Genomic DNA, 144,179 nt, shown 5'->3' with positions numbered 1-144,179 from the left:
CATTGGTTTTGTACTGTTACTTTCTTTGATCTTTGTGCATTGGCAATGAGCAGACTTTCCTTTAGCGGTTAAATTGAATACCCAGAATGATCCTTGTTTCTATTTTCATATTAAAGAAGCTGCTTCTCTTTTTTGTAAATAAGGCTTTGAGAATGTAAGTCACTAAATCTTTCAACCACAGCAGTCATTTTCTGAGGCTCATCAATTACCCAGAAAATTTTAAGGAAAACTTTTTTCTAGTCTTACATTGATGATTTCTGTTTGGTCTGCATCCTGTGGTGGCAGACATACCTCACAAGCTTTCACTTCTGTAAAACTTGCTTGCTTTATCACATCCTGAGATAGTTTGCCATCGTTCTTTGCTATGTAATATGCTACAGTTACTTAAGGAACTACATAAAAATTTGTATCCTCAAAAGAACTCTAATATCTTGTAGCGAGAACTCAGTAAAAAAACAGATTATGTGAAGAGTGAAAACTTGATTTTTATGGTATGGAATTTGCAGGCTTTATAGGTAAGCCTTTTAAAAGATAAATGTTAGGTTTTCACAAACCCATAGTTACCCGCTTTTAACTGTTGAAAGATAATGAATTCAGACCAGAAGTAATGAGTGCTTTTTGGCATTTTTGCATAAGAAAAAAAAGATACTGGGAGAATATCTAATATGCTGCCTGGGTAGTTTCATGCAGTAGTGCTACATGCATCTAACTTCTGACTCTTTCTCTGTCCTTTGTTATCGAGAAGGCTGGTCATGCTGTGCTGAAGGGAGGTCCACCCTCATAGTCAGGAGAGAATTTGAAATTAGCATGCGTTTAAGTTTGTTAGTTACGTTTTTTAGATTTCAGGAAACTTGACCTTTTTTTTTTTTTTTCTCCTAAATAAGAAGGAAAAAAAACTGAGGGCAAAGAGGAAATTTCCTGTGAAGGTTAGACATACAGGATGGTTTTTCTTCCCCTCTTCCCCCTCTTTCTCCTGTACAAGGCAATGCTTGGTTTCTGTAGTACCTGCATGTTGAATTCGAATGTTAATGTGGAGTTCAAGTGGGTGTGTATTATGTTAGAAGTGTTATCCGTTGGTATTATAATTATTATCCATGATTAATCCTGCCTGTGCTAGTAAGGAGTGAGAGGGTTTTACCAGAGGGGCATGTCTTTATGTATGTATGTTTGTTCATGTATAATGTAAACTGACAAGAACTCTAGCTAGAGAAATGAGAGTGAGTGCATCTGTGTTGGGTTTTGGGGAGTTTGTGGCAAGCAAATTATTTTGTGTTTTTAACATAGGTAGTTGCTACCATTTCAGAATGTTTCTGAGGTAATTGTCCAGTTTTGAATTTATGTATTCYTGTTTTTATACGGAGACTTGCATCACTTGGTTTTATTTAAAATTAAGTGTTGGTAAACAAACTTTTGAACACTTATTAAGATGACAAATCTGAATATTAGGTTTCAGCCGTTTTAATAATGAATTAAATTTTTAAACAAAATCTTTGTTCTCAAGTATGCAACGTCTTTGGTGTCCAGTAAAGAAAATTCATTATAGTTGTTTTGAGGAAAAAATAGGCTGAAAACATCATGACTAAGGACATAAGGGAGGGCATTTATAACATAGCTGCTTTCCTTGAACTGGATGCTAAAATAAAGTAATTAAATCTTGAAAGTCTCTTAATACTTTTTAGTCAGCAAATATTAAAGGACTTTATCCTAAATTCTGTTGAAGGTTTTATTTATGTATACACATCTATGTTATAATTCACTATAGCAATTTTGGAGCAAAACTTGACCTAGTAAATTATTTTCTGTACATGTTTTTACAAAGTAGGTGGGGGGTAATAATATCAGCAGTATGGTCATCTTCTGAAATAAAATCTTAATTCCTTTTCTCCTCTTTTCTCATCTTCACTAGATGCCATGGCTGTTTTAAAAGGAATGCTTGACAGCGGCTTGCTGCCTTCTAGAGTAGCTGTTACGAGGCTCATTCAGGCTCTGACAGTTAAAGGAGATCTGAAGAACCTACAGGCACTTGAAAACATGGTGGAAGGCATCACAAAATCGATTGATTTATCTTCCTCACTAATCATAAATTCCATTGCACTGGTTCACACTAAGAAGTAAGTTATTTCTAGGACTGATGTAAGTTCCTTTTATGCAAAGTGGTCAGAAATCATTTCACAAATCACAGAACAGTTAAGGTTGGAAGGAACCTCTGCAGGTTATCTAGTCCAACCCCCCTGCTAAAGCGGGGTCACCTAGAGCACATTGCCCAGGACTGTGTCCAGATGGCTTTTGAAGGCTCCAAGAAAGGAGACTCCACAACCTTTCTGGGTAACCTGTTCCAGTGCTCAGTCACCCTCAAAGTAAAGAAGTTTTTCCTCATGTTCAGACAGAACTTCCTGTGTTTCAGTTTGTGCCCGTTGCCTCTCATCCTATTGCTGGGCACCACTGAAAAGAGTCTGGCCCCATCCTCTCTACACTCCCTTCAGATACCTACACACATGGATAAGATTCCCCCCTACTCCCCAGCCTTCTCTTCTCTAGGCTGAACAGTCCCAGCTCTCTCAGCCTCTCCTCATATGAGAGATGCTCCAGTCCTATAATCATCTTAGTAGCCCTGTGCTGGACTTGCTTCAGTAACTCCGTGTTGCTTTTGTATTGGGGAACCCGGAACTGGAAACAGTGCTCCAAATGCGGCCTCACCAGGGCTGAGTAGAGCAGGGGGCTTACCTCCCTCGACCTACTGGCAATTCTCTTCCTGATGCACCCCAGGATACCATTGGCCTTCTTCGCCACAAGGGCACATTGGTGGCTCTTGGTCAGCCTGCAATCCACCAGGATGCCCAGGTCCTTCTCCGCAGAGCTGCTTTCCAGTGGGTCAGCACCTAGCCTGACCTGGTGCATGGGGTTATTCCTCCCTAGGTGAAGGACCCTGCACTTCCCTTTGTGGAACTTCATGAGGTTCCTCTCTGAATAATTTACATTATCACTTCATTCCATTTCCCTTCTTAGTGTCTTAGATGTTAAAATTTTGCTGAAGTTGACCACTGGGCTTTCAGTTCCCATCTCGTCTTGTTCCACATAGGTGGGATTGGAAATCATTTACCAAAATACAGGGATGGCTATGAAGCAGTTGGGAGAGCATAAGGTTCTCTCTGGTAGTGTAATTTAGCTTTGATACTTTTCTTCTAACATATGTTATACCTCAGGTAAAGTGTTCTCTTTCATGTTAGATGAAAAGTCCTATGAAATCTGAATGTTGAATTGAATTACTTTGTCAATATAAATGTAAAAAATCCTGCAACTTAGCATGCGTGCATTATGAATATAATATTAGCTTGAAAACAAAATCTACTACCTGTTTCAGCAGTCAAAATGATAAAATGATTGTGTTTTTACCCTCAAAATGTGCAAGCCATACAGTATATCTGTGGGATGATTTTATAATTTTTGTCAATATGAAAATATTTGAAAAAAATTGTTTGCCATGCTGTTACAGGGCCAGTGTTCCCACCATGATAATTATCCCCACACTTTGGATATCCTGTGATTCAAATGTTTAATTTGGTATCATAGATTTTGTTCATATGTTGGTTCTATGCTACTTGCTATGCTACTTTAACCTTTGTATAAAACTGAAGTGAGGGGCCGGTTGGGACAAAGGGGATACTGAGCTTCTCAAATATACTTTGCAGGAAGCAGTCTTCAGGAGTCTTATATATTCTGGTTTTTTTATTTCAAATGAATTTCATGAGGTAGAGCTCCTCTATCTAATTCAGCAGGAGAGCTGTAGAGCTATATAGTACATATCAGCGGATTGCCTCCGGCATGCCAGACCGGAGAGAATACCCACTAAAGTATTTGGAACAGCTAGATGGCTTTAAATTGAGGGGGAGCCATGCAGACCAGTTCCAGTAGTTGAGCTTACTATATTGCCATTGAAAAACAATCTGTTTGTAAAGGACTGATCCTGTAAATACTGAGATCTGAGTGGGCCTTGGCGCATAATTCTAGTGAATTGACTTTTGCCTAAATTAAACACTCCAAATAAGGGAGGTTCTTAAGAATAAGTCTCATAAGCTGCATATTTTCCTGTATTTCCATGTCATGAAAACATTTCAAAGTCAAGACATGTTCTTAACCTGAATCAGATTGGCTACAAAAACTGCAAAAACTGGTGTATGCAGACAACATTATTTAAGCATCATTAGTTCTTTTCCCATATCAAAACTAGCTTTCCTGTATGAAAAGATTTAGCAGCAGCATAAGTAATGTGCCTTTTTCTCCTCTAAAAATATATATTCTTAAATGTCTTGCAAGCTGTACCTTGAGAACTATGAAAAATACATTTACAGATATTTTTAATGCCCATTAATTTATTGGTAGGCTTGTATTTCTCAAATAGTTTTTCACAGCATCTTACATGCCTTTCAAATGCGCTGTATTTCTGCTTCTCCTAAAACTTTTATCATGCTCTATTTTCTTTTTTTAATTAATTTTTAGAGTGGACTGATAAGAGAGGTTGTCATTTGAACTTTTTAGAACACTAGAGAAGTAGATTTTACACTCTAATGAATGCTTTCTGAATTATTTTATTAGCATTTGCTATGATAACACCATGCATTAGTAGTGTATGTGTGTAGGCAAAGGTACCAACCAAATGACTTTTAGTATCGTTTTTTGCATCCAAAAAGGCAGATATGGGAAGTCAAGTAAATAATTAATTGAATAGCATTAAAAAATACTCAAGTTGTCTGCATTAATTATTCAGATACATTCTGTTAATGTTTTGGTTTTACCTTCTAGTTTTGCAGAACACTTTTTTTTTTTTTTTTTAAAGCAGCTAGCCAGTGTTCATCTCCCTTTATTTAGGGGGTAAAAAAAAGGGGGAGGGGGGTCAAAAATGCTTAGATATTGTTACAGGTCAAAGGTCATTCAAAAAATTGTCTTGCCGGTTAATTTATTCATTCATCCATAAATGGTTTAACTTTGTTACAATAACTTAATGAAGGAAGTCATAGGTACTTAACTATTGCTGGGAAGTGTTAGCATTAATGTAGAAGACAAACTTTAATATGGCTGCTGTTGAAGGTGTAGAAATGTTAATGTCAAAAACTAAGCCAGTGCCATTTTTTCCTAGCAATAACCTTGATGCTGCATTGGAATACATTGAGCCTCTGCTTATCTCTGGTGCACAGAATCCTGATCAACCCATCAGAAATATCTCCTATTTGTTAAGAAAGCTGTCTGAGGAAGGATTAGAGCCAGCTTTGGAAAAATGTAAGTTAATAGCAGTGATATTTAAATATTATGACTAGGCAGAGGTGTTATGGAAGAGCTGTTGCATGTAAAACCTGCACAGTCAGCAAAAGTCATGCCAGTAAAGTTTACAAAAGTGGCTTTTTAGTCAGATTTTCCTTATGTACCCATCCTTTTGCAGTTGGTGTGATGGCAGAGCGGTTAGCCCATCAGTTTGGAGTTTACAGACCTGTCACAGATCTCTTCCTCCAGTACGTGGATGCAGATAGAGTGGATGATGCCAGATCACTACTACAGGTAATGATACAGCAAGAGGTATAGCACTGCTTAGAGCTTCTCGGAGGTAAACCGAGAAATTACCAAAAAGAGGTGTCATGACAGTGCAGTGTATAGTGCCGGCTAAGAGTAGTATGCTTTAGCGTTACAGTGCGAGTGGCAGTGATGCTGTTTAGATTAGACTATTCTAAACTACAGGCTAGCGCTGTAGGACTAATAGCCGTAGTGGGTGCCAGCGTGGAAATGCTTTCTGTCTTCTAACAACCTGTGAAACAACCTGAAGGGAAGGAAGGAAAACTTGTGCATTTCTTGAAATTCTGTCCAAAGACAATATTCATTTACGGATATTCTGTTACACAGCAGTCGCTTCTTGCAAACCGCCGTCTTTAATTTCTCACCTAATTTCCTAAGTGCTATAAATGTAATACATCTCTTATAGGCGTACAAACCAGAAGTGGGCAATGTTTGGTTTTCGTGGGCATTATTTCAGTTGGTTGCTAAAACACTGTACGTGCTGTATTCAAGAACTGAATCTGCTTTCTAGTCAACTGAGTGTCACAGATGCGTTAAAAGACAAATGCTGGTCTCTGTGGCCACAGTCTCAGTTAAATTAGCAGTCTTCAAGGAATGAGACAACGGCATTCATGCCGTTTTAGCAGAGCGAACTGCAAAGCTGAGCCCGAGGCAGAGCGAACCGTGGGTGACGAGAGCTGCCACTGGCAGTGTACACAAACAGGCGCCGTCGGGGAGTCTCTTCCCAGCAGGTGGCAGTCAAACGAGCCCAGTGATTCTGCAGATTGCTGGGTTTGTGTAGGCTCCCCCTGTCAAAATGAGGCCTCTTACCCGTTTCTCGTAGTGAATAGTATTATATTCACTTACCAGCTGCTAAGTATTTTAAGCTGTTAAAGAAAAACCTCTGCTTTATCCATCAGATGGTTTATGATATTCCAAGACCTTTTTTTTTCTTTTTCTTTTTCTTTTTCTTTTTCTTTTTTTTCTTTTAAGAAGGACAGAGATCAAGAAAAGTGTTCAGTGATTTAATGCTGTAGAGTGAGGTCAATTGTATATTGGCTTCTGTGGAATATTACCTTATTCATCGTTTGCCTAACTGGCCATCATTAATTTAAATGGAGATTATGATTTTTAATACAAAAAGTATTCCTCATAAACTAAGCCTCTTCCTATTTTGGTGATAGTATGAAACATCAAAATGAGAAAAATTCTCAAGTTATCTTACTCTTTCTCCCCTTTGATTTCTCTTCAATTAGATAATCAGAGTGGTGGTTTGGGGGGGGTTGTTTTTGTTTTTTTCTTTTTGCAAAGAGTTCTTTGCATTTTTAAGCAAAAGCTGCATGTTCTAATTTTTTTTTTAATGAATACTTTCCATTGATATATTTTTAAAACCTTTTATTGGTACAGAATCCAAATGTTGGACATGTACTTAAGTTCATGGCTCTATAGCATACTTGAAATAATATTGTATATGCTATATCTTGGAGGAAGGTTCTAAAATATTCCATGATAAATGGAAATTCAGAGTTAATTGACTTGAAATTTTTAAGTGTGTGAGGGGGGGAAAAATTTTTTAATATTCTGTAGGGGGAAAAAAAATTAAGTTGTTTTAAACATTCTTTACCATTATTGTGGATCAAGTATTGTACTAATAGGTAACACGAAGATAGTAATCACTGTCCACCATTTATTCTTCTCTTGAACAGTAGAGAGTAAAGCAGCACAACCTAAATACATTTTCTCTTGTAACAAACTAAAATATTAGTAATACACAGAGAACCTTTGCTTTCACAGTGCACCTAAGGGTCTGTTTACACCTTAAAGAGAACACAACAGAGRTTTGAGGGTTTCGTTGGTTTTTGGGGGAAGGATGCTTTTACTGGCAAAAGTCACAAGTGTTTGATAGCTTAGCCTTGAAAGGGGACTGTGGAAAACATTTCTTCAGTTAGACTGTCCCTTTCCTCCCAGAACTCCCGGATTGCTTGTACTGACAATAGATGAGAGTGGCAAGAAGCACTAGATGAGATGTTGCAAGTTCTTCCCCAAAATGTTTTGCCTCTCTTTATCAGCATAAAGCAAATTTTTGTCAGAACACTGCGGGTACGTGAATGTCACCGTTTTTGTCTCCCTTTCCTTGATGGAATTGAGGCTTCCAACCCTTTCACCTGGACCTTAAAGAACTTGTCAAACGATACCATCTTCACAGTACATAACAAGGAAGCAACGAAACATGCTTGCCTGTGGGTGTCTAAAATACTAACTGAATGTAGTAAATTCATGCTGTGCGTGCTTTGTAGGCACAGCATTCGCTTCCTCCTGGGCACTTGGGTACTGATAGGATGTCTTACAGCTTACAAAAAGCACTGTGCATTGTGAGAATTGTAAGACTGATGTCTTTGAGAAGCATAAACTAAAATATTGTCTTGTGTATTTTATATTGCTCTAGTTTCTAAAATAAGATAGATTTTTGATTTATGTGGTTTGTCAAACTTTAAGTTTAACTTTTCTCTCTCTCTCTCTCTCTCAAACGCTGTCTATTGCAGTGAAAGCCTTTTATAAAATAGAGAGATTGAAATCAGTCCTTTGTATGCATAAGTGTAGGTAATTATACTTTAAAGAGAACTTGCTTTGTACATTTTAATTTTTATAAAGAAACGAGCAGTTATCTCCCTGACACCTTATTAAATGTATAATTAACCTTATGATCCCTAGCTCACTTGTGAATGCTTGGCAGTATAATTGGGGAGGAACAGTGTTTCTCTTTTTCATTCTTTTGCAGTCCTAAACCTCGTTTTTGTGGTATGTTGAAGTATTAGTTTAATTCTTTCCCCTTTTGTTTTAAACAAACTTTATACCTACCATTCCAAAAACAATGTTTATCAAAAGTGGGCATGAAATGCACTTGTTTTCCATGTTTAGTTTTTTGGGTTTTTTATGGTCAGTTACTTACTCTATAAAGTAATAGTATAGTTGTTATAAGTAATATGTATTACTGTATTATTGTAAACCTCTGCAACTGCAAATTTTCACCTTAGTCATTTTACTTATCAAGAATCTGCTCTTAACTGCTACATTAATTATTTCTTTTTCTTTAGAGGTGTGGTGCATTAGTTGAACAGAAGAGAACATTAGTGAATTTTATGGCTAAATCATCATCTAAACCAGGACAGGTATAATACTTTTGCATATACATCATTGAATTTTTAAGAACATCCTATTTAATCAACCTTTATTTAAATTTTTTGGATCTTGAACTTCAAAATCTTTTCATGTTCACAGTTTGACAGTGTTGTCAGTTTTCTCTGGGGGGAAAAAATTTTAATTTGCAGAGCTGGTTACATTTAAAAAACAGTTTATAGAGCATAATGAAAAGGAGAATGTAATAAATATTTCTCTCGTTTCAGTAATTTCTTCTATTTTTGATGTCATACTTTAGATCCCGCAAACATCATGCTGCTTTATTTACRGCACTAGCCAATTCAGTATGGGAATTTAACCTGAATATATTTTTTTTTTGTTTTGGCTCCATTATATGAATGCAAATGCAAGTTAGAACCTCAGACAATTTCTAATGAGAATGCCTCTGTGTTTACATTAGAAGACATATTTTGCATTACTTGCTATGGTGGTTTGGGCATGGATCTAGTTTGAGGATGTATTCAGATTTCTGTCTTTCTGCTCATTCCTCATAATTTAAATTATTCCCATTTGTGTGCCTGCCCTCCTCCTTTTCCCACCTTCTGCACCCCCAAAACGTAAAGAAAAAATAATAATTTTCTTTCACAGAAGAGCAGCACCAGGAGACAATTTATACAAAAACCAGAGTGAATACTTTGCAAATGATTAAAATGTGCATTTATATATGTTGAGAAAATTACCATTAACAAATATTTATAAAGATTCTACTGCAAAAGTGATAATGATAAATACATTGTCTTTTGGCATCTACAGAAGAAATCAACATCCTTGAAATTTTCTAGCTTTTGTAGCTGAAACTTTAATAACACTGAGAAGTTACTAGTACTTGGTAAAGATGCTATTAATTTCTGTATTTTTTTTTTTAATTCAAGGCCTGAGACTTTTTGAAATTGGGGGGCGGGGAGGAAAGGGGGAGATGGGTGCTCCAGATTTAAGCACATTAATTAGTGATCTGACTGTTTTTAAGCATTGATCATCGGCTACAATTAAGTCAGTGAAAGTGGCTGAGTGGTCTACCTTTTTTTGATTGTTGAAACCCTCACGTATTGTCATTAACAGATGAATCACTTCCTTCAAAAAATTATTTGAGAAAGTAACTGTTAGACTCCTTTTTGTGGGGGTGTTAGTCCCTTGCCTCCCTATTATTTCCTTCCCTATCCTCATTATTTATTTATTTTAATTTATTTTATTTTGTGCCCAGTTTCTTTGGCTATTTCTTGTCTGCATGTGAAATGTGACTTCTATATTCAGTTGAACAATCCGCTACTCATAAATTTCTTTTAAAGGGTCTGAAATAATTCTGATTTTGGCAACTAGAATTTGTTCTTTAAGATTTGAAGTAAGTACTCTTTTTGACTATGCATTTAATCTCATAGGCAAAGAAGATAGAGACACTTCTAGAACTGATTCCTGATCATCTAGATCTGGCAATTGCATACCGATACCTCATGAGATGTTATGGTAATTTACTGTTTTTGCAATAATTTTTTTAGTAAGAACCAAATCTTAATGCCTTTGAAAAGGTCATGGAAACCCTTAGAGCAGCAGTAGGATCTCTGTTGTGTGAGTTGTAGCTTGTTTTACAATTTGAGCTACAAAGAGGTGGAGTTTCTCTTTGGCTGGGTTTTTTTGTTTAAGTTTGTTGGGCCTGTATGCCATGCTAGCTATTAGGCTGGAAAAATAACCAAGGGGCTCAAGCCTGAATCCTTTACAGAAGAAGCTGTAATAGGTTAAAGGATAGTGCTACGACAGAAGCTAGGTAGTGGCTTCTTGGAATGGAAAAGAATCCAGCCTAACCTGAAGAGAGAATTACTTGGCAAATCTTTACAAATGAACGGCTTTAACAAATGAATCTATTTTTTTTCTTGAAACATGTAATATGTGTCTTAATTCTTTTCACATGTTCCAAAATCATGATTAGTTCTATCAGTAGTGTGCAAAGACCTTATTTTTATTAGTGTAGATTCTTTATACCTGGGTTGATTTGGCTAAAATTAATATTCTAGCTGACTTCATTTGGATTTAGCTAAATAGTTGATTTGAAGTGCTAATCATTTCTTTTTATGTTGAAGTCAGAAAGGAACAGCTCTGAAAAATTAAGTGTCCTATTTGAATATGTCTATTTACAACATTCGCCTTTGAGAAACCAGGCCATACGTCCCCTCTGGCAGTGCACAACTGGCAGCTTGCATCTGCATGCCTCAGTGTCCTTAGCCTTGTGTACTCTGATATGGATCTCTGATATGGAGTTTTATTTACAGGGAGGAAATGTAATCCTCTTCACACGTGTATTATAAGCAAAGAGATAAAATGACAAAAGTCTTCATGCTCTAATATGTTGCAGGGGAGATAAATAGGAATATTTTAGTAAAAYACTTCTGAAGCAAATCCAATGGCTTTGACCTTCAGCTTATCAAAGTATAGTGTTAAAGGAATATAAACTTACCTGTATTTAAATTAACTTATAGAAGTTATCTTATGATGTAGTATCTAACTTACAAAACTCACTTGCATAGTAATGTTCAAAACAGTAATTGCTAGCAAAATGTTTTAGCCCTGTGGTTTCATTCACAGAAGGATGTTTTCTACCATGTCATTATTAAAAAAWAWATATATATATATATATACACACATACTATCACCAGCACTTTACCTGCTGCTTTACACTATCACTGGCCCCTTGCTTTTACCTCAGTGAAAGTTCTGTAAGTGAACCGATTTTCTTTTTTAAATGCTCACCAACTACATCATAGTAGAGCATTTTGTGAAGAGATTGCAGAGGAGCCCCGGTTGCTGTATTACACCTAGATCAGTGGGTGCAATCCATTGTTTCTCAGAGCATATTTAGCACATGGAGCCACCCTGTAAATGAACAGATAGCTGCTGTAGTGACTTAGGCAGAGGTGGGCTCAGTTCACAGCAAGTTGTAGAGGAGGCGTTCAATACCAGCATAAAGAGTTCTTAAAAGCTATTCCTAGGTTAGTCTGTACAGAGCTCTTGTCTGTATTAGACACATTTCATTTCTGAAGCAGGTGAGAGAGTGCAAATCAGTTACTTGACACGCTTTACCAGGACTTAGTTGAATGAGCCATATTAGGATACTATATTTGCATTTTCTGCTGCATCTTTCTGTTTTAGGAAGAAAGCTGTTGTCCTACTATTTGGATATCTGGGGGAGAAGTGAAGCATGTCTCCTAGAAAAAGGAAATATCATGCCAAATCTCATTTGTGTGGTCTGTTAAACGCAATCTATTAGCTCTTTTTTTGTTTTTCATACAATAAATACTTCTATTTTAAAGAAATGGGAAGTTAATAATTTCTTTAGAGTTTCATTAAACCGTCACTTCGTGCAGTTTCTGTAGCCTCCCACATTTAAAAAGTAGCTCATCCACTTGCCAGTGTGAGTGGGAAGCCTTTTCTCTTGAGAAGGGGACCCAAGTTATCTATTTCTGCATAATTTAAGTTTTGGGGGGGGGGGGTTGTTTGTTTGCTTTTTTAAACCTTTCAAGCACCACTAGTTTTGTAGCCCTTTCTAAATGTGAACAAATGCAACCACCAGTATAGCAAGTTATTTCTGAGCCTGGGACAGCTCCCATTCTCCAGATGTTTCTGAGTTTTCCCAAGGAACAAAATGAATTTAACTGGGCGTGATGGTTTCCCTGCTGTTCTCAGGATGCTAGGAACTGTCATAGTGCTTCTAGGACCCTGAGGACAACAGTGGTACTGTCAGGAACCCCTTTAATTTCATCCTGGTGCTGCTTAAGCAAAGCTCTGAGCAGCCAAAAAGTTTATGGCCAGGCATGGGGAGAAAGGAGTCAATGGAAAAAGGAAGATCACAGCAGAGACCATGCTGTTTCTCCCCTCTCCCACTTTAGAGGGAGGAGAAATATACTCTGCTCTTCTACAGCTAGAGATAAACAGAGTTAAATAAATGAACAACGGATTCATTAAACTGTTGCGGATGATGGTGCCATTAATGGAATAACCAGCAAAATGTCATTGCTTACCTAAGCAGTTAAGGTTTATAATAGTGTTAGCAGACTAGCAAAGATTTCCTCCTGTTCAGTAGGATGAAGTGTGGATTTTCTTGGGGTTTTGTTTTGTTTTAATGAATTTCTGACCTTTATCTTTGTTCCTATAGTTTTGATGGAGTCCACACGTGTAGCCATAACAATCTTCTGCCCTTACTTAAAGGAATGAAATTCTGTTCCAGAGCTCTTGAATGCTGAACTTGAGTAGCTTTTGTTCTAGATTTATTTTTTATTTTTTAGTGTTTGCTTCAGAAAGAGGCATATGGCTCTGCATGTCAAATCCTAGAGTGTTCTCCCTGTGCGGCTCCTACTCTTTGTGGTTCCAGCACATTCTGAAGGAATCAGTCATCCAGCTTCAAAGCAAAAGGGAAAGCCTAAATGGCTATTACGTTCTGTCTTCTTCATACATGAATTGTCAATAGTCCTTTGAGAATATGTCTTAGGAAATAACGGGAATGAGTGACATCATGAAAACAGGTGAAAAGAGAAACTTTTAACCATTTTGGTATTGTCATTTTTGTTTTCTTTTTTCAGAACAAGATGGGGATGCTGCTTCTGTAAAGGCTGTGTATGCGAAAACAAAAGCAAAGAATATACAACTGCATGAGCTATCTCTGAAATCTATAGCAGCTTTTCTGAAAAAAGCAGGAGAGCCCGTCCCTTTCACTGAACCCCCTGTGAGTATTTCCTAATTAAGAAATAGATCTACAGAGTTGTATATGTTCCATATTAATAAAATAAATTGCGTAAACCGGGATTAAATCTCTGCAGAGAGTCCTCAAAAGAGGTCATGTATGAAGTTCGGAGTGTTGCAGGAGCTATGGTAATCTTCCGTTGGCTTTGACATGGGAAAATAAAAACCTTTTGGGGCTTACTGTTTTTGAAGTACCTGAACCTTATCAGGCACTCATCTACAGGTATATGTTTATCAAATGTCCTTTGGACATTTATCTCAGTGATTAAACTTCAGAAGGTTTTTAGAATGTGTATTTCATTAACAATTAATGGATTTTAGTTTTCATTAATTACCTGGTTTATATCTAATAAAAGTTGTTGCATTGGTATGATGGAATTTTGTAGGAATTATTTTTTCTATTGCAACTTTACTTCTAACTGCTTTGCTAACAGATATATGCAACTGTGCAAGTATCTCTTATTTGAAGGTGACAAGTGGCATGACACTAAATCTGTCAAGACTGCAAATGCTTCTTCCACATCATTCCTTTGACTAACAGACTATTAGTACCATTTTAGCTAAATGCTAGGCTGTAAAGAGTTGTATTTTCCCTCTCCAAGCAAACTTTTTTTTATTGCCATTTGCCAGCCCCTTTTTACATTTTGAAATAAGTACTTTTCTATTGTTTTCTAAGGACCTGAGTATATGCGGTTTCTCCATATTGTGTCGTGTTAAAAGCAATAAGCTTTGTGATAAAATGTGATAAATGTGATTTCTTTTTAAATTTTGCAAAGAAGAATGAGAGGAAATGTTGCCTCAAAATGTTTGTGTTAGCCTGTTACCAGCTGCACAGTTTTTTCTGAACTTGTGACATAATTTATAATACAAATTTCATTTGGACTGTGTAAATTTAAATCCTAGAGTGTCTGTTTTTTATGTGCAGTTAGTGAAAATAGGAGGGTTTTTTTCAAAGTCACTGGAATGAGTCATCATCTGATCTTCCTGTTCAATTATTTCTTTAATACAACTTGATGTTTAAAAGCATCTTATACTTTTTTTTTTCTACAGAATTGCAGATTGTGGTTAAAAAGTATTTTCATTTTTTAAATGAAACTGATTATATTATCGCATTTTGTAATAGATGCTTCTTCATTATGCATTTTTGGCAAGGTTTTCTCTTTGCCTTTTATTCTCTCTCCCTGGTATTTCTCTTAATTATACAGACTTCAATACAGATGTAGTTTTTCATGACAGAGAATAATAGATTTTGCTTTTGTCAGGATATATGACTTTGTTCAGAATTAGTAACTTTTCAGTTCAAACAATGTTAAACTTGTTWATTCCACTTTTCTATTTATAGGAGACTTTCAAATTCTATGTGGAAAAATGGAGGAAAAGAAGATCTGAAGCATCATGAACAAATTATCTTTTATGATTTAGTTTATGAAATTGTTTAAATATTACATTCAATAAAAATTTTAAAAAGCATGTTGTTCTGTGTAATTTTTAATATAAATACTGTGTTTAAACAGCACTTTCCATAGCTATAATTAATAGAAACATTAATGGAAATGCTTTTCTCCTGTTAAAATTGCTAGTGAAATATTAAGATGCAGCTTTCTAGGCTATTCCTCGGTTCTGATGTTTGACCTGCTGTGACCTGAATTGTATTCTGGCTCCTGTTGCTTCGTTAAATATGTATATATGAAGAAAGTTGCTGGGGGGATACGTAACTGTAACTTAGCCAACTGTCCTGTCTTTCACTGTTCTTTCCCTGATCAATGTACTTTGAGGTGGAAAGTAGAAGGTTAAAGAACATCTTTTTCAAGTTTTGTCTGTACTTACTGAGAAAAAATAAAGACATCTTTTGGTTAGAATTCTCCTAAATGTACTTCTGTGTAAAATATCTCATTAGGGGGTTGGATATTAGAGGGAGGTTAAAAAGAAGAAAAAAGTTTATACCTTTTACCCCAGCTTGTGTGCTGTAGTTTTCTACTGTCTTTAATCCACTCTCATAGCTGTTAATCTGGTTATTTATGGCTGTAAGAACTGCATGTCCACTAAAAAATGCCTTTTAAACAAGGGAGATATTACTTGCAGGGACAACACTTGTTTACATGCTAGGAGACTCACAAACACACTTTAGTTGTAAAAATGTGGGAGTTTGCATAACCTGTAAACCCATAAAGTTTTACAGTCCGTGGCTGTGGGGTCCTGAAAATAAAACACTCCTACAAATTACTAAGATGAAAGGGTACGAAGAAAATATGTGTCTTATCTCTGTGAATGATGATGGAAACCCACAAATCCGTGTATCAGTATACCCAGTGGAATAAAGTGCCAATGCAATACTTCAGGCATGTTTTGATGTTGTAATTTGGTCCCCCACAACAAGGCTCCAAATGAAAGTTTATCTGTGAGTGTTTAACTTTGTGGGTGTTTTTTCATTGTTGCTTTTGTTTTGCATTTTTAGTTAATTTATTTGTTAGGTTTTCCCACATAAGCAAGCCTGTATAAGCCAGGAAGAAATTGGGACCTGATTTTTTTCAGTAAAATTTTCAGTTAACTTAAACTAGCAAGTATACTTATAAATACACAAAATATTCATCTTGTACTCAAAAAATGAGGCATAACTAGATGGGGCAGAAGGGAGTGATGAATTTGTTTTCCAAGTAGACTGTTTGAATCCAAGCTATGAGCTATGTCTCCTGCATTGGTAGTGTGGCTTTATGATAACCTTCACTATTAGTATGCAGCTTTTTTCTATCTTTCTTTTCTCTTCTATTTTTTGTTTGTTTGTTTGTTTGTTTTGTCCTCTCTATTGGATTTGGTGGGGAGAATCTCTCGTTTTGGAATTCACCTGGTAATAGTCTTTCAGGGACACTGCTGTAATCCAGAATGGGGTGGGAAGAGGTGAAGAGTCCTGGAATATGAATATAGATGGCTTTACACAGGAACTAGAAAATACACACTAGATAATATTCTGTACCTATGTGGTTCTAGCTGTCTTGCACCTATTGTTCCTGTATTACCAAGATCAAGGCATTAACTGTTGAAATTTCATTCATAGCCTAATGGTTGTGTGCCCTATCTGAAAGCAAGACTAAGCTGTAGTCGGTTTATTTCATTTTAAAATGGAGATGTTTCCCTTTTCTAAGCTACAGCTACATTAAATGTGTTTCAGTGTAATAGCAGCATAATTGAAGACTGTGTCAACTAGTTTGCAGCCTTTTCTCTAGTGCCACAGCTCTTGATTTTAGAGGTCATCTTGTGAATCTCTCAATTTCACAGCAATAGCTGTGTTCCAGTAAGTGGAGTCAAATCTGAGCGTCAGTTGAGGCAATAGGCCTGTTTGCTTTTTAAGCTGGACTAGCACTTAGCATAAGGAAGAGCAGTGAATATTACTGGAAGCAAATGCTAAGTCATCACAGAGGAAGATAGTGGCAGAGGTCTGTAGATGTGAACCAGCTTTGCTGGCAAGGAGGAAGAACCCTATGTGGTGGAGGACCTTCCACCTGCTTGACCAGGTCCCGTGCTATGGTGCTGGCAGCTTGTGTGTTCCCTGGCTGCTGCCTATCTCCACAGCTCTCCTGAGGCAGAGAAGAAACACGTAACACAGCAGCATGGCCATCTGTCTAGTCCTGCCGTGGTGGTTGTGATCGTAAGAGTGGGCCCCGTTCACATCGGGCTGTGCTTTCTGGGGCATGTTTTTCCCTGGCTGAAGCCTGTAGGAGTGCATTGCTGACCCCAGCTGCCTGCTGCTAGTGCCTGTGCAGGACGTCTGACCATGTCAGGGTAGTACCAGTCCTGTGTCCATGTGTTTCCTTGTAACTTGCTTGGCTTGAGCTCTAAACGGATAATGGCCCATATTTTTATAGTTGCAACCTAGAAGTGGAAGGTAAATTTGATAGTCTGCAACCGAAGAATATAGATGACGTTGCTTTCCTTTCTGAAAGACCACTTGCTTTTTGAGCAACGGCATGGGAAGTTGTGCGCTGAATGAGCCTGTGCTGAGGCACTTAAACCTGAAGGTGAGCTACTGCTGGAGCACGCTGAGAGCAAACAGCACCAGGGCTTTGTGGCAGCAATAGCACGTGGGGGAAGGTGCGCGCTGACCACCTGGGACCACATTGCTGTAGCCCTGGGCTGTGGAGCTTAAACCTTATTGCAGCAGAAATGGGAAGGCAAGGATTATTCAGGATGGGGAAAGACTGCTGTTGTGTCATAATATTTCTGAATTTCTGTTCCAGTAAATGTTTCATGTACAATTAAGGAATGATTACACAGAGGAATGCAGTCTCTCCTGTCTTTAAAATGTGGGACAGTGAGGGATTCATGCCAGCCTGGGACACAATCATCTCAGTCTAAACCAATGTGGCACCAGGAAGGTTTTGCAGAATCGGCATTTGTGCCACCTCTCCTACAATATGCTTGAAATGATGTTTCTTGTGCATTGGTGTGCTCTGTAGTCCTGTGAGACTCGGCCATTTCAAGCATGAATAAAATACAATTTAGAAGGTTAACATTTCTTCACCAAATATGTAGGCAGTTGCATTATTTATTTATTTTATATATATATTCAAAGTAAGAAACCTGTAAGATGACAAAATGCAGAATGGCAGTCTTGCAAACTTGTCACAGTGATTTATTAGTCCAGATACAAAACTTACTCTGTCATACTGACCATAGCACTTTACTTATCCATTTAAAATAGAATTATTTGCCGCTGGCTAGTGGATAACTGGAATTTAGCAAGATTTAGAGCAGGTGTGGTATCCTGTAGGTGTCTGTAGATAGGAGTGCGCTTTTCCAGAGGCTCCATGGGAAGATGATAGKGTGCTGATGTGAAATGACCTGACATGTTCCTGTAAAAAGCAAATTGTGTGAGCATGTATGTGTTTGCATAATAGTGTGTCTTGATTGGGTTGAGAGGACTGGAGAAAGCTTGCTGCTTGAATTGAGATGGCTTAGTGTCACTGCTGTGCCCTATGCCACATTATGGACTCTTCTCTTCCCCCCACCTCCCGGTGCAGGTGGGGGGAGGTTGCTTTTTGTTTTTTTAAGCTCAACGTAGGAAAAGTTTCCCTGTTAACTACAAATATAGTCATTTTGCAGCATGATAATTATATGCTGTAGTTTTATCATTATCTACTAAAACAGTTCATTTAGCTCATTGTCTCCTGAGACCCTTTTCTATAGCAAGAAATGTAGCTTGGTAGCTTAGTGGCAGTCTTTAGACTTTCTTAATATGCATCCACTGTTGAAAAATGGGTAGCTGAAGCAATTGTATCTTTGGCAATGGCAGCTCAAAAGGTTTTCTGTAGGTGATTACCGGAGTCAGCAAGATCCCATCTGCAGTTCACAGAGACATCTTGGTGATGGCAGGATCACAAGCGTGTGTATTGACAGAGGAAACGTGTCCACCAGAACGTCACAGTCTTTACTGCTGTTCTCAAAGGTGTGATATGTCCAGGCTCTCCAGGAACACAGTAGAAGAGGAAGTGACAGAAGTGACGAGGATGCGAGGAGAAGATGTTTCGATGGTCGATGACCACTGTGAGAAAGCTGTCTGCATCTAGAAGGAAATTCCAATTTCCAGCGCCGTTATGTTGTTGCAGTAAAGGTGATAAAATGGGCATGAATTCAGCCTTTTAGCAAAGGTTTTTCTGAATTTCTTTAAATTATTCTCATAATTTCTGTGTAAAGTCAACCACAAAATTACCCTTTCAGAATAGCTGCAGCCTCTGCTGGCTTGCCAGTACTTTTAGAAATCAATAGTCAGAGGAAACTCAATATTATTATTTACGGGAGTGGCTCCAACTGAGATTGCAACTGAATCCAACGATGTCATTCGGAGTCCTTGATTGAGTGTGCAGATCATCAGCTGCATGAACAAAGTTTTGAGTTTTCCATTAGGTATGGAAATAAGAGCAAATATGGAAGTTCGAGATACAAGTTTTCTCTACTGTTTCCTGTAATTATCAAAAGGAGATAATAGAAACTGTCTTTTGCAGCACCTACTACAGATGGGGGTTCCACTTTGTTCTACTTTTAGATACAACTATTAACACAAAGTTTCTCTGTGATGCTCTTAAACCTCTGTATTACAGTTGGTTAATGCTCCACAATTTATTGTTTGACTCTCCTCATGACGCTATGGTAAAGGAAGGGTAGCTCTAGCATTGCTATCGTCTACAGCAGTAGCTCCAAACCTCTTTGTAGATCGGATAGTTATTTCACTCAAAGAGTTATAAATGGGAATGAGCTCAAGGTTCGGAAAATAACAAACTGCTATGTCTCGCAATGAAAATGATGACTCTTGAAAACCAGCAACAAATTTAATTGTTGGTTTTGCCGGTAGACTGCATCTGCCTTTCTTCACATAGTCCTTAAGAGCAGGGTGAATATAAAAAGTGGAGTTATGATGGGGAGAGTTGCAGTAGCTGAGATGAGCCTTCAGGGGAGGAGATGTGGATGGAATTGAAGTGGGGAATGGTCTCAGCTGAAGGGAAACTGTGGGGGCTTGCTGGGGACGGGACTGTCCTGGGAGGGCATGAAGAGTAGGGTGATCCTCAGCCGTGGGAATGGAGGTACTGCTGGCCTTGTCAAAGGAGGCTCTGAAAGGTGGTTTTGCTGGGTGCTGGATTTTATGGGAGGGGGCTCTGAAGTGTGGTTGGGCTTACTGTGATGGAGCTCCAACGGGGTTAGAAGTGCTGGAAAAATGTCCAGAGGCAGCTATGAGGGTTGGTATTTGGGGCTCGGCTGTGTGGATGGTAATAAGGGCAAGGATCTGGAGGCTTTAGGGTGATGCTTTAGGCCTGGTTGGATTGGAGATGGCAAAGCTTAAGGGTTTGAAGGGCTGTGAGGAGAGGGAACAGCCCTCAACTCATTGGCAGACAAGGTGGATGGCAAAACCGCTGGGGACCTCTGCTTTTCTCATGGCTCCCAGCCTGTCCTCCTCAACCACTTTTCCGTAAGGATCCCTGGCAGCAGCAAGGCTGTTAAGGGTGGAGAGGCAGCTAAGCCCCACTCGGTGAAGGATCAGTGCTGCTGAGCCAAGCTGTGTGCAGCAGGTCACCTCTCTGCCTTCCCACGTCAGCGAGCCATGCTGCTGTTCATCCTGCACTTACAGCTGGGTAATTGAAGAAGTAGGAGCCTCAAAGAGTGCCAAAAATCACCACACAAAAAAGGGAAGTTTGTTCCAGCCACAGCCTCTTGCACCTCACGCTCCTCAAACGAGAAAGCAGCTGCAGGAACCAGGTCCCTGTTGTTAGTAGCACAAAGGGTGGTTTGAAAGACTGGGTCTAACTAGGGGACACTGCTTAGCGCTGGTACTGTTATGATTTCTTTGCATGGTCTGATAGGTAACTTGAAATTAGGCAGTAACCAAAGCAACTGTTTTAGGTGGCTGAGCCCATTAGCAAGTATAGGCATACTCTGAAAAACAACCTGCATAAGCCAAAAGTAAATCGAGCAGTTGTCCTTTTTACTTGCACAGTTTCCTGGAGTTTTCCTTTCATTAGTTAGGTAGTAGCTTGAGCAGTTCACATATGGAGGTTAGCTTAACTGTAAATCTTAATCATCTTTAGCAGTTGTCAGTTTTTAGGGCCTTCAGTGTACTCTGTAAATAAAATTACACTCTAAAAATTTGAAATATGATAAAAAATGTATGCTTACTGGAAAAGCCATTATGAGCCATATATCTGTAGGCTTTGCTTAAACAAGGCTTTTGCTTTCCTTTTTGATTTTGTTGACTTAGCCTGATTTCAAACATTAATGTTCAGAGTGAGAGAGCTAGTAATATGTTATGTTGCACCTGATTAACTGTTCAGTATCCATGGAAGAAAGGAGCCCTGATCTAGTGTGATAGCTGAATGAATTATATATATATATATACATACACACACATGTATATATAAAATGTTGAATTCATTTTAAAAACCTACAGTTTTCATCTTTTCTTTGTATTTTTAATGACAGCCTTATTTTTCATTTTTTCATCATATGCAGCATATATAAAATATTGTTTCCAAATTGTTTTTATGCCTAGGAATACAATTTCTGCATTTGAGTGTCTTTCTCACTGTCATCAGTAACATTATAAATTTGTCTAAATTCAGCAAGTAAAAACAAGGTTGAAAACTATGTTTTATACCACTAGCTGCAGGGGGCATAAAATTACGGTAATTTGTGTCTTTACTATTGTCAGTCATGCACAAGAGTTTTTTCAGTGGAAATTTGTCATGCATATGGCACTGAGCATGCTACAAAGCTGAAATGTGTTTTTATAATACGAAAGCATTGAGAAATTCCCTATGAAACGTACAAAGCTAAATATCCATTCACGTTTCTTTCTTCTTGCTTTTAAACAGGGGCAAATCCGAAGCAGGTGTGTCCAAATCATTTGACAGTGCTGAGCCCTATTGCAATCAAAGTTTGCTTTTCAGGTAACAGTAATACTTGGCCAAACTGCTTTTTAATGTGATTGTTAGTAGGAGAAAGGGGTTTGCTGCGAGGGCAGCAAAGCAGCCGTAACGTGGGACGCAGAAGGCCGGCATCGTTTTGCTGAGACTTGCCCTTGGAGCGGTGTGGTGATGTTGGCTTTTTGATTGCTCCAGCCGGCCTGAAATACCACGGCAGCTCAAAGGGAGATGCCAGCTTGCATCTGTATTGCTAGGGGTTACAAGCCAGAAAGTTCATTTTTTAGCAAGAGTCATTTTACTCAAAAAGCAAGAATAGCACGAGGGCTCTGCCTTTCTCAGCCGAGGTCAGATGCTCCTGGGGCAGTGGCTACCACCACTGACCCCACCTCCAACTTACCCCCTTGCCAGTGTCTTCTACGCTGTCTCATGCAACGTCCTGCTGACGGTATCAGTTAGTTAAGACTGTGTATGTCCTGTCTTTGAAATTTTTCAGTTTGTGCGCTGTGTTTCATTGTTGGCTGGTTTGGTTCTCCATTTTTTGGCTTCATGCTTTTCTCCAATTTCTCCACTGTTATAAAGCGATGGGTTATTTTAAATAACCCTTGTAAAAGATCTGGGCGCTTATTGAAAAGCGAGAGATTTGATAAACCTTGGTTCTTTTAGGGCACTCTCTGGTGTCGTGATTTGAGAAGGAAACCTTGCTCTGATCTCGTGTCAGGCACAAACTGCTGTTAGAGATTAAAGTGGCCTTTCAGAGGTGCTGTACTACTTCTGACCTTCGAGATGAAACATGAAGTGTTTTTTATAAAAAAAAACAAAAACAAAAACAAAACAAAAAAAAGTCAGAAACGCTTTTCTAAACTTTTTCCCCCAACCTGCCAGTAAACAAAAGCAAGTAAAGATAGTGTCCTGAGGAATGATGACATTAACTAATACGTTGTGTGTCATTGCCAGGCACTGGGAATTTATTGTAAATACGGTGTTCTGCATGTTTAGCTTTCGACTATTTGTGAATGTTTATAGGTCTCCAATTGCGATGTATTTGTTTGAAAATTCACTGCTGACATTGTAGATGAATATCTTGTGGGCTTATTTGCCTGTGTACAAAATACAGATTCTTTTTGACGCAAGTGGCATCGTTTGTTTACTCGCTATGTGAGTTCTGGCCAATATTTTAACACTTATGCCTCTAACCCTACTTGTTAAAATATAAGAAAAATTTAAGTGAAGCAGAAACAGTACTGAGATATGCTAATAATGTTAGCAAAATGTGACTCTGATAAGATGCTTCAAAGCAGCAGAAGAGCCAAATGTGCTGATGAGGACAAATGCTGGTTCTGGAGCCATGATGTGAAGATTGAGGAGGACTCTTAAGTTGCAGTTTCTTATCATTGGATGCATTAAAAGTATCAAGTTGTTGTGACCGTGAAAGCAAAAGAATACCAACATAATTTACAATTCAAAGTAAATCCATATGTTTGATTTGATGAAAAATCAACATCACTAAATAGTTTTATATTTACTTACATAAATTGGCAACAACACTTATAAGAATTATGGATCCAAATTGCTTTCTAAATATTCCCTGAAACAAATTAGTCAGCTGTCATACGCATTGTGTGTGTGTGTGTGCATATATATACGCACATACACATGTATATGTATTGTATATCTATACCTGCATATACATGTACATATACATATGTATGCACACACATGCACACATACATATGTATACACACACATACTTGTAAAGCTCATCAGTTCTTAAAAGGGTTAAGCAGTTTTAAAATTACCTCAACCCACTGCTTAAACATTGTTGCCTTAATTAATAGCTGCTAACATATGAACGGCTTGTCTTGGCTCTCAGATTAAAAAAAAAATGCAGCATGTCACAGAGCTCCATGTACACTGTTTCTTGTCTACTGCCATTAAAATTAATCATTATGGCTAAAACCTGAAAGGTTTGTTATTTCCAGTACAAGTGGGTAGATCAGCATCTGTAATTACACATAGCTTCTCCCTGCACAGTGTATCGCCTATGACTTTTTAAAATGTTTTTGGTTTTGTTTTTTGGTTTGGGGTTTTTTTTTTGAAAACTGGATGGCTATTGATACCTGTAACGGATTTAGCTTTTCTGAATGCAATTTGCAATGAACAAATATGGGATGGAACTTTTAACAGCTACTTATTAATTTAGCTTAACCAGAGTGAAAGCTAGTCCTTTTCAAACGACGAGTTAAAAGTATTTTGGAGGACTGCCATTACACCTGAGCCAATATGCAAATTAGTGTTTTTATAATCCATTTTCCTATGCTAAAAAAGTTTGTCCCTTTTGCTAGTGGAGAGACTGCATAAACTTGGAGTGGAGGTTGGGAAGTACTTCCCACGTCTCTCCAAGTTCAATATTTTAAGCAATTAAACCCCAAATTTTTCTTATCTGTTTCTTTACAGTTGTCCTCTAATAGATAGGGGTGTTGCACCAATGTAAGTTTCCATTTTGCACACACTGCTTTATTTTTTATAGTATCCATATAACCAACAAAGATTTTTTGACTTCTAAATTTGATAAATTTATTTTTCTTCACAAATATTGGTGTTGCTTGTGTTTGAGGTTCTCATTCCCAAATCTGAGGTGTGTGCAAAGTGAAACCTGATAGCACATTGCAATTAGCTTGTGCGTTGGCCAATTCAAAGAGCAGCCAGGCAAAATGCCTGACTTGGAACCCATAAGCAGCTAAACGTTATGTCATTTCAAAACCGGTGATATGGAACTGTTCAAATTTTGCATTGACTTGGCTGCCTGTAACAGCTGGGACCATGATTCATAACCAAGGAGATCTTTTTGGTATCGTCTTGGGGAGTGTGGAGGAGAGCAAGGATGATAGCGGGTGAACCTTTGGAAGGACAGTGTTGCCCACCCGGCTGGTAGTGATCTCCTCTGATGTAAAATCTGCCTTACCTCATTTCTTGAGTCATAACAAAATCAACATTGTCATGTATGGAAGAGAGGGTGATGAGCGGCATGTAGTGCCTGGCTTGTGATTTTCAGTCTCCGTGGTTTGAGATGGCTGCAAACTCCTCTAATTTACGTTGTGCTGGTTGAGGAAGCACAGGGAAGGCATGGACTTCTACGGACATAGGGGAGTCTAGGGCAGAGGAACGACTACCCTGAAATTGGAAAAGCGATGCTGAGGTGAAACTAGATGATGACGTTTAGCCCTTGCTAGAGCTCAGGGGAAGGTGTTCATTCTGTCGCCGGCCACTTCTTTGCAGCAGCAGCTCCGCTATGGCAACGTGAAACCTGCACAATGTTTCCTGCATGCAGCTAACGTGAAGCGGGACAGGAGCGGAGCCACCCAAGTCCATAGCGTAATCGTCGCTGCGTGAGAGCTGCATAATTCCACCGAGGCTTGTATTATTTCTCAGCTCCTCATCGTGCGAGTGGGGCAGGTTGCGTGTCACCCGCCCACTCTTCCCCGTACCCAGCCCCACAGCATGCTATTGTTAGGTGTGAACGCTAATTGCTGGTGTTTCAAGCCTCCTATCTTCTTATTGCTAAAGCCTGTAACAATAATCACAGCCTATATTCCCCATCCCTCAGCATCAAGGAAACAAGATATGATCATAGGCAACCTGCCAATGTAATTGTAGTATATCGAATGTGAGCCTTTTCTGTGTAAACACAGGCCTGGCCACATCCTATGATAGCTCTTCCTACACCCCATACGATGGCTGTTCCCAGGCTCGCAGCTCAAGTCCCCATTATGTATACATCTACCCTTGTCATAACACCACCTCTGAAACACTCACACCGCTTGGTCCTGCTGCATAATGTTAGGAGGGTGGAATTTTAAATTGAAAAAGGCTGTTTAAGTAATGTCAGCAGCCTGACTAATTTCACAAAAGGAAGGAAATTCAAAGTTAAGGCTATGGTATATTCTTATCTAGATGCCTGAAGATTTCTGTGCATGACAATATGCCCCTAAAATTCAGAGCTGTCCCTTATGTCTTTAATTTCTCCCATTGTCTCTCTCCTTTTTTTTATTAAACATCAAAGTGAATTCACAACAGAGAGTCAGCCTAGAATTTAATCCTCTAAATACCTTGAAAATAGAGGTTTAGACTAGAAGTACCAGTATACACCCTTAAAACTTCAGTGTAATATAAAAGAGATTCTAATCACAACAGATCATTACAAAGAAGAGTAAACCACTTTAAAAAATTGAGTGTCTTAAATATAATAAAAAGGAATAATTAAGAATCAAACAGGAAGCTGCTATTCTGACAATTTAATGATGCTGAATTGGACTGAAAGAATTGGTTTTGCCATTAGAAAGCAATGGAAATCTGATAATTTCAAAATGGCACTAGAATAAGATCAAGAGTTTTCAAAATCCTATGAAACAGAGAGAGAAAGGAATGGTAGAACTTGCCTCAGAAAAACCTTGGAGTGTTTTGGACTCCTACTGCTGCTTAAGGCTGGAGCTGTTGGTTTTTTTCAGACCTACTTAAAGTCTTTAGGGTCTTCCTCAGAATTTATTACTGTGTGGCCTCTGTGGAAAGCAATGTGGCAGCCCTATTTGCCTAATGGAAGTAATAAAACATTGGTGGTATTTTATTTTTATTTCTTCTTTTTTTAAAAAAATCGGATTTACATAACAATATCCAGGGCATTTTACAGCTGATTATACTAGGAGTTTTCGAGTGTGCACAGCACATCAGTAAATGAAAGTAGAAGATGCACTTTGGAGTTTTTTTAGATGTATACAAACACATAGCTATGCATCCAAATATTATAAAAACAAGCAAGCTAATCATATAAAACGTTTGCACAACTGTGCACCTAATTTGCATGTGTGCTTACCATGACTACACATGAATTACAGCCATTTATTTGCCCTTATCTAATTTTCTGAGCATTTGTCTTATGACTACATACAGGTAGGTGCACAATTACAAGCACTTCATAGATTGTGCCATTAGATTTTTAGTTATTGGGTGGACAGGTTTGATATTTTCTACCTGAGAATCTCAGGAACCAAAACTGGCAGATTGCTATGATCTGTATCAGCATGGAGAAAGATGTGATTAGTAACAGTCAATTTGTGTGTATTTATACTGTAAAAATGGATACAAGAAGGTAAGATAATTTTATCTGTAACAAGAAATCATTAATACAGTGAGAAAATACTTATTTTGGGCATCAACAGCATGTAAGTGGAAGAACACAGGCAAAATCTTAAAGCGCTTGAGCAATTATAAGCAACACAGAATAATTAGTATTTGTTTTCTGTCCTTGCCTATACCAGGTTTTCCTGAAGCTTTAGTGAAATTCTCTCTCTCTGTTTCTTTCCTCTACATTATTCTGTATGAGTGTTGAATGTTGTACTTGCTACAGAAAGTGAAGTGTTTTATATGTGCCAATACTGCTTCTCTCAAGTTCCTTAATTAAGTACCTGATCACTGTACATTCAAAAATTATTGACTCAAATCTCAGCTATCATAAACTGGGATAGGTCCTTCTGAATCCATGGCCTATAGCTCAAGCTATTGCAAGATGTAGGTAACTCAGATGCATCTTGCCACCTATAGAACCGTATGTCAAAAAAAAAAAAAAAAAAAAAGTGGGAGTCTCAATTTAGTTTCCTTTCTCTGTGACAGTATGGTCTGAATCCAGGAGCACAACCTGGCTTCCCACTGTTGGTATTCTGCTGCCATCCTGTGGTTCACAGGACTCACTTCCTTACCACACACTATGCAGACACCTGTTCTTGCTGTGAAGAATTAAAGGCATCTACAAAGGTCACAAAAAATAAGCTTGGGTGCTTTCCATGCTGAGCAAAGATGTGAGCGTTTTTGTGCAAGGGACCCTGTAACATGCTACCCTGTCTGCAGGTTTTGCTGTTACCAGTTTTGATGCGATTTCTGCTTGATGAACCTCAGAGATARGTAGTAGAAAATCAGGAAACTAATAACAATACCAGTGAGGATGAGATAGCTTGCAWAGAGAGGCTGCGAATCCAGGTCCAGAGACTGAGTTACCTGTAAACACAGACAACACAAAATTAGGAACTGGCAAAATTTTCACGCTGTGAAGCGATACCTCTCCTATGTGTGCACTTCCTAGATCCTGCCTTCTTTTGCAGGTGGGTATAGCTATTACCTTAGAGGTCACTTCACTGTGGTCTGGCAGTCAGTTACAGCTATGCTGCTTCCAGGGATGGCGGTATTTCAGAGGCGTGTAGTTCAGCTTCCAAACAATTTCAGCAAGCAAGTAGTTGGGGTTTATATGGGAAATAGTTGCTCTTTTAAAACATTTCTTTTTCCTTTTCTTTTTTTTCCCAGTTCACCAAAGGGAAAGGTATAAAAGGACTTACTGCTCTAGGGACACCTGAACACAAATCTGCTTGAAGCAGGGTTTGTTGGCAGCTATAGCTGCAACCCTCCAAGTGTAAAATGTCAGGAGATTGAGCTGCTATACCAGTGAATCTCAGAATCTTTGTATTGGTGGAGTTTGTGCCTCCAAGTCTTTTTCAACAGGCTTTGCAAGGCAGCTCTGGGGCAGCAGGTGCAGGCAAGGGGCAGCTGCCCACAGCTGCACTCCCTGCAATCATCCACCACAATTCAGCAAGCTGCGTAAAGCGACCTAGCATCGCCCTTTGCAACAGGACTCGCAGGCGGCAGCCCAGAGCCACAAAAATGCGGCAAAGTGGTTTCTGTGGGCAGCGTGTTCACACCCAGCCAGCTCCGAGCAGGTGCCGAGTGCATCTCTGTCCCTGCATGGCTGTGCCTGGAGTGCTGCAGGAGCCAGGGAGGCACTTCCCGGTCTCCTTCCTTCCTCTGCAAATGCTGGCATAGGAATAACCTCATAGAGTTTCATTCAAGTTTGGGCCTCTCGCTTCCCTTCTGCTTATTTGGGATCAAACAGGGGCTAGGAGAGGGAACAGCATGCATAACCCCTGTCAAAGCTCCATCGTACCAGGGCTGAGGCATCAGCGAAGACAACTGTCAAAAGTCAAATAGCACCAAGCTCCAGGCAGCAAAGAGCCAATTTAAAATACGCCAAGCGTAATGGGACTTTGCTTATTGATTGGGGCTGGTGAATTTGTGGCCTACAGCATCTACTTAAATATGAGAGGTATGTAAATAGCATTCTAATTAACTATCAACTATAACAATTTTTATTGGAGAGCAACTTACTAGTTTCCCTGGTATGTGAATGGTAATGTTTCCAATAGCCATTTCGTATGTGAGTTCGTTAAACTGAACTTGCATCAGGCCTTGAAAATTCCATCTGAGAAAAGATATTTTAGAAATCCAGAATGGAACTGGAAAAAAAAGGCAGAAAGAAAGAAATTGGTATAAATACACAAAAGTTACTTGGCACCTCAAAAATAGCTGTGTTGCTGCCAAATACAGTAGGTTTGTTTAATTTCTTGATATTCAGAAGCTGTAGACAAATAGTTTATTATTGAACAAAAGGGCAGATATATAATTATGTGGCAATGGAAAAGTAGGGGAGGTTAATATCTATATCTATCAGTCTCCTACTGCCAAATAAGCCTCATCAGAGTTGCACATTCATCTACTGAATATAGTTCTTGTTACTGGAAAAATGTAGGGACAAATCCAGCCTCATGCTTTTTTTAAACCAAACCCACCATTGTTACTTCATTTTCAGATGGAGAAACTGATGCCAAAGGAATAATGCAACTCCCCTATCACCATGCAAGAGGATAATTGTAGCGGTGGGAATAAAGCAGAGTTTTCCTGCATGGCGCTTGCTCGGCCTCCCAATTACTGACCGCTGATGGAAAGGACCAGGGTTTCAGTTCTGAGGCTGTCCTACCTGTCCAGAGGTTTTCCAAGCTTATCACAAAACCACCACTCAGGTAGAAGGACGTGAAAAGGACGTTGCCAAAGAAAGCAGACAGCTGCAAGGTGGGCAGCAGCGCCGCCACCCAGAGTGCCATGGTGCGGGCGCAGTAAACAGCCAGCCACACAGAGAGGAAGTTCAAAAGGAAATGTTCTGGTTCGGGGCTGAGGTTTGCCAGCCAGTAGATGGGAATCCCATAAATGATAACAAAAGCGCAGTGCTCTGGGAGCTCCCCCAAAATCTGTTTGGGAAGGAGAGGGGAAAAAAAAGACAGAAAAGTAAGTTGAATGGCAATCACAGAACCTTCTGAGATGCATCTTATTGTACTTATGGACTATTTTAAAAAAGTCTGCAGGAAATACTCCTTTAAAATGCGATCATCTCCTTTTTAGGTGTTATCAGTGACATGCAAAAAAAATAAATAAATCCCCAACAGAAATGAAAATCCTCACTAATTAGTTCTCTACTTGTGACAATTCCTATAACTAACTGCTAAGTTGAYCGGCTCCTTGTTAAGGAATAGATGTTTGTTACAGTTTTGTCAGTTTCTAAGCATTTAAGACACTTTCCCCTTTTCCCTTTGTAGGCTTGATAGTAGTAATACTGTTACTGACTCATTGCAACTGTATGTTTTATCCAGATTTTAGCTGAATCTAGCATGAATTCAGGTTTGAGATAAACTGTGGTTATGGTTGGTCCCCTCCTCACTTTGTCCCAAGGACAACAGCCCAGTTGGTTAACTACTTAATTCATTGTAAAACAGAAATATGCTTAGGATATTCTCAAATATCTAAAGGTGTATATATAGTATTATGATTTTTTTTTTCCTAAAAGGCTTACTATTGGAGGATAGTAGTAAGGTTGTTACAAATCACACTGATTTTTTTCTATGAATAACATACAGTCTTTGTGACAGAATGCAATGAATATTTTTTTCTGGCAGCCACTAATAAGCATTTAAAATCTTGTGCAGAAACGGAAACCTAAATTACAGATGCCATGGCAAGCAGAACTCATCTCACAGTGGCAAAATCACAATGAAAGGATTATTCTAAACCCTTATGAGAAGGAGAACATAATTAAAAAAAAATCCTCTGTAATTTCCAGAAATTCTGGCACTTTATGCACTAATACAATTGTTTTTTCTGACCAATACAGACTCAAACAACTATTGGAAATGTCACGGTTATCATCTTGCTATTTCTGTTTTATGATTGCTGTAGCATTTAATATGAATTTTCTGTGTTATGGATCAAGTCACGTTATCAAACTTTCAAAGATATTTCAGCTAATGAAATATGCAAGTATGTAAAACTGTCTAAACACTCAAATTTTTCCTGCAGAATCCCCAAATTTTGGCCAAATAACCCCGTGAAAGACTCCTCTACAGCTTTTTTGGCCTAGGATCTGAGCTGTGATTTATGGCAACAGGTCTGGAGTAGTTTGAGGTTTAATGAGTTAATGCCAGGGAAGCAAGAATGATAGCCTTAGCTGGCAGACGCAAAAGAACAAAGTGCGAAATGACTATGATTGTTTATATAACAAAACTTGGGTTTTTTTTTTTCATGTTCAAGACAGCTGTGTGTATTTCCTGGCAACAAAACCAATTACCTTAGCAAAGAAGTATGGACTCACAGAATACATTCCATCCTCCAAGTCATGATAAAGCATTGCTCTTTCCGAATGACCTGCAACACAGAAACAAACAGGTTGATTTCATCCTAGAGTTGCCTTCAATAGGTATAATTTTTTCATTGATTTAAAAATTACTTGCTAGTTTTGATTGCTTATAACATTTACAATAAAACTGACACTTACATTTGGCAATAACATCCAAAATCACTGTGAATGGGGTTAGTGCACCTATCATGTACAACAGTGCTGTTGTGTCACGAATAGAGAGTCTGCTTTTTTCATGGCCATAGTACAAAAATCCAATTAATAATGACATGAGAAGGGCCTCAAATCCATGGATTAATAACGTTGAAAGATCTCTGAAGTCATTGGAGACTTGGCGACTAGGAAAACAGCAACATTTACCATAAGGTATAGTACTTACTAATGCCAGATATATTCAGATATATTGCCTCAAATGCTCTTCTAACGTTCATTTGTGAAACTTGCTGTCTTTGAGGAGGACAGGAATTCGGATGTCAGGTCCTGTAAATGTTTTTACCTAATCAAAGCTATTGAGCACCTGTAGCCACCTAGTATTTTAGAGCTGAAATGCTGAAAGCTTGGTGGAAGGCAGTGGGGCCAGAAGGTCTGTTTTCTGTCTCAGAGGTGCAGAACCAATTACTTAACTTACAGAAGTCTCTCTGTTAAGGGCCTATAGCATATAGTAATACCATCTAATACTGACAGTGATATTCTACATGTATTGAGCTGGTTGGTTATAATATATACATATTTTTTTTGAAAACACATGCATCAAACCCAACTTCCATGCTGGCTCTAATCAGCAAAGCCTCCTGGCTTCAAATCTTAGACCCAGGGTGAGGGTGGCAGGGCCTGAGCCTCCCGCTTGGCTCTCTGGCTTTGTTGAGGGCCAGGTCGCCTTCCTTCAAGGCACAGAGATCAGAATGGCAGCACCCAAAACTGGGACAAATATTCCTGACCTCCTGCCACAGCTCGGCCCCACGGGCTCTTAGTGATGTGAGCAGGAGGAGGCCGGGGCTGGGGCAGAAATGGGCCGTATGTCTGGCGGGGGGCTGCTTGGGTGGCTGGGGAGACCTGGCACAGCAGCTCCTCCCTCCCGGGCTCACTCCATCCTATTGCTCCCTCTCCAAACTTTCAACATGTGCTCAACTTGTGCTTTGGGCTTCTTTCTTAATACTTTAAAATACAAATGAACATGAGGTATAATTGTTTATGCTGGAGATACGGTTACCTTAATAATACCGTGAACTGCTTTAGGACTCCTGGTAACTGATCACTTGAATGGGAAGGCATGTTAACAGACTCTTCTGAATTTACATAGGAACTGCCCGAAAGAAAAGATAAAGAAAATTGAAATGAGCTCAAGCTGTAGCAGTTATTCCACATCTGTCATATGACAGATATATGTTCTTTATTTTCTTTACCTTTTTTGGCTGGATGTGGTCACACCATCACCTCCTTCATTAACTTTCCATAAGAAATCATCAAAGTCTTTGACTTTCTCTAGGAACAAGCTGGCAAGAGTATTTGCTCTTTTTTGGCTTTCCATCTCCTTTTCTGTGTTCTGTTTATCAATACTGGTCAAATCGACTGCAAGACATTATTTGGCATGAGTCTATGCTACAGATGTGATAACTTAATCACACTGTGTCTAGAAGCAGAGATTGTATCATGAACAGACAGTACAACATGTGTGTATGCATTAAGCTACAATGGTTATTCTAAAAACTTTATCAAGTTTTACAATTACTTCAGGTAATTAGAGAAGAATAGCTTGTTAATGTGTATTTTTTTTCTTGGGAAATGTGTGTAAATAAGTGTTAGTTATTTGACAAACCACTGATGGATTTCATAATTGCTCATTATAAGATTAAAAAATACTATTTCAGATTTTTGTCTAATTTTAATAGTGGCTTGAAAGAGATGCTGGGAATGAACAATTCAAATTCCCTTCCTGGTACTGTAGGCATTTACAACCTGTTATGTGAATTTGGCTTAAATGGTATGATTTTTCTCTATTTGTAAAAAGATAGTTATCTCCTTTTGTATCATGCAGATGTACCATAAACTTTACCTGAAACTGAGAAAGCCTAAGAAAAACACTATCCAAGGACACCATAGTAGCAGCAGTAATAGTTCACTTAGCATTATGTTTTTTTTAAATTAATGAAACCAATTATTTTTTAACTTAATCCCATACTAGGGTCCCTATTTCCACTTTYCTGCCCCTCATATTTTCTCATATGGTGGGGCTCTGTGTGTGCCCCACCATAACTTCCCTCCCTCCCACAGTGGAAGAGAAATCAGAAGGGAAGCAAATACCCCAAATACCCCATCGCTGTATGGGGTTGCTGCAAGCCCACATCACAGCTGCACTTGGCTGAGTGGTGACAAAGGTGTCCTTGCAGGGGTTGACATTCAGGTTTATTTCTGTTTATCTCTGTACAACTGATAAGAGCTGCCCCTGGCTGCTATATAAGCACAGCCCAAAAGGTTACTCCAGAGCACTGCACTCAAGTGTCTCTGCAAGGTTTGCTAGCCAACTCGAGTGCAAAGACCCATGGGTTGGAGCTGAACCGACCTCTGTGGTAAGAGGCTGATGCCATCAGATTAAGAGGGCCAGATTCCCTTCAGATGCTGCAAAAGGCAGTTAGAGAAGGAATGGATTTGGAACCATGTAATTAAATTTCTTTGAGAAGAGGAATAAAACAATGGCTGTTCTGGGTTTATTTTTTTCTCCTTTCCAATATGCTTGGTTGGGCAGCAATTTTCTTTCCCAGGTACGTGCTATTCCTCACCTTGGGAGGCTACCTTCCCACATTTCTTGAATAAGTCAGAGAATGACTGTTCTCAAAAAGCAATTCATCAGCTCATCCATTCCTTTTTCAGTGAGGGTAAAAATTGCAACCAGCTAAAACATGGCATTAAGGGTACTAAGCATGTGGGAGAGTTATTATACCTGGCAGGAATTGAAGGAGAATTATTTAAAATTGATTTTGTCCACATCTCTTGGTTTTGTTACATTTTCTGTACTGACATATAAGCAAGGGTCTTATTAAAAAGTGAACTTGCTGTAGTATTGATTCAAGTCATTCAAGCCACAAGGCATTTTAAGACAGTTATGGTCGATAAAAATTTAACGTTTTAGTTGATACACTTATGAAAGCAAATGATTTCCAGTAACATTTTTTTTTATGGCAATGTTTGATACTAACCATAGAAATCTGCAGGATTGCTGTACTTTGGGCAGGGATAGCCTAGTTCTGTGAAATACTGGACCATGTTTCTAGCTGTTCCAGAATAGACAGTGGCTCCAGAAGTCAGCAGAAGAACTAAATCAAAAAGTTGAAAGATATCTGACCGGGGTTGATGAACTGAAAGAAGAACTAATCTGTTTCCTCTGGCCAACCTGGATAATGTTATCACAAGGTTATGCGCAGTAAAACTGTCCAGTCCAGATGTGGGTTCATCAAGTATCAGTATTCCTGCCAAAAACAATAAGTTTAACTGTGTAAAGTAGTATGTTTGATCTGGAAAATATGTTCCAAGTGAAATGGTGCTAGTGCATGAAATCTCCCTCACATATTCATTAAAATAAAGAAAAGTCAAAACCATATTTCATACCAGCTTCAGATAATATTTAACAATGGCTGTATTTCTTTCTTATCTTATTGAACATAATGAGAGATAATAATTATTTTAAATCTTGTCTTGCTCCTGCTGGAAACAAAATACCATTTCTGGTTTTCATTGGGAAGTAGATTCAGGTTCCTTATTAAATTTGTGTCCTTCTCTGTGGTTTTTCTATGAGCATGACTGAGCACTGGAATGGGTTGCCTAGAGAGGTTGTGGAGTCTCCATCCTTGAAGATATTCAAAAGCTGTCTGCACACCATTCTGGGCAACCTGCTTTAGGTGACCGTGCTTGAGCAGGAGGGTTGGACTAGATGATCTAAAGGTCCCTTCCAACCTCAACCATTCTGTGATTTTGCACTTTGCCTGTACAGATATCTGGTACATTAATATACAGTAGTATTAGTTTAGTATACTGCCTACTGAGATATTTTAAACTATATACTCTATATTTAGACCTCTTGCATTACTCGTGTAAATATCCACATGGCATTAATTTAGATAGCTCCTCCCAAACTGTGCTTTATTTCACACCTATTCACACATGCATACGAAGAGATATGTGTATGTGCTTGGATGTTTTTGTTTTGTAGTTGGGTGTTTAAAAACTTCAAAGTGATTTAAGACCTTGCAACGTGTGTACACAGACAAGGTTTCTGTGTTGAGAGATATGTTTGAAATGCAAAGAAAGCTGTACTTATTTTTCCTAGAACTAATGATTTTTTGACTTCAGTAGCAGCACATCTATCCCTGAGCATCACTTATTACAAAAAAAGACTTCTGCTTGCCCTTAATAACAAAAATATAACTTTGTATAAACAAAGACTTCTTAGATCCTTCTCCCAGTGGAGGGAGAACAGCTGGAAAATCTCCCTCAACAAGTGGCTCAGCTGAGATTATTAGAGCTGTTGATGTACGTAAGAACGAATAGGGCACTCAGTTCTGCAAAAGTAACTGCCAGGTTTAGCCTTGTGTTTTGCTTCTACTGAAGACGATGGAAGTTTTCAGCGTGCTCACGGCGTGAGCTGGTCATGTCAGTGATCTGCATAAGACAGCAACGAATGTAGCCAAGACTATGACCTTCCCTGTTAACATCTCACATGTAAACAGACAGTATGGGGAAGAAAGGAGAACAACCCAGAAATCTTACTAGGCCAAAAACCTTACAAAGTAAAATGTGGCACACGGTCAAGTAAAAACCAAACCTCATACTGAGATGCACAAACGGGAGCCGGTCTATGAGGGAGGCTCCAGACACGGTTCAGTGGTTTGTGCGGCTGCTATTTTGGGTGGGAGTGGGGAATAGCTCTCGGAGGTGGCCTGCCCAGCTCAGATGCTGCGGCTCCCACAGCAAAGTCAAGTGTACACTGGCTTCTGAACTGCTCGGTTCACAGTATTATTACCGTCACGGTTGCAGCATTACCTGTCATCAGCACCAATTTTGGTTTAAACCAATGGACCAGCACCCTGTCACTGTGCCTGACCTTGTCCTCTCACGGCCCCTTGTCCCTGATGCCTGCAGCCATGGAGGTGGCCGCGGGGTGCAAGGAGGGCGCTGAGGCTGGGCTTACCCGGGTTCCAGAGCAGCTGCACGCCAATGCTCACTCGCCGCCTCTCTCCTCCCGAAACGCCACGGAGGTACTCATTCCCAACCCGTGTGTTTGCGCACTGACGCAGCCGAAGTTCGGCTATAACATCTTCTACCTGGGGGAATCAAACGGTAAGAGTGATAAAGCAGGATTTGCTATTTGGATACTTGCGCATCRATAAAGCTGAAAATATGGTAAATATGTTTAAAATTCAACTGCATATGACGGTGCTATCTGATCAAGAGCCCCTTGAAAACAAAATCTTGATTTTAGAGATAATGTTGAAAACCCCCCAGCAATCAGCAATTTAGTAGTTCTTTCAGCCTCTCTAATGCTTTCTCTAGATTGTCATTTTTTATGAGCTTTGGAACAATTGCTGGTTTCTATCCTAAAAGAAGAAAAAGGTTTATAATTCATAATCTACATTAAAAAATGCCAGATTAACTGTTCTGACTCCAAACACATAGGATCTCTTGGATAATTCCTGTCAGACACATTTTTGACAACTTTATTTTTTCCAACAGCTTAATTACCCTTTTTTTCCTTTGTGAATCTGAAAAAAACTTTGGAAGGCGCAGTTTGGCAACGAACAATAGCGTTTCTTTGACAGTCAGGTGGGGGAGCAGTCGGTCATCCTGCCGCACGTGTGCGATGCATTTCTTAACAAGCTGGGGAGTGCTGGTTTTGTCGTTGATCAGGATTTGACCTGACTTGATTTTGCCTCCGTGATCCCGACAGGTTATCACATCAAGCAACGATGTCTTTCCACCAGCTAGAAAAATCAAAATTGAAAAATAAATTAATTTCTAGGGGACTAATTTAAGAAGTGATTTAGTTGCAGAAATAGATGATAGAAGTTTTGATTCTTTAACGTCTGTCTCCCAACCCTTTCTGAAGCTGTTCTGAAGCCCCAGAGATAGACTGACCCTAAGGCAAAATGCTGACACTCAGCTCTATGCTCATGTTTGGGAAATCTCTCTTTTCCAGAATGGAATACACGGCTTTAACCTTTCTCATTTCTCAGGACAATCAGTAGTTTGCCTTTGATGGTAGCTATATGATCTGAAAAAGTGCTCTCTCTCTCTCCTTCTCTCTTCTAGTTACCTTTCTTCTCTCACTTTTGAAACATAGGTAAAAGGTGGTGTCCCGCACTAGCGGCACTGACTGCAGGGCTGGTGCCTGAATGCTTGATGTGAGCTTGCCTTGTGGAGGGAATTGTGAATTCAGAAATGGCAGCTAGAACAGTTGAATGACTAAGGTGCCGAAGAGCTACGATTATACAAAAAGTAAGAATCTTAATAATCACAATTTAAATAAAAAATCATTATGATTTAAAAAAGATAAAAAGTCATTTAAATAATTAAGAAAAGCTGGCTTATACTTAGGGGAATGAAAGTAAAACAATGAAAACAAAGCCTGATTTGGAATTAAATAGCAAATGACTTTTTCCCTTATGCTGTACAATACTGTATGTAAACACCCAGAGTTCTCTTATTATGATTAGATGTCATTTATTTCTAGTCTGTCTGTTGAAAGATTAACTCCACACTTGTTTCTTAATATATACATTTAAAAAAAAGAAACCCATCCATCTGTAAACCATGTATTGCTCTGTTTAAGAATGACATATTGATTGCCATTGACAATGTGAAACCCATCAGCAGTTTAAACCATTTTACTAAGGCATTTGATGAAATAGATGATAAACAGCTTTTAAAAATAGTTTGACTAGTTTGCTGAAAGGGGTTTGTGCTCAGTGTATGTTACCTTACAAAAGTACTGTGTCTACAACTCAACATGTTATTCCGTCACAAGCTTTTCCTGTTACTTGTGGGAATCTCTAAAGTACATCTTCAATTTCATTGAAGACATGTGCTAAGAAAAATTCTCCATGCTAATAGGAATTTTTTTTCCACGGAAGTAAGAGTTAAAACTTCTGCAGTGATTGTGTCTCACCTTTCTCTGAGTGAGAGTACCTTCACTGGATTACAGCTAATCTGATGTAAGAGTGTAGGGGAGACAAAGCACGGGACAGTTTTACCTCCAAACCATGGACACTTTCCAGTTCAGCTTAACTGGTCACGTGCCTACTCCTTATCCCCCTAGATGAGCTTATTCTCAGCTAACTACACAGGGTAAAGGCCGTCTCTCCATTAGTCAGCCTCACCCCAGAGAAGATTAAACCAATCCCATCAGAAAATGAAAGAAAAAAGATGCAGAAAAGCAGAGGCCTCCTTAACGTCACTGTAAGCAAAACAAAAGAAGAATCATCTTTTTTTTTTTTTCCCCTTATGTTTCTGTTAAATTAATCTGAATGTGGTATTTTATCCTGTTAGGTATGTTTGCATCTGAAGGAAATATCTGCTTGTGGGTATGCAGGTTGCCACTAATCTTTCTCTTGGGGTCTGGCCAGGGTCTGGTAACAGGGTTAGGTCTGCAGTTAGCCTGCTCTAAAGCTTAGCCAAGAATTGCTTCAGGTCCACCCGAGCTGGGACTGCCAGCCACAGCTCTAATACTACCCAACTGCGCCTCAAGAAACAAACGGCTAGCAAATGTACAAGTCATAACAAAAATTGTTTTCCTAAGGAAAATCAGATTTCATTCCATTATGATTCCTTGTATCCTCACACTTTACATTTTAAAGACCATAAGTGATGCATTTCCTAGCAGTTGTTTCTCAGCTAGATTTTGCCATTCAGAAGACTGAGGTGTATTGTTACTAGCTGTGTATGTTTTACCTCAGAGTTGGTCGGATCAAGAAAATTAGTGGTTCTTACCAGTGCTTCCTATAATCGCTAGCATCTGACCGCTTTGAACTTTTAAATTCAGATTCTGGATTACTGACACGTGAGAATCTGGACCTGAGTTCCAGGTCCATGGCATTTTCATCTGTGCTAGGTTCTCGTACCAGGGAATCTGAGCTGCCACATTAACCTAAGATTAAAAACAAAGAAAGAAACAAGCCCCTTCAGTTAGGACAATGAACTATTTAGCAATAAATACTTTCAAAGTTAAGATGTTACAAAGGAGAGAGTACATGGAAATAATACTGTGAATTTTCAGAAATACATGGAAGAAGGTTTTTTACAGCCAAGTATGGTTTCCCTGCCTTGTTTCTTATTCCTGTTAATCACTGAAGCTATCTCTATCCTCTACATTACTTAGGTAACTTATTACTATTGCATGTTGTTGATCTGGGCATTTTTGAAATCACTTGGAACTGAAACTTGAAATACATTTATTTTTCTCTCTTAAAGGCAAATACTATCTGCTTCATTAGCCCAAATGTGTGCACAGTTGCATATCTTTCCAGATTGTATTTTTTGTTGGTAAAGCGATAGGCAGCATTTGTGAAATCTGCTTCAGATGCTTTGGTGGCACAAAAGAGAAGAAAAATGTCACTGGCTCCCTGAGATTCCTCTTTAGGTTTGTCACCCTCCCTCTGTCTCCTCCTGCGGGCTCACCTTGCCACCGAGGGCTCCTGCTATCCCTAGATGGCAGGAAAGTCCCTCTGCCCCAGCTCTCCCAGGGGCATAATTTAGCTCAATATTGAGAGAAAACAAAGCCTAGAAGCAGATCTCTTTTCCTGCCTTATGCCCTAGCTTTACCAGATATATTTAGCCTGCAGTCAATAGCTGCAGCCAAAAACATGAGTATGCTCTCTTTACACATCCAAAACTTCTGCATATTTGGCTGTGCAACAGTTGTGTAAACCTAATGTCGTGAACTTCAACTTTGTGCTGCGTTTAAAGTGGCTTACAAACAGAAGCAGGAAACTGCTGGGTATACTCCATGCTAAAGGGAAGAAAATACAGTAGAACTTTTACCTGATAGTTGAGTTCTCTGACCTCAAGGACGTTTGATTTTCCGCTGTACGTGAAATACAGACTGTTATCTTCTTCCAAGCAAAAAATACTGTCTTGGACCTTTGTCTGGAGAAATTATTATTGGGTTAATTAGAATAGCTAAGTTGCTGTTAGAATTTGAGTTTAGAGAGAAACAGAAAGGGAAATACATTTGATGAGGTATAACGGTACTGCTGACATAAGTTACTGTACTGCAAAACTGTGAAGGGTTGAAATGTGCTATTTCTTAAGTGGCATGAAATGTACTTTGATCTAGAGGCATGGGAGAAGGCCAGACATGCTGTGCTATGTTTTTCTATTTAATTTTGATTTAAGTGGGTTTATTTTCAAAATGGAGTTAAATTGCACTTCATTCTACCATAACAAAATGGGATTCTATTTCTATTTTGGAGAAAGATTATCTGCTTCTGGAATGTTAAGATCAAAATGATACATATTGAAATTCATAAGTTATGGCAGTCAAAAACTAAGGTTCACTGAGAGTATGTTCATTGTTGAATTAAAGCATACTGCACCGTAGTGACCCGAAGCAGCGAATTCACCACCGTGTGGGCAGAGAAGATAATTTGCTAATGTCTATCCTGTCAAACAGTAAACGGTAGCTGCAAATGGTGACCGCTCAGTAACAAAAAGTTAATCATATTCAAAATAAGGAATTAATTAAACTAACCAATATATCCAAACACCCACAGTCTTCACTAAAACCTCTGCTGAATAAATGTCTTGTAAAATAACAGGGAAAAGGTATATCAGCCCGAGTCAGACATCTGAGATCACCCTGATTGTGCGCCCTTTGCCGTGTCAGGGTGACGTAGCTCTCCCTGTGGTTCAAAGCCTGGGTTTCCGCTACCCCCAAGGAGGTCGCGTGCCCCTGCCCGTCCCTCCCTTCAGCTTGGCACCTCCACTCCGGCCTCGCGGCGGCTGAGTCGCCGGCACTTTAACCCAGAGGCCTGGCAAAGGAGCATGCACATGGTTACCAGCACAGGCTCCTCTTCTGCCATTTTGCTTTTTTTAATTCAAAGTTTGTATCTGTCAGCTGGAACTTGGTGTTCTGAGAGCTGAGTTAAAATAACAGAAAGTTGACAGGGCTTGATTAACTCTTTGCATCTAGCCTTCTTGAAGTCGCCCTTGCTTTGCTCGGGCACCTTTCCGACTTTGGCCTCCATTCTGCGTGCACGCCTGCAGATTTTCCTCCCAGCCGATGGTCGTCCCTCTGCCAGAGCCTCGTGCTTTTCCTGTGAGCCAAAGGCCCGTTTCTCGGCCAGTATGAACGCACCGGTGTGCACCCATCCAGACCTCTGTCACCTTTCACACACGGCGCCCAAAATCCCTGAACGTGCTTCCTGCTCTCACGGCAAACCAGGCTGGCAGAAAGCGCCACGACACAACGTAGCACCGAAATGGTCCACGTTTCCCTCCACTTCCCCTGCGCGCAGTGCTGCTCCTTACAGCAACCCTGCACGGGAAGGCTGCTGGTTTCGTGGCGGTTGGGGCCTGCAGAGGTGGGCAGCGGCTGCCACCGCCCCGGCGAAGGGTTTGGCTTCGTCCAGGCGCTTGAACGAGCCCCCTGCGGTGCCCGGGCGTCGCTGGCCTGGCCCTGGCTTTGCCCTCAAAATGCTTTTGGGGGAGATGTGGATGTTTCCTTTGCCCCAAAATCCCTGAGCGTGTTGCTGGGGCCGGGGGCGAGCGCGGCCCCCTGGCGCCCTCCGCGCCGCCATCCCCCGCTCCCCGGCCTCACTCACCGCCATGGCCCCACGTGCTGCCAGCGCGGCGCCCTCCGTCATGTTGCCCTGCGCCATGTCGCCTGCGGCGGTGGCCGAGCGCTGGGCTGCTGAGCTGCCTGCTCTTTCAGCGCGGCGCTCGGTGGGGAGCCGAGCCCTGCCCCAGTGCCTCTGACATGGCCAGGCTTCGCTGGCGCCGCCGCCTGCGTGAGCCTGCAGGCAGGGAAGCGCTCCCCGCCTCGGGGCCGGCGCGCCGCGGGCTAAAGGTACATCAGATAGCGCCCGGGCCGAGCGCCTATCAGTTATCTGGAGGGGGAAGAGAGCGCGGAGGGCTGCCCGCCTCCCTCTGAGGCAATCCCCAGGCGGGAGGCCGGGGCAGCGCCATGCGGAGGGCGCAGGGCCCTGCTGGCGGTGGCGGCAGGCCCGACATGTCGAGCCAGCCATGCCTGGCGCCGGAGGGCGGTGAGGCGGGGGCCGAGGCGCAGCCCCGAAACAGTGTCAGCGTCCGGGGCCTCTGCTACACGGTCAGGTAGGGTGGGAGGGGGACACGCCGCCGGGCTCGGGGCATGGAGGAGGAGGAAGGGCAGCTGTGCCATCCCAGAGGTGTTTTTCTTAACTGTATTTGAAGGGGGGGGTCTCGAAGGGAGCTTCGCAAAGCTCGTGCCCTTTCTTGCTCCTGTGAGGAGGAAAGCGGTTAGGTGGGCTGATGGCCGGCTGGCATCTTCAGCACACGAAGCCCCAGGTCACATTTCCCCTTTCGGTTACCATGTAAGGGAAGCAAGCCTTCCGGTGGTCTTTCAGGAAAATCCCCTCACACTTTGCTTTACCTTCCAGATAATATCAAATTGAAAAAAGTGAAAACGTGGGGGGGGGGGGAACCCAACCCTCTTTCAACAATTTATAATCCTTTCAGATTCCCTTCCGCGTAAATGCGTGCAGAAAATTGCAAAGCATTCACTTGCCCTACACGTAATTTTTAAATCTTCCCTATTTCATCTGCTTTGCTGTTTGACCTCACAGGGAACGTATTGGACCGTGGTGGAATATTCCTTTGTATCATAAAAAATGGACCCGGCAAATACTCAAGGATGTCTCATTTCATATAGAGAGTGGCCAGATTATGGGCATTTTAGGAAACTCTGGTAAGTTGTTCCAGTACTTCAAAAGAAACAAAGCTAGAATTAATAGCAGCGGCTTCCATAATGAATCTGACAGAGATCTGTATTTTAAACAATAAAGCCACAGCTGTTTTTAACCCCTGCTTTGAATAACATGACACTTGGTTTTCAGAGTTCTGTTTTCAGTCATCTAACCAGCAATTACAACTTCAGTAACAGAGAAGGTTACCTCTAAACCCAAATGTTTCACTATGAAATGTAAATCTGAGGGAATTAAATGCTAGTTTACACACCTTCTAGGTTTCCCATTTACTTCCCTTTAACAGGCCACATTTTCAGGACCTATTTTAATGTAAGTAATAAAAATACTTTGTTATTTTCATGCCTCCATCCAAGTGAGGCCATGGCCCTTGAGGTCATACAATTCATCTCATCCCATGATTAATTTCTTTTGGTTAAAAGGATCTGGGAAAACAACACTTCTGGATGCAGTCTCAGGAAGACTGGAACATAAAGACAACTTCTTTGGTGAAGTGTATGTGAACGGGCGTCAGCTGAAGAAGGAACAGTTTAAGGATTGCTTCTCTTATGTGCCACAGGTTGATTTCTCAATTTATTTTTGTGCACTGTACTACCTCTTGTGTTTAAAAAAAAAAAAAAAAAAAGCAAAGCAGAGTCGCCAGTATAGTAGAATAATGGAATCTGGCTGTGATTTAACTAGTAAGTAATTTGGTACTAATTTGGCAGAGAAGTTAAAAAATTGTATGAATGTGTGAAGGGTGTGTTAGCAGAAGCAAGATCTTAATTATTACAGGACTAACCGTTGCTTCCTCTTTACCTTTTTTTTAGAATGACACTTTGCTAAGCTTCCTCACCATACAAGAATCTCTGACCTACACTGCTTTGCTGGCTCGTCAGAAATGCTCCAGCAACTTCATCAAAAAGAAGGTCTGTATTTTATCATCTTCCACCGGAAACGCAGATGGGATGTCATGCAATGCTTTTACTAGCAGCACTTTCAATCCACAGCGGTGTTTTACATTTATGAGGTTTCATACTCTTTATTCTGCAATTGAGGAAAGTGGCATGTGAAGCAAAGTGACTTGCTCAGGATCACACAGAGATTCTTCAGCTGAGCCGCAAGTAGGACATGGGCTCCCTGACACTCCCCTCCTCTGCATGGAGCTTGTGCTGTCACCCAGGGGAATAGCGAATATGCGGGAAGGAAACTCCCACCTTCAAAGCAGCAGCAGTTGCTGCTACAGCAGATGCTGGTCTTGGTATTGAGCTCAGCTCCCTTTTTCCCTGCCAGGAAACGTGGCTTTCAGGGTCTTTATGACCATGCGCCTTGGCAATTTTCATGGACTGCAAAGACATCCCTGACAGTGCTCTGGCTTTCTATTGGACCTCTCTCACTAACCAGGATAGCTCTAAAAAGCACTGATMTAATGAACTCCCTACAACCTACCTTCTCTATAAAATAGTGCATTTCAGATCTACTAGAAGGCTCTTTTTGGCCTCAGCTGAGAGTAAAGATTCAGTATTCCTAGCTGGAGGCTCTTGCTGTCTGTCTTCCCTCTTTACCTATCTTCCATTCAGCATTTTGTACTTTCCCAGAATTGATCTGCTTTTCTGCTCCCTTATTTTGGAAGCCAGACCATCACCCTAATGCTTTATACCTTAACTTCTAGCTGCATCTCTGAACTCCTCATCTGTTAATGTTAACAGAAGCTAAAATTCTAATTGTTTTAGAATAAATAAAAATAAATTAAAAAAATATAATTTCAACAGATGGAGGCCAGATTACTGTAAATGCTTTTCACTAGAATGAATGCAAGCAGCATACTGGGAAAGCTTAAAGTTATGTCTTTTTTCCTTTCAATTTTTAATTTTACACACATGTATCTGAATTCAACAGTGATTAGTCTTTCTAAATTGTAATTATTTTTCAGGTAGATGCAGTTATGGCTGAGTTGAGCCTCAGCCACATTGCTGACAAAATAATTGGAAGCCGTATTTTTGTAGGAATTTCAGGGGGTGAGAGGCGTCGTGTTTCAATTGCAGCCCAACTATTACAAGATCCCAGTAAGTACCACCACACAGATTTTCAAAATGAAACAAAAGAGTCACTTTGCACTCCCACCATGCTCCTCCATATTCTTCTTTAAAATACAAAAGCATTTTGTATTCTGCAGTTCAGCAAAAGCAGAGTTGTCTTGTAATGACAGAAAAGAATGAGCAATAATGCTGGTCTGCCATTAATGTGTTTGTGGTCTTGGAAAGTAGATAATTTTAAAATCTTAGGAATGAACATGTGGTTAGACTCATACTTAACTGTTTCACGTCTTTCCCATGTATGAACTGTTGGTTGTGACAGATTAATTTACGGTTAGTTGAGCACATTAAAACCATACGTATGCAAGCACTGAGTCTTGTAGCAGACTTGCTGCCATTGAGCCATGCATGTGTGAGAGCCATGAGCCAAAAAGGTAGTCAGACTTGAGCTTTGCTCACCTGGACAATGCACAAACACCACAGAGTAACTGCTGAGGAGAACAATAGCCTTCATGTACCGGAGCCGATTTAGATAGCAAGTCAGTAAAGAAAACACATCCCACGGCTCTTTTTAGCTGCAGGCAGTGATGAAATGGGATTCCATTTCTCTTGATAAGAAAGCAGATACTGATGAACGTCAGACTTCTTTATATGGTTGTAGTTTTAATGTAAAGAAAAAAATCAGATGGATAAAAATCAAAGCAGAGTAACTGAGTGACTGAGAGGATTAGCCATGGAAAACAGCATGTGAGACTTTAATTTGTCAGTCTTAAGATAGTTTCTTAAAGGTGCCCCTGTTGGAAGGATATTTAGGATCTAACGGAAATGAGATCATTCACCCAGACCCTGCCTACAAGCATAACTAGTGCATTTGCATCAATTGCAGAGGAGTAACCAAGAAAAAAAGGCCAAGCAGACCACAGCTGCCTTTTACCCATAGGGACTTGTCTGTAAAAGTATCTTTTGGTGTGAGTTTATACCATGCAATTTGGGGATCTTAGAGTCCTTGTAGGAGTGCAAACGCTTCTAGTGTGCATTAGGCAGGAGGGAACATTTAGAAAGCAGAATAAGCTATATGGCAGATGCTATATGCTAAGGGTGACTCCCAGAGCATTCACTGGCAGTAGTTATTACTCAATAAATTCACTAAGCTTGTAGCACAGTAATTCTTCCGTGTAGATAAGCCTATAGAGAAAGGTTTCCTTCCCCCTTACCCTGATGAAGGTTGAGCTGCCCTCTTCTTCTGTGCTTTATCTCACTTGTGTAAAACTAATGGATTTGACTGTCATTGCCTTTCCATTTGCAATATATTCATGTTGAAAATCATGAAGAAAATGCAGTAAAAAACCTGTCTTATCTATGGAATTATGCATGCTATATTTTAACATAACTCTAAATTGTTAATGAATTGTATATATTTTTTAAATTCAGATTATAACTTCTAGCTGATTTTGTCAGTTATATTTACTTTTATATATGTGGTGAATTTTATCACCATTGTTCTTAGAAGCAGATGTATATATCAAATTATTTTGGTAATTTTCAGATTTCATCTGAACTTAGAAACAAATGATTATGCTCGGTTCCTGCAGTTCTCATTTATGTCCTTATTCCTAGTAGCTGAAACTGAACCACTGAAGCAAATTAAAGCTGAAAGATCAAGCCACAGTGATGATTATACATACTCTGCTTTACACGTGGAATTTCACATGTAAAGTAATTTCTATAGTATTTGTCAAATTAGCTGTAAAGGCAGATGCTGTAACATTTGCTCCCCATTTACCTGAGTTTTAACGATATTTCTTGTGTTTTCACAGAGGTCATGCTACTTGATGAACCAACTACAGGGCTGGACTGCCTGACTGCAAACCAGATCGTCTCACTGCTTTCAGAACTTGCACACAGAGACAGGATCGTGATTATTACAATTCACCAGCCTCGCTCAGAACTCTTTAAGGTAAATGATATCTACTCACTAACTGCTTTTTTGCCAGACTTTAAAGTGCTTGAGTTTTGGGGGGATAAAAGTGCAAGATCCAGAACAGTGGCCTTCAAGGGCTCTCTTGCTGCCCCCTGCCCTGCATTAAATACAGGCTTCTTGTCTTTAACCTTCCAGCTCTGGCCTTCTGCCAGTGGGAGGGCATTCTGGGACACAAAGTGAACGTGCACTGATTGTGTGCATAACCTTTGTATGCTATATGGCTACCAAAACAAAAAACACTGGGACAAGGCAAATAAATCATTATTTATCATTACTTATTTGTCATTTATGTATTCTTAAATATGTAAATATTACATATTTACTTATCATCACACATTCATATTTCAGTAACACTTGCAACCAGGAACAGGCAAAGATTTCCATGATTTGGAATGGAGAAGGATCTTTTTTCTGTCTTTTCCCATCTTGTTTCCTCTTTGGGTCAAGCAATGTGGGTACCCCTTGGCCATGTGTGGGGCAGGCCTGTGTTACAGGCCTGCACTGGGGAGAAAATTTCTCCCTTCTGTTACTATTTCCCACTTTGCTCTTTTGAATCTTATACCACTCACCCTGCGAATGCGCGGCATCTCTTCTCTGGCTGACTGTATCTAAGACAAGTGGTCAGGAAGTCATAGGGGAGAGATGGGGCTTTCCCATACTGAAAGTGGTACCGGTGCCTTGGCAATATGTGTTGATGGTAGCTGGTGGGGACCAGGCCCTGGCAAATATACACCCAAACAACAGTACTGTTAAAGTCCTTAAGCACTTCACAGAAAATAACTAATCATCCCAGTAATTTGGGGATTTTACAGACTGGGCCTATTAAGTGCCAAAGGGTGGTCAGTCACTAAATAAATGTGTGTTAGAACTCAAGTCAGAAGTGCACAGCTCCTATTCCTGTTCTTGGATTACCCCTTCCGTCTGTACACTGCTGACTCTGATAGCTTTGAGAATCACTAGTTTTAAGAGCTTACAAATGTGTCATCTTGCATAACCATTGAGAGGAATGATAGAAAGGACRAACTTCCTTTGACATAAATATACTAAGGAAATTTGAATGTGTCAAAACTATTTTTCCTGTCAAAGCATTTTTATTACCAAGAAAACTAGCTATGCTCAGGAATTAATGCACTTCTCAGTAGATATTGCTAATGTATTACTTTGTTCCAGCAGTTATTTGACAAAATAGCCATCATGAGCTTTGGAGAAATGGTTTTCTGTGGGAACCCTTTGGAAATGATTAAGTTTTTTAGCGACTGTGGCTATTCTTGTCCTGAACAATCAAATCCTTTTGACATCTATGGTAAGTTTGTCTATGCTGTTTTGGCAAAAACATGGGTTTCCTTTAAACAAACAATTTGCTTTTTTCCCAAGATAGAGTTTTTCCAGAGATAGAAATGTATTTTCTGCTCAGCTCAAAGGTGAGAGAGAGCTGGGTCAATGTGACCTCCGCTGACTCCTTAAAACAGCAAAAGTTTGCAGTAGGACTGAACCACAGCAGAAGGAAATGGTGGAATAAACTACTAATAAACAGGATATCTCAGCTTCATGAAACCTTTGCATTCCCAATGATAGCTACCTATGGCTGTCCATTGGACATCATAGTAATACCAGTTTGATTCCCAAAACATGGAAAGTCTCTGGCTCTCATAGACTTTTGTGGTGCCAAGCAACTGAAGACAGTTGTTGATTTTGCAAGTAAGTTTAGGCTAACATGCCTGGAGGGAAGGATGCAATGCCACACAATGACTGTGGTATCAATTTCCAGAGACTGACAGTTTGAGATTTCAGAAATTTTGGGGAGCTGCTAGTACCTGGATATCCTATTGGAGCAGAAGGTACCGTCTCTTCAAGAGAAGATGATAGCAAGCCCTTTGGTAAAGATGACTTGTCCTGTCTTATCAATACAGGACCTAAAAGGTTCATTGCAGGGCATCTGTGCACATGGACAAATGCTTGGAGAACATGTGTGAGAGTGTGTGTGTGTACAAATGCATACATATGTGTATATATTCATCTTTTTAAATCTGTTATGTAGGCTGATTTCTGACAATATTAGCTGAATGTTAACTAGTGAATTTGACCGATCCAAAAAGCTGTATTCAGAAACATGGCACATTCAGGAGAGGCAGTGTTTTTCTATTGTCTTGATGGCATCCTAAATTCAGAGAGAAGAGAGGATGGTTGTTGACATGAAGCTAGAATGGGATGAAGCTGAAAATACTGGTGTGACAGTGAGGATAATTTTTTCTTCATGAATTTGAATAGTCTTGAAATGCATAGATGATTTGAGATTTAGACCCTCTTTTTAAAAGGCATGGTAAAGAGAGTAGCGCATTCTTAAAATGTCAATCTTTGAATGTGACAAGAAAAAGGAGAAAATACAGTTTAGAGCAAAGAATCATCTGAATATTTAGTCTTTGGAAAATTGGTAGTTTATGTTTTTTTGTGTGATTTAATGATGTGAATGAAGGGACAGATTCTGATAACATTTACACCACCACCACCAGAGGAAAATAAGATCCTATGTATTGAGCATGGGTTGTATTGTGGAAATGTCATGTATTGTATTCATAAAAAAGTACAAATGCATAGTAGGCATCAGCTACTTTGGTCTAGTGACTCGTCCTGCACTAGATATTTTAAACACACCTGGCTGCCATGTATTTGCCATGTTGCTTCAAGCAAATCATATTGGCCAAGTTTTCAGAAGTGTGGTCGGTGTTTTGGATGTTCATATTTATAGAAGTTAAGTCCCAGTTTTTGACGGGTTTGCCATTAGAGACAATTCTGCTTATTCCAGCTTTTGGAATACCAGAGAATTATTCATAAGTTTGGAGGACACTTTAAGAATCTTGGACAAGGGCTGTGGATATTCTTTACTGTTGTTCAATTTGTATTTTGAAGTTGAGCATAACACTGAAAAACTGAAATCTAAGGATGAAAGAGAGCTTAAGAATAAATAACGGATATAGACATCTTAGCCGATAGAGAAAAATGATACAACAGTCTGTAAGAACAGCTATGCATGAGGACAACAGTCTTGATTTTGAAACCCTAGATAATTCATTGCTATTACGGAAAAAGGAAATTTCCAAAGCTCTGCAGCACTATTGTCTGACCAGTATGTCTTGTACGAATAGCAAGCAGAAATTTCCCAATAAAAAAAATTGTTGGTGTCAGGAATAGATATAGGTGGGTTTATTAGAAGGGAGCATTAACTCTGTGAGATATTTACCTTTCATAAGTTCCACTGCAGTAAGTAACGTTCATCTCAGCTAGGGCTGAGCCTGCTTGGGGGATTTGGTCTGCTGAACATCCTCTAGCTTCACATTAAAACAAAGGAATGTTTGAGGAGATAGATGAAAACCAGTGCAGCTGTACAAATGCCTCAAGTGGAGAAGAACAGGGACTTGCAGCATGAACTCAGAAGAATTTAACAGTTAAGCTCCATGGTTATGGAAAAGCAGGCAGAGGAAAGGGGCAGTCAGGGAGCTGTGTCTGAGTATTTTCCTGAAAACATGAGAAATATATGATGAGAAAGCCACTATTCATCCTTGTCAGCGTTCACCCTCAGCTGGTGCTTTATCGCGCCCTCGGCAGAGACAGTGCTTCGCAGGTGGCACAGCTCTGAGCTGCTGATGGAGAAGGCCAAAGGGCCAGCCAGTACGTGGCTCAGTCCTTGCATTTCAGGGACAAGGACCTGGCACCTTCAGGTACCTACAGATGACGTAAAGCTTTCCTTGTAGCTGTACTGTCATCCATTCAGGCTTTTTCTAATGGAAATGATGAGTAAAAAGAAACTTTGTGTAGTTTCAAGTGGGCCTTTTCTCCTTCACAGATTTTAGGATGGAGATGAGGAAGGTAAGTTGCAGGGGTTGGGAGAGATAAGAAGGGAAAATGATGTATATAGTAAACACTTTGCAAATTTGCAGTGGATCTGACATCTGTGGACACTCGATGCAAGGAACGTGAACTTGAAACCTACAGTAGGGTTCAGATAATTGTGTCGGCCTACAAAAACTCCGAAATCTTTAGCAAAGTACTGGCAGCCATTGAAAGGACAAAGTGTATGAAAGAGCTGCCACCAATACCATTCAAAAGCAAAGACTCACCCACTGCATTTTCCAAATTATGGATTCTTTTACGGTAAGACTTTTTTTTTCTATAAAAAAATTCATTTTGTTTTTTATCCACTAATCGCTCTGGTTTTTTTCGCCACATATACAAATACACTTTTTTCTTCTTTTGGTCTAACACTTCTGTCTATCTTATTGTAATATTACCTCTTTGTGGACCTTTTGCGCGTAAGATTTGTTCAAAGTTAAATACTCTACCAACATGTGCTCAATCATAGCTAACAATTATGTTGTTTCTGTTATGTTTCATTATCAGGAGGATAACAAGAAACTTCTCCAAAGATAAGATGGGCATCATCATGCGTCTCTTCCAGAATCTGTTATATGGCTTGTTTGTAGCATTTTTCCTCCTCAGACTAAGGAATGACCTTCTAAAAGGAGCAGTGCAGGACCGTGTGGGGCTTATCTACCAGTGCGTGAGTGCCCCTCCCTACACGGGCATGCTCAATGCTGTTGCACTTTGTGAGTCTCTGTTCTGTGTTATGTGCAGCAGCAGGTATTGCTGCTGCTATTTTGTAAATAGTAAAAATTCCTATTGAAGATTGTTATTGAAAGGCTCTTTACAGTTGTAGGTAATGTCAGAGCTGATACAATGGTATGAAATCCAAAGGGGAAGCAACAGAACCTCAGGAAAAGATTAGTGCATTAGAGGGACTTAATGAAGGAATATGCTACTAATCTGAGCCTCTCCCTTTTTACAGCTGGCCTCTGCACTGAGGCTGTATTCTGAACTATGCAAGAGCCCTTAACTTGCTTGCGTGTAGCATTATAAAAGCAGGACAAAGTCTAGGTCTATAATTTACCATCTTAAGTGAGATCAAAACCACAGGCATGGAAACAGTGGAAGTGCAAAACAGCTTTGAGAGCAATTAAGGATAATTAGATTTGAGAGTATTATGTGGTGATTACATTCTTATTAGAGAGTGCTTCTCTTGCAGCTGTTGTAAATTAGCCACACAAAGACCAACAATAGTTTTTATTTACAGCCTAAAAACTGTTCTGCCCATGTAAGGAACATACACTGCTGTCGTCACCCTGAGATCAGAGCACCACAAGAAATTATCCAGCAAAGGCAGTTTTTTCATGTGATTAATTTGTATCTGCAAAGTCTGTCCTACATGTCACATAGTTAGGCCTCTCTCCTTATGCACACAAACCTTTGCAATCTGCAGTTTAATGCATATTTTGCACTTGTAGTGGGAAAAGGTGATCAGGCTGGTTTAGATGGAATGTTTCTGATATATTCTCAAAGTTGTTTCAGTGCTTAAGGTTTGTTTGTTTGTTTGTTTGTTTGCAACAAGTCTTGGTCTCTTTATTCAATGATGATTTAATTTATTTTTTAATATATTTAATCCAGTTCCACCCTTACGTGCGATCAGTGACCAAGAAAGTAAAGACGGCTTGTATCAGAAGTGGCAAATGCTTGTAGCTTATATACTACATTTTCTACCCTTCAGTATCATCAGTGTAGCAATTTTCAGTGCCTTCATATACTGGTAAGCACTAGTATCATCTATTGGATCGTTATTTTCTTCTTGTTATCAACTTCAATTACCATGTTAGCGATAGGCCTCCTGGTAATTCCTTAGTGCCCTTAGGCCTCTTAGGGCTAGCAGTTCCTCTGTGAGCTTTTGAAGGGTGTATCTGTGCAGGACTAAACTTTTATGGATGGACTAACTTTTGGAGAGGCTTGGATAGCCTCTCATACATATTATTACAAACCATTTCTCTCAGGGTTTGTCTACGTAGGCAGGTCAGACAGACCCGAACTGTGACCCGATGGGTCGCAAGCCAGGTCTGGCCCAGAACAAATACAGTAACTTCTGTATGGCAATCAAGTTAATGTACCCTGTTTATGCACATTTTCCCAGCTAAGTATACTTCTGGGAAATGCTCTAACAGTTTATGTTATCCTGCCGTTCATTTGTTGTAATACTCTCTCTCCTGAGGTTTTTTTTTTTCCTCTCTTCTATTTTAGGCCTTTTTATACCTACCCCCGATTTACTAGTCTGTATCTATGTAGCTCTGTGTAAAGTATTAGAGCTTTCCAGAGCTTAATGGTAGGACTTTGAAGAGCTGTTCTTTCTGCACCAAACTGTGATTAGAGGTTGTTAATATCTGCTAGATCTGTGAAGGTTTAATACTTTAAGAATATGTGTTCAGCCATCTATTTATRATAGAGACTGTTTCTGTATTACATGCAAAAAATGCCAGGGAAAGCCTGTGAGAAAATCAACACTTCTATTTTAAGACCATGGTTTGAATGTGGTATATTAAAAAAAAAGACATGGGGCTTTGCAGTGAGCAATGAAGAGGAAACAACATGTCGAACAGCTGCTTGTTAGCTAAGAGGAGCACCCAGTCTGTATCTAGTATAATGTAATTTTGGTATGAGGTATTTTGGAAAAAGAATAGTATGTCACCATATAATAAAAGGCTTTGTCATCTGTCATATACAGTATGAGACTGAATTGTTTGCCAAGGAAACTCTGGCCTTTCTTAACTTTCGAACCTTTACTATGGATTGTGGGGGACTTTTTTCCTTAGGTAAACTAAGGAAAAGCTGGGAAGAGTGTGCTGTTTAGTAGAGTAAGAGTTTGGAGGAGATTGCATTTGGATGAATTACATGGGTGACAAATTGAATTAGCCTTCCATTTAATTAGGATGAGTATATCCTTCTTTAAATTTAACCCAGACAGCCGCCTTTGAATTGTGAATTTGCATGCACAGTATCAGATATGCAAAATTCTGTCTGCTCATTATCTGCGTAAAGATGCTCTTTAAATATGTGACTACTGTATAAATAACTCCCACTGCATAGACTCTAAAAGAAGGAAGACATTAGTTTAAGGGATTGTAGAAGTCATGGTGGTAATCTTGAAATAATGCAGACTTCTGCTACAATTACACCTTCACACAACTCTCTCTTATTTAGATGAAGAAAACCTAGTATGTCTGCACTTATATCATGAGGTGAACAGATGTCCTTTAAGGGTCCAACAACTGTTCACTTACTAAGCTGTTATTGCAAAAATAAATAGAAATAGAAATAAAAATAAATAAAGGCTAGATTCCAAGTCTAGTACCAAAGCACTTTTAAAATATTCTTTTGCTCATCTTTGCACAGGACGGTAGGGTTGTATCCTGATGCTTCCAGATTTGGATGTTTCTTTGCTGTTGTCTTAGCATGTCATACAGTTGGTGAGCTACTAACACTTGTTTTACTTGGTGTGGTTCAAAACCCAAATATAGTCCAAAGTGGAGTGGTGCTGCTTAATTCAGCAGGTGTGATAGTGGGAACCGGACTTCTAAGGTAGGAAAAAGGTTTATTTCTTTATGGTTTTAATGTTAAAACAATATACATCTAGAATAGTTTCATGAACAGTCACTAATGCTGCCGAGCAATAATGCACAGGCAGCAAAGGGATGAAAGTGCAGCTGTTATTTTCAGAGATGTGACTATCTGATCATGCTAGACCTTGTACAAAATACACAAAAAGGGCATTTAATAACTTCAGATATCACTAAAGATACTGACATTTTTAAAATTCTTCACTGCCTCTTTTTGCAATTAAATTAAAGATAAAACTGAATGATTCAAACTATCAGCTCAGTTGAATTCTTTACTCATGCCAACATGATCACATGAAATGCTGTCATTAAAGGCTTTAAAAGAAAAAAATCCTACAACTTTTAGTAATTAATTGCGGGACCTTAGCAGGTATTAAACACTGYGAATTTTTGATTGAAAAAAAAGTTATTTTCAGCTGTTACTCTCCAGTTTATTCATTAAACTTTTCAGATACTTTTTCTATCTGTGCAGACTGAACTATGTAGTAATAATAAATCATAAACTAGTTAAATGTCCAAAAAAATTACGATTCATTTGCTGTATTAATGTGCAAATGTTTTTTTCATTGTAAATCAATAATGTGCATGAACTTTGACCAGTATTCCCCTTACATTTGTCAGTACTGAAACTACTCTCTGCTCTTTGAGATACATACCAGAATAAATGTATTATTGTCAAGAAAACTAATTAGCTTTCTTCAGGTTTCTAGTAAATGTGATATGCTCAACTGAGACTTTTCCCATGAAAATGAAATAGTCCTAACAATAGCTGATGTCAAGTTGTCCTCAAGAAAAGCATGGCTCTTCACAAAGCTGTTCATGCTTTGTTGATCCCAGTCTCACCTAAGACTTGTTTATCAAAGTGAAACTAGGTTAATATCCAGTTAATTTGGCCCCTGCTAAATTTCAGGAAGATGTATGCTTATACTGAGAAAAGTGTTATTCTTTCTACCATAATCGAATGCCTTAATAACTTAAAAAGTATTAGTGTTTTTTCACCTTATTTTACAGTAGAGACATTGCTAATTAATATTGTGAAGCTCTTCAATGATTAATCTTTACTGGCAATGAAGGATATTAAAAATGGCATTGAGACTTGGGTTACTGGGTATTTCTGCTGCATTTCTATGTTTAATTATAAACAACCTGTGTGCAGTTTTTTTGAGGTGCAGAAATTGGCCAGTCTGGTTGAATAGTGTTACTTCAAACTTTTCATATTCTAGTTTTATTCTTAATTCTTTGCTTTATTTGTATCATTATTATTGTTCCAGTGAGTTAATATTCCATCTTTTTTATTTTGAACATGAAGTGAGGGGGTCATGGTTTCTTACTTCGCAAACAACACATTTTTACTATTAATGTTTATATTGGGTTTTCTTTGTCATTTTTAGTTTATTAGTGCAATGTGACTATCAAAAGAAGTGCATAGAATTATTTGCAACTGTCCTTAAGCAAGTCAGGACTGAACATTATGACACTTTACTGAAGTTGGAGATGACCTTCATGGTTCTCTCCTCATTTAGCACTAGAACACACTTTGAAAACTCTACCTGTATAATCAAGAACTCTTTCTATAACAAGCTATGACCAAAGATGTGAGGTTGTTTTGATTTGGAGTAGGACTGTCTCTTGTAATGTAGCAAGAGCCAATTTAATTTCTTCTCTGTTTATTTAAGGACCATAGAAGAAATGCCAACACCTTTTAAAGTGCTAAGTTACCTTACTTTCCAAAAATACAGCAGTGAGATTCTTGTAGTCAATGAATTTTATGGCTTAAACTTCACATGTGGTAAGTGTTTTAAAAAAAAACTTTTAAGCCCTTTGTAAGTAACTTTAATGAGATGCTAATGTTTATTTTCCTTCTGCATGCAATTACAAGTATCCCTTATAAGTTAAGGATAACTTATTAGTTATTAAAGAAAACTTACCAAGTTATAAAGACATACTGTAAACTCAGCAAACTGGACAAAAATTCAACTCTTTCTCCTTACTCTGTTCCTCATCTTTCAGTTTTCCATCTGTCTCTTCCTCACCTTTTTCCTACTACCTTAAGCATTTTAGAAGGTGAATTTTGCAGCCTGCCACATGTTTATCAGAACTGCATTACACTGGATCAAATAGACAAGAAAACATCAGTGCAGGGAGAACTGACAGAAAATGTCTGACCAGACATTTCTTCTGATACCAGTGAGGCAAATGTTCAGATACGTTACCATGGAAAAGGGAGTAAAGGCAGCTTTATTGATCTAAAGCTGTTATGGGCACAAGTGACAGGTTAAGGAGCTAAGTCCAAAATGTCAATATCACTGAGTTCTGTCAAATTTCTAGATAGTTCCTGTCCAGTTTTCTTAGTGTGGAGCAGCTTGGATCTGTCAGGCTGTGCTTTGCTGGTTGCGAGCAAGATGACTGGCAAAACATCAGAATCAGGGTGGAAAAGTTAGTAATCAGCAGCAATCAGTAGAGGTAAAACTTATAGCCTTGGACCTGCCCTAAGGCTTTGATCCTCTCCAAGGTTATATAGTCTTTATCCATTATTTTTCATCAATCTCTCTTGCCCTTCCTTATTACAAGAACGTAACTAGTAACTGTTAGAATATGACTGTAAGAATAACGGCTAGAAAGTGAATCCATGACTTTGGTAATAATTATACACAGTTGTTTTTTAATGTGCCCTTCAAACAGCCTTAGTTTTTTGAATTCTGGAAGCAAATATGAATGATATAAGTCTATCATACCAGGTAAATCACTTCTTGAGACCCCCTCTATACAGTGTGTCTGATAAGCCCTAAATCTTCTTTCATTTGGCATGAATGAAACTGAAAGCTCCTAGTGATCCTTCATTCTTCCCTTCAAAAAACATGGCAAAGATTAACTACAGAAACATACAGAATATCTGTTCCTATTCCAAAAGGGTGGGAATGTGAACTATATGCACAGTTCATCATTCAAACAAACATTTAGGCTAGATAGATTAAATGTATGAGCTAGATACCAGAGCCCAAGTTTTAATTCTACTGATTTACCTAAAGGAATTAATTTTCTTTTTTGTTTTTTGCAGGTGGATCCAACATTTCCACTGCAGTTAGTTCAGCCTGTGTTTTCTCTCATGGTGTTCAGTTCATTGAAAAAACCTTTCCTGGTGCAATGTCCCGCTTCACAATGGATTTCTTATTGCTCTATGCTTTTCTACCAGGACTTGTCATTATAGCAATTGTGAGCTTTAAAATAAGAGATATAATTATTAGCAGGCAATAAAAAAACAGCAGTTCTAAACTTAACATATAATGCTCCATTTTTAGTTCCATTGTAGCTGAAGGATTAATTTGTTAGATTTTAGATGGACTTTAAGTGATTCTACATAAAATATAAAAACATGTTTATCTTTTAATGTTTGTTTCTAACTGAATATATGTTTTCTATCTTGAGAAACATCTTCTTTTAAGAGTGTGAATAGCTTTCTGCTATTGGGATCCCCCCCCCAACACCCCATCAGGCATATCAGAAGCATTACATGGTCTAATTGACTTTTTGAATGTAATTTAGTCTACTGCTGGTCCCAGTTTTTAACAATGTAATAAACAATGGTGTTCTAATCTTTTCCCCAATATTTCTTTTATAATGAGAACCAGTAAGAAGAGCAGTATAATTGCTAGTAAATCTTATTTTTAGAATTGCATTTTAAATATTATGCTCTGTTTTGATACTGTTTGGGGGAATTTGTAGAAAGAGAATAAACCGAATACATGTAAATAAAGACAGAATTGAGAAAGCACTCCACGTTAATCTTATGCATACTATACAATCATGACAGCAATGAGTACAGGATCTTTAAGCAATATAAAAGTACCCAACATTTTGTTGTCTCGTAAATGATGGTAAGTGAGAGAAGGTAGTTATTTATATCTGTTTTTTTCTTTTTATTATCAAGTTCTAAATCTTGTTTTAGAATCAGTCTGTGAATTACTAAATTTTTGGTTTATTAATAAAAAGTTAATTTAACTAGAGAAAAATATATGTAAAGGTTGTTTGATATTAGTTGTAAGTGATGTCATTTGCATCTTTGTAAATTATTCTCATGGGCTCAGTACCATGCAAAAGAGTCCAATTTATCCCTCCAAATTAATAAATGTAAGTGACTTTCAAAAATGAAAGTAGAGCAGACACTGAATTCATAGCTTTTGTAACTTAATTTTCATGTTCAGTGAACAAATTATTTATTAAAGAGAGGTAGCTACAGATTACTGCATAGAGTTAAGTACATGTGCATCTTAAAATCCCATAATAATATAATTACTTTGATAGTTTTAAGAAAGAACATGAAATCCTCACTGCAAGGAAGTCAATGCAAGTTTTCCACTTAACTAGGAGGCCAAGATTTTATTCTGATATCTTTGTATGTTATTCCAAGACAGAGGTTACATGTGAAAACAACAACAACAAACCCAACAAACAAAACCCCACACCCTTCATCGAACAAATATGTTAAAAATAACAACCAACTCTAAAGAGATGGAAAGACATCACATTCATTTGTCTTTCCCATTTTCATGCTGATGTCAAGTTTTCCATCAGGGAACATTCTTACCATCTAGTCTGCCAAGTGACTGTTTGGACATGTACTCCGATGACAAGTCTTAGCTCTCAGGAGACACCTCTAGCTGTAATCCAGCTCTTGGCTTGCTTAGTCGCAAAGGACTCAGTCCAGCAGATTGTATGGAAGATGTCCATAGACAAAAGGCTACATTTCATAGTCTAGGCTAAATGTGAATAAATTATACTTCTATCACTAACCAAATACCTGTCAAATTGATTGGAATGACTTTCCTAGCATTTGTGTATTTGACAGAAATGTCTTCTTTCCAATTCTATGCAAAACTATTAAACCTTTATACAGTGGAAGAAATATATAATTGCCGTATTAAACTGTATATACTGAAATTGAGCAAAAGAAAACTTCTGAAGTTTAGAAAAGTCAGGCAAACTTGATTTTAATTTATTTTATTCTGCCAGCTTTTGTGAAAGTATCATATTTAAATATAATCTTAAGTTTTGCCTTTGAATTATATATGCAAGGAACTGGGAAAAGATGCCTAGCACACTTAAGTATGCAGTTTCATTCTTTGGCTGTGAAAACTTGTTTTCATTTAAACACATATTTAAAGTAGAATCATTCAAAACCGAATAACATAATTTGTTATAAATTATAGGTAGGAATGACTAATGCCAGTCTTCAAACTCACACAGAATCGCTGAGGTTGGAAGGGACCTCTGGAGATCATCTAGTCCAACCCCCCTGCTCAAGCAGGGTCACCTAGAGCACRTTGCACAGGATTGCATCCAGGCGCGTTTTGAATATCTCCAGAGAAGGAGACTCCACAGCCTCTCTGGGCAACCTGTTCCAGTGCTCTGTCACCCTCACAGTGAAGAAGTTTTTCCTCATGTACTCAAACCCATCTCTGAAAAATCTGGAATTCTCCTCTCCCCCCGCTTTTTTTTTTTTTTAACTGTGTGTCACTACCAAGATATACTTTAATTTGGACTGAACTAATAAACTGATGTATTTTAATAAAAATAGTAACAGGAATGCTTAACAAATACTTTGTTAATTTTGTAGTTTGATATTGTACATTTTTAACTGCATCAAATTAAACTGGTCATGTAATGTTTAAAAAAATGGTTTTGTACATGTTAAACTGAAGACAACTATAGCAGTTCATCAGTCAAGATCAAAATCCATTTCTTTCCAGGTTTTAGAGGCATTTCTCTTATATTGGTCAAGTTCCTAAAACAGAAACATAGACACATATTAATCTAATAATATCCTCATGACTGACAGTGATAAGAAACATACAGTAGCCACCTAAACGTTTAAACCATAAGCAAAAATTTTTCACTGTAGGAAAAGTGTCTATATGACTTTTAGTATAATTTTCTAAAAAATAAGTAAGTACAATATTTTGCCACATTTGCTCTCAGATAGAAAACTATACTTTTTGGCCTAGACACTTGCTTTCTAGGATAGAAGAGAGTTTTGGTGGTTTTTTTTTCTTAGATATTTACTTTTGAGAAAATAATAGGAGGACTGTGAAGATACAGAAGTGTATTATTACCTATGTTTTAAAAACAGAAACCAGCATTACTCTACAAACAACACTGTTTCATATTCCAAGTGCCAAAGTTAAGGCCTTTCAAAAGCAAAACATATTGGTAATTCCCTAGGAATATGAAAAGAAACTGTAAGAACAAAGCCTACTTTATTTTAGCACAGGACCAAAATGAACTTCCATAAAAGCTTATACATCACCAGTGGTGGTAACTTGGAGAGCTACCTGTGGACCTTAGAAAACCCTTCAGAACTAAGGCTGCATGTACCAGGAATATGCATTTCATACATATTGCATGTGTTCTCTTAGTGGTACATCTGTGGCCAAAAAAGGTAAAGCTGCATTTTGTCTTGGTTGGCTTTCACAGTCTTGTCCAGAAAGCAGGAAGCAGAAATGCAAGTAAGAGGAATGCAGTGATTGTTTAGGAATCAACAACCCCTATCTATTCAACCTATGGTAATGGATATTTATGGAAATATTATTCATTACTGCTTTAGATTCTTCAAAAAATGTGTTACGCATGAGTAGAAGTGATGCTGTGCTTTAATTTTTTTGTTTTTCAGTTAGTAGTTAAAAAAAAAAAAATCCTCTCAGATGCCACCATTTAGTAGATTGAAAAGTTTGCACCTGCATGTGAAAAGAAACTGCAAAAAAAAAAGTGCTAATTATAATAATGCATCTTCTAGACAGTATTAGCGCATCCTTAAAACTACAGGTACTGATTATTAAAAGCAAATAGAAGCTTGAACTGTGGAGGTATAAATAAAGTGAATTAGGTAGGAAAGATGAGGCAATCTACACCACAGTGCACTTGACACAACCTGAATACTAGCAAGGTGGACAAATGACCTTGCGTCAGTCAAAAATTGTACTGGAAATTTTGAAGCCTATAATGAAAGGTTATAGCAACATTAGCAAACAACAGTTTCATCAATTCATCTGAATTTTATGCGGTGGTGTATAAAGTCAGGAATTATTTCTGAAGATTTTTTTCCAGCATAAGTGATTTAAAAAGCATTATGATTGCTTTACATTCATAAAAAAAAACACAAGACTTCCACAATATTTGCAGGAAGGTGATACTGTAATGAGGTAACTGTTAGACCTAACCAAAGACTGTTTGCAATGTAAAAAGAGTCTTCATATCTTACTTATATTAGGTGAGCATATTAGCCATCTATTAACTACAACACAGAGAAAATGAATTATACTGGAAGTTCCCATCAAGTTCAGATACTTTTGATACAGTGCTACTATGATTTACCAAATCCCTGCAGTATTAGATTCTCCATTGTCAAGGATCTTCTTGGCATTTTTTTTCCCCCCAAGAAAGTAATACTTATTTCTGTGTTATATATAATTAAAAAATAAAGTTTTAATATATTTTTAATTTTTTTTAATAAGAATTCCTCTCCCTGACATGCTTTAAGAAGAAAAACAAAAAGGTGGAGAATATTCACCCTTTTGGAAATTCATTCTAAAGCAAAACAGAAAGACAAAATATATATTAAAATTCTCTGCCAAAAGAAAAAGCAAAGCTAGCTTTCAGGAATTGTAATTTTGTATCTGTGTAATTGGAGTTGCATAGCTATTGAAGTAGCTTGGGATGATGAAGAAAAGTCAGAGAAAAAAATGATAAAGAGGAGGAATAGTATAAATGCAGTACAGCCAGTGGAAACTAGGCATGTGTTTTATATGATTGTTATTTTGATTTTAACAAAATGGACTAAATAAAATAATGGAGCTTTCACTATAGGTATACAAATACCGGAAGTGACAAAAATAAACTCGCCAGGTATGGATTTTATGTTAATGGCACTATCAATTATCAATCCAGAGCACAGAGGCAGGAAGAAGAAAATAAAGGACAGAGCAACAAAGAAAGCATCTCCTACAAATTATATGGAAATAATATATGGAATTCTCTCTCTCTGATGATATAAGTGTGTGTGTGTGTGTGTGTGTATAAAATAATAATAGATATCTTTTTTTTGATATATATATATATACACACACACATATGTACGTAAATACATACACCATTTAAAAAAAAAGCAAAATTTGTAAAAATAAATAAAATGAATATTTAGGAATTGTGGAATCTATCCTGGATATATATTTTAAAATAATTTATTTTGAGGAGAATATGATATTAACTGACAAACTGTTAATCCCCCCTGCCGATCCTATTGTTTCACAGTTCCTAGCCTGTATGCACCCTCTGGGACTACGACAACCTCCAGAGAAGCTTTGCTTTATTTGTTCTCCTAATTAAGCCTACACTGGCAGGATCCTGAATGTTGTATGATTTTCTGCTGGATGGGGTAGATTAAAAAACCCTTTAAATTTTCTGTCTTTCAGGAATCAGTGGGAAGTAAATTCAACAGCTTCCTCAGTAGTGCAAAATTTTCAGAAAGCACCACACGTTTATAAGTAATAAGAGGATTTTCGATTAGTGCGTATTCTTCATGATGCTAGCAGGAATCTAGTTTTACAGTTAAGTAATTCACAGATGACTAATATAGAACATATTGTGTCCAATCTAAATCTAGTAAGTTGCATTATTAAATCCAACTCCAGTACTACTGAACTTTTCCATCTGTAAGGTAGTCTTTACTCAATATTTTCACTCCCTTATTATTAATATAAAGTAATTATGATTTTGGAACATACTGAACTGTTGGAAACTTGCCAACAGTTTTAGGAATAGAAAGCATATTGCAGTGTTTTAAGAAGCACATGTATTCTGATTTATGCTAAGCTAATAATTTCCATTCTAATAATTTTTTAAAGGTTACAGAAAGAGGTGAAACTAGACAATGAACTTTTACATGTGAAGACAATGCTGTGGGTCATGTCTAAAGGTGTTATCTAAAATATTAGCCTCATCATAGCTTTTTCAAATCTGAATAAGCTGTCTCAAGAAAGAGGAAGATAATTTAGCAGATTTTTTTTGCTGTAATTTTAGCTAGCTGGAAGGTCAGTCAACATAAAGGCAGTCCAAAACAATACAAAAGTGCAAAGTATCAAAAATACAGCATATATTTAAATTATTTAGCCATTCCCACTACACAAAGAAGTACAGAACAAAATGAGAAACAGTATTTTGAAGACATATCAGAGTGAGACTACATTTAATCTATAGTAAATGAAAGCAAAAAAGAGGATGAAATGGGAAGAAATCTCTACAAAATATCATCTTTAACAAATTCTGTGATTCATTTGGGGGGGGAATATTGTCAGGAAGGTATATTTCTTTAGTTTCAGTGTAAAATAAAAAGTAAAATAAATCCCTGTACGTCAGAAATGTAATGGAAAAAAGAAGTCTTTCAATTTTACCTTAAAGACCCTTTTGAAAAAAAACATACCTTCCTGCTTCTGAAGTCCTATACTATAAACATGACCCAGAATTCTGGAATATACTGTAACTACCCAATCAGCTAAGTGATCCCTTCCTCAAACTGCAAGAAACTCCTATAAAAGATTATACATCCACATACACAAAGATGTTCACAGTTAGCTAGCACTATGCTCCCTTTGTTTTCTGGGTACCAAGTGCAGGGCACTCAGATCAGATTTATAGAAACTGCAGTTTAAATATGCTTTAAACATTCTTTGAGTGCTTTAAATATTATTAGTGTGCTAGCAACTCAGGTCCTAGATGTCTCTGACTGGCATAAAGTAAGTTTTTTTTGTTTTGTTTTGTTTTTTTTAAAACAATAATGCTTCTGTATTTCAGTGTTTCTGTAAATTCTTCATCCGTCAAATGGGGAAGATCACACCTAATCTTATAAAGACACTGGGAAGAAAGACTTCTTAACTGATGTTTGTGAGGCACTCAGATAAGATAACATTACCACACATTCTCAGGGAAAAAAATTAATACTTTTGTGTTCATTGAAGTGTCTGAATGGCAGGTTGAGAAATACAGTACACAAAGAATAAAGATGATGAAAAGAAATACTGAACAATTGAATGAGACATCAGGAAAATAGTATATGATCATGTAATTAAAGACAATATCATAATGTCTACAAACAAGGAGGAAAAATTAAGATTGCAGGAAAAGCCTTAATTGTTGCATTTCCTCAATTCTGAGGGACTGACATGGTGACTAACTTTCCTTTTATTCAGTTTTTTACCGAATTTGCTCTCAGACTGTGGCATAAGATCTCTGAGAGTTGATTTTAACTAGCAGAAAGGTCGAGTAAGACATTCAGCCATGGGACACAAACTCTTCCAGTGGATACTACAATATTTATTTATAGCAGAGACTCAACTCGTCTGTATTCAGATCCAGGTCTCAGAGTACATTCATACCCACCTCTCTACAAAGCCTTTATCTGTCCCTCCCTTCCCTATTCCCTAGATCCATCCTATCTAACTCTTCTTCTTCTATCCAAACTCATTTTACTTAAGTTTCAGGYTTCCCATTCCTCCTCCTCCTGCTCGTGTCTACCAGTTCTCTCCTATAATACTTTGAATTTCCATTCCTTCTTCCCATTTCCTTCTCCCTTCTCCCCCCTCTCCCCTAATTAGAGCATTTCTTCCTTCTTTTTACTTTAGGGCACTAGTAAAAGAAGATTTGAATGTAGAATGAAGACAGCCTCTCTTCTCTGTTTTAGCTAGCACTAAAGCAACCTCTGAGAATACTTGTGGAACAGGGTCAAAGAAACAAGTACTGAAAAAGTACATAAAAAAAAATCTTAAGCACCTAAACTTCAGTACGGAGTTTAGTAATAATAATGTTCTAAGGCTGCTTTTAAAACAACTTTAAAAGCAACTTCAGAAAAAAAGCGTTGGACACATTTGGGCATGCTGTCAAGTGACAACAAGAAAGCTTATTCTTGGTGCCTGTGTAAACTTCATATTGTGGAGAAAAAGGTATTTAGGAAGACTGGGACTTTTCCTCCTCTTTTAGCCATGCCAAGGTGCCTGCCATTCTTCTCTGCCCAGTATCACCTGACCAAAGAGGTCATTGACAGAATATCTTCTGTGCTGTTGAATGTGATGAAGTTCTCTCTCCTGAAGTTCTGTAGCATGTTCATGACAGAAGTACGCTGTACAGGTATGGCTGGCTCTCACGCTGTTGGCCAGCCCAGTCCCAATCACAATCAGATGCTGATGGAGTCCAAATGACAGTTGAAGACCTGACAGTGGGTTGACTTCTAGTTGAGAATGACATGGATATGCGACTTGGGAAACAGGAGTACATTTCCTCAAGAGAGGATCCTAGAAACACATTTTGTGAGTGACAGCAGCTGTGTTCAAGTCAGAATCTCAAAGAATATCCACCAGCACCATAACCTACAGATAGATAGACGTTTGGCATTTGCTTGGCTGATGAAAGGACTGGTGACAGGATATATTTTTAACCTTACTGGGAGTATAGCTGATTCCATTTGAGAAGTCCTTTTTGTCCCCCCCACCCCCCTTTTTTTTTTTAAATCTCTCCTCCTTCTGTGCAAGAGTTTACAACACAGTTCTTCATGATATGCTTCTATTTCTGCTTGCAAGCTAACAGCAAGCTGCACCAGGCATCTAGCCAACTTTTTAGTGGTGGAGGGGGGGGAGAGTGAAGTATACGCTATGGTGCTAGGCTTCAGCTAAAACTGGCACCAATCCCTAATGTAATACTTTTGTGTGACAAGGACCTGTTGGTACGAACTCTGGCATTGCATGACACTGATTTCTTGAATACCTTATTGGAACAGGTTATCTAATTCGTTGAGCTCGAGGTTAGCTTTATCATTTGCTTCAGTGAACGAAGCTGCAGTCAAATGTCCAAACAAAAAAGGTCCGTGCACCTGTTTCGACTATTAGTTAGTAGTAGAAGACATAACAGGATAGCTAAGACCTGAAACAAACAAAAACCCTTCAAAAGACATTTGGAGCGTGTACCTTTGTGGTACAGAGTATTCCTAATGGAAACAGAGCAGACGCTCATGCGCCATCTCACTGCCAGAAACATTTAGAAGGAACTAAGAGAGGAACAAGACTTTTATGCACTCATAGGTATTCATGGATGCAGGTGGTACATGTGCAGCTCTAAATGCCAATGTTATTTTAAAATTTTTTACTCTTACTCATGTGTTTACCTAAAGTGAAATTTGCAGAGACTCAAATAATATTCAAGTCTGACAGTAAAGATACAAGTAACTAAATTACCATGTCAGACAACCTTAAGGCATCAAAAGCTGAAAAATTAGAAGAGAATAGAGAGAAATGGTCCAAGTGATTTAACGACAAGTTCACCATCTTGTTTTATTAGTATGCTGTATGAAGTGTCAACAGCAAGCTACAAGTTTATGGTTTAATGAATATGTAAAATAAATGTATTGTTTGAATCTTGAAAGCCCAGTGAAGATCAGGAAATCCAGTCAGTCGGGAGAGCCTGTGCTAGTTAAGAAACACACTAAAAATGTAAATTCCCAAAAGGTCCCAGGTGCCGTATGAGACTAATATGCTGAGATTAACTCTGGAGAACCAAAAAGCAGCAAACAATTTCAACAGCAATAATTGATATAAATCTACAAGTTGTAGATTTGTTGGATAAGAACTATGAAAAGAATTCTGAAAAGACACAGTTGACAAACAAATAGGTGCTCTATCTTGAACAAAGGTATGGTGAAGAAATGGTAGCCTCAGAGAGTTTTCCAGAGCAAAAAAAGTTTGGGAATAGGGTGGTAGTCTCATAGTTTGAGCTACTGAAGAGGCAAAATAATCTGATCTAAGAGAGAGCAGTCTCGTGGCAGAGGGCTGATGAGCTGGACCCTAACTTCCACACCCAGAAAGTGTCTCAGATAAATCTTGACAGCTTGTACATGAGACTATGCCAGGTATTTTCTTTCTCCTGTACTCTTCTTTTTTGGCTATTCTCTAACTTTATACTCAAGAACTTAACCTTTTATTTTGTTGAAGTGTTTCCTTCTCTAAGCTGATTTTGTGTTACAAATAATCTTAGCTAACCCTGAAAAGACACATTATTTCTCTACAAATGCTAGCTGCAGACAAACCCTTCAAACAAGTATACAAACTTGGAAGTCCCTGGAAATAAGAATATTATTCAAAGTACAAGGATCCATTCTGAGACTGGCTATACTAAATGCCAGGACACTGAAAGGCTCTACAGAAGAGGGAGGCAAGAGAGAAACAGCCCTAATTTTATGAAACTTTGCATTGTCTTAGCCATCTACACATTTATTACAGTATTATTTAGCGGTCCTGATCAAGACTAACACTTCATTAGGTATTCTAGTATCAAACATACTGACAGATGCTATATTTTGTGTCCTATTGCTAGGATTTTGTATATATTTTTCCTTTAAAACTTATCTTTGAAATAAATGAGCAAACTGGTTATCACCTAGAGTCCAACGTGGCATATTAATTAAACTGAAGYAACCGAGAGAATGATAACATGTACTTAAATGTTTTTACAATAGGCACCTTCATTATATGTAACTTTCACTTTGCATTATGTCCCATGAATTCGTTAGCAACATGTTGCATATTAAACATTTTAATAGACTGTTCCTCCTAAACAACAGATAGCATATGGGACTCTACAAAGGTTAGACTTATCATGCACTTAAAACCTTGCTCTTAAAAATAGGATTTTTGTACCCTTTTCACATAATTATGGGAAATCCAAAGACATTTCAAGAATCACTAACTACAGAATTCTTTTCTTACAGATGTGTAGTTATCTTAGCTCATTCCAAATTGAATGAAATTCTAAGAGTATAAAACATTTTAATAATATGCAAATAATCTTGTAATAACTGAACTTCAGGATAAAGAAGTTTAGAAAATAGTGGCAGATAACAAAAGTAATTTTCTCTTTAAAGCCCAGATTACTTGCGATAGCCCAACTAAAAGAAGCTACACTGGTTTCCAATGCCCTTGAACAGATTAGTGTTCTAAAAGCCTGCCTCTTTTGTTTAAAAACAGAAAATTAGTAATTCTCTATATGATTTAATCAACACCAGTATCCTGTTTTGCAAGATGTAAATATTATCTAATAACAACAAACAGGTATAGTGAGTATGAGATTACATTATAAATTCCAAAACCAATGTGCTTTATAAATGGGAGCACTTTAATGATTTCTAATACTGCTCTTGATATAACAGACATTTAAAACTGATGACTACATTAACAGGATATTACAGGCAATATGCAAGCTCAAGGACCGCGAGAGATTCATGTAATTGCTTTATTCTTTTACATTATTAATGCATTCTAACCCCAGTCTAGTTCTCCATGGAATTCTTCTATAAAATTAGTTCACCACAAACATTTTGGCAAATTCAGAAGCACTATGAAATGAATACGAAAAATTAAATGACCCTTTCTCCTCTAAAGGCACTTCCCAGAATTCAGGGGTTAAGTCAAATACCACTGTGTGGATCAATTCTGTTCACTGTATTTTAAAAATAAAACGTCCATAAACCGCAAACTTTAGTCAGCAAGATTATCATCTCAGTACCTTTCATAAACTCCAATTTAAACAAAAATTTTGAAGGGGTGGGGGGGGGGGAGAAGAAGCATAAACACTCCCACCCCAAACTTTGATACTATTCCCTAGACTTACTGCTAACCAACTCCCAAATAAATACAAGGGGGAGAAAGGGAGAAAATTCTGTCAAGAAGCCTTCACAGCTTGCTTCAGTATGGATGATGAGATTACTTTAGTGAAATAATCCTTGAACAGAGCTAGAGGGAAAATTCAAATCCTTCATTTCTAAAGAAACCACAGAACCAAAACTTTCATGTCTAACAATGTTCCTCCTGCCAAATGTTTACCAATCAGAAAAAAAACAAAAAACAAAAAAACCCCCAAATCCAAAGTTCAATAAATTCTTGAATTTAAGTTATTCAAAGGCAAAAAGGGTGCTACAGGTATACCCTACAATTATTCCAGCAACGGTACTGGTTCTGGAATAACAGACTGAACAGCAATTGGAGAACAACGACATACCTGTTTTTTCTGAGCTCTCATGACATCAACTTCGTACTCAGCATATTGTAAATCCTGTGCAGGGTCCCTGGTATATTGTAAATCACAGGAACCCTAAAATAAAAATGAAAAAACACAAATCATAAATTTAAACTTCTATTTCTTCAACAAGATGATGACATGCGGTAGAGTCTAATGGAAGCATTTTGCTTATAATACAGAAATATTAAAACCCTGCATTTATGGAAGAGTTTTAATATTGGACACAGATTAGACAAAAAATACAATATATTATCTTGGATTGGTAAACAATGAGAAAGTAATAATGCAGTTAGATCTTAAAGGAAAAAAAAATTCTTATTTGGTAGTTATTAGCAGCTTCTCTCCTCAAAAAGAAAATATTCTTTCCAGCTCATGACGTTTGGACATAGTCAAGTGTTGCTCCTACTAGAGGCTTTAATGCTCAAGATTATACTTCAGTTCAGGCCACCAGAAGTATTACTTCAATATCTGAGAAATACTTCAAGGACCGATTATTATCTTTTTGCCAAGTATCTGAAATTACATTTACTAACCTTGAGGCAGCCATAAATTTAATTCCAAAGAAGAAAATATGCTAATAGAAAGGAAAATTATCATGTAAGAATTGTTTACATTGTGCTGCACAATTCTTGTTACTCGTAACAAACAGAAAGTAGCAAGAAGTCAATCATACAAATTATGGAATAAAATAAAGCAGAATTATAATTCTGATTAGACCAACAGATGGAAAAGAAATTCCCAATGCACAAAACCAACTTGAAATTTGAAGCATGTTTTGGAACCAATATGGAAGAATCTACTTGGCAAATCTTTAAATTAGTTTGGTACTTTCTTTCCAAATACTCCTACAGACCTTTTCGAGGAAGACCTAGTTGCTCTGTGAATGATTTCCAAAGAACACCACTGAGGCAGCTTGCAAGATTCAGACATATATAAAAATGTCTGTGTAAGCTGTGCACTTTAATGGACAAAATGCCTCCCTTTTCCGAGTAAGGGACTGTTACTCGGAGTTATCTTATTCTTTAGGAATGTTCCTCATCCATAAGTCCTGCTCTCAGTTTTCACATGCAAATATCTGCAGCAAAAATTGAGCTGGCTTTTTTTATGTCCCTACCTTCCCATAACAGGGCATAAGGACTACTGCAGAAAAGGACAGGGAATGGTGCCTAACTTGACACTGCATCTGCTGAGGTTCTATGGTATCACAGCACAAAGATATAAGCAACCATCCTAGTTGCCAGAAATAATTAGCTAAAGAAGTCAGATGACGAATCTGTCATTTTCTGGCAGTTAGATACAACTACAGACCTGAATAACTAGAATAGTGTTAAAATTACGGTCAGAACCAAGCTCTGTGACGTACTTGAAAAATTCAGTTTAAATAATTAATGTACCTGTTTCTATGGTTAAGAGTACTGAAGGCTCTCCAGTAATGTATACACATTGTCCAACTCAAAACCCAAGTCTAAAAGTTACTACCAGCTCTTTTGGGGGGATTTTGGAGACTATATTTATATTTTTAAAAGGTTATGAGCAAAAGTTACATGAAAAAATATAGTTTTTGAAAAGTAAAGTTTAGTCTTTATCATCTTACGGCACACTGTAYTGCAAATGGCATTTTGGTGATGATTTATTCTGGTCACAAATCACTAGAAATAATTTGTAGGCTTTACTATATAACAGGCAAGTGAGTAGGAAAAGGCGCACTAAAACCCTTTCCCACATTAGAGACTGGAGATCCATAGACTTAAAACTAGAAAAAGCCTAGTTTGCACAATGTAATACTAGGCACAGTTTCATAGCCCTAACTGATTTTCTTGTCTGCCCAGACAAGCTGTAAGGCAGGAAATGGACATGGATAAAGAACTCTGAGACAGTCTAGTATAGAAGGAAAAAATGCCAAGTTGTTTTTGCTCAAGTCAAAGAGAAAAGAATTTTGATTTACTAACAACAGCAATTACTTTCATTCAAAAGGAATATCTGGGTTTTTACCTCTTGGGACCAGAAATTTCTGAAGTATGTGCAAGATTTATCACTTTGGAGGTGCCAAGTGATTCTCATTACCTTGCTAATCCAAACACTTCCCATCATTGAGTTCCCACAGCAAAATTACAGATTTTGGCAAGAAACTCTAGCCTGATTCAAAGCCTCATGCCCTAGGAGAATAAGGATCAGCAGCTTGCTGCAGCCAGGAAGAGCTCTCCTCTTGAAACATCACTGGCAGCTGGTTTAGGCATTAGGGCACATGCCACCTTATAAAGTTTCAAAAAACCCTGAGTATGGGTTCTCTCTCAGTATCATGAAAGGCAATGGTATCACTTTGGAAAAAACAGAGGGTTATAGCATCGATACTTTTCTTATTTTTAAATGTAGGAAGGTGACTTAAGATTTAGAAATCAAAAATCAAAACACTACTACACAAAAATATATATTTTTTAAATTTATGAATTAAAGAGGTTGCAAGAAACAGAACTGCTAAATGGTTTTTCAAGAGACTGAAATTCCAGTCACTGGACTTGAAGGACAAAAAGTTGTAGTAATATCACTACAATTCTAAGACAAAAGAAGTTGTGCATCAGACACTTAAATACCTACCTTGGGAGGAAATGTTTTCTCAAATACTTTTTTCCACAGTTCCAAAGGTGTATTTGCATGCAGTTTTCCAATATCGCTATCAGAGGCAGGTGGTGCTCCTAAGGATTACAGCAGAGCACAAAATAATACAAGTATGTTGTCATAACAACAGGAATTAGCAAATAAATTTGGATAATTGTAAGTCTAATTTAATATTTTATCTTCAGTGACAAACTGCTATGAGCCCTGAAAAAGCACTGATCTCCTATCATAAAACAGGTTGTGTTACTATTGCATACTATATTTTAAGATCTAAGCTTGCCCATATCCTATTATTTGAAGTAGTACTGATACTTTATTAAACTACCTAACAAAACTGCACAGGTAATTCTCAATAATATAAATACTGAATCTTCATTTTAAACGTTCTAAGCCATTTGCTTCAATAATCAGTTAAAACTGATGCTGATAAGCATCAGTTAAATCATGTGCTAAAATTTAAATTAATCTTTTATCTGTTTAAATTTTTTTTCTAATTTTCATAATCAATTTAGACACAAACACAATGAACAGGAAATGTCCTAACCTATTTGGTTCAACGAATCCAGGCCTGCTGGTATAAACAGAGGTCTGCTATGATCCACTGAAACAGACTTACTAAATAGAGAGGGAGGAGGAAAAAAAAAAAAAAAAAAATCAAGTGAACATTTAGCAATCAACACAAAAATTACATTATTCTAGACAAGACTAAAACTGTTATTGGGCTCTGCACAAAAATATATCTAAATAAAAACCTATTCAATTGTATTGGCGACCATGTTTCTACTCTGTCAGTTTTGGGATCAAAACAAGGAGTTATTGCTACCCGGTGCAGAGAGACATGCAACTAAGATGCAGGAGTAAAATTGCATGAAAAAGAATTTTGCAGAGATGCTATTCTTGGAAAAAAAAAATTAATCACCCAAACATTTAAGTAATTTTAAACTCTGGGCAAGTCATTTAATACTAGGACAAAAATTATATTACCTTTTATCGAAGCCAAATGCCAAATTATTAATAAGAATACGGGCTTTCAGCAGGAGAGCCTCAGATTTACTGGTAAACTAAATGAATTCAGAAAATAAAATATACATTATGATCTTCCATCACAGAAATATTACATGTTATATCATCTGCACAGAGGATTACAAATAGAGCCTGGCTAGTTCCTGACCTCAATAAATTTAGTGTATGTTCATTGGATTCACTAGGATAAAAATCTCACATTCATGTTTTGGAAAGGGAGGGTATTTGTCACTAAATATATAGATCAAGACAGATTAAAAATGGCATTAAAGAAAGAAGTTAAATTTTAATATATGGATTCACAGCTTCTGAAGTATGCACATTAACAGATACAAATTTTTTGCTTGAGACTAATGAGTTATTAAGATTTTAAACTACATTAAAAATTATCCAGAATACCATGAACATTTAGAGATGTAATGAACAGCTATAAAAGTGTTTACACGTCATAAAAGTAGCTTGATAGTCAGAGGCAGAATTGGTACGGATTTCTCAGAAAAGAGCTCCCAGAATATCTTCTGAAGCAGCACACTTATTACTCTGAGGGCTTTCATATCTTAACAAATTCATGTCTTTGAGAACCAAGTTAGATCCCTAGTGAAGGAAATGAAGCTTCTCCCACTCATATTAATGGGAATCAGCATTTAGTATCCAAAGAGGAGTATTAAGCTCCTAGTTTTTCATTTTTTATTAAAATAATGTTTAAATACATTTTTAAAGATCAGTACGATTGTATTCTCAAGGAACAAAAGAGGAATTCACATGCCATAAAGCAGAATAAAAATCTGTCAGCTTAAGTCCTCTTAAAACTGCAAGATATCTGGCCTTACGGTGAAGCTTCAGGTGAGTATACTTCAAGTGCTGGGAAGATGTGTCCTTTGATCCATGATTTTAAATCTACAGAAGTCTGATCACTAGACATAAGTTCATACTGCTACCAAATGGGTCAGGTCTCTACTTCTATCTAGGATAATCACTTTTTCCTGTCCTGCTTTCTTGTAGCAGTAAAAACTTTTGTCCAGCTGTGCAGTGAAGTAAATTAGGGAACTGAGCTGACTAACAGGTAACCATTTTCATTTAGTTTTTTCCCGGTACTGGGAAATTATGTAGTTTGCTTATTCTTAGGGCATATTCATCCATCTCCTGCCAGCACCTGCAACCCATTTGAGAACTTAGGTCATGGACAGAGCTACTGTAAGACCAATTACATCCTATTTTCTCTAGGAGTTTTATATTTCTGTTTTTCAAAATATTATTTCATAGCATAAACATTGCTCATCTTTTCCTTTCCTTAGTTAAAAAGTGAATATACACACCACTAATGATGCTCCATAATAATGTGAAACAAATCGAAGCGTCTTGCTTATTATTTTCCTCACTTCAGAGTCAAACTCCTGAAAAAGTTGATATTGGAACGTACGTGTAAGAAACAAAACCCAAGATATTACAGTCAGAACTTTTCAATTTTTTTTTAAATCTAAACTGCAATGCACTCAGGTTACAATATACGAGGCGTTCAGCTGTCAGCATAATTATATCTTAAGATAGAATCAGTAACAGCCTACTCTGATTGAAAAGAAATGTCACAATTTCCCTTTGTTTCTTTTTTACAGAGGCAGCCTAATTCAGGCAGTATATTATTGCAGAAAAAGTTTCTTAATTGGGAATGTGTATTCAATTTCCAATTAGTTTCTATTCCCTTTTGTTTTAAATTTTTAGAAGTAGAAATACTTCCTACTAGAATAAGGTTTTGTTTTTTTCTTTTTGTCAAAATATTTGACTTTCAGTAAACCTTTGGCTATATGCTTTCTAAATTGTAATACTTGCAAGATATGAAAGGTGCATCAAAATATCTTTTMATCAATATTTCTTTAAAATAAGATCATATAGATGGCCTTCCCTGGATAAAGTGGATGAAAACCTGGTCCCAATGAAGCCCAGAAGATTCTGTCCACAGATGCCAAWGGAATGAGGCTTTTATCCTGTTTATTACATGAGTTACTGATTTTTAAAGGGCTCATGGCTCAGCATAAAGCCCTGTATGAAAGAATGCCCAGTACCTTACTAATACAAATTAAGTAACTCAAARAGTTGGCCTAGCATCAAAGCACTATGTTGTCATCTAGAGAAGCACAAGCTGCCAGCAAGGCAGCTAAAAATCAAACATGCTCTTCTAGTTTCTCATGATCACATGCTACTTGAAAATTAAGTACACATTTGTTTGGATTTTTAAAATACCGAGCAGGAATCCAGCAGTACTACTCCCTGGTATCTCTTCCTTTTCCCCAACCATGCCCCTAAAAGGTGCAATTACTCACTGGTCTGTAAAAAATGGTGAAATAAGTACTTTAAAGAAAGCAAATTTGAGAATGAAATAATAGTTTGCTGTTCTTGCTGCCACAACCACCAAAAACTGTGACCAGCTGACCTGAGATGCCCATTGTTCATTGCCGTACAGATAYGGCTGCAGTCAGAAGGGACAGATGGAGTTGGATTTCTCTCATTATAAAAGAAAGGGATCAACACGAGGTCTCCTTGCTTCCCTCCTTGGTCTGCAGCTACTAAAAAGACTAAAGCTACTAAATGCTGTCAGCTGACAGCATATGCCATTGGATGGAAAGATTTTTTGTGGTAGAAGGCTGACTAGTCATATTTTTGGTCAAATGATTACCGTTATGTTACCAAGATTTTATTATATTGTAGAATCTTTACCAGGAATCTTCTCATTATAAATATAAAATATTACTTACATGAAAAATATCATATTTGCTTCCAATTATCACGAGAGGTAATGGAAAAGGGTCAACTAACTCATAATCCTATTAAACAAATATATTACAGTTAAGCAGTGTAAGAAAAGTGTAGAAGATTGTGACAGTTAAAGGAAAGGCTCTAAGATTAATTCACAGAGGACAAGGCTTATTTTTTCAAAACCTTAAATTAGATACATAACTTTAATTCAATAGCTCTAGGATGTAGATTTAACCGTTAAGTATTTAACTTCAGCCATAAATTTTAATAAATACATTACAATAATTCTCAAGTTATCTGGCAGGTTTTCCAGATATCCACATGACATTAAACTATACCCTCATGTCAGCTCTAGTGATCAGGTGCTCACATAACAATTTAGTGAAGCTCCCTTCATTGCAGCAGAGTGGAAAAGATCTATGTTGTAATGGAGGTTGACCTAACTGTTCTCTCCTAAAGCTGGTTACTTCACATACAAGTTAAATGACTGTCAGCATATTGGCAAGAAGCTACAAATACTGAAAAACCGGTACTTTGAGAGGAAAAATAATGGTTTCATTCATACACTGCCAAAGCAAGACTTTTCAGCAATATTATCTTCACTTAAAATTGAGGGTATAGAACTGGAAAAAAAACAGGGGAAGAGCTAGTTTCTTAACTAAGAAAAAATTAATTCAGAAAAACATCAGAAACATTAAGACAGGCATACTGACCTCTATTCATCTGACCTTTCAACTTTTGATTACAAAATACTTTAGGTGCAAGTCTGCCCTTGATATATTTACGCTTTACCATCATAGCCAAAAATTCCTTATGCAGTATAATGGAATACATCCAGTCATTAAAAAAACCTCTCTGAACCTCATCAATTCCTGTTAATCATAAAAATATCTTTAGCTACAAAGAGACAGATAAAAATTTCCTTAAACTGTCAGTTACTTTTTTGACTATAAAAGACAGTATTTCCTCCTACAAAAGGGACATTATTTTTTTCCTCGAACAATGATGAAATTTTAAAGAGAACTCAGTAGTAACATAATATTGTTTTTGCTCTCCCTTCTGTTTACCATAATGAAGGTTGAATAGAAATGCTAGTTCAGAACGTATAATTATGTCCCCTACAGGGCAAGTATAAAAAGCCTTTTCTTCTTAACAATTAATAGTTTTTTTTGTTTTTTTTTTAAACTTATTGAAAGAAGTTTGTGATTTTCAGATACTGAAAGCCCAGTATGTAATCCTGATATTGTGGTCATGATTTGTGTCCATGTGTGTTTGAAGGCCTCTTCTTTTTGTGAGCTAGCTTCTCTAAAAGTAAAAAAACAAAATCATAATCCAGCAGAACTGGAATCCTATACTCTAAATCTGTTGAGCGTTGCATATGTTGCTTTCTTAAAAATATGAAGTTACTTTTCAATTTTTAAGCTATATGAGCATTTGCAGTATTGAAGCATTTTATAGAAGTTACAGTAACTAGATTTATGTTCCAAGTCTTTAAACTGATGAATACCTATTTATGCATTATATATACACAACATTTGTAGAGGTTTAAAGCACAATGCCTTTTCATTTCTATTGGCATAACCTAGTTTAGCTTTTCCAGAGATTTTGTTAGCAATTATGTTTAAAGAACTGATGTTAACATTTCTGAAACTTTATAATTTAATTAGTTGTCAGATTATCAAAAGGCATTGAGTTTGTGATAGACATTTAAATAAATGCAAAGTATATAGTCATGTTGATGGCTGTTATAACTATATTCTTTGCTTAAATTTGTACCTTCAGATAGTCTCTTGCTAGATGACTTTTGTACATTCTAGTTTTCATCTTCATTTAAAAAAAGATGAGGGGGGAAAAAAGCAAACTGCTACTCTGAAACTATTTCTTTTGATTGGTGTAACATGCCATAACAATCACATTAGATATCTAACAAAAAGATATAAGAAACCTTCTTTCCTTGTTTCTGCTCTTATTGAATTTTTATTAAATTGCTATAATTTTCCAGTGAACAGGTTCATCTACATTAAATGGATTTTCAGTCATGCATAAAAATCTAAAAGAGTTGTTTACAATTTTCAAACGCATTATCTTTAACTGTATAAAGGCCTATGACATCTGGAGAAAATATTAGAAGTAACTTACTGGATGATCCTTCTGTAGATTGTTCCACATCCTCTGTTTAATTTCAGTAGCTACTTCAGGATTTGTCTTTCCCAGTTTGGTTAGAATTTTGTTCACATGGTTCCTGGTGACCTGCAGAAGACTCTCCATAGTAGTCCAGAGTTCGTCAGGTTTGGACAGATCCAATACAAGAACTATAGCAAATGCCCTATTAAAAAGAAAAGGCATTATTTGGTAAAATCTTTAGCACATAAGACAATTAGCATTTTTGTATACAGCCATACCTTTACTACAAATGCCGAAAGCAAAAGCTCTGAAATACAAGTGCTAAGATAGAATTAAATATAACAGCAAAGGGAGACAGCTTTTAATGATACTCTGAGCTCTGAGGAAACCTATTCATTGTCTGTTGTTCAGAACTTCACTTTGGCAACTTCCCATCATAAAGTTTTGGGGGATTGCTTATAAATATATATACACACATACATACATATGTACCAAACTTAATTTCTGGAGATTTTGTTTCAAAGCAGTTAAATTTACAAATGTCCTGAGCCCATCTAGCTCCTTCCTCCTCTCTCACTTCACTCTAATAATACCATGTATCCCTCCCAGTTGAAGCAATGTTAGCAAATGTCAGGATCTTTCCTAACCATGTACATATCATAAAGTTCTATACTTTGGTTATTCTTTTGTAATATGAAATAGAAAAAGCTGGTATGGGGCATTATTCTGTGCCATGGATTGCTGTACCAGTTAGTTGGAACCTCAAATAAGTTTATGAGAAAGTCTTCTGAAAGACAGATCAGGAAGGGAAGAAGTCCGAGTACTTAAAACATTCATACCAGCTACCAGGCTTTTCGAGGTGGACCATGACAGGAGACTCTTATGTATAAACTCTTCTCCCCCTCATCCCCCCCCCAAAAAACAAACAAACAAACAAACAAACAACCCACAAAGTTCCAACAACACTAAAATGCAACTGTGAAGCAGAACATTGCAAATGCAGCAAACTGACTGGCTGCAATGATTCTTTCATGTTCCACCCTGAGTTTAGAAAGGTAGATTCTGAAGTAGAGTGATATCAGAAACACTACAAAGCAAAATAAATGTCCAATTTCACTTTAGAATGCAATGAAAAAAAAAAATCTATTAAAAAGTCTCTTGGTGAAACTAGATGTAGTTCATGGAACTTTTAAATAAGCAAATTCCTTGACTACAGGCAGATGAGAAAATCAGTGAGAAAAACTTTACTGAAATGGTAGTATTTTTGCATGGTATGTTAAAATATTGCCTTACAAACACAGATGGTCTTAAAGTTCTGTGATGGGATAGCAACATTGTTCTTTAATATCATCCATATCACAATATTCCTTATCAGTAAAAAGGGGGGAGAAGACTGATGGAGCTGGAACTCTGTTAAAATCATTTGGAGCTGGAGCTCAGTTAAGTTCATTCAGACAATGGCTGAACAACACTAGTTGATTTTTCCCTCCAACTCACCAAGCAATTCTGGCAACAAGAAGCGTTTCTTTTTTCCATATGTATTATTGTCTCATTAAATAATGACATTATCTCTGTAGCCAATACAGTAGCAAATGTAGGTGATAAAAACAGCAGTCTTCCCATTATTTTCTACAGAAATTAAAGCTCACTACCAAAGAAATAAAGCAATGCATCAGAATATAAATGTAGAATGTGTTTTTTTTTCATCCTGTTCCCCCCTTCAACTCTTTTTTCCCCTAACTAAAAAGAAAACACAATGTCCTCCCCATCACCTCTTTTCTTTATGCAAACAGCATCTACTTTCTTCTTCCCATGATACCATTACTCTTTTCTGGATTATTCTCCCTACATTCTCTTTATTTTCTCTTAATTCACTTTCCTTTTCTCTGCAAATTGTTTTAATAGTTTTAGTCTCAGAAACATCATATCTCTTCTCTTGTATGATCTTCTTTTCATCAGTTGGCCACTCAACTTCTTCCCAAAATCCACAAGTATTTTCTCCTTACAGTCTTTGTCTTGTCCTCCAACCTGAAAAAACTCCCCACAGAGAGACTGTACACAGAAGTGGGAAGCCAGATTTTCTCTCTGATATGCCCCCAAGCTGCTTTTTCTGCTCTTCCACTGACCATAAAAAGAGACCAATTCTTCTCTTTTTCTGTATCTCTTGTACCATCTACTTAAAGCCAACCCACTTCCTTCATGGTACTGCTTTCTCTTGTGTTTGGGGATCGCTAAGAATTTGGCTTATTAGGAGAGAATCAGGAAAAGGAAGGTCAAAGTAGAGTATCAGTGGTATTATCATGATTTTTAGGAAAATTCACAAATGTTTTATCTTGTGTTTTGAAAATTTCCCACAATGAAAGGTCTAGAGATTTACTTTTGTTTGAATGAAGACTGAGATTAACGTCAGTATTTTAATATTAAGCACTTACTTTACGTTGCTGCTAGTGATTGGTATTCGAATCAGTTCCACTAATGAGGTTCCACCACCTAGTTCCCAAAAATGAGCTATATCTTTAGGCTGCAAAAGAGTTTCTTTGCATTAGAAATGTGCATTTCCATGCAACACCAAGAGAAGATCTTGATGCTGGTAAAATTGGCTTTTACATGCAAGTGTCTCAGAACTATATTATTTCATTAGTTNAATATCAAAAGAAAAAAAAAACGTGTTCAAGAAATCCCATATAACAGTTATGAAAGACTCCTGGCAAGCTTGTGACTACCTTGGTAAATGACTACTTTAAAATAAAAAAGCCAAAAAGCAGCGTGATTTGTTTTTGTTTATTGCTACTCAAGAGAAAGTATCAGACTAAGGCATTTTGAGAAGTTTGCAACTGGAAAAGTAGTGCAACTTATCTTCCCTTTTAGTGTCTGGGACAAGTTATAAATGATTTTTAATCTTTCAGACAGAGTCAGATTTTCCATCACCTGCTTCAGTAATAAAACAGCAATAGTTGTTATTGCTGGGCAGTGTTGTGCAGTGATGGGAATTGGTTCAATATTTCTATTAACATAATCTGCAGTGCAGAAGTTAGCAATACTAGCACTTAAACCCAAAATTTAATTATGATTTAACATCCACTAAGATGACTATTTCTCTCATAAATCTGGTTGTAAAGTATCTTCATTGGTTTATACTCATTTTACATTTTAAAGACAAAGTTGAACACCTGCATCCAAAACAAGACTATGTTTTATTTTACAATAGGAGAATAAAAGCACTCAGATGCTACAAACAAGGTAGTGTTTATAAATGAAACTGATTGCTTTGTGTTATACTTTGGTCTGATCTAATGCATTTTAGTGAAAAAGAAAAACATACTAAAAACATTAAAATACAAAATTAAGCTAGCTAATTTTTCTAAAATGAAATTCAAAAGATCCCATTTGTCTCACAAATAAATCAGTAGGCTAAAAAACTGCTAGAGTTTACTAAAAAAAAAAAGAAAAAGAAAAAAAAGGACTATACAGATATATTACACTTAACCTTCTGGGTACTCACTCTATTGTGTCTCCTTGCTCTTCTTCCAAAAGTATATTCCAAGGCTAATGTTGGTTTTGGACTCTCTTCCCTATCCAATGAAAAGTGATTTTATTTTGTCAAGAGCTCCTAAAAATGTTTAGAACTAATAAAAGTTAGTTCTACCGTTACTAAATTCCATTCATCAGTCAGTACAGAATTTGGCTTGGCAACAGCAATATAGAGAGTGCATTTTAAGACATGTTAAGACAACAGGTCTCAGTTCATTAGATGTTGCTAAAGACAGGAGAAGAAGCAGCACCAATGTGAAATGATGGCCATTTGATATCTCTCGTATTGGAGAGGAAGACTGAAGGGGTCAGGTGACAGGTGGTAACGAAGGGAAATAAGTTTATCCATATCTGATCAAAGGGTCACAGAAAACATATGTACACACGTATTATGAATGATCACCCAATATAATTATTTATGTAAAATCCTGCAAAGATTATCCAATTGGCTTTAATAATATAAGAATGTAAATGCTTAAATACCATTATCAAACCCTGGCAAATAGTTGCATAGATTACAAGGCTAAGTCTACTTGTTACCAATATTTTAAACAATTCTCTTTTACTGGCGGCTGTTTCTCATAACACTCTTTATGATGATCAGCATTTGAGTATTCAGTTGAAAAACACATAAAAAAATTTAAAGCATACCTGTCAAGGCACCTCAGTATTATAGTAGTTTTTCCCTGGAAATTAAAAACAAAGAACGCTACTATAATATCATTAAAGCATAAAAGTTGTAGAGTTAAATGCAACTCGTTGTTCTAACGTTCTAGTAATAAAGTGTCTGAAAAGTGTAAACTTATTTAGTTGTTTATAGCCTTATTAGTGGAAACTTAACTGCCAGCTTTCTGTCAGAACACAGTTACACTACCATTATTATAATTATAAACTAGTGGAGATGACAAATATAGTAACAGTGTATGTAAAACTAGATATCAGTGATCAACCTGACCAACTCTGTTAAACTGTTCAACCATTTTTAATTGTTAATAATATGCTGATCTAATGATTGGTTTCCACTAGTTTTGCTTAAATTATTATTGATTAGATAGAAATAAAAAGAATGACTGAAATACACATAAACATACCAATAAAAAAGGTCTTTACACTGCTGAAATTCAGACACTAAGGACAATGTCACTTAAAGGGGCTAGAACTTGCACAGTTTCCCTCCTGTTTCCTTTCCTACCTCAAAAATAAATGAATTTCATGTAAACCTGAAGTCCTTGTACTTTCTCTTTAAAAATTACTTTTAAAATTGCAGATCAGAGGTTGTACATATATCAGTCCCTCTAAAATAAAAATTATATTCTTAAAAATATGAATCACTTAGAGAAAAAGGTACATATTTCCTTATCTACATTTCAAATAAATGCTAATAGAAAAAAATAAGAAATTACTAATGATGTAGCTTATGGGACAATGTAACCTTGGGCACATGTGACCATGTGCCTGCAATCACTTATACTGCATTTTCAAATTTGTGTTGTATAAATACAGACACAATTCTCAGTAGGATGCCAGGGCTTCTATTTACAATACAACCGGTATCCATGCACCTAACCTAGCTCGTTACCAATTAAACCTTTGAAAGGGGAAATTTGGTGACGTGTCAAAGAACTGGAGTGCAGTATTATTCCTGGCTGCTGCTTTTACAAAAAACACTGAAGCCAAATCCCTGAGAACTAGCACATCATTGATCAGAGGGATTGGAGCTTTGGCTCTCCAAAGCACAAACTTGAGCTTCTGAACTGTAACAACATCCAGGTGTTCTGCCTACGAATACCAACTCTCTGCAGAATCAGAGCATACAGTATTTTGTCTGTACTGAGAATTAAGGGAAGCAGATGCTTTTGAGGTATTTTCCGTGACACAAACTGCATTCAAAGAAAGCACATAGAGTATTGAGCATTACCCCATTTTTGTTTCCCATAAATAATACTGATTTCTCCGAAATTTCCACACCCTCGTCATCGCCTTCAGCGTTTTCTCTTTTCTCCACTTCAGCTATAGCAATATCCCATAAAGTATCACTAGATGGAAAAACAAGATGTCATTAGAGAAAAATAGTTAACCCAAGACGTTTCCTGAAAAGATCTAAACGGATAAATGAAGAGTATTGTGGGGTTTTTTTTCCTCATCACATCACATTACTTCTGCTTGTCAGAGTATTTTTTTTTTTTTAACAGAACCGTGTTAAATAAAATCGCTTATATAACCCCTCGAGGAGCAGGCAGAGTAAGCACCAGCTACGCGAGAGGTGGCTTTGTTCTGAGTGTGTTTTCGATACCGTTACCAGGTTTCCTAACGACGCAGGAGTCTCACCGCGCCGTGAAAGCCGACGCGCCACCGCCGCCGCTTTCAGGCTCCCGCACGCGGCGCCGGCCCGGGCGGAGCAGGCCGCCCCATGGGACCCGGGGGCCTGCCCGGAGGAGCCCGCGGTGTCCCGGCAAGCTACTGCGGGGCCCTGGGGCCTCCCCTTGCGGCCGCGGCACCTCCTGGGGCTCCGCCGCGGCGGGCGGCGGCGAGCGGGGGTCTCTCGGGGCCGCGCAGCCCCCCCCCCCTCCCGGTCCTCGGGGTCGCCACCAGGAGCAACGGCCGAAATGGCCCCTTTACACCTCCCTCCCTCCTCTAGCAGCCCCGCCCGCCCCAGCGGGGCCGGGGGAGCCGGGCAGGCTGCCGGCCCCCTCGGCGGGCGCCCCGTTACCTGCCCGCGGGCATCGCTGCTCGGCGCTGGGGCCCGGCTCCCCGTCGCCATGGGAACCGCGTGGGGCACGCTGGGACATGGAGTCCCGCGGGCAAGGGCGGAAACGCGGCCTCTTCCGGCCCGGGCTATGGCGCCGTTAGCACCTCCCCTCTCCCGCCCTCCTCGGAGAGGAATATACGCTAGGAGTGTTGCATGTCTTTTGTTAATTATTTTACCTAGTCCTTACAGGCATTTGCTTCTAATAATTAAACTCGTAGTCCCCAAGGTAACTGTGTTAATACTGGAGCGAGACCTGAGGCAAAACATCCCTTCCCCCCTCCCCCAACCAATCCCCAGTATAACCAGTTACCTTGTAGTTACTGGGGTGTACAAATCAACTCTAACGCCAACCAGCTATGGGAACTAGATAAAAGTAAAACTTAACAACCGATAGTCTTCCTGTAAGAGCTATAAAAAGAGAGTATTTCAAGTTTCAAGTAAGATCTAATAAAGATGAAATTCAAAGATCACGTGAGGGTCACATTAAAATAAAGGAAAGTAGAATTTAAAGGGATCAAATCTGGTGCACCAAAAAATTACAGGATGACCCCACCTAGGAAAGGGACCCAGGAGGTGGATTAACCCAACCAGCCAAGTCAAAGGTGTCCGAGGTCGGGGAGGCGACCCGAAACGCAGAGCAATAACAGCTGGCCTGCTGGGCCAGAGCCGCCCTCTGCAGCTGAGTACCTGCTCCGGGTCTTGAGAGGCTCCAGACAGAGAAACCTCAGTAAAATCATCTCTCTCTGTTTTACCAACTCCGGGGACGTGGCCTCATTCATAACAATTAACTCAGGATTCATCACAACTTTCTCCTCCCTTCCCCAAAGGCGGCTTTTGTAGCAAGAGAGAGACCCTAAGTAATACCTTTTTGGTAAAAAAGGTTTTGCTAAGTTTTTCTTATGTTTAACTTGCATAATCATTCAGTTTCAGTTCCAGAAGCCTTTATACGGTTATTATTTTCCCCTGCCTTAGGTCACTTCCAGGTCTGTACATGAATCTTCTGAAGCATTTGCCCCCTCCCCCTCCCCCCGCCGTGGACACCAGTCTTTTTAATTGAAATCCTGAAAGAAACTTTAGTGCTGTACAGTGGCAGGTCCTGCAGATGCCTTTCTGAGGGCATTTATTTCATGAAGATTGATACAGCATTTCCAGTATCTTGGAGTATGGAGCCAATACTGCACTTTTTCTTCAAAATTCATTATTACTGAGTTACTAATCACGTTAGTTAAAATTAACTTGAACTACTGGATTGCCCTAAGCTGTATGCACTATTAAAGCTCTGCCTACAGGTTTAAGTAAGTGGTGCATTCCTTTATGCAAGGATGAATTTCCTCCTTCAGGACCTAACCTATAAAAATTGTGTTAGTGACAAGTAACTCCAAATACCTACCAGCTTTCTTTTATAAAGAAATAAAATTTTAAAATTAAATCTAAATCAGCAGAAAAACACTAATTTTGTTGATTGTATTTAAAAACTCAAGGTTTTATCATTTGCCTGCTGGACCACAACAGTAATTATTTCTTGCTTGTTCTAGAAGTGAACAGAGTTTGTTTACTAACATTGCTACACAAAAAAATTGACATGGCAAACTGAAGTTCAAGTAATATATTAATTTACATTGTGTTTATTTAAAAATGTTGTTTATTTTCAGATCAATGTGATTGTTTATACAGTTACCAGTGACCTTTCAGTTGTGTCAAGCTCAGACTCACCGACCAACTGTACTATCATTGTCGCTGACTGCTAGTTCAAAGCAAGCACAAAAATGTTCTGAAGTTTATGATCCAAGGTGAAGCCTCCTTGCAAGTGCTATCCCATCAATGTGATGACAAGAATATTTTTACAACTGAGGTACCGCAAGCTTTGAGCACAGGATGTTCTTCAGCATCAGCCCTAGAGGTTGTTGCTCATCTGGCAGCTCACATCACATCGTTACCGCTGAAGATCAGAAGGGGAGAAAGGTCTGGTTCCTCCCTGGGCTTTAGTCTTGGCTCAGGGAGCACAGTAGGAGTTGTTTTGATGAATGAATGACTCAAGGTTAAGACTGAGATGTGGATCACTCATGAGGTTCAGGCTCTATGAGGAAGGCAGAATAGATTATCTTTCTGGACTCTGAAATTTTCAGTTTTGCTGGCTTCTGTTGTGTGGTATCTTCTCAGTAACTGTGGAGCTAGTTTAACATGGAGCAAGTCCCTCTGAGACTTGCACAGCTCTGTTTGAAGGCTGGGCTGTTAAATATGCTTGCGTGTAACAGATTTACCATGTCGACTCTGTTAACTTTAAGGGAAATGTTTACTTGAGGAGGTTGCTATCAGACTATGGAAACCGCATTGTCAAAATCCAAATGCTGAAAGAAACTTTGTTGTTTAGTGTTGTACAGGTAGCGGTCATGCCGGTACCTGTGATTCTGAGTATATTTATTTCATGGAAATTAATACAACATTTCTGGTATGTGGTTCTCCAGGGCTAATGGTGACCTATAATCAGCAGTTAGTAAGTCTGTAAAGTGCTGCCATTAAAAGGGAAACTAAGACAAGAATTGCTTCTGGTACTAAGTTGTAGGGATATATTGCAGCAGCCAGAACTTAACACTGAAAAGCAAAGCAATATTTAGAGTGATCTACCTAAAGGCAGGCAGGAAGGTACTGTACTTTCTTAGATTGATTGTATACTGCTGTTTGTAATACTATAAATATTAATGAAAACTGTTTAAAAGACTCAAAATCTGCACATCAGCTGTGTATACCAAGTATCATATTTTCTCCAAACTTAATGAAGATTTTTAAAATTACATGAACAACATCACAAGCAACATGCTCCACTTTTTTTTTTTTTGGCCTGTTAATGAAACCAGATCTGCCTCATTCATTTAAACCCGTACAATTAGGAAATACTTATGCTCTCATAGGTTGTATTTTTAACACTTACCTTTCATGTATGTAAACTATCAGGGCCTTCTATCTTGATGGTTAAAAGCAAACATAAAGTTAATTTAGCGACACTGTTTAGACAGAAGAGACAAGCATTTTAAATACTATCATGGGGATTATCTTGCATTTGATTTGTTAAAAGATATAACTACAATGTTTTTTCTTTTTTCCAAACATTAAAAAATACACAGAGAAAAAGGAAACAATCCAATCTAAATTAAAACATAATTACTAGGTGTAGTAGTCTGGGTTGATTTCTGTCATAATTTTGTGATATGAGGATTGTTTTTGTTTCTAAGTTTCTAATCATCCCAGTTGAAAAGCTTTTGACTATGACCTAAGTGTAACTGATGCAGTAGCATGTTTGAATTTGCAAACAGCTGAAAGGCAACATCTCTGAAAGTTAACTACTCTACTGATCTCAAAGGGATGTTGATTCCAAATCTAATTATACCTTGCCATCTGGCTAGCATCACTTCACCAGGGGATGTTGCACAAAAAGATGCTGTAGTTGGTGCCAGGGCCTCTTGTAGCTTCCCAAATGTTTTCCTTGCTGATGGCAGGAGATCTGCTGCCAACTGGAAGGTAAGTCTCCTGCTACTGACTCTGCATTGTACAAAGAGGTGAAGGATCTAGTGCCACAACCACTTCCAAATGGTGGAAGCGATCAGGAAGCTCTTTCCTCCTTTCAAAAGTGAAAGAATCTAGATTTAATATGTGCATTATTTGCTTGTAATTTTCAAGACAAAGCATTAACTCTTAGCATCATTCATAAAGGTGCTGGAGTCCTGAAGACTATTAGCTGTGGCAGGATTTTGAAAGCTTTCACAAGACTCTCTGTTGACTTGTTCAACTTCTCTTTCCAGTTTTTAATGATATGTTATTTAAAAAAACTATATCCCTTCTAATCTATTTCAATTCCTTAGCAAGATACTCCATGCCTTTCATAGAGGGCAAACTGCTGAAAATTACTTACCTCTTTCAATCTGCATATGCATAGGTATGAAATGTCATATCATAAAACAAAGGAGATTTTCAACCTTCAGATATTAAAATTCATCATGATGAAATTACTGCAGTTTTAAGTAATTAAAAAAATATGAGGGCTAACACTCACATTATAAGTGATAAAAACATCCATGATCATTAGCATGCACAGAAGTGGAAATTACAAAACATACATAAATCATTGATTTATGTTTGACTATCATCTCTATGGCTACATCCAAATTAGCTATTAGAGTATGCTCTAATACTGCTCTAAATGGATGCTTGATCCATTTCAAAGCCTACAGATGTGGTTTCTTTGCACAGAAACTAAAATGTAGAGATGGAAAGAAAAAAGGGAACTGGGAAGTGTACCCAGTTCCAATAGTACAGTTGTAGCATTATGTCCTTCAGTGTGCAAGAATATCATATTAGTATTATAATATGAAATGTATGGATACCAATAAAAACAACAAGAAATACAACTTTTACAAAATATTATTCTGAATCATTGTATATACATTATACACATCAGATATTATATGTCACTTATATCTCCAAGGTTACACACAGCAATTCAAACAATGGCTTTCTGTGTTATTCTTGTGTTTTGAATTGTGAGTCATTCTTGTATCTGGATTATATTATTATTTTGAGTTAAAGAAGAAATTAGGTAGGGGTTCTTGTTTAATAAAACTATACTAAACACAGTGCCTGTCCAATTTAGATTTTTACCAAATGCTAGGGGTAGGGAAGGATTATTTAGAAATTTACCAGGGCAAGGCTGAAGTTTTGCCAAATAAATAGCTTTATAACAAAGGCTAAAAGTATTCATGAGAATACACTTTAGRTTTATGGTAGTTATATGATGTGTTTCTGTCTTTAAAAAAACCCAAAATATAGAAACAAATTAATTCATTCTTTTTAGTCCCATGGTGCTTGTATTGCAAATAAGGTGGGGTGCTGGAGATGGAAAATTTTCTGTGTTTGACCTTTCTTTTAAAACAAAAATTCTTTTTCATAATGAAGGTTATACAACTTGTATAATTTTGAAAAATAGAGGTGAAGAGCTGAAGACAGTTTGGTCCCTGAGAAAACATCTCAAAAATGATTAAAACCTATACAATTGTTCCTAAGGCCACCTTTCCCCATCACTAACAACAGACACATTTATTTTCGAGCTGTAGGGACAAGCCACCACCAGTAAAGCAGAATCCAGAAAGTGGCTCATCTTCATCATTCCAGTTTGGGCCAGGATTTTAATTGAAGGAGGGCTGCTGTTATATATGACTGAAATGAACGTAAACCTATCCACCTTTCTTTTGCTTATAGACCTGCTTATGCTGTATATCTGGCACACCAGAAAGTGTTCAATCAGTATAGAGACCATATAAATAAGGCACATTATCATGATATCTCATCCTTTCATAACAAAGTGGGACATTTAGTTGGTCTGTTGTTTGTGAGAAGTGGCTGACTCCCCATTTCCTTGAGTTTCTGTCCAGTTTGAGGTGTCAGTAGTGCTGGAGCAGAGAGATGATGAGCAGCTCCTTTTTGCTGATGAAAGTTGTTAATATAGCTGGCAATTAGTAGAGTGATCTCAAGAATCTGTAACAGGAACATACAAATCTCTTTGAAAAATACAGTGATGTGTTTTGACTGCTGGAAAAATAGCTAACTTTTCAGCAAGTGACAATCACCATCAACTGGAGAAGTACTTGCACTTTATTAAATTAGTGATGGGAGAAAGGAAATGCCTAGTAGAGCTTTCTTCTATCTCAGCTTGCCAAAAATGAATTGTTATTTCCAACAGCATGCTGGACACTTTGTCTTACACAGTTTTAAATGATTCAGACAGGTGGCTTCTATCACTTCTTCAAGAAATATTTTGAAGTCCAAAAGATGTTGCTTTTCGGAAAAAACTTTTGCGATGTGTTCCCTCACTTCTTCTAGTTATCTAGTGCTCAAGGACTAAAGATGCAAAGTAGACAGAAGGCATGAAGACATCTGGGAGCTTTGTACCATCCTTTCTCTTTGCAATCCACAAAACCTTGCCTATGAGGGCATACTCTGAGGGAAACCAGAGTAACGATTTGACCCACATTTATATGTGGGATTTCATATTCTGTTTCACAGATGATTCTGGCTTATAGCAAGAGATGTAGAACTCTATGCTTACTTTTTGATATAGTCAATCCTATCAGTGAAAGAGAGAATCTAGATTTTAAAAAGCAAGAACAGTTTCTTTACCAGAGAAAAAAAATCTTAGAATTTTTAAGAAGTGACAGATCTTTCAGAAGTCCACTGTACAACACAGTGGCTTTTTAAAAATTATCTAGGGCCTTGATTAAGCAAACAGACTAATTTTTAGATAATGTCTGTAGTTCCTGTCCTTTATCCTTCTATGAAAGATTTGGAATGTTATAGAAAAGGACATTAAAAGAAAAGAAACATCAATACCCTCACTGACAGCTCTTATTTCATATTAGTAATTGTTTTGCTCTCCAAAACCATCTGGCAAAAGTTGGTATCCTGAGGATGCTAGGAGTAAAGAAAGTGTTTAATCTTTTACATCTATTAAGGATTACCCCCTACAAAAAGTAGAAAAGCAGCAGATGGTGGGAAAATATTTCAGGTAATACACCAACCTTTGGTTTTGTCATGGCAAAAAGGAGTTTTTCGGTTGATTTGTCCTTTGTCTGAGCATTGTTAACAACCAACATAAAATCATCTTGATAGCCTCCAAAAGTCATCAGACTCTTATATGTATATGAAACTGTTAATCGCTTAAAAAAGAAAACCCAAAAAACAAAACACAAAGCTATAAGCAGGTAAATGCAGGAAAAAGAAATTATGACAAATACTTCTTTAAAAAATATAATTACATATCTATTTTTCAAAATGTTGGTGTTAGACTCTTATAAATCTTGAAATTAATTGTAAACTTTGGGATAGATTCATTCATCCATTGCAGATGGTAAGATTATCACATGAAAGTTTGACCTCTGTTTCTATTCCAGGTAATTTAAATAAAAAATATTTTGAACATGTTTCAGCTCAGGTATATAATTCAAGTTATATAAGTATTGGCTGCCTTTGAGAGAAGTTAATCACAGGAATTCCACTTGGAATTGAAGCAGAGTCTAAATAAGTTAAATAGCAGAGTGTATGATTTCTAAAGGGATTTAACCCCAGGATTTCTTTGTGCAGTGATGTAATTTACATACACACAAATGAATGCTACCCAGAAATGCTGTAACTAGCTCGGCAAGTAGATAGTGTTTATAGAGCCTTCTGCAGGCTGATGCAAGCTCATTTTGCTTGTTATCTGTAGAGAGCTGCTGTACGGCTCTCCTCTCTTTGTTTTGTTTTACTAATCCTTTTTAACTACAAAGAAACATAATGAAAAGGCCCATATCAATACAATTATAAAGTTGAGATTTTAATTTTCTGAAATTCAATATTAGCACTTGATAATAGCAACATGCCATTCTATTTCTTTGCAGTATATGAATTAAAGCAAGGATCTTCTCAGGCATTGCCTTTTTATGCTGATTACCATTAATTGTTTTCTGTAAAAACTTTTATTGCAAATCAAAGGAAAATCAGCACTTAAGATGACATAATTAAATAACACTGGGTTATATTACCTGTTATTAAACAAAAATAATACAATGAAAATAACAATCTTTTTATGTAACTGCACTTTGCAGAGTGTATGTATTATGAATAATAATGGAAAAAATTAAAGTCTCCAAGAGAAGAAAATTAATGTTATTGTAAGAACTGTAACTATGGATCTCCTGACATCTGAATGATTAAAACATTAACATTTCATTAAAAGATATAAAAACTGTATCTGATAAACAAAAATGATTTTTTTGCACTGAATTTGTTACTTACTTCTATTATCAGTGCTACTATAGCAATGATAACAACATTAAAGCATTTTGAAAGGAATGAATTTTTGCTTCAAGAGAAAGACTAGAAAACTTACCATCATGGCAAATACCATCTTTTGTATGCTATGGTGGTCAGTCTCCCTGATTGCTCAGTATTAAAATCTACTTTGACCAAAATTAAAAAAAATTTTCCCTTACCATAGAGCTGTAATCTAGGATGCTTATGCCATCTTCATGTACAGCAAACCATACGAAAGACTTCTCAAGTGAGGATGTTGCTACAGGCTACAAAGAGAAATGTTCTTGAGTTACAACTTTAAAGTGAGGCAATATTTAACTGATTAATAACAATCAGGTATTATAGAGCCCTCTTCATCCACATCTTTTACGGAGACTTATGCTGGAAGAGAACCGATATAAAGGAACTGAGGTGGCTGCCCAAAGCAACGTAGGAGGCCAATGGCAGAACTAGGAACTGAATCTAATATTCTTAAGATATTCTATCTTATGCCCACTATGCTTAGTCCAATAAACTGCACAGTTTTATAAAAAAAGAAAAGAAAAAAAACCCAGGCATTTTAAAGTTCAATAGCACATATGTCTATGCATGAAAAGAGGAGTGCTGACAAGCATTTAATATACATATTTTGGGATTACCTAATAGGAGGTAAGGGAGGAAACAGCAGTTCTGTTTAACACAGTTGTTATTTGAATCAAGAGAATTAAGATACTCGTGGCTTAATAGCAACTGAGAGGCCAGCACAGGAGGGAGTACTCTAAATACCCTTAACAACATCTAGGGCTTCTGCAAGGTTCAGCTCCAGTAGTCTGTTAACGACACCTTTCCAATATTCTAATAGTTATCGGACAAAATAGGTCTGAAACGAGAAGACTGTCTCAAACTAAGATATAAGAAAATGAAAAGATACTGCCTAGATTAATAACGTGAGACAAACAATAAGTGTATTAGAAAGTTATTATTACGGTATACCTATTGCTATGACTATTACATTTCACCAGTGTATGGCTTAAACAAATTAGTAATTTGACAAGAGATTCAATCAGCACATGTGCATCACACTCATTTTCAACAAAAGATATTACTCTTTTCAAATTATATTTATATTAAAAACCCACCACTGACTCAAAAAAGTTTCTTACTTTTGCTGCAAACAATTTAGCACCAAAGAAGGACCATTTTCTGGCTACAGTGAGATAAATGCGCACACAGTCTGCAGTACTGTGCCCCCTGAGAGCCATCCATCTTGTAGACAATCGCTGACAAAGCTGTCTATTGAAATGAAATATGTAATTTAGTTATTGAAAGGAATTTAAATGCTTACCCATAGCAAGTTTAATGAGCAAAAAAAATCAATTTGTTAAAGTGATAATTTAAGTTAATGCAACAACTATCACTTATACAGTATTAAATACATCCAAAACAACATTTAATATTTTTATGCACATGAAAATGACAAAGTATCTACTCATTTCTGCGACATTATGATTAAATATTGATGTAGCAGTAGCAGCATAAAGGGAAAAGTCTAGTACAGCTATTAATGTGTCTCTACAGATAATCAATCTACTTTTATCAGTACTCAACAGCAACACCAGTTGTCATTCTGAAAGTCTATCTAGCTTAGCACCTATCTTTACCTGTGGCTAGCAGTAGATATGGAAGATATTCTTTCTCACTGCATCTGGGGGCTGCAACGAAAAGGGGTGGTCCTGATGCATGAAGCATTCACATTGGCTCTTTTCTTTTGTGGCCCCACAGTGAGTTGGTTCAGTAAAATGATCCTATGGAAAATTAATTCTCCAAAAAACCCAGAATACCTTTCTAGCACATTGACTTGCAGGAATGACTCACTCTGCAAGCCACAAGATCATTAGATCCAGCCCCCAAAAAGGGAGGGGGAATGTGTAGCAAAGGAAAACTCTTTCAGCTGCAGCTCACTCTTACAGGAATTTTATGAAGACAAACTGCACCCTTAGCAAGAGGACAAGAAACAGGGCAGGGACAGTGTGCTACTTCCTCTGCTATGGACTTCCAGCTTCTGGCAATTGGTAGCTTAGGGACTACTTGAATAGTTTAACTGATGTTTAACATATCCTCCATGAATTAGTCTAATCTGTTACCACTTACACTTTGTTCTTTGAAATTAATTGCATAACTTTCTACTTGTTGTTTGTATACTTTTGCAAGTACCTGTTATCTTTTGAGGATGTAATAATGTTACTTTGTGCATAGTTTTAAACTTTCTCAACCCTGTAGTAAAGAATAAGGAAAATACTTGTGTAATGTTTATTGGACTTCAATAATCTCGAACACTGACTTTGGAAGGCTTGTTACACTATTCTGCTATTCTCTATGTTAATAGGTGTTGAGTGAAACGTCCTCTAGGTTATTCATTTTAAATTAAGTGAAACATTACCAAGTTACTGTACTACTGGTTTGACTGGCCCCAAGGGATTGTGTGTTTGAGTAGCAAACACTCAAACCAGATCCCCATGTCTTTTATTTTCAGCAGTTCTTTAGCCTGTGCACAGYTCTAATTTAGCTTTTCTCAGTAAGAAAAATAAGAACTGCAAAATGTCTGGGTTTTGTAACTCTGTGTAGTAACTTATCTGTTTTAAAAGTTCAGAGGGTTTTGCTGGAATGCATACTTAATGATGGCACTCTATTTTGATGAGAAATACACAGATGAAATGGGTCCTTGAATTCAGTAAGAATATCAGTTTCAAAGACAGCTCTTGGCAAATATGGCATAACATTAAGTTGTATATAATGATCATTTTAAAATTCCTTATTTTATCTCAAAATTTTTAGAGAATCTAAATAGTAAAATACATCTTACCTTAATTGTTCCTCTGAACAACCATGCCTATATCTCTTAGGATAGAACCTCTCCAAAACTTGTTTTAATGTGTGATTGGATTTAGATTGGGAAGTGACCTGCCCTGCTGGAGTTGAGAAAGGCCTTTCAAAATCTCCAATCTCTATCTAAGGGAAAGACCATTGAAAAGAAGGTATTTGTTACTGCAGAGTAATTTTGTAGGTGGATATTAGATAACTTTTCCTATATCTTACTAAGTAGAAAATGAAAAGCGGTTTGTCAGTTAACATATATTTTCACTGATATAAAAGTCATGTAAATCATTTTATTTTTACTTATTGAAATTTACCATGCAAAAAAATAAATATCAAGTATAAATTATACAAATATAAGGTACGAAACTTTCCAGTTCTACTCCAAAATTGCTAGATCCTCTGCTGATATAAACCAGTTTAGATTTTTTGAGTAACACCATCAAATAACTTTCTCAATAACTTCCCCTTGAGTCTTTAATTTTTCTTAAATAAAACAGATCTTATCCGGACCATGTCTACTAAARGAGTTTTAGGGTTTGATTAAACAGCTGTTCCCATTGTGTACTAACTTGCCGAAATTATTTAAGGAATACGGAATGAAGAGGCGACACATGATTATATGATAGCTGATCAAAGAGGGCCTGACTACAAAGGATGTAACAAATGTTTTATCCATACTGATGCCAAGAGCAGTGTATGCCACAGAGGGTTTCCCCTGAAGTATAGAAGTTAGCCCTGCACAGCCTCCAACCCAATCTATTTCTTGTGTTGTCAGGTCTAAAAGGCAGAGGTCACTGACTATCAAGCAATCCTGGACCAGTCGCTTAATTTGTTTAAGTTTTTGGATCTGTAAAACTGCTGTGTGAGTCATTATTTTATTATTATTAATTCACAGATTACCTGTGCTAAAAGAGCTGTCAATTCCATTGCCAGTTCTTTGTTTACAGGGAAAAGTCCATTGACTATTTGATCATTTGTCTGATATACTAACAGCAGCTTCTCTCTGTCTGTCTCCCCATGGACTTGAACTGCAAAGTAGAGCCTACAGAAGACAGAAAGTTATTAAACAGAGAAGATAGGGGAAATGCATTAGCCATGACAATTAACAGTATCTGCTTTGAATGTGACATGTTTATGTCAGCATCAAAACACATTATCAGAGCAACACCTATACTTAAACCAGTGGGTAAATACTTAATTTCACTTTGAGTTCAGTGTAGCCTCTCTTTTTTAGCAACCCTGCTCACATCTTATGAGGTAGAAAAAATTAACTATCGTTTAAGAAAAAATTGTTCCAGTTACACCCATTTACTATTTCTGTTGCAAGCTCTGAGTCAGCCAGTATTTTTCGGATGAAGAAACTCCAGAAATTAAAAAAAAAAAAAATCCTTAGGACAAAGCAGAGAAGTTACAGTTGCTATTACAAACCTATTTTTATAAGTAAGGCGGACGGTCCTTGTGCCTTCACATTTCCCAGGATGTTGTTCTTTGGAGGCTTGCTCCCATTTTGAAATAATGTCACAGATCTAGAAGGAAAGCAATACAAAGCTGACTTTTGCATGTATTCATCTTTCAAAAAAGCAACTTTGAATGAAATTGTCTACTTATTTAAATATTCTTTCCTTATGACATATCAGAAACTTAAATAGCTTGAATTTTTAAACCTACTGACAGATAAATTTTGCTAGCAGTTCTTAGTTGCAGTGTTTAATAACCATTTTTTCTGTTGTTTGTTTATCCTTCTACACACACATTAACTTTGGAAATGAGCCATAAATGCTTATATGGAAAGACCAGGTACTTAATGTAGCAGCAGCCAATGAATATGTAATTATACAGAGTGAGTTATATAATTAATCGAATGCTTTGATCTCAGCCTTTTCTTTCTGCTGCACGCTGGAGTTTTTGAGGTCCTTTGTAGGAACGATTCGTTATAATGTTTGCACGAAGTTTGTTATATTGCAGGAAGAGTGCTTTCTGACAAGCGGTGTACGTGCACGGGTGGGCAGATGGGGAGAAGGCAGCACGGTGGCTCTGTGAGCCCTTCTGGACTCAATGTCACCATTCTTTCATAAAAGAGCCTTTCTGGAAGCAGTAATGTGAACGGCTTCCAAAGGAAGTTCCAACCCTTGCATTTGCCAAGAAAAGAAGTAATTTTTTTTTTATGTTTTGCTTTCCATATCGTAATTACTTGTGGTGGGGGAAGAGAGCTGATCGTGATGACCTGCTTGTTTGTCACTAAGGCCTGGATGTACCTTCCCTTATGACTCAAAGTGCAGCTGTGAACATTGGCCAAAGGCTGCAAAAGGCTACTTGACAGAAGCACAAAGAGTTCGTTATTCATTAGTTGCTAAAAGGCCTGGAAAATATCTAATATTTTACTAAAACAGATTATATTGCATTTTGCCAATGCTTATTGCAAATCATTTAATTCTAGTAGTAGGGGGAACTAAAACTTCAGAATCCAGAACAATAAACCAACCATTGGAAATTTCCTGAACTGAACCCTATTATTCTGTATTTAGATAAGGAACCCTTTCTTTCTTCCTCCCCAGGATCCCTGCCCCAGTATCACGGACTTTTTGGACTTCAAATGGTCATCTTTTGGGGCTATACCAGAAATGCTAACTGACATCTCTAAATGCACATTGGACTGCAATTGCTTTTTCGTTTTAAAGAACAGCAATTAGTAACAGGTTACTTTCTTAACTCCAGCTGTTCCTTCCATGACTAGTATCCAGTCTCTCAGGCAAAGCTTTCAAATGTATTTCACTGAATGAATTTCAGCAATTGAAAAAATGGTAYTTTTTGATCTTTCCTTTTATGTTATGAGAAAAAAAACTAAAGGACAGTTTTCAGCTTGGTAAATGTTTTCCTTTACATTGTCAGAAGAGAGCTCTGTAAAATGAAGATATTTTGTTGTTTTATATGCAGAGCTCATTAAAGGCTCTTGTTTACCTTGATGTTCCCTTGAAGACAGTGCTCTATATCCTTGCCAGAGGGATCATCAGAAAATAGTGCAAATCCTGACTGAGCTGGTTTCCTCATTCCTGTATCCTGGTTCAGGGTGTTCAGAAATTCCTCCACTGTGGTTGAGGCATCAAAGCCAACAACCTAAAAAAAAAAAAGCAAAACATTTTTTGCTGTCAAACTTAAAAAAMCCCCTAAGATTTTGAAGAATGATAATATACCTCAAGAATAATAATGGGCATAGAATAATGGGGATAGAAGACCCATTCCATCCCCTGTGAATAGCTTATTCTCATTGGAACTTTAAAATTTCCATTAAGGGTTTGGAAAAGAGTCAAGATTTCTACATATGAAGTCAATTTAGTGGAGTTTCTCTGCATCAAAAAATTTACTAACCTCTCAGCAGATTGTACCTAGTGCATTTTGTTTATGAAATGAAAGGTCACTAACAAAATGCTTTTCTTTCAATTTTTTAATTTCTTTGTTTATACTAGTTTTTTTTGCATTTGCTACACTTGAATTTATTCAACAAAAAGCAGTCTAGTATCTGAGATTTTGTGGCAAACACCACTTAAAAAGGAGGAAAATTATAATTTCCTACACTTTTCAATAGGATGATGAAACAAATGAGATTATTAATCATTTTTCATGATGTGCAACTTCAGAAGGATATTAGATTATCTTCCTATTGGCAGATCTGAAATATTTTGTGGTGTTGGGTCAGTACTATATAGGTCAGTAACATATATAGCCTTCTAAGATTTGTTTCCCCAATTCTAATTTTTTTGTCTGAAACACTAATGTATTAGCATTTTAGCATGCTGTTCACTTAAATCTCTTTTTGAGGGCTTTTTGCTGTATTTGGCATATTGAAGAAGGCATTTTACTCTTATTGGGAAAGAAATATCTTGAAAGATGGATCTTGGAAATTCTTCTATTTTGGGCTTCTCGGGGTGGAAATTTAAACAGTACTGCTGAATCTAGCTTTAGAGATGAATACAGGAGTTTTAGATACCACTGTAAATGTTTTTTTACTGAAGAATGTTTATCCCACTGAAGTAATTTATTTTTTAATTACATGTTTTCATAGCCCTTGGAAGAATGCATTTTTGATCAATAAATAAATAACTAATGAGCAGTTGTTTCTTTTTTATTTTGAACTTCAGTTTTGAAACTTTCTAAAAAGAAGATTTAAATACATTTTGATTTTTCTGTTTTACTGGACACACTGATTAAAAAGGCATAGAGAAAAAAAGAGTTTTTTTCTGTGATAAAAAGATTAATCAATACAGTTTTGATTTCATTTTAAAAGTCATTTTCTATCTAGGAATACTGTAAGTTGTTAAAGATCTGTTTTCAGCCAGCTCCCACTGTTAGAAACACAAACCAGGACTTGAACCAGTATGCATGGAAGTCCACAGAAAGTTTCCTACAGGCTTTGACAGATGAAGCCAAAAAAGAGTTAAGAATGAAGCTGTGTTTGTTCTGTAACAAATCTAGTTATCCTTCAGTGAGTGTTAATGTGAGTCACAGATGTGCTTTCAGGCCTTCAGTGACATATTTGACTTTCAAGATTTCTGATGAAAGGAATTTAGTACCTTCCTCTTTTCTTCAATCATCTAATTCATTCATCTGATGGTCAGGTTAAATAAGAAACAGAACTTTAATATTTCACGTTCTTAAGGTGTTTTTTTTTCTTTTAAAGGAATTTTTTTTTCCAAACCTCTACTCTTCATTGGTCAAGTATGATTCAAGTACTTTGTGCTTTCCTTTGCTAACACTGGCACAGGATAAAACCTGAGCCATATTTATCTTAACACTTATAATTCTGTTTCTGATATATTGCTCCATGAATTTGCTAATAGCATGTGGTTGGGACAGCTTAGATTTTGTGCTATACTTGGCATTACCTGATATATGCCATTCATGAAATGAACTGGAATGCTAAAGGGCAGGGAATGGTGGTAGGGATTTCTCAGAAGGGTTGAAAGGATTTCCATTCTGGAAGGTCTGGCTTCTCGGTCTCCGTTCTGCTGGGTACGGTCTACGCAGCGCTGACAATATATTGCATATTTCCCAAATTCAGTCCTGTGACAGAAAAGGAGATATAAAGCATTTCTTGTGGACTGACTGAAAGGACAGTAAACTGTGAGTAAATCCCTCAGAGAAGCCAAATGGGAGGAGTACAAAGATTTCACTGAAAGATTTCCAACACATTTTTTCCATGTGGATTTATAAGGAGAGTAAGTCCACAAGTCCACTGAGACCAAAAGAGTTGTGCTAAAGATGAACACGGCTCAGAGTGTAACTGCTCTATTTTGGGTTTCATGCTTTTGCACCACATAGCCAGAATTCCATAGCAGAATATTTTCCAAAACAAAGGATAACTTTTCCAAATGATGCACAGAAGTAACATGTACAATAGTTTAGTGGCACTGGAGCACAATTCTATTAAGGTGTATTTTAACATGTATGTCAAGTTCTTAAACATTAAATAAAGACTGAAAATAAGGTATTTAGGAAAGATTAGCCACCTAGCTGGTTAATAATATTCTGGCGCACCTGGAATCTGCATTCTTCTTTAAATGAAGTTTAAGAAGCCAAAGGAATGGGTGCTGGGGGAGAAAGAGTCCAACACAGAGAGCCAAGAGCTGCAAGCCCTGGACAAAAGGAAGACATTCACTGTTTTAAACATCTTATAAAGTAAGACTTCCTGTGGTTGCTGGCCAGCAGTGCAGCTTACTGTGCCAAATCAAATAATAGACAATTGTAAATTGGAAGAAAAAAATAAAACAGAGAAAAAGCTGAGTAAATGAGGATGTTACCTCATCAGAAGGCCAAAAATGCTCTCTTTCTATTTACTTGTGTAAATACAAACATGTTTTACAGCATGTTTATTTGGGGGCTGGAAATGGGAGAGTAGGTCAGAGAGTGGGAGAGAGTTTGTATAAAGAACAGTTAATATACAGGATAAAAGTCTTAAGGCTGCAAGGTCAAGCACTAAGAAATGAGGAGAAGCCTGTGCAATTTTAATTCAGCTCTCCTTTTCACATGCATTATGATATAACCCATAAGATGTCTTCCTCCTACCAAATGGATAGTAACTATTGAACAAATAATTGTTCAATATTTTTGGTGTATTCTCATAGTTCAGAATGTATTTACAAGCCTCACTTAATGCACACTACTCTCATGTACTCTGGGTATAGACTCACTAATCTTGCAGCTACTCTTCTCACTGTTGTACCAATGGTTCAGTTCAGAATTTAGAAAACAGGGTTCTACTACCTGATGGGCAGTTTAGTTTATCTGACTTGCCTGGTATCAAACAGAAATTTGACAGCACAGCCACAGATATACCCTATCATTAGATACTAGTAGTTTGTTGGAAAATGGCATCAGCTTTGTTTCAGGAAGACACTGTGGTAGTAACAAGTATGGGAGACTACAGCACAATTTAGTTAATAACTCAGGACTTAAAAAAATTGTGGGAGGCTACAAATATTTTACTGAATATATTAACACTTATAATCATGACAGTGATGGCAATGATTTATTTATCAGTACAGAGGGAAGGCCTTACTAGTGGTATAAAAATAACAAAGGACTACAGTTACTTTAAACTGATCAGCTGTATGTAACTTGAGTGTGTACTAACTGACATCGACATGCTATATCTGCCATGAAAGCTTTTTGGGTGTGATGCATATACTGGCCACACCCATGATATGGGCAATTTCTAGATAATACATATGCCTACTGGCCATATCCTACTTTCTTTGGTAAGTTTGAGGAGAAAAATGTGTCTATGACAAAAGCCTTAATATGGTAATTTCCTTTCTCATTTTCTGATTCATCTCCAAGTTCTGTATGTATTGCTACATCGCATGCGCTATTGTTCCAATTCTGTTAATGCTACAMAGATTATAGAGTACTGTCTTTCCTTTCAGTTTTAATTCACTTAGTTATAACACATTTGGATACCAYTGAATAACTGGCAATGGACCAAGGTGAAGAATTACAAGTATATATGCATTATCTGGCATGTAGGATGTGTGCAGAACAGCATGAGACAATAAAAGATGACATCTATCAAAAAAACTGGGCATATCTGAGATGCCACAGCAGGGCTCCCTACAGCTTTTTTTGCACATGTCTGTAGCCACGTCTCATGTGGTTTAGTCTGCCACACTTCCTGATGCAGCACCTATCTTAAGAAAGATGCAGTAAAAGAGAGGAGAATTAGGTTCCATATATTATGTCTTACTTAATGCTTTGCTAGAAGGTAGCCAATTGCATGTCCAGCCTTTAAAAACAAGATGTTCTTTCAGTTCTTTATCTGATTTTAAGTAAGCAGAAGCGCAGATCCCTCTGCCATTGCAAACTGTCTCTGCAGTTCCTTCACTGCTGTTGTAATAGGTACCATTAAGACAAATATTGGGTTACCTGTATCGGTCCTGCCTGGTTTTGTGGATGTCGACGTCTAGTCTGTTTAATAAGCTGGCAACAGATCTCATTCTGAAGTTCAGGATGTGTGAGGCAGATCTGCAAAGCACTTTGGGCCAAAGATACATGGTAATCAATGGCAGGAGAGTCAACTGCGGCATTTATAAATAACTGGCAGGTCTAGATATAAAATAATAAGTAAGTGAGTTTACATACGAAGCTGCAACAAATCTTTTAGAGGTTTTGCATAATAGAAATATGCTATAATTGAAGTCGCAATTAATCAGTATATCAACAGACTAAGAAAACCCTGCTGTCTCTGCTAAAAGAGGTGAAAAACGGCCAGAATGGATGAAAAGCTACACAGAAAGACTTAAGATGAAAATAGCTTTTAATAATGCATTGGTTTTTAAGCTTGGGGAAAGCTAAATTGAGGCAGATATCTAAATGGAGTGAGCTGTAGTAAGAGCTGGAACTGTTGTGGTGTTAGGAAAGTTTAAGGGCATACTAAGCATAACTTGCCCCTGTCACAGGGGTTTAAAACCCAAGGTAGACAGCTCACAGTGGCAGCCAGTATAAAACACTTCTGTGCAAATAGTGAGCACAACATGGCAGAATATGCACAAATAAGAAAACCATGACTCATAAGTATTTGTTTTGCTTCTTGGCTTTCATTGCTATTTTTACTGTGAATAAACATAACCTTTCCTATTGCCAGTACTGTCTTAAGAAAGTTGAGTGGTGGTAGAGCTGTACTAGAAGAAAGTTTATATATCACTTATTCCATTTAGTCTATACAATAATTCTCTTGGTTATGATATCTAAATTAGCTTATTAAAACAGGTGCTTAAAGATGAATTTTCGAAGTATATAAACAAAATACAAGAGATGGATGGAAAGTTAATCTGTTTCTAGTCTATCTGAAAACAACGTGGATGCACAGGACCAATTTTATCAGCAGTGAAATAACTGAAACATTATTTTCTCTGTCTCTAAATCAATTCTCTACATGACTTTTAAACTGATTTATACAAGGTTTTAATAAAGGTTGCACAAACCATCTTTTTCTTATTTATTTTAGGCAAATGTCTGTGATTTGAATTAGGTCTGAAATACACTTCAGAATGTGATTTCCAGATAGACATTGGTTTATTATTATGAGGGAAGTATCAATTTAAATTTTCATGCTGCAGGACTGCAGAAAATAAAATGGAAGTGCTTTAAAGTGCTTCAAATGTTTCGGACAAACAAGCTGGAAAGTTTGTCTACAAGTGACCGTGACTGAACATATAGTGCTTGTCTTTAATTCCTTTCTAGATCCTGACCATTACATCAAAATTCTCAAGACAGTTCATGCTGCAGGGAATCTGTGCAGTCTCTGTGGAGACAGTTCATTTATCCAAGCACTATGCCTTCCAACTTGTAATGTATTGCACAGAGTGTAATGTACAAGAAAATGCGCATTCTGTAATGCAATGTACAGAAAAACAAGAAACAATATATTTTTTTCTCTGAAATAGACTTAATTACATTTGGTTAATGTTCAGGAGTGGTTTTACTTGGGTGAGCATAGGAGAGGAGAAGTAAGGTTAATGGAACTGCAGCACCCTCCTTCTCATAGTTATCAACCATCTGGCCTTTCACCAGGAAAGATAAAAGGTCTTATCTGCACACAAAGATGCTCAAGAAATTAGCTGATGCACAGCAGTTATGAATTACTATATCTCTTAATCATAAAGCCCCTTCACTACAGCTGTGAGATATACCTATGTGCATTTTTAAAGGTGTACGAAAATCTTTAAAAGTGAATTTATAAAACTGTTGTGAAATACTTCCAAGAATCTTACTCTGTAATATTTTCTCTATTTATATTACTAGAACACAAAATTATTATTTTTCATTTTGTTTCAGTCTTTCAAGACTGAATTGCTACTCATATGAAGAATGTTTTCTTTTTATAAAGAAGGACAGTAGAATCTCTGCCTTCTATCTCAATTTGAATCAATCTATGACTGCTTATATTAGAAAAATTGGCTTTGTCTAGTTTTTCTTCAGATTTTTAAAATATCTTCTGCACTATAGCTGATTAGAAAAGTCTACAACAAAACTGTAACCTACCTTTGTTCTTACTGAAATTTGACTGACTTTGGTGAGATAGTGTGGGGACATTCTGCTACTGTCTGTCCACTAGTTAGTTTAGTCTCTCCACTAAGGATAAGGGAGTAAACTTCTCTTTTCAGATCTGTTGAACATCTCTAGTAAGCCAAAAATATGCACAAAATTAAAAAGGCATTTACTATGGTTTTACCTTAAATAATTTAATTGCTTCAGTTTGCAAGGCCTCTGATGGTAATGTTGTAAGAGGGGAAGCAATTCCTTCTTTGCTGTGGCAAAGTGTAGGATGTCTCCAAATCTGAGAAGCTGAATGGATAAAATACATGTTTCTTGCAATTAATAATTCAGTCTAGTAAATTTAAAYTTTGGCTCATCATTCAAAGAGAAACAAAACGTTAGACAAGCTTTAGCAACAAGCTTCATAGCTCAAGGATCATTTGGCTCACTGTTAAAGCATTGATAATTCTGGAGCGAATTGAAGAAATAAGTATACCTTTAACATCAGAACACTACTTTTCTCATTTGACATTTCAGGGCCAATTTTGGTAATCAGAAACAACTGAAATGTAAATTTTATTATTATTAATTTTTAAAGGCTCTAGTATCTTTAAAGACTGCAAGCATCTGACTTACCATCTAAAAGGCGTTACCTTCAACATGGCAGCAACTTAACACCTAATTAAATAGTGACTCAGGAAGAAGATATGGCCCCAGATAGCTGAATGTCTTCTAAAACCTCATTAGATAGATTCAGAAGGAAAGCAAATATCCATCTAACCATTTCTTTTAGCAAGTACCTATTCTTTTCACAGTTGCAATTTTTCTTGAAACATTTGGTCCAATATCTTTCTGCAGACTTAATTACTTAATATTCTTCCAGATTCCACACTTAAAACTTTTGAACTCTTACATGTATTAGAAGAGTCCAAACTGTTAAATCAATCAGCTTCTGAGAATATGGATTCTTCCCTAAGATGTCATTCCCATCCACAGACTGAACTATTTCCTAATTTTATGACATTGCTGCTTGAAATGGTACAGAGGTCACTTTAACAGAAATACTTAGTTATTTGAGTCTGTAAGAAAAATAACAATACATTTCGACTTCAGTTTGCTTGGTTCATCATGATTCATAACCCAAGAATAAAATACTCTTATTTTGTATTTAATGAAAGTCTTCCAGATTCTTTGGGATCCAATGTGGTATTTTTGTCAATGATGGCATTAACTGAATCTCTTGCCTACCCAGGTGCTTCTTTTCACAACACTTGCAACAAAGAAACTATCTTTAGATCACTAATACAACTAACTAAAATCAATCAYTATGTTCAAAAATTATTGTGGGAGCGGGAGACAGTCACACACAGGCAATATAATCAAATGAACCATGCTGTCTTAAGAAACAAGAGCAAAAATTCTTATGCTTCTGTGGGTACTGGGTTTTTTGTTTTGTTTGGTAAAGCGAGCTCTCTCACTCAAAATTGTTGCATCTCTTCACACTTTACGTGTGCCTAAGTCCGTCTGGACTGAGTATAGCAATATTGAGAAGATATATTGCCGYGGTAGAGTCATCTCCCTCTCCCTACACTATGACTTCTTTGAGCCTTGCTATACGATGGGGTCAATAAGGATTCTCAGTGAGGTAAAGCTCCTGGGTATTAAATCAGTTTCTTTCTGCTGAAACTCACAACTACACCCTATGTGGCAGTGGAACCTGGCTTCTAAGTTTAAGTACCTCTATCTCAAAGACTGAGAATGCGTCTAAAAGATTGCTGGCTACTTTTTGTTACAAACTGTGAGATTATTCAAAATAATAAAAGTTCTCAAGACCTGTTCCTCTAATGTCTAGGAGGTTTTGCATGAGAATAAGGAATAATTATCTGAGTAAGAGTGTGCAAGACAAGTCCTCAAGGTGCCGGCACAGAACGTCAGTGAGTCTGTCAGTGACTTGTGCTTAAAGAGTCAGAATTTGAGAACCAGTTTCTTGCAGACAAGGGAACAGCATTTACTGTGTTTAAAATCCAGAGCAAAGTGGGAGCAAAATCTATCTGGTGAATATTAGCACTGCTCCCCTTTTGAAGTTACCAGTCTATCCACAGCAGCATGGGATGTGACAGATGGCAGTTTTGGGGGGAGGATTAGTATAACATTAGGATGAGCTGTCCCCAGAGGTGAATTAAAAGAGGCTTGAGTCTTCCTTTTAGCACAGGCATATTGAAGTATATTTCCAACTGAACAGACTTTGGTGTTCAGAACTGTACTAACACTTGCTGTAACTCAAGAGGTTATACAAGAAATGTGAATTCTAAAACTTTCCTAAACAAAACCATATAGTACACATAGTTAAGGAAAACTTGGTAATATGGGGTCTATATTCTTCCTTTACGACACACTTTTTCTGCGTAGTATAAGGGATCAGAATTTGGAAATGCAGTTATATACCTAGTGGTATATAGTGGCATTTAAAAAAAAACACTATATCAAAGGGAGTCGGGCATCTATTAACTTTTCCAAATTATTTTGGTGTGTTCTACAAATACTGTTCTGAATTCTGACCTCAAGTAGAAATTCCATTCTCACTGATTTCAAAGTCTTACAGAAACAAGGCATAGATAGTTGTATTTATTCATGAATAGGCATAACTTTGTTAATGGTTTTGTTAATGATATTTTAGAATAGAGATTCAAAGTCCTGTCACTCCTGTTGAAAGTGTTTCACAAAGCAGGTTAGTGTCAGTAGTCCTGCTTTACAGAGTGGATAGCTCTGCTGGTGTAGAAAGAAAGTCATCAGAAAAGTAAACCTACCAAAAAGGTTAATGGCTTTACATTGACCAAAAAAAATCTAATTCCACATATATGTGTTTATTAAAAGATCTGGAAGGTATGCCTAATACTATAATTTGTAGTGTTTTTATTACAAAAAAATGTTTTACAAACTTAGGATAAATATTATCTGAACTTCATAAGTATTAAAAGATTAGTATGTTGAAACAGAAAGAAAGAAACTTACTGGTATCACCTTCCGTATTTAATAATTTGCAAACAAGTTGTTCAAACTCAGATCCAACATTTACACTGGTACTTCCAGCTGCAACTGTCAGATGATAAAGCCATGTGTCCTAAAATAGAAAAACACAAAGCAGCCCACTCATTTGTTCCACCAGATTCTCAAGAGCATTAAAAATAGTGAATGTCACTTTTTGTAGGAATTAAGTCAGAAGTTGAATGTTGGAAGGAGCTCCTTCATTGAGATTTTGCTCTCAACTCAAAACATTGCCATATGCTCCTGCTGAAGCCCAGAGGAGTTGCCCTTTGTTTTACTTTCGCACTTGTACTGATGCTCACCCTATGTTACAAATATGAAATGAGGAAGACTGAACAAGGCTCTCTTCTTTCTTTTCCCCTCAGAAATCATTGCTAAGTGATGCAGGGCGTTCTCACTTTCCTCTTTAGAAAGCTAATATAAACGTCTTTTTATCACTGCCAGATCCTGATAACCTTGGGCTTAAGGTCAGGAATCACAATGAGGTCTACGAGATTACTTAAGAACAATCAAGCAATAATAATAAAAATGTTTTTTAACCATCTATCTCACTTCACTGATGGAAGTCTTCCCTACAGTTAGTCTGTGAATTTAGTTATCARGGAAAATGGAAAACATTATCCCAAAACTTCTCAGGAAGGTCTGCTAAAGGTCTGTCTGCAAATCAGTGAAATGTGAGCTAAATTATCAATTTACAGCATACGTTCTGCACCATCTCCTTATGTAGGCAAGCCTGGATATTTCTGGATATTTTAAAAAGGATTACCTGTGTTAGCACCGGTTCTCAGACAAATTTGGATCAATGTTCATGAAGCAGGACCTTCTCTTTGCTTATTATTTCAAACTACAAGGTAGATGGCATACCAAAAAAAGTAACTTGACTCCAGTTGCCCTTTCCCCCTCCCCTCCTCTTTAGGAAATGTTCATATCACAGTACCATATTCACAGACATGTGATTTAAACTCGATAAAAAAGTCCATTTATTACCTTCTCATGTTTGGATCCTATAAGAAGATAAGTGGGTCCTTGATCTTTGGGATGGATAACAACAGTATAATGTGTTGATAATAAAATGTGGCCACTAGCCTCATAATCTTCATCGGAATCACATGATCTATCAACTTCTTCAACCTTAGCCTCCCAAAGCTTGATTTGACCAAGAGGAAACTAAAAATAAATATCAGAAGTGGTCAGAGAGCAAATACTTGCTTTAGGGCACACTAATTTTATATCTCTAATTCTACAAACAGAAATAAAAATGAAACTGCCATTAATACCCATTTATATTTATTTACAACCTGCCAAGGAATGCCAGATAAACCAGCTGTCATAAACAGCAGAAGCAGAATGATATGTGCCAAAGTCTGAGAGTGAGCAAGACTATAATTCTACTTGCAGGTCTGCTTCTCTATCCAGTTAATGCAATAAATCTGTGTTACAGGGAGATAGGTAATTCTTCAGAATTTCCAATCCAGTTCCAACTAAAATTTCCCAGTGTCAAGCCTGGGACCTTAATCATAATCACTGCTTTGAGAGGACAGCACTGTACTGCTACAGTATGTAGATTTGTCCATGCTATGCTGTAAGTTCAAAAGGTAAATTTTTGGTGTGGTGGACCTTCTCAGTTGGTTTCATTCTCCAGCTTGACAGACCACAGTACTTGAGCCTGATGTTGTATATATAGTTATGATCATTTATCAGGAAATATTCTATACAAAAAGCTGTTCAAAGGGAAATTTTCATGGAAGTAATTATTAAGTACCCAATATGAACAGGAAAACACAAAGAACCCCAAAACAGCATGCCATCTTCACAATTGGGTGACAGGACTAACAGAGGATAACAGTCCTTGCTGGCTATTTTACAGAAAGGTCTCTCCCTTCCTACAGCATCACTGCTCTTTCTCTAGCCATTCAGGCATCGGGATGTTCAAGAGAGTCTTATTTAATGGTGCAGTGAAGAAGGCTTGACTGTTGTTCCTGTATTGCTTGTGATGTCCAGTAATGCTTAGTGATCTGGGAGAACGAGAGAGGATATGTTTCCCTTTGGCAAAATGGTGGTTGGTCACTACTGCAACTAGATTCTTTCCTGTGACATGTTCAAGTGTAAACCTGAAAGAAATGGTCTTAAAATATCGGCAACAGTGAAACGCACATGAGGTTGACTCTTAGCTTCTCAGTAATACTATTTAAAAATTGAAAATGTGTGTGGAGAGTAGGTGGCAAGTTTGACTCAATCAAGAGTGGGTTTCCTGAATAGTGATTTGATAAGGTGAGTACTTAAGATAGTTATTTTGAAGAAAGCATTGCATAGTGGTGGCTTTTTACTCCACGGATTAAAGATGCATGTGGTGTTTTGTATTTTCTATAGTGCTTCTGAAACATTCAACTTTTTGAAAGGATAGATTCTGAGAATCAAGAGATGCCATTTCAGATACAAGTAGTCAAGACTGACTTATTCACTAAGTGGAACAGTTTAACTAAAACACAGGAGGCTGATTTTTGAATATGAATTCCATTTTAAAAGGAGTCCACTTAAACAGATTCCATTACTGTATAACCACTGCAGATTGTGTAATCTATTTCTGCACACTCACATTCACTTACAACAAATATGTTTTTAATTAGTAAATTCTTGAATATTAAAAATGAACTAGCTTTGGAAAACTTTGCTTATGTAGTATTTTAAAAAACAGTTTCATTCCTATTCTATTACAAGCTTGTAAATTAGTTTCAATTTTGCTTTCAAAAAAAGCAGTAAAACTTGTTCCAAATGTGAAGGAAATATTCATGAAAAGCCAGCAAATTTCTTAGATGTTTCTGAAGGGCTTGCTAACAAACAAAATCTTCAAAGATAAAAAAGTGTAAATTCAGATACTTTAAAAATAGAGATTTCTTTATAGGCAAGAAATGCAAGTTAATTTTTAGTGTCCCTGTAAAATGAGTTAGAGCCCAATACTCTGAAATAACATTTGTCTGATTCCCTGGCCCTGTATTACACTTTCAAAGACTAATTAAAATAAAATACTCTGAAGGATGGTTATTGCTAACAAATTTATCTAGCTCTAAATACAAGCTTTAGTTGAATGTTTAAAAAGTGACTTAAAAAAAAAGGACAGGATAACAAAGGGAATAACTAGCTTGATTCAGAGACTATGAATTACTGGGTCCAATAAGACTATTTGGAGAGATTAGCGGTAACAAGGGATATTTTCTCTATTTTTTTAAACTGTTTTAATGGCTCAGTGGAGTTTTGCCATTTTGTCAAACATCAACTGTCTGTTTGGCGGAGCTAGGTAATAAGTGTATGAAACAAACATTCATAATCTCAGGGGTATTGACATGAAGAATTCTTGTATACTTCCCCAAGATCGCTTTCCTGACCAATCTCCGTGGTCAAGACGCTTGTTGATGACACAATACAATGCCTTGGGAGCAAGACACAAGAGGTAAAAAGCGTGTCTAGGAAGTATCCTTTTACCATCCTCAGTAGGTAAATATTCTGGAAATATTAGGACTGACAATATTCAGAAGTGTGAGTAGAGATCCCGCAGTCAGGTGGGTTCTTTAGGTCAGGCCCAAAGTGGAGGAGCCAAGTCTTGCTCTTCTTAGCTCCTGGTATCCTATAGGATATTGGATGTTGTGAGGGCATCTTAATGCCGAAAGGATCCCATTTCTTTCTTTTCTTGCTTCAAACAATCTTTTCCTAAGTTTCAGAAATCATTTGCTCTTCCCATTCTCTTGCCTCCCTCCATCTCCATTTCTGTCCACCTTTTCAGCTGTAGGCAGTGAGCTCTGTTTCCGTAATTCTGGCRGGTAATTGGAAAGGATCCCCCCGCAACTACCACCACAGTGTAATAAACTCTCTGTGGTCTGCTAGGCTTTTTTGCCCTTATTGCAGCATTGTGGAGGCACAGTGACAAACAGTGAAGAACAGGATTTGGGAGTCAATCAAGGCATAAAAAGAACATTTAATTTATTGAGATTTGCAGTCACTGCCAGCTGCAAACATACATTAAAAAGGTCATCTTCCAGAAATGAATGAGGGYCAGCTCTTTTCTGATGAGTCTCTCACCTGTCAGAAAGGGAGTCCTGAACTGTCAGCTAATCGGTGTGCCCCTTTGGCTAAGGATGAGAAGATGCAGAAAATGTATTCAGTCCTGCAGGAGAAGTAGACCAATGGGTGTGCCCTGGATTACTGTCTATTAGATAGGAACCTTGCAAATTGACAGTCTGTGAAGTCTGAATGTTTGGTAATCAAGATAAAATGGGCATACATCACCCAGGCCAATCTGTATCTTACTACGACTGTAACTTGCTGTTAAAGTCTTCCCCAGTATGTAGCTTTCATTCACTGAGGAAACAAACAAGGGACCTACCTTGTCTTCTTGATTACGGAAATAATACAGAATTTTTCCAACTAGGGTGCACCAAACCCTTTTGGAGTATCCATGTTTCACCTGAAATTACAGAACACTTAGAAGCAAGCAGAGCCACAGAAATACAGATTACATTTCACGGTCTCTGAACTTTGGTGATGTTTGGAATAAATACCTTGGTTCAAATTCCTCTCCACATGAATAGACAAATGCTTGAAACTGCTTAACTCAATTACAGACRTAAGAATTAAAGCAGTAGATGCTTGGTCCAAAGCCCAGTGTGAATTTTTCATTTGGCTTTGGATCAGGCATAAAGTAATGAAAGCTGAGGAAGTAATAGAGTTGAAAACAAAAAAATCCTTTTATACAATATTCTTCTATTTTGAAATAATCTCTCCCAGTGAACAATGCTGAAAAAGAGTGCTCTACTGAAATAAAGTAGATCAATTACCTACAGAAACTTATGCATGTGTCAAAGTATCATGAAGTGCAAATGGAGAACTCAGCACAGGAACTAGTGAATCAAAAACAAAAAGCAATAACCAAATCAAATCTCAAACAACCAAAAAAAAAGTTTYGCCAAAAGCTGATGGGCTGATAGTCCTTCTGGACTGTTCACTTTGTAAAGTAGCAGGAAAGCTGTTTTGCTTGTATTAAATTTATTATAGAGTCTTTTTCATCTAGATATTATTCCTAATAAATCTGGAATAAAGCATATCTGGGGAAGATAAGTATTCCTACCTTTGTAAGTAATCCTTTCATGGTTGGCTTGATTTCAGGCCGTATGAAAAGGGGACTAGCAGTCTGTATTTTAAGAACATTCTGTAGTACTTGGATCCATTCTTCTAAGATGTTTGGAGAATCTGCAGTCAGGTAGTATGTTCGTTTTTCTGTGGTCAACTACACAGTAATAGAAAAGTCTTGAACTTTAAGAACATTATACATTCCACCCCCACAGCTTAAACTATGTAGTTTCCCAAGTTTGGGGGGTTTATTTTTCCCCTAGCACTTTCCATTAATGAAATATTTAATGACTGAGCAGAGCAGGCAGACCAATGCTTCCTAAGACCTTACCTGAAAGATTCTAGGATGAAACTCATTTATCTCCTTTCAGATAACTTCAGTCAATCCTAATGGCTGCTTCCCAAGACCACTCTCTTTATTTATATCTTTATTTAAATCTGACTTTTGTATCAATACAGGCAGGACCATCTAAGTTTAGGCCTTTCTATCCCTAGTTTCTAAAACTGAAATGATCCTGTTTCCAATGAAGGGCATTGATTAATTCCAAGTCCATACTTCCCTATTGGACCAAAGGGTCAATTTTGGGGATGAAAGAGGAAAAAAAAAAATTTAAAAACAGAATGAGAAAAGCAGGTACCTGAATTGTTTGTTTTCCATCACCCCTTTCAATGTGGCTAGATGCATTTAGCTCAATTTGACCTTGAGGTTTTCGAATTACATCACTCTGTATGGAAAGAATGGAAAAAGAAATACTTCTAAGCTACCACCAAAYAGCAATAAATAATTATAGAACTCATTTAAGCATTAATCTTGCTCAGTGCTTCCTATTTAGACATGAGTACCTTGTATGCCTCTTGAGGAACTGAGTCCTGAATTACTGTTTAATAGCTCATACACCAGGAATGCGTTTATTTTCCTTCTAACAGTCTTAGACTCTCAGTAAAAACAGGCTAATACTAAAGAGCAAATAAGTTACATGTACTTACTGGAGATTTGTAGTATAGTAATTCTCCTCCTTTAAGCACAAACCACCGTCGTTTCCAGGTCTTTACTTTGCCACCCATTTTTAATAGATATCCAGATTTTTCCAAAGGTTCCTGATTATTTAGATGTTAGATAAAAAGTAACAAAGTATGCATATATACCTACAACCCCCAGAGAAGTGTAGAAATACACACACACATATTTTAATGATTTAAAAGCACATGCTAAATAATAATTACAGTATTTTATGAGACTTTAATTTCAAGGACATAGTTTTTACAACCATCAGTTAAGATAAATGCCATGAAGGAGGGACAACTAATTAATATCCCTACTTATAATTAAAGCACATGAAAGAGAATAAATTATTTGCCCAGTAATACACAGAAGATTGAAGAACATAATATAATGACTCCAGATTTTACTTTCTAATTACTTCTATTAAAAAAAGAAAAAAATTGATGTAAATATATATATATATTTCCAAACTTTGGGGCTTAACCTACAGAACAGATACAGAGCAGTGTGATTCAGAGTTCTGCACAGACATACTTTTATTGTGAACTCCAGTAAAACAGAGTTCAAAGTTTTGCTCTGTGAGGAAAACTTAAAATAAATTATTTTCATCACCAGTCAGTTGTCTTCTGAAGTTGCCTGCCTATTTCCATTCACTATATAAAAATCTCAGAATTATCCTCCACTTTGTCTCAAATATTATAGTCTTCATACAGCTAACTTACTGTTGATATATTTTGGTATTTATAATCATAATACAGTCTGTGAGTCAGCAAGACTGAATACAGAGATTTGGTAGCATTCTTTGTATATACATACACACACGACACAAAAAAGCACACTTATTCTTTAAGGAACTACAATACTCACATTTTTTCCATTATCACTAGATGAGGAAGAGGTTTTAGGAAGTTTCTGCTCTGGCTCTGAATAGTCTGTATCTATTGAATATGCATCTGGAGGAATAGCATAGTCACTTTCTGAAGTCATAGAAGACAGAGATACACCTGAGTTAAAAGAAAAAAGAGGTTTCTCTATATTTTTTATTTATCATATCATAAACAAGTGAGATCAGAATAGCCCTGCAGAAAGAATATCTGAGCAGGATCTGCAGGCAAACACAAATATCAGCATAAATTCAACAGGAACCAAACATTTTTTTAAATATCAGCCCATCAAATTATTAGCATAATGCTAATAATTGAAGCCCATTCTCTTCACAGTTAAACTGAGTTTAAGCCACTTGGGAATGAAACAATAAATAAATGTCTTTTATACATTATCACCCTCTGTTATATTATTATACTTTTTTAAGGATGGAGTTAGTGTCATATATCATATTAATTCTCTAGAAAACAAATGCAGGACCTTTAACCAAACTAAGTGACTTTCCCCTCCCTCTTTCTATCATTGTCTCTCTTGTATCTGGATCTCTTATGCAATTGCCTGCTTAGTAAAAAGCTAATCTTAAGAGCTACTATATATTTAAGTTGTAGGTGAGTCGTAGGTGCGTGGTCTTACACTGCCATTACTATGGATTTTTATATAGACATTTTCTAAAAAATCTAAACTTCAGATTTGACAATTGTTTTTAATTTATTAGCTTTAGTCCTAGAAAAAATGCACCCTATTTTCAGTTCTAGTGAATCAACAATAAAAATTCAAACTCCTCCCTTATTCATCATAGAAATAGTTATTTTTGAACATGTGAGCATGCCCTTCGGTAAAGACTTACTTTCTGACTACTGTTCTATTCTGAAAGGTGACTCTCTAAGATTGAAACGAAGATTCCTTGTTTACTTTGTTTCTCTAATGCAATAAAAAAAAAGATCACTTTCTTCATTTCTCTGGTAAGTCACCTGGCCTTTGAGAATGAGTTCTCCTCTCCTCATGTAACATCTTTAATAATAAAGATACAGCAAGTTAACTATGCTCCTAATCAAATTTGTGATTGCCTAGATTTTTAAACAATGTGATCTCAACAAAGGTATGTACCTATGTGCTTTGCAGTTACGAAAAGTCCTCCATGCATGAAACAGTGCAAGGATGATTTTCTGAGAAGAAAACATGAAGAAGAAGAAAAGTTCTGTTTTACATACACGGATGTAAACTGGGGGTGATTCTAGCTATTAAATTAGCTAATTTACCTTTCCTGTTGTGTAAGCATGTAACGTGAGATGCATATGCAGCCACAGCACTGTTTTTTGCTCAGTGACATGGAGCTGCTGTGAAGCGGGAACCATGGGTCCTTTTTACACTAGTGTAGCAAAACTTAACTAAATCACTGGAAACAGGACAAATACAGACAAGCCCTTAGCTCTTTTCCGTCAGTGTTACACTAGAAGACAACGGTTGTAGCAGAAACCCAGTGAAGGAGGAGACCCAGGCAGGGCAGGCTACATAGCCTTGCCCTAAGGAAGCTGGTGAAGAGAGCTCCGAGGGAAAACGAATGTGGTTCATCCTGCACGACACTGCCAGGAGGCAGAGGAAACGAAACAGTGCCTCAGCACCACTTGGGGCTGGCACTGAAAAACTGCTGGTGGACCAGTGGTTATATCTCCCTGCTCAAGTGGGATGTCAGTGAAGCTCCAGTTAACTGGGATTTTAACACGCATAACTGGTGCTACTAAATAATATTATTCTGCATTTTCAAAGCAATGTACAATGGAGGATCTTAATACACTTAATGAACGGTGAACTGAGTCTCACTTGCATTACCCAGTGAAGAAAACCTCTCAGGGAGTTGATACTGTCACCCCACGAGGAAGCATTACATTTTTCTATGTACTGAAGTATGTTATTTTCATTTTGCATATGGAAAACACATAAGTGCCTACAGCTATAAGAGTTGTGTTCATTAAAAAAAGACCATTATTGGATTCAAGTGTTTCAACTAAGTCTTTGCTCAGGATCTTAAGACAGTCACTATCCTTTATTGCACGAGACGACAGAACCAAATATTCTGTAGGGGAACTTTTCCACCTGCTTCTGATAATGTTAAACTGTTACTTTGTTTTATAAACTTGAATATATGTATTTTTTCTGCTGGCAACTACTTTTTTTTAGATCATTTTACCTACATGTAGTTCAAGGTCACAGGAAATCCTTGGCGTGACAGAGAATAGATAGAATGGAGTTTTTGCTTTAAATGCAAAAGTCACTTTTCCCTCATGACAACAGCTAGCTACTAGATTAATGCCTTAAAAAGTCACCTATTATAACAGCAATAAAAAGGAAGCCATGTATAGCTGTCCTTTCTCCTGCTTAGATAGATTTGGGCTTTGACAACTGAGATAACAGCCTTGATCCTCGTTTAAGATGTTCATGTTGTTCAAGGAAGAAATCCATTTCTATGAAGATACTGCAAACTGCCTAGTTTTCCAGATTTCCCAAATGTTACTTGTTCTTACAGGTTTTGTGTACCTCGTTTCATAGCCCGAGGACTACCTGGGCCACTTCTGCTTCGAGAATCGGACTCAGAAGTCCTTGAGCTGGACCGAGAGCTGTCTTCTTCTTCAGATCCTGAAGATTCATCTATGAACGGGCTGTTGCTTATTTGAGTTGCCTTCTGCAGAAATTAACACAACATTCTTTGCAATCTTGCCTGAAAGATACCAGTCATTTCCTTCATCCTGCGGGAGAGCTCTGCTGCCTTTACAACATTCAAAACGGGTTCTCATTTAGTTTGTAAGGTTTGGCACACAAATATCAACATCCAGCTGAATTTCCCACTGCCCTCTGTATCCTCAGCCACCCCCACACTTAAAACAGAAAACTGAGGTAGCTCAAGGCTTGGATCTTTTGAAATCCCCAAAGGCTGCCAGAAAACAAACAATGCTGTGATTAGTTACTGCTGGCTATCTGAATATAAACAGCCTTGGCACTGACACAAAGACATTTCTATGCACACATACTTTTAATTATGGCATTGAACACCATGTGGCTCAGTTTAGTAATTAACTAAGCCTTTGGAAAAAAGCAGCAAGGAACCTAAGAAAAACTGACCTCGGCTGGTAACATTTTATAAGCAGCAATTTTTTTTTTCCAGCTATTTGACATTTCCATTACCGCTGGGGCTCTATGATCTCTAAACATGATCTTACGACATTTTTGGCCTGGTAGCATCAAATGTGAAACGGCAAGTTCTTGGATGTGAAGCCTAATGGTATTTCAAAACTTCTTATATGTGTCAATACAGTTACCCCTTTCAAAGTGGTGTAGACAGGAGTGGTCATGTTCTTATATATCAGAGATGTATATAATCCAGATATGGAATATGAAGTTAGTGAAACAGCACCTAAAAAAAGCAACATACTGTATAGAAATTATCTTCTTAATTTTACCCTCCAATTTATGAAATTTTAATGTCATTTTTTGCATTGTACGGCTCTGCTATAAAAAGTGAACAGACTCCTGATTTGTTCTAGATGTGAGATTTATAGGTGTTTGAAATTTACAGTGGTTTTAAGGATTATAAATAAATTGTAATCATGACCACTAACTCTTTTTAAATTGAAAGTATAATTTGCCACCTAAATACCTGGTACAGAATCTTCAGAATGAATTGCAAAGAAAACTGGAGAGAATGAAATACAAATTCACCACAAAGTCAACAGGTAAAGTAAGAGAAAACAATGGAAGATGATGTCTGATTTTCTAGATTTTAAAGAGCAGATAAATAAATCTTCATTAAAATATCTTAGAAGAACATGGGAGATTTGGTCCTTTCTTACAAATCACCGTAAGAAGAGAATTTTTAGTTCATGAGACAACGAACAGCTGAACCACTTACTTTTGCTAAGAGATTCCATGGTGAAAGCTTCAGACACCCTTAAGCCAGATTTGGCTACAGCATAAATTCTGCTTTCCTAACATAAAAGCAGAACGGATTTTATGGTAGATAATTAAAACATAACAGTGATTTTTCTTCTACTTAACCTCGCCATAGTCTTTGCATGAGTAGAACCATGTGATAAAATGGCTGATAAAATGGTGTACCAGTAGCAGTAGAAAAAAGGCAACCTTGCTTTTTATACCTCTCACCACACCCATAGTTTATTTCAACCTTTTTTCACACAATGCTTGCTTTGTAGCTAAGAGTTCTTCTTAAAAATACTAGTATCAGGAGCCAAAGGAGTTATGGCGAGAATATTTTATAACGGAAGACTGTATGTTAAGAACAGAGATCACCACTTTGGAGGCAACTTTTTAACACAAAACTGTTCAAGCCACAATAATGAAATCCATTATGAAAAAATATGAACTAAAATACATTCATAGCAAAGATGTTACACTAAGGCATTCGTCATCTCCGAATACTAAAAGGGACTGTAGAACTGCAAAATCAGCGAGTCTAGACTAAGTTACTTTTGGATTTTGTATAAAAAATACTAATTTCTATTCTAATTCTCTTTTGGACTGATGGCTTTAAAATTCTACCTGGAAATGCGATCAATAACTTCTATAATCAGTAGCTGGCCTATGTTAACTTCTTGTCTAGATTGTGAATGGCACATTGCTTATAGCAAAGTGCTGAAACCAGCACTCTTAGGTTCTGTTGGTGTTAAAATAAATAATTGAATAAATACAGTTGCAAGCATCACCTCATTGGGTACATACAAAAGGACATATATAACTTAGAGGCGACTTGGAAAAATTGGCCTTATCTACAAAAATAGTGACTATGTTTTTAAATGCTGTGCTTCAAATCAAACTTGTTTCTGAGTTTGTCCTCTTAGCTACCGTTAAGGCAACACCCTGTCTCATCATCAAACAAATAGAGAATGAGAAAGGTAGAGGCAAGAAGAATTATAAAAGAGAAGCATGAAAACAAATTAATTTCATCAGCAGGAAAAATATCTATAATTATACTTACCCAGGAGGGAAATCGATGCAACGGAGGGGTTGGAGGTTTGTTGCTAGCACTCTTTTTTGTCATATCACAAGGTTCCTGGGCTTCAGCATTCTGCATTTCCATGCAATCATAGGTGAACACTCCTTCATCACAGCCAATCTCCATTTTCTCTAAAATATCTGTATCTTCTCCATCCACCAGATCAATGTCTGTTTCCTGAGGTCTCCATGGACGTATCATGCTTATAGCATTTCTATTTCTACCAAACATCCTGTCAGAACTCAGCTGGGGCTGGCTCAAATGCTTTTTTGCCAACGCTAAATTTATACTAAACACATTGGGAGTCCGTAACTTTGGAGGCGGCAAATTTGAGGGAGAATCTGATGTTGTTATGCATTGAGAACCTGCAGAAGTTGCTAGAATTGGGTGTTTAGGTGTTAAAGCAGGGGTTAAAATTGGACTTGGGGTATTTGCCTCACTGGATGAGGATGAATAATCTAGTCTCTGAGACTGAAATTTCTTATTCAGTTCATCTGAAGAGCTATCTTGGTCTTTCTTTTTACTTAGGTCCGAGTTGCACTTTCCAGCTGRATTGCTCTGGCCTTTTCTCTGGGACCCTTGCTGCCAGGAGTACAACTTTTTGTGCTGAGTCCTTTGGACACCAAAGCTCTCTTCTTCAAACAGAGAACTGCTGTCATCAGATGCTGTCAAATACATTTCGCTCCCCATTCTGCTGTACCTTGTGTTCTCTTCAGATGTGTGGCTTGAGAGAGTCGATGCACACCTGGATTTTAGCCCTTTATTGTCTCCTCCGTCCTCGTCTGAGCTCCAGTCACTGCCGGTAGTGCAGGAGTTCTTTGACATGTCACTGTCTACATCTTTTGATGAATAGCTCACTCTTGCATTTTTATTCTGCTCTGATCCAGAGGAACTTTGTGGCAATGACTTCTGACCTTTATTGCTGTCATGTGCACGACCAGCAAAGGTAGTTTCCAGGATATCCTTCTCTGGAGGAGAAGTACAATGCACACGAGAAAATTACTTTAGCACACTTGACTGCTAAAGGATTTTGTTATCATGTCTGCAAATAATAAGCAGGCAATCATTTTAAATATGTAAACACATTTAATATTGTTGAATTTTGTAAGTAATAAAGCTTTAGAAAATATTATACATTTTTGAATGCAGCTGAAATTGCAACAGTATTTGCCAAGGAACTGTAACACACTTTACTATAATGTTTAAAGGTAAAGCCAAAATAAAAATGGCAATAACTGCAGGGATGAGCATAGTGGAGCCAAATTTTAGAATAAACTAGGTATGTGTGAAAACCAAAAAACTCAAAAAAGCAAAAATAGGCTTAAGTATATATATATATATATWTTTTTTACACACACACATATATATCTCTAGCTGCTAAGTATATATATCTAGCTGCTTTATTAAATTTAAAGAAAATTATAAAGTTGATTAAAGCTTAACAGAAGAGATTTACATTAACAAATCAAATATTCTAAGCATTTCTATAGTGTTTATATACAGAAATGCCTTCTGTAAGTTACTACTGTATTTCCAGTGGTGAATGCTTAATATACATAGAGTGGCTCATGAAAAATGCTTAGGAAAAGATTCTGTATTAAAATAGCTCTGCTTATGCAGAGCATTTTCTTTTACCTGGTTTTATAAGGGAAAGCCATAGCTTGAAGCAAGTTGGTGAGGCCTACATGCTTCACCTGAGTTAAAACAGATGTGTGAGCTAGGACTTTTCTACACAAAGACACTTAGGAAAGTTAGTTTATGTTAGATAGCTGTATAAAGTTAGGTTAGATAAGCAAACTGTTTTAATTTCATCCAGATTAAAGTAATTAAATCAAAAAAGTTAATCTATTGCCATGTAGACAAGCCTGAGGTTCTACTTCTCATCCTTTCACTGAAAAAAATTTTCTTCAATTTCCTCACCTATAAAAACGGAAGTTATAATGAACTTGGTGTTATACAGATATACAAAATATTAATAGGATCTATTTCAGTTTCTGATTTCCTACAGAACTCMACTTGTAATTTTGGATACTACAATTAACTGTGGAGAAAATGCTGAGGTCATAAATAGCACTGTGAGCCTTCAAATGAGGCACCAGAGCAGGAGTAAGAGTCTCCTGCCTAGACTTTTCATTGCTCCAGGGAAGCAGCAAACTGCAGTGAACTTGCTCATGCTTGTTAACAGCGTAACAGCATGTCAATTTGCTGGCATTACCAGACTTCAGGGTTGGCTGGGGAAATTGTATGAACTGATCAGGGAGTTTCTTCCTTCTTTGGATAGGAAACAATGGTGCAAAAAGATGCCTAAGACTCCCTTCTGTATTTCTGTCCTTGACCAAAATAATGAACGATTACTGAGCTTCTCTTGTTGAGCTGGGCATAAAACTAACATTGGGACACCAGTGATAGCATAGATAAAACATACAGAAACGGGACTTAAGTGAGACTCTACACAGGCATAAAAACCTAGGAGCTCTGCTCACCCTGGGGGACAGGCAGCCTGACCTGGCCCAGAACAAGGTCCCTTCTCAGCAGCTAGAGCGCTTGTCAAGTAGTGTACGCTGCCAAACATGGCATTCGTGACATTACTGAGAAGCTAATGCTCAACAGCATTTCTTAAGTAATAGAGAGAGAGGACTGCCATGCACTTTGAAAAAGGCTGGTTTGGATACACTTACGTAGTTGTCAACTTTAGTTTTCCACTTGTGTCAGAATAAAATGATAGTATTGATGACTAAATACCTAGCATGTTTTTGCTTTCAGTGTAGTCTGACTCTTTAGATGATGACTTGCTTATTTCTTCAAATTTAGGAGATGGTTGAGGACTTTTTGCTCGGTTTGAAAAGCATCCAAAAGTCAAACCGCTTAGTCGTTGACCTTCTCCAGGTTTTTGTGTTGAAGTAACCAATTTCTTGCTTGTAGCTTCTAAAGAGTAATAATTCAGAAATCCAGTGTTAATAGGTTATGGCAAGCTATGTTACTAGCCTCCTTTACATTGTAGTGTAAAGTTCTTTTCTTCTAATATAACTAAAATTTAACAGAAAGATAATTAAATAATTTATTTTAGGAATAATCATCTACCTGATACCTCCCCATATCAAAAGAAACCCAGAGCTAAAGTTCTAGTTCTTAAAGATCGATTTTCTAGTATAGAAAAAAAAAGAAACAATTTCTTTTACCAACTTTATTACAATAATATATAAAACATGCAGAGTGAAAACACAGTGAAAATACCCAGTTTCATTCTGCTATGACTGAAATTAAGCCTATAGATTGGTCTAGCATATACAATATGGGAAAGACTCTAGAACAATAGTATTAAAATATGTGATGGCCTTTCCTTCAGATAAAAAGAGGTGCTCCAGCAAATAAATATAAAGGAGTAAGTTACCAGGCTTCGAAGGTATAGTATACATCTAGGACTTCAAGCAGAGCTGAAAGCACAAAATGATTAACTGCCTCAAGAGCATGCAGTCTCCCCTAGGAACAGCTATTCTACTGGAAGCTGACATGTGGCAGTGCTGTTTATCCCTGTTTTTAAAAGGTTCTGTGGCAGATCCAGGAACAAAAGCTCTCATCCTTACCTGCGAACTGTTTAAAACAGTAATTAAATGACTAAAAAGAGAACAGAATAGTAAGGTACCTAAATGATCATAATCATGGCCTCTGCAAATGGTATTCAATTTCTTAATATTTTTTGAGCGTATCAGTATATGTGTGATGAAAACCAGTTAAAATCTTCTTCTTCTCAAAAAGCCTTTGAATAGATCTCTCAGAAAAGGATGACTAAAGAAATTAAGTACTGAAGAGTAAAGATTTGGTATTGATCAAAAATAGTGAAGAAACAAAACTCAGTTTCTTCATTAACAGAGGTGCACCTTAGTTAAAAAGCTTCATTTTGTGTATGCATATGTTTTGCATATATAAATATATATTTATATATTTATATTTTACATATTCTGTATCTTATGTATGTGTACATAGATATATACAGAAATACACACATATTTATAAATGACTGTGTATGTATATATGTATATGAGCTATATTATCAAGAAACAAGAGTTAGGTAGCAAACTAACAAGATTTTTCAGATGATACTAAATTATTAGGTTAGCCAGCTACTGAGAGGACTATGGGAATCTTCAGAGAGACTTGAACAAAGTTGGTGAACAGGCAACACAACAGCAAATAAAATTAAACTTCCATTAATGTAAAGTAATGCTGTTTGGAGGGGATGTTCCTCCTTCTCATATTTACATTTTATATTTTTTTAAATTAACTATATTTAGTCAGAAAGGAACCTGGGTGTTGGAGTGGCTGAATGAAGGTTTTGGATCATTGTGGTCAAATGTAATAATTAAAAAAAAAATCAGAGTAGAATTCCGATTCCCAGCTGAGTATTTTCTGGAAAGGCAGATGCAGACAGACATTCATCTATTCCTTAACAGTGCTAAGATCTCCTATCTTACAAATAAGTGAAAGTAAGGATCTGAAATAAATTCAGTCAAATATTACTACTTGCAAAACCTCTTTAATAATAGAAAGAGAAATACCCTTTCACCCAGAAAAAGCCAGTTGTGGTTTGTTTGCTTGTCTTTTTAATAAAAATTCAGTTACTGCTTGCCTAACACCTTTATGTACAGTCACTCTGAGGTCAGTAAATTAATACTCATTTAAATCTTTGAGGTTTTCTGCAAAATTTCAATTAGTTGAATGCATAAATTATTAGGATATGGTCAGAATTATGCCATACATATAGAAGTTTTTAAAAGATTGGTGTCATTTACCTTGCAGTTTAGATTGTACTGTTTTCATCTCTTTGGTTTGCTTTTGGTTCATCAAGCGAAGGTTCTGATTTTCCACTTCTAACTAAAAGCATATAAATTTAAGCTCATCCACTGGTAAAACAATTTTTAAAGTCATTACATCATCTAGATTTTCTCTGAATTTCTGATTTCTAAAGATGAAGCTATTTCAAGTGGTAAATTCCTCTCCGCTATTTCTCTTAACGCCGGTCTATGCATTTGTTTACTCAGAACAAATGAAATTACCTGCAACGATTAATTATTTGCACAACAATGTTTACTCTAATAAAATTATTCCCCCAACCACGCAAACCCAAGACTGCTTTTAAAAGCCTGAATAATTAAAAAAGATCCGTGTTGGTTTGGGCATTTTTACTAAAAGCAAAGTGCTAGAATTACAAGCAAACTTTTGTGCCATTTGGAAAACGCAAGAGAAAGCAGAGGAATTAGAGGGAATGATGGTCCTAGTGCCTCCTGCTACTCCACAGCAAAGTTAAAGAAAATATGTATCAAAGAAGATTATACAGAGCAGAAGAACTCCTATGAGAAGAAAAAAACCTCAACATCCCACTGCTATAGCCCACTACCAGGAAGTAAGAGGCCCTGCTTCAAACTCCTGCTCCAAATTAGGCAAAGAGCAGATCTGAATCTGAGTGTCCCACAACACAGATAAGGTAGCCATCAGTTCCTCTCCCCAGTGGGTGGCACCTAGCAACACTGTGAAACTGGCTTGGGACTCTGCATGTTTCAAACTGAATAAATAGTTTTAGTCATATTTGATTAGACTCAACTGTACCTTTTATTAAGCGATTTTAAAATCCTCCCTCACAGTGTAATGGTAAATGTTATTTCTAGCTTCCTACTTAAAAATAATATCATAAGTTGAATGGCTTTTAACTGGAGTGAGCATAATTTCCAGTTAACCACAGAAGAGTAGGATTTTAACTCTTATGTGTGGACAATTTTAAATTTAATCTAAATGTAAGGAGGAGAAAAAGCACAGCTGCATACCGGAACTGCAGCCTGGGGCAGAGCAAAGAGATCTCACCACAGCAGGGAAACAAGGGAAAAAAATGGTCTCTTTTGGGAATAAAGCTGGTGCCCCTGAAGCTATTCATGACTAAGAATACACTGGGCAATAGAAAATGAAAAATGATCTAGTCCTTTTTTCTGTCAACCCCCAGCAGATGTGGTTAATATCTGGAGTATTATTCACAATTTAAGCATCAACTTGAGCAAACTAAGTTAGCCAGATAATCTCCTGCAGTTAGTGGAGATAACTAGATCTTCCAGAGAGCAATTCTGGGTCTTCTCTCCATAAAGCAGACCCCGAGATATTAACTTAGTTGGCTAAGTTAGTAATCTGAAGTTAAGTGACATGGATACTCTCCCCTCTGTGCTGTTGTCTTCATTTTTCTCTTTTTAAGTAAATAACCATTCCACCTAATGAAATTGGTAAACATTTTAAACTATGACATTATCCTCTTCAACAACCAAAAAGCCTAAAAAATATCAAGCCTTGTATTTTTTGTATTACAAATACTGTCACAAAAGTCGTACCTCATGGAGCTTGACTGTCACCCATTCTTTTATTTTAGCTGCTTTTTCTTCTATGATTTTAGCTTCTTGTAGTCTTATTTGCTTCTGGAAAAAATGACAAAAGCATAGTTTTCATTGAGTAATTTTGTCTGGCTGAGTAGTATCTTCAAACATAAATTCTAATGTTTGCTTTAAATAATTCAGTCTCCTTGGCAATACATGGTGTTTTGTTTTTAAATGATGAATATGCCCTTTATAGAGGCTGCTGTTCCTCTAAGAAAAATGAAAAATTTTCAAAGGAGACAGTCAAGAGGAAGATCTTTAAGATCCCTCTTAAAATTTAAATATTATTTTAAAGGAAGCCAGCACACAATTTGCAAGTGAATAAATCCTATTCAGATGATATGCTCCTAATAGGAAACTCCTCAATGAAACAACAGAAATAATTCTAAACTTTTCTGTCCTCTGTTGATCTTAATTCTTTTCTTTCCTTTTGCATAATTAAGAATGAAATTGCTGCTCATCTTTTTACATAGTTATTTCTAACCTGTTCTTCAAGTTGTTGCTCCAGTTTTTGTATTGTGTCATTTTTTTCTTGTAACAGCATCTCCAGATCTTGACATCTCTTATACAACCTGTTTTCTGATTCACTTGTTTGAACATCAGCGGCTTTTAATTTTTCTTCCATAACCTGCACCTATTTGGTAGGTCAAACATAACATTGTTTTAATAAATAAATCATAACATAAAAACACAGTACTCAAAGAAACACAAATTATTACAGGCACTCTAAAAAATGGCTAAAAATATCTGGCTCATAGTAAGGAGCACATTCTAACTATGAATTAGCACATGAACGTTTGCATTCTTACAATTTTCAGTTTCTATCTGTTCCTACAGTGAGATAAGAAGGGTTTTTAGGGGATACCATAGATATGTTTATAAAATTATTGCAGTATATATACCTGCCATTTGGAATCAAAAGGAAACTTTGGTTAAATATGCAGCCTCAACCTCTTTCTTTAGATGACATAATTTATTACAAGAATGATGAACAACATAGAATAATCCCATTTACTGACTGTATTGGATAGCCTTTTTTTAAAAGATTTTCTAAAGTAGGTTAATGTTTCCTCTTCCTTTTGTTTCCACTTGCATTATATATCAAAGACTCATGGTGTATCAATGAAGAAGAAAAAAATATTATACAGCAAGGAAGTTCATTACATGCATCTATTTTGGATTTTTTCTTTTAGCTTTGACTTTATTATAGACAAAACTCTGAACTTGATAGTGAGCGAAGCAGTTATAACATCTCCGGTAAGACAGATCAATAGATTTAAAAAACTGTCTTCTCCCTTTTAAACAGTATTTAAGCAAAATAGCAATTTTCTGAATTTCCCTTGGTAACAGCACTTTAACATGCACATAGCTAATGGAGGCATTTTTCATTTAGATGTACCTGCTGAAAAGCCCTCTCTGCTTGACGATCAGCATCTATAACTTGTCTCTCAAGCTGCTGCATCTGTAAATACATAAAAAGCATATAGTAAAACGCCCACACCTTCTGCCCACTGCCAGAAATACCACAGTGAAACATATTTTCATGCTCTGTTTTGATAGATTGTGAGCAGAAGCTTAAAAAATAAATAAAAGGATAAACTGTGTGTCAGACTGGGGAGATAATTCATGATTATGAGCATATATATTCTTCATAGCATAATCTTGTGGCTGCTGTATGACATATTGCTTTTTTTCCCTGCTACCAAGAGTAGAAATCACTCTGACGATAACCCTTAGACTTTTCTCATGCATACTTATACTCTTGTAAAATGCTAAGCTCCTTCATGTCCTTCCAAAACTAGCAAGAGAAAAGGGTACTTGGCACCTTATACAGTTTGACCATTAATTCTTCTAAAGTTGACAAATTCAGCTTTTGGGAGGAATTGTGCTATCAGGACCGTTCCCGACTCTACCACTCTCTGAGTGAAGGAAGGGCGATGCAGCGCAAAGGCTACTGGGACAAGATGGGACTCAGATGCTGCACAGAAAAGTTTGGGAAAAGCAGATTAGAAACTGGTAAGAGAGAGACTAGCACGATGCTGGGGGTGCAGGTCCCTTTTGAGAGGTGAGAGGCCCCGATCTGCTACTTTATAATAGCTCCTAACAAATCACAGTCCCACCCTTTGCACCGGGCCCCTGAACCCCCCCACATTTTACATAATTTATTTTGAAGGCTTTTCCAACAATGTGGTAGAAAGGAGGCCAGAAACAAACACTTTTGTTAACAGCTTTCTAGTCTATGGATATCTACGGTCTATCTATGGATAGCGTAAGATCCTAAAATCAAAAAAAAAAAAGAAAAGGTAAATACTACTTTGACTTAATTTCAAGACGAAAAAGACAGATAACTGTGGCCTATCCACATTTGAAAAAGATTCAGCACTTGAGGTATACTTAAGCCTGATTTTCTATCTTGTCCTGAATGTAGCAACTTGAAAGCATGGCCCAGTTCAACAAACTTAATCTGAGGAATAATCTTTTCATGTACATCCATGGTTGGTTCAAGCCCCTTCCAAGACTCATTAAGGATTCTGAGGTCTCCTGTGATTATCTGTATTTTTTGTTTTATACTGTTAAGTATCAGGAATATATATGCTTTATGCACATTAACTACAGCTACATGCACACTGACTACTGGACAATGTCATCACAGGTACAGAGGAAGGGACTGTTACTTTAATCTGCACTTTCTCCTTCTCCTTGTAAGTGTAAAAATCTTCAAATTTTCAGACAATCTATGAGTATGCACTGCATCAATTATCTGAATTATGGAAAATCATATCTATTGTTAAACAGATTTGTTCTTAAACTTAGTAAGGAAATAACCACTCTACATCTGACATTCATCAAATCGAGCTATTTTTGTTCAAAGAATGAACAGAGAAATGCCACATGTGAATAAATACTGAATGCTTTGAAGAAACATAGCAGCAATAAAAACAAAAAGAGTTGTACTGCCTTGGAGGTCTGGTCATTGAAGCACAACACACATGCAATGGGGATTTTTTACAATACAAAAGCAAATTATATATTCTGTATTTTTCGAAGTTCATCTGGAAGTTTCTTGAGATTTCAGAAATGTTCAACATATATTTTTGTGCAAGTAAATGAATTTTTCATTACATTAAAATATCTATTGCATGAAATCCAATCTACCTATTTTCTGCACCAAAGGGTATCAGTTCAAAAGTCATCACCCTCATAAATGTCAAAAAATATCCCATGTGTATGTGTATGTGTATATATAAATATAGAGAGATTATTGTTCCTGTAATGTGCATTAGAGAAAAATTACACTTCTCCATTGACAATATTCCTGATATTTTGAATCATTATTTAATAAAGTAAAGGAAAATATTTTATTTAAAAAACTCATAAAAGAAAAAAAAGCTGTAGGCAGTCCTTCCTTCTTGAAGTCTGAAAATGTCTGTTATTGATAGGAACAAAAAGATATTTTTTTATCAAAGTCACTTTTCATTGTAGAAACCTGTCCCATTAACATATAAAAATTGCATTATAATCAATGCATAATACAGTGCATCCTCACTTTTAATACTATAAACAATACAGTTGTACTATGCAGACTTTATGGAAAACTTAGTGTATATTTTGAAATAAATAAATACAGGGAAAAAAAGGCAATGAATGAAGAGAAAAAAATCCATCACTTCTCTGTAGGCCTTTCAGCATGTACTAATATAGGTCAGAGTTATTAAAGACCAAAACTTAGTTAAAACCTAATGTTTCTGAACCAGAACTTGAGAGTGTCTATAAAGTGCAGTATTTCCAGTGACTTGAGAACAATTTAGAGCCTGTATTTTTTCTTGCATTTCAATGTTTTAAATTCACCTCTGTCTGAGAAAAGGCCCAAACCATCCATGGCTAAAAAACAGTGTTCCACACTGAAAGTAGTAAATCTGTCCATTTACGATTTAGTGATGTAGCAGTCCTCACACCACATCGGGTTTATCAAAACTGAAGAAACATATAACCTTTAAACTGGATGCAGTATAAATGTGGTATAGAATAACTTAAGAGCACTTAATCTAATATTAAAGAAATCTGAGCAGAGCTCTGTTGTAAATTATCACTGAGGARCTTAACGGCACTGTGTCTTGCCTGTATAGCCACATCCATACTAGTAATGATATGTTTGTAATTCTGAGCTGATGTGGGAATATTGAGTCCTCTATAAATAAATAAATAGGGGGAATGAGTGAGGGATAAACACACATGTAACTGTCTTTCAAAGCAGCAAACAGGTATAAAAAGGTGATGAATAATCGTTGCCTGGAACCTCATTTTCCAGATTGACTAAAGAAGGTTTTGGAACTGCCTTCTAATAGAAGCTGTACATGCAGAAGATCTGACTTTTTACAAGGTGCTTCATAAGTTTATACACGGGTTTAATAATATGCCTGCCAGATATCCCAGAGCACTGCGTAAGACCAGAATTTCCCCTTTCAGTTCTATATTCCTGTTTTGACTCAAATATTTGATCATGTCTCTGCATTTCCTTAGGAGCAAGTGCTGCTTAAAACCAAGTTATCTTTTCATCAGAGGCTTTGATCACCATCAGTTTTCATGTTTTAAAACATGGCTAGCCTAATCCAAGACCTATAAAGTCTTGCTTACATTTCTTAGTTAAAAGTGATAGTAAAACTGTTGTAGAAGCATGACTTACTCTCTTTAGAGTCTTTAAAGGTCTCTCTTCTGGTAGCTTAGCTTAGGCAACCACATTAATGTTCATCCTACTTTTGTAACTCATTTATTCAAAGGTTGACTGGGTATGTTCCAGCCATATTTTCCAACATTATTCCTTCTGTCTTGACACTGATTTCTCTTTTACATATTATATACCTTCCAGAAGGCCAGTGCTAAATCATTATAAACTACAACAAACTTTAAAGTATGAACTAACCAGTTAAGCCACATAAGCAAAACAGAAGCAAGATGTAAAATCACGTTATTGACATTTCACAGGAAAAAAAAACCAGGAAGAGAATTTGTAAAGGAGGAATTATCATATGCAGATTAAAATGTACTTCGTTCTTTACTGGATGATTTTTTATCCCAGAGGCAACACCATAATTAGAAAGTCTTATCTTTTATACAACTTTGCATCTTTTAACTGATAATGGAAGATTGTCTTGTCTCATAAAACCAGGAACTGATATTTCATTTTGTGACTATAAGTTGATCTGAAGTATACTCCAGTAAAAAAAAACAAAAAAAACCCTAAATGCTTTGGCACAAAAGCCTTTCCTTAGAACAAAATGAAACCTACAAAAATATTTCTCAAAATCTTTTTGTCATAGACATCAAATAAAAAGCTAATGAACCGTCTTAAGGGGCTCAAATGTTCCTTAGGCTAACCGCAGATCAAACGTGACAGATTTTCTTCACTATTTTACTGCTACGTAATATATTGAGTTTTACCATTTGTCATTGTTTTCTACATGAAAAATAATCTTTAGATGAAAAAATTAGTTATTTGGATGAAATYCCCAAAGCTGCAGCCTTAGTCTTCCTCCAGATCCCATGAAAAGGCTCACTTTGGTTATGACTGCTTGCAAAACTCAGCTTAGTACTTAAAACTTGGCAGCTGGCAAGCTGTCACTTTTCACTGCACTCCCACTTTTTCCTTCTCCCGTCTTCTCTTTTTTTATTATTAATTAAAAGGAAGAAAAATACAGTTCTTCTCATGAACAAAGCAGTGTCAACTATTCCTCTACAGATTTGTTATCTATCCACCCCCCTCCTCTCCATTTTATCTCTTTCTGTCTTCAGACTGTTCACACCCCAGGGATTATCTCTTTTCTCTGCCGCATTGTGCTCAGAATTATGTAGTGCAGAAGTAATTTAGGTCTTTGAAGCCAACCATTACCTATATAATGCATATGTACATATGCACACTCCTGCTGTTCCTCCTGAAGACTGCCAATAATTCTACAGCCTGGGCRTAACAAAATCACAATCTAGTCCGCTTCAACTACAGAAATGTCCAGCACTGCTCTCCTAGCTGGGCAAAAGGTGCTTCTTAACTGCRAGTCTCTCTTAAATTTGCTATATACAGGAACTATGTTTACCATGAAAGCCTTTCCTTAGAACAAAATGAAACCTACAAAATTATCATTCTCCAAAATGATCAGCCTCAAAATTTTTATCAGTCTCTGTCACATGGGCAGACCGAGTTGCATTCTGAGTTATTTCTTTTGAGTTCTTTTCAATCTTTAAACATGATTTTAAGAAAATTATTTTAGCTTAAATGGTTTCCCTAGAGCTTGCTAAATGTATGAAAAAGTACAAATGAAAAATCAATCTTTTTACATTTCAGCTGAGTTCATTCTAGTAAAATTACTGTTTTTTTCCAGAAATTATATAAATTAAAAATACAGAACAGAAAAGCCCAGGGAGAGAAGTCTTCTAGAATTGGTAGACTAGGACAACTGCCAATAAAAAGACAGACAGACTTAGAGAAGTTAAATTCAGTAGTGGAATTTGGGGAGGCAGTGTCACGAAGATCAACTGAGCAGCATGCAATGTTGGCTGAATAATTAGTTTGTGCTTTTCCCAACCTCAGTCACAGGATTTTTTTAAGCTTTGTAAAATATTAGGAATGTTCTTTCTGGCTCTCTTCTTTCCCAGCTCAGATCTTATCTTGTCTTATAAAAACATAAGCAAATACAAATTATGTATATTTCTACTCTGACAGAAATAGATGTTATTATAACATATTCAAAATCTTGAGAGAAGGGAAGATACTGTTTTAACAGGATGGAAGAGTGTACAAAGTCATACCTGGGCAGACAGGGAAAAGAAGTCTTACATATTTCTTAATGTTATGAGGGAAACAGTAATATCTGGTTCTTGATCTCCTACTGTAAGGCGGATACCTGTTTTTTTTGTTGTTGTTTTTGTTTTATTATGGTACTGCGATTGGGGAAATTCTGCTACTTTTGTCCGGCTGAATTGTGACTTCTGACAAGTGGCCAGAACCGTAATGGAGTTTAGAGCCAGAACATRAACATGTAAAACAGGAAGCCTTTTCTTGTGCCACTCTGAGAGGCGACTACTATCAAAGGTACAAGTCAGTGCCAAAGTAAAAAAAGTTGAAAACTTAACTTGATTGAAACTGAATTTATTCATAAAATTAAAGTGTATATGACATCTAGGGAACACAAATGATAAAGGAGCAAGAGGTTCCAGAAAAATCTGTAAGGCAGCATAGTGCAGTCTGAAAACACAACAACAGATATTTAAAGCCTGAAAATACTCATAAAGGAAATTAAAAATTAAATGTGTAATTAGTACAAAGAGAGTTCCCTCCAGGCAAAATGGAGAGAAGGTGTAAAGAAATCTTTGATGTGCTCAGGATCTGCCCAGCTGCCTGCTCACCATCACAGTTTCCACAACTTCCACTAGTTTCCCCATTTCAGGCAGCCAAAATAGAACTGACGCCCTTGCCTCCGTACCAGCCAGAAGATACTCATTCTCTGGTCTCATATTAAGGGCTGTGTTTTTCATGCCATTTTACAGTCTGTTCTCTACAAGAACAGCAAATGTATTGCTTCTTGAGTTCCCTTTTTTTCTTTTTTTTTCTGATATTCATCCTCCTTATAAAGAATATAGGTTTAAGACGTACAAAAAYAGTGAAACAAAACAAAACCACTGTTACAAAAAGACATGGCGCAACAGAGCACTGGAACAGGTTGCCCAGAGAGGTTGTGGAGTTGCATCCTTGGAGAGATTCAAAACCCGCCTGGACGTGATCCTGTGCAACCTGCTCTAGGTGACCCTGCTTGAGCAGGTGGGTTGGACTAGATGATCTCCAGAGGTCCCTYCCAACCTCAACCATTCTGTGATTCTGTGACTCAGTATTTCAACCTAAAAGCTTTCTTCTAGTCTCTGGGGGCCAAATAATTTAAACTGCCCAATGACTTAGGTCTGGAGCTCACCCTGGGCCCAGGTGAGGATCYAGGACAGGTCTCTCCAGGAGTGACTCCCCTAGGCACCACGAAGAGACGGCTTCAGGCTTGGCTCCTCCACTGCACACAGCTCTGCAGCGCTAGCCCTGTAGGTTTTGAATGCTCAAAAACCCATGTGAACTCCTGCTGCAGCATGGGGCAACACAAAACCTCAGTTATCTACTGCAAAAACATGATTCTGGTGAACTGCTGGGCAGTGCTCGCAGTACTTCCCACCCTTGGACCTGAGTTCCCCTCTCCTCCCTACGAAATACTAGTGGCAATGCTTCTGGGAACTGCAGTCCCTGACGAAGGCTCAACGCACGCTCTGGCTCAGCACCACGCTGCACTGTGCCAGGGAGGGCTGCACTCCAGCCACGCAGACGCAGCGGCTCTAAAAACCCCAAGCCTGAGGTACTGCACCAGCCCACATGCATTCCTTCAGAGGGACTCCATCTGAATTATTTTCTATGATGAGAAGTTTTTGAAAAGTAACCGAAATACTGAAAAATAACCTTCATGTGAGTAATTCTGGTACTACAGTATTTTGCTCCCTTTTACTTTATCCATCATAATCCTTTGAATGCAAATGGAAATATTCATTGTGCCTTATACGAATTTCACATTGGCAATCTCTGCACAAGTCAAATATGCTATGGACTTTTCCTTTAAAACTATTCATCTTAAAATTGTCATGCCACGGATAACAAAGCACACTGCATCAGCTTCATTTTTGAAATGTCAAATGGCATAGCATAAATATGTCTGCAAAATGAATAAATATACCGAACATGGATTTAGCTGTTGGTTTGTAAGAATTGAAGTCAGGAATGTATTATGTTTTGGAATTTATTAGAAATAGTATTTGGCCTACAAATCAGTTATTTTTCAATTTTCATAATCTGTGAGAAGTATTAATATTATTGCATTTGCCATGTACACATTCAGTTGCCAGCTGAGCATGTGTACGGAGAATATCCAAATGGAAGGTTAAAAGCAAACAAATCAACATACGTATAAAAATAATCCCCTCTCTTCATCGTGTGTATTTGTTGAAAATCATATTCAAAGTACAAAATAATGACCCTCAGCACTGAAGGAAACAAACCCAGAGATGTTCACGTAAATGCTGAGTATTACTGGATGGCCCATAATGCAAGATTTGGGATAGTGCCATATTCGAATCCTTATAGGGTATGATGAAAAAGAAATTTGATGCAGCCTGCCCAAGAGCAAATTTAACAGAGTTATGTAGTTCTTTAACTAAATTGATTTTAGTGGTAGGAAGAACATTAACTTTACATCTGATGTTACACACATTAATTAGGTGGAAAATGTACTTACCAGGAAAAGAATGACGGACACCAAATTTTACTATGACATTAAATGCTAGCTGGAAGCCAAACTTTCAGTAGAATACTGAAATATTTCACTCATTGAAGTTTTTTTTTAGTAAACTCTTCATATGTGTAACACTCAAGCTGCAACAAAATAAAGGCTTCTACTTAAAGCTCAGTTCCACAGACATCCTAAATTTGGCGTACTAGGGATACTTTCTACACCATTCCTTAAATTCCTGTAAAGACCTCTCCCGTTTACAGCAGCAGCTTCTGCTTAAAACTTCAACAAGGCGTCTTTCTCTGAAAGTTAGATTTATAAATATAGACTCTTTACTTGGCAAAATGAAAATAAATAAAAACCCAAACAGATAAACAACACTCTATATTCCTTTGCTCCATGCTCTTCACTAAAATATAAAAGCTCTGGTAGCCATACAGCTGAAGTGCTTTAAAGTTTAAATATAAATTTCTCAAACTCCTCAACCACTGAGGTTCAAGGAAGAATATTTGCTGGATTTACAAAACCCAGTAAATGGTTTGTTTTTCTAAATTTGAACACATCTATTGGAAAAATATACTGAAGACTTCCCATTTTGATCAGGCATTTACTTGCAGGCGCACTGTTACATAAAATAACTTTGCAAAGGTTTTCAATTTCCAATGTATAAGAGAAGTATTTCAATTAATCCACTGCCCAGATATATTTACAGAAGCACATGTGTTGCAGACCCAAACTTTTAAAAAGGATAGATTCAAGTCACCCTTCTGAAAATCTAGTTTTAGAATAAACTATGGAACAAATATATGGAAAAACTACAATGTTAGTTGCTGAGAGGTCATACAAATGCTCTACTAGCATGTAAGCTCTTTTTCCTGATTCACTGTCTTGAAGAGATACCTCTCAAATACAGAGAAAGGAAGTAGGCTGGAGAATTACCAWGCTAATTCATTTATATTACCTTCCTGTAGAGACTACTATCACTCTCATTCCGTTTTCTACAATTACCTAATTTATTACCCAAGAGGGTTTTACATCTGTCATGCTATGGTACTGTGATTTCTATTGCTGTTTTAAAATAGAACACTATCTGGTGCTACTGTTCAATGTTTTAGTACACATTTCATAGCACAGAGATGATTGTAAACAAAACCACAAATAAATGACTAGGCTAATCAAAGTAAGAGTGTGAAATATTTGTGTGTTTTGCAAATTAGAAATAGTTTAATTCACTAACAAATAACTTATCTAGAGAGTGGTTGTATGGACTGACAAAACTTCAGCTGTGTTTTCCTCCCATTATTAATATTTGGCCACACATCAAATATTAGCTCATCAGGTCTTCATTATTCACTTTGCTATTTTCCAAACACATTTTTGAGCAAAAATTCCATGTAGCTTAATTTCAAACTAGTGTGAACACATCATTTTCTTTACAAATACTGATAACTGTTTGTGCAATTTGGAATTTTAAAAATAAGTGAAAAATAACCACTGGATCATTACAAACAAAACAAACATACAAATAAATGCATGTAATACATTAGTGTACAGTTTAAAAATGGCTGGTTTTGAATGTCAACAAAATTGATAGGTCTGCAGATGAATATGGCCTCATTTTGTCGAGCTTTGGCCAATGTCTCTGGTATGTTTTATGTTTTAGCTGAATTACAGTTTATAAATGAAAGACTCGTATTAAAAAGTCAAAGTGGCAAAGTGAGGAGAAGGATCATTTTTTAAGTAGTCTGTTAATGTTATGCTCTGGAGAGAAATATATGAAATTATCCCAACTGAATACCTGTTGGACTCATGCTTTTCAATGGAAAATATTTCTCCCCCTTTCACCTCCTTTAAACATTTAATTTTTGGTAAGATTTCTGAGTAGGTTAAGGAAAACCAAAACAAGAGGATTACAACACGACAAATTATTGAGAATTTTTGGTATCTGTTTCGGAGTAATGTTTCTCACAGATGAGAAAAAATGACTAATTTTCCTTTGAATGCTTTGTTTCAGGCATAGTGCTGACAATTTGTGATTTCATTCCTCATATTATTGTCTTTTTTTAAAACACTGACTTCTGAAATCATGCAATATGCATACATTTCTATTAATTTAAGAGGTCATTTCTAGCACCTAAGAGCCTGCAAATGCAAACCGTAATGGAACAAAGCAAAAAGGCAAACAGAAAGAATTTTACTTCTAAACTTTAGTTCTAAAATCTTTTTTTAACTCAAATGATTTTGTAAAGTGCTGTTCACGAACCTTAACTTTTTGGTTGCCAAAACTATAATCAGCAGCAGCTGCACACAACATTGTAGTTATGACTGCTGGAAAGTCCCTAAAAAGTCACGTCCAGGGTTCAGCCAGTTGACTTCTATCCCAAACGGCAGTGATCCAGATGGGGCACAGAGACACAACATATATATGACATCTAACAGCCCAGACTATGTAATTGTCCAAAGATCTGTTGAGTGTTACAACAGATGGTATTAGCCTCTTTGATAGATGCTMTCCTCCAGGACTGATGATAGTGATTAACTCATCTGGGGGCCCTGCTAACTGGAATGAAGGATGCAAGCAGTTTTCATGCTTTTTTCTTTTTTCTTTTTTTTCCCCAAATTTAATGAGGTCTCAAAGCATGGCATTTGTGCAGCTGTACAGCTCATTTGTGCAGCTCTTTCCAAACGCAGTATTCTGCAAGACCTACTCTGTGAGAGTATGCCATACACAAAAATTACAGGATTGGGTAAAAAAATACAGAGTTTTCAATTACACTGCTTTTTAACAACAATAATATTTTTTAGTCATCCCAAAACAGAGGTATTTAGAGTGTCAACTATAAAAATAAAATTCCAGCAGAATACAATTTTAGTACACAATAATTTTACACTGCTGTGAATTTTAATGTTCACTTTAGTAAAAAAGACATACTTAATAAAAAAGCCTAATTCAGAAAACACTGAATTCCTTTATTTCCACCTCAAATTGAAGTTCTGTAACCTCCATAGAAGAGCTAAAGGAATGAATACATCAGATTAACAGTAGGAAATTGCCAGGACCAAATGATATTCAGTCAAGAGCTAGATGATACAGGTGAACTGCTAACTGGGGTGTGTTCTCTCTCACTTAAGATTGTCTTGGTACTTGAAGTGGTAAAGTGCAAATGTGGCACCAATATTTAAGAAGGATTTCGGCAAAGATGCAGGCAATTACTGATCTGTAAGCCTGATGTCTGTAGTGAGCAAATTAATAGAAACTACAATAAAATAGAAGTAGGGATCATGTGGATAAGCATGGTAGACTAGGGAAGAGTCGAAGTGGCCTCAACGAAGAGGAGTGTTGGCTCGCAAAGCTTTTGGAGGTCTTTGAGGAGCTTACCAAGGCTGCAAATAAGGGAGATCTGGTTTATATAATCACTTGAATTTTGAAAAGTCCTTAAAGGAGACAAACAGCCACAGGATAAGAAGGAATATCCTTGCATGAATAAAGAACTGGCTCAAGGATGAAAATAGAGGCTAATCAGCCACTTCACACAGTGAAGGGAGGCCATCAACAGAGGTCTGCAGAGATTTGTGCCAGGCCTATGCTATTCAACAGCATCGTAGGCATCTGGTAATGGCAACGGGCGTGAAGTGACAAAGTTTGTTGATGGTATTTTGTTATTCAGAAGAATAGAACCTTTCTGACTAGAAAGTCTTGCAAGAAGGTCCTTACAAGATTTAGGATCAGTCAATAAAACAACTGAAGCATAACACAGAAACCTGAAGGACTTTGAGTAAGATCCTGGAATTAAGATAGACAGCTCCATGAAAACATGCTCAGTGGTCAGTTTAGCTGTCAAAGTAAAACAAATGTTAATCATTATTAGGAAAGGAACAGAGCACAAGGCTTTTGACATCATCCATGTTTTTTTGTAAACACACAAAGAGATTTTTTCCTACTTGAATACTATTTCTATTGCTTGTCTCCCCAAAAATATGGTAGAATGGGAATGATTCAGAGAGGGCTAAATGTGGATGCTAAATGTTTTTATGGCATCAAAGGGAGAACAGATAAATTCACAAAAAGAAGTACCAACATTAAATGTGGAAAATTATTAAAAACAAAAACATCTTCACTCTGACATACCACAAAAAGATCTGAACTTTATTTTTCTTTTTTGGCGGAAGAATTGGTGAAAATTTGAGCTCTAGAAAGAATAGCGCAGTTCTGACAAAATGACTTTTTAACTAGAAATTCACTGAAGTGAATATTAATAATGGCATAAAATCACACAGTTCCAAAGATTCTGTAAACTATTTTGTCCCTTGTACTGTTTTAATTACCTTGTTCTGCTGAAAATGCTACCTCGTAAATACAATGCTTTTTTGTATTTCAAATTTAGACTTGTTTCCAGCTGATTGATGGGGTATATGTATCTAAATATGTCAAGTGTAAAGTTTCTCTGTGACAAAATAAACTCTAGATTGAAACAATATACATTATATATATACACACATATATATATATATATATAAAATAATTTTCAGCTTCCCAGGTACCAAGACTCAGATGACTAGCTGTAGTTTAGAGACACCTTATTACAGGAAAAATAAGTCTAGTGAACTGTATGATTTGATATTGCAGAAAAAATAAGTCTAGTGAACTGTATGATTTGATAAGGAATACTGAGGAAAATAATACTTCTAGAAATTTTTCCCAGTGACTTCTCCGTGTGTTAACTCAGATCCTAAATACTTAGAAAAATGTGTTAAGCATTAATTTTGATGTTGTAAAGGTGATTATTAGATACATATTTTTCTCAGCAGGAGATCTGCCTGCATGTTCTTATTTGAAAATGAACATTTCTTTCTGGCAAATCAGACGTGTGAAATTCCTTGTCAGCATTAAAAATGTCCGCTTTCCATATATTTTGTCTAAAAATGCTTTTTTTTCCCCTCCAGAAAAAATCCCAGTAGTTTTAATCTCAAACCATGATCTGTGATCAGCCCCTACCATCAGATAAAATCATTTATCCAGTATTAAAATTAATACCATAAGACCTACCTTCTCTGCTAACAACTCTCTGATCTTGCTTGCCTGAATACGAAACTTCATTAACTGTGTCTCCAGAGTTAAACATCTTTCCTTCCAGTTTATAGTACCTTCTGGCTCTGAAAGATCAGCCATATTTATGCTGGAAAAAGAAAGGGGGTGGGGAAAAACATCTTTAATTGAGTCTGTATTTAATATATCTGTCATTCTTTTAATATACACACTAACCTGTTTTATAGAAATCTCAGGAATACCCCAAACTTTTGTATATAGGTAGCTTCAAAACACTGAGTGAAAATTACATTAGTCTACAAAGGCCCTTATCATAAGGGGGAGATTTCTGAAATCTGTGTTAATAATATTTGGGTTCACGTTAACCTAATTTAAATTACTTCAGAACTGCAAAATGTTTTCCTTGATAAGCAGAGAAACATCACACATTTTAATCTTCACTTACTGTCCTTTCATGCACAGAAGAGGCTTGTAGAGAACTGAGCTTTTGCAAGAAAATGCCATAGATAGGTGTCAACTACAAATGAGTTTTGGTTTTATAAAAGTTTAGCATTTGACAGAAAAAATTTTAAAGTGTTTTAAAACTCTTATGCTTATTCAAATTGTCTTGAAAATTTAATACCACTAATGAGATGCAAGGGGGAGTTTACAGTGCCAATTGTAAAGTCAGGTGAGCAAAGGGCCCCTAATGGGCCCCTGCAGGAAAAACAGTCCTTTCATAGTAACTGTTGCAAATCTTGGAGCATTTGGGTTCACTTTGGGGTTCAAATTCATGCTTTTATCTCCATTTAAGTGGTCATGCTTTCCTGGAATTAAGCTCAGTGCCCTTCTGAACAAGCACAGCTGGAAAAATTGTTCAGGATCAGAGCTGGCTTTACATTGTGGGTTGAGTCAACCTGAGAAGCCAAGAAAATCATCTGTATATAAGCAGAAGGACTGGACTCTGCTGTAGTCCAAAGTATTTGTAGACAGCTTAATAGAGAGTAAGTGGATGGCTGCACGTAGCCATTCAATCCAAGAAGTTTCCTTATGAGCAAAGGCCCTGGCCTTTGCAAGGGTCTGAACATGCAGGCCTGGCTTTGAAAATAAAGCTCGAGTTCCCCGTAAGCATCCAATTTATCTCAGAAGTAAAAAAAAAAAAAAAAAAAAAAAAATAGAAACACTGTGCTGTGGAAGGCAGTTGAAAGACCACAGCAAACAAAAATGTCAGTCATGTGGTTACATTGCATACGCATCACTTCTGTCATGGGACAATGAGACTTCGGCAAAGAAAAGCAAGTCGCCACCAATTTCAGTGCAATGGGAGAGATCGGCACAGGAGACTCATCCATAGCCCAGGCCCCTGCACTCTATCTCCTGACATAGTTAGAGGAGCTCGATCAACAAGTGACATCCTTTAAGCATTCCTCCCCATGACACAAAAGTGTGGCTCCCAGCTTCTCCTCCTCCCACCGCCAGAAGAAGAAACCCCAGCTTCCTCCCTCGCATCCCCAGCTCCCTCCCTTGCATCCCCGGCTTGCATCTGCGGCAGGGCAAGAAACTGTTCTGACGCCACAAGGTAAAAAAGAAAGGACGAAGCATTGCAAGAGAAAGGAAGACTGTGAGGAGGATTCCAAAAAATCCTTAACTTTTTTTTGATACATGAAATATTATTTTTCAGTTGTCTTCTGAATTTTGAATGTCCTAGATTACTCTCAAGTTTATCATGGCTAAGCAGGTGAAAAACTCTCACCATCTCAGAGCTTTTCTTTCCTCTCCCATTCCCTAATTTCCTTGTGCCTGTCATCCTTGCTTTTACCTACAGTCAGAAGGACAAAGAGAAAAGAAAAACTGACCAGACTTAGTTTTTCACCATCATCATTTGACTGAAGGTAACTGCTCCATTCCTAACTCTCTATTTCTCTCGGTCTTGCATGCTATGATTCAAGCTGTTATGCACGAGCTTATAACCATCCCTATTCAGGAATCCCAACTCAGGAGCTCAGGAATCAATCCCCATGGCATTAATGGGATTTAAGCACGTTATTAAAATAGTTCCTAAGCTGATCCTGCAACACCCAAATTCTAAGCTTTAGGCACACGAGTACTTCTTTGACTGCAAGCCTCCTCRGGGATCAGCATCTTTTACTGTTTCCCCCATGCTTTAAGCCAGCCAAGGAAATTCCCTGGACTCTCAGGAAAGCAGATTTCTCACYGTTGTCCTGTCCCCTGCCCTCGGTCCCTTCTCCTCCTGTGAAGTCCCCACGTATAGTGGCACTTCCAAGCAGCAGGGTCTCCTACTTTACAATGGAAGGAGAAGTTTCAAAGGCGGATTGATTCGGGCAGACAGTCTGGATTCTGGTCTCCTAGGGAATGAGGAATGACAATTTCCTTATTAGACTTTGTCCATTTAGGAATTTTTATAATATTTTCCCTTTTCGACTGATTGCAGCCGCATAAGACAGACATGAACTCTGCCAACATCTAGTTAACAGTAGGATATTCCAGTGTTTGTGGTGGTGAAAACACAAATGGATAAAGTAGTGAAAGAATTTTTGTTTTTCTGTGCTGCATAATACTACTGGGTGGAGTTAAAAATGTTTGTGTTTCAGCAGAAAAAACATTTGAGTAGATAAATTTCTGACAGTGAACAATGCGTTCAGCCAAGTGGAGTTTCTCAGTGTCCAAGCTAATTAATATTCCTCTGTATAAACACTGCAGATAGAAAGTTTGAAAATAACTCTTTTTATTGTGGGTTGTTTGTTAGAGATTATAATAATTTACTTCATATTTTCCAAAAAGCCAATGGGTTCTGGAAATATTTACAGGCACATAATACGCTGTTTACAATTGCGGAGTGATCTTACTTTGAATCAATGACTTCCTGTTTCTTGTTTGATTCCTCAAGGGAGGAAAAAAATGAGTTCATCTCTTCTGGCTTAATAGAGCATTCTGAATCAGCACTCTAACCTACACAAAGTCCTCCCCTTCTTCCTGCTCCAGTTCCCACTCCCCAAACCTTCCTTTTTTCCCTGATTTTTTTTAAATAAAATCTTTTGAAAAGTAAACTAAAAAAGCACACCTTAAAGTGGTAAGTTCTAATTATGCCATCAAAAATTAATTGAGACAAGTTTGACAAGTCTGGAAAGATTAAACTCTTCTTTTTCATTTTTTAAGTTTATAAACCTCTTCATAGGCTTCCAGAAGTCAGAATGTCACATTCTCCCCCAACAGGACTGAAATAATTTCCTATTCTTTGCCACTGTCTTGGAAATTATCAAAATACCTTTCAGGGGGGAAGGAGGGAACAATGTTCTAGTTTTTTGAAGCGTGCTAAGAAATTTACATATTCCTTATCACATTGTCAGTGTTTTCCTCGGCTTTTAACAAAATGC

The 144,179-nt window shown here is 37.2% G+C and overlaps 5 protein-coding genes across 6 annotated transcripts in view; 2 read left to right on the top strand and 3 right to left on the bottom strand.

Moving 5' to 3' along the window:
* Nucleotides 1-14,934, top strand: part of LRPPRC (leucine rich pentatricopeptide repeat containing) — an 86,122-nt gene extending 71,188 nt beyond the window's left edge. Inside the window, exons 31-37 of one of the 2 annotated variants that reach the window (XM_026072291.1) lie at nucleotides 1,907-2,111; nucleotides 5,135-5,274; nucleotides 5,435-5,550; nucleotides 8,637-8,711; nucleotides 10,116-10,200; nucleotides 13,305-13,447; nucleotides 14,807-14,934. In XM_026072291.1, the coding sequence (XP_025928076.1) occupies nucleotides 1,907-2,111; nucleotides 5,135-5,274; nucleotides 5,435-5,550; nucleotides 8,637-8,711; nucleotides 10,116-10,200; nucleotides 13,305-13,447; nucleotides 14,807-14,863 (821 nt within the window). In that variant the 3' untranslated portion in view covers nucleotides 14,864-14,934. Of the gene's footprint in view, nucleotides 1-1,906; nucleotides 2,112-5,134; nucleotides 5,275-5,434; nucleotides 5,551-8,636; nucleotides 8,712-10,115; nucleotides 10,201-11,877; nucleotides 11,973-13,304; nucleotides 13,448-14,806 lie in introns of those variants that run through there. The other variant, XM_026072292.1, reaches the window with a different exon arrangement.
* Nucleotides 14,935-27,776: 12,842 nt separating this feature from the next.
* On the bottom strand, nucleotides 27,777-41,660 carry ABCG8 (ATP binding cassette subfamily G member 8). The gene is made up of 13 exons (XM_026072246.1): nucleotides 41,607-41,660; nucleotides 40,456-40,560; nucleotides 39,406-39,562; nucleotides 37,162-37,400; nucleotides 36,611-36,743; nucleotides 34,623-34,892; nucleotides 32,832-32,997; nucleotides 32,639-32,731; nucleotides 31,567-31,766; nucleotides 31,360-31,436; nucleotides 29,722-29,989; nucleotides 29,073-29,200; nucleotides 27,777-27,914 (listed from the first exon to the last, which is right to left on the bottom strand). The coding sequence occupies exons 1-13, from the start codon at nucleotides 41,658-41,660 to the stop codon at nucleotides 27,777-27,779; spliced, it is 2,028 nt and encodes a 675-aa protein (XP_025928031.1).
* A 35-nt stretch (nucleotides 41,661-41,695) lies between these two features.
* On the top strand, nucleotides 41,696-58,114 carry ABCG5 (ATP binding cassette subfamily G member 5). Its single transcript, XM_026072244.1, has 14 exons — nucleotides 41,696-41,758; nucleotides 42,578-42,744; nucleotides 43,236-43,357; nucleotides 43,796-43,932; nucleotides 44,183-44,281; nucleotides 45,286-45,418; nucleotides 47,206-47,345; nucleotides 48,543-48,672; nucleotides 51,305-51,518; nucleotides 51,765-51,970; nucleotides 52,866-53,004; nucleotides 54,636-54,821; nucleotides 56,536-56,648; nucleotides 57,918-58,114. The coding sequence occupies exons 1-14, from the start codon at nucleotides 41,696-41,698 to the stop codon at nucleotides 58,112-58,114; spliced, it is 2,046 nt and encodes a 681-aa protein (XP_025928029.1).
* Nucleotides 58,115-60,323: 2,209 nt separating this feature from the next.
* Nucleotides 60,324-84,764, bottom strand: DYNC2LI1 (dynein cytoplasmic 2 light intermediate chain 1). Its single transcript, XM_026072342.1, has 13 exons — nucleotides 84,723-84,764; nucleotides 83,931-84,048; nucleotides 82,664-82,698; nucleotides 81,984-82,053; nucleotides 80,914-81,002; nucleotides 78,497-78,683; nucleotides 76,357-76,425; nucleotides 74,923-75,000; nucleotides 73,568-73,644; nucleotides 73,128-73,198; nucleotides 72,563-72,660; nucleotides 69,947-70,039; nucleotides 60,324-60,641 (listed from the first exon to the last, which is right to left on the bottom strand). The coding sequence occupies exons 1-13, from the start codon at nucleotides 84,734-84,736 to the stop codon at nucleotides 60,576-60,578; spliced, it is 1,065 nt and encodes a 354-aa protein (XP_025928127.1). The 5' UTR covers nucleotides 84,737-84,764; the 3' UTR covers nucleotides 60,324-60,575.
* A 5,340-nt stretch (nucleotides 84,765-90,104) lies between these two features.
* Nucleotides 90,105-140,928, bottom strand: PLEKHH2 (pleckstrin homology, MyTH4 and FERM domain containing H2). The gene is made up of 29 exons (XM_026072353.1): nucleotides 140,806-140,928; nucleotides 127,853-127,915; nucleotides 126,938-127,087; nucleotides 126,412-126,495; nucleotides 124,834-124,915; nucleotides 122,786-122,968; nucleotides 120,026-121,011; nucleotides 118,943-119,018; nucleotides 118,353-118,447; nucleotides 117,574-117,718; nucleotides 115,021-115,157; nucleotides 114,138-114,248; nucleotides 113,789-113,875; nucleotides 113,149-113,307; nucleotides 112,408-112,488; nucleotides 109,017-109,196; nucleotides 107,997-108,105; nucleotides 105,181-105,293; nucleotides 102,873-103,052; nucleotides 100,989-101,086; nucleotides 100,337-100,514; nucleotides 98,415-98,570; nucleotides 96,885-96,982; nucleotides 96,357-96,498; nucleotides 95,443-95,588; nucleotides 93,743-93,872; nucleotides 92,780-92,866; nucleotides 91,328-91,465; nucleotides 90,105-90,287 (listed from the first exon to the last, which is right to left on the bottom strand). Exons 1-29 carry the CDS (start codon nucleotides 140,926-140,928, stop codon nucleotides 90,105-90,107), a joined length of 4,500 nt encoding a protein of 1,499 aa, XP_025928138.1.
* Between the last annotated feature and the right edge of the window lie 3,251 nt (nucleotides 140,929-144,179).

The sequence above is a fragment of the Apteryx rowi genome, unplaced genomic scaffold (assembly GCF_003343035.1).
Source record: "Apteryx rowi isolate R43461 unplaced genomic scaffold, aptRow1 scaffold_34, whole genome shotgun sequence".
Classification (NCBI taxonomy): Eukaryota; Metazoa; Chordata; class Aves; order Apterygiformes; family Apterygidae; genus Apteryx; species Apteryx rowi.
This window is presented reverse-complemented; position numbering and strand designations above follow the sequence as displayed.

Excerpts from the sequence above, each read along its gene's own strand:
- ABCG5 (XM_026072244.1), top strand. The coding sequence starts at position 41,696 with ATGGTCGTCCCTCTGCCAGAGCCTCGTGCTTTTCCTGTGAGCCAAAGG. Across the intron at positions 41,759-42,577 it reads AAAGGCCCGTTTCTCGGCCA|GCGGGAGGCCGGGGCAGCGC; the intron begins GTATGAACGCAC and ends GGCAATCCCCAG. Across the intron at positions 51,971-52,865 it reads GCTCAATGCTGTTGCACTTT|TTCCACCCTTACGTGCGATC; the intron begins GTGAGTCTCTGT and ends TATTTAATCCAG.
- DYNC2LI1 (XM_026072342.1), bottom strand. Across the intron at positions 72,661-73,127 it reads GGATTCGTTGAACCAAATAG|GAGCACCACCTGCCTCTGAT; the intron begins GTTAGGACATTT and ends TGTAATCCTTAG. Across the intron at positions 60,642-69,946 it reads TGAGAGCTCAGAAAAAACAG|GAACTTGACCAATATAAGAG; the intron begins GTATGTCGTTGT and ends TTTCTGTTTTAG.